Raw genomic sequence first — 144,179 nt, 5'->3', positions numbered from 1 at the left:
ACTAAGTCCCTTAGGGTGGGGAAAGACCCTTGGGCCTATTTTTACATCAGAATTGTGTTTATCCCTTAATGTCCAGCGATGTTATGCATAGTTATGGGATGGAGGGTCACAGTAACCATTTATGCAAAATCTGTTCCCATTTCACCAAGGATGTTTCTGACCAAATTCGGTTCAAATCCATTTAAAACTTTATGACTAGGAGCGATATAAAGACAGATCTCTATTTCCCCTATTTGGCCCCACCCTTCAGGCCCCTTGGGGGTCAGAGTCAATATTTACATAAACTTTCTTTCCCCTCTTCTCCCCAAGGATATTCCAGACCAAATTTGGTTCAAATCCATACATAACTTTATGATAAATAGCGATTCATAGGATAAACCCCTATTTTCCCTATTGGGCCCCGCCCCTAATGCCCCTGGGGGTTCAGAGTAAAAATTTATACAAACACGGTTCCCCTTCTCCCAAGGATGTTCCTGACCAAATTTGGTTCAAATTCATTCATAACTTTACAACTAGTAGCAATTTAAAGGATTAACCCCTATTTCCCCTCTTAGACTCCGCCCCACAGGCCCCTGGGGGTTCAGAGTAAAATTTATACAAACTCTGTCCCCCCCCCCCCCCCCCCCCCCCCCCCCCCCAAGAATGTTCCTGGCCAAATTCCGTTCTAATTCATTCATAACTTTATGACTTGTAGCGATTTAAAGACTAATCTCTATTTCCCCTATTTGGCTCCGATCCTCAGGCCCCTGAGGGTTCAGAGTAAAACTGTATACACACTCTGTTCCCCTTCTCACAACGATGTTCCTGACCAAATTTGGTTCGAATTCATTAATAACTTTATGACTAGTAGTGATTTAAAAGATTAACCCTATTTCCCCTATTTGGCCCGGCCCCTCAGGCACCTGGGGGTTCAGAGTAAAAATGTATACAAACTCTGTTCCCCTTCTCCCAGGAATGTTCCTGACCAAATGTAGTTCAAATTCATTCATAACTTTATGACTAGTAGCGATTTAAAGGATTAACCCTATTTCCCCTATTGGGCCCCGCCTCTCAGGCCCCTGGGGGCCAGACCAACCGTTTATACAAAATTGGTTCCCCTTCACCCAAGGATGTTTCAGACCAAATATGGATCAAATCCCTTTATTCCTACGGAAGAAGAAGGATTTCAAAATTTTGCTTTATTTCCCCTATTGGGCCCCGCCCTTCAGGCCCCTGGGAGACCAGACCCATCATTTATACAAAATTGGTTCCCCTTCATCCAAGGATGCTTCAGACCAAACATGGATCAAATCCCTTAATTTCTGCAGAAGAAGAAGGATTTTAAAGAAAATGCTATATTCCCCTATTGGGCCCCACCCCCCAGGCCCCTGGGAGAGCCAGACCCATCGTTTATACAAAATTGGTTCCCCTTCACCCAAGGATGCTTCAGACCAAATATGAATCAAATCCCTTCATTTCTACAGAAGAAGGCTTTTAAAGAATTTGCTGTATTTCCCCTATTGGGCCCCACCCCTAAGGCCACGGGGGGAGGGGGGCCAGACCAACAGTTTATACAAAATTGGTTCCCCTTCACCAACAGGTAGGGCGCAAGAATTGTACCTGCTGCCCCCATTGCATGATCGTTAGAGGCGACTAAACTTGGGATATTATCTTTTCTCTTCTTTCTTAACAACTTTCTTCTTCCTAATGTCTCCCTTGACAATGCCTCACTTTTGGCCTTTGGTTGAGCGTTCGCCGCTGTGAGGAAGGTTTTGGGTTCTGTCCCCTAGCCGAGACATACCAGAGTCTTTAAAAATGGTAGTTGCTACTCCTGCTTAGCACTCAGAATATTTGGAGTGGGACGACTGGTTCGCCCGTTGTCAGTATAATGTGACCGGGTGGGGTATGCTGCTGGGTGTCTTCGGCAGTATGCTTCAGTGAGATAGCACTTTAAATCGGCAAAAGTTCCGGCCTATCACAAGGAGACATAACACCAATATACCGCAGTCTCCCAAAACACACATACCCACTCACCACACGCATACATGTCGCACGCACGGGAGGCCGTCCTTAAATGACCTTAGCTGTTAATAGGACGTTAAACAAAATAAACCAAACCAAACCAAACTTTTATTCCTACAGAAGAAGGATTTCAAAGAATTTGCTATATCTCCCCTATTGGGCCCCGCCCCTCAGGCCCCTGAGAGGCCAGACCCACCGTTTATACAAAATTGGTTTTCCTTCACCTAAGGATGCTCCAGACCAAATATGAATCAAATCCCTTCATTTCTACAGAAGAAGGATTTTAAAGAATTTGCTATATTTCCCCTATAGGGCCCCGCCCCTAAGGTCCCTGGGAGGGCAGACCGACGGTTTATACAAAATTGGTTCCCCTTCACCCCAGGATGCTTCAGACCAACTATGAATCAAATCCATTCATTTCTACAGTAGAAGAAGGATTTTAAAGGATTTGCTATATTTCTCCTATTGGGCCCCGCCCCTAAGGTCCCTGGGAGGGCAGACCGACGGTTTATACAAAATTGGTTCCCCTTCACCCAAGGATGCTGCAGACAAAATTTGATCAAAATCCACTGAGTAGTTTAGGACTAGTAGCGATTTAAAGGAAAAGTTGACGGACGGACGACGGATGCTGCGCCATGCCATAAGCTCACCGGCCCTTCGGGCCAGGTGAGCTAATGATGATTTGCATTGCAAAGTGACTTCAAGCTTGTCACATGTCAAGATAACGACAATTCGACGTTGCTCAGTGGGTTGCATGCTTTGCTTGATGATTATGGAAAATCGCTACCAGATCTCCATCAACAAACTGAAATTAGTTCAAGTTTGAAAGATACACCGACTTCAATGACTGCTTTCGCCCTGTGCCATGTGCTTCAATTACTACCACTAAGTACGTCCTTATAAAAAAAATATTACGCATTTCATTTTCTGCTTTATATGAGCATTCTCCCCTTTGAGTGTTCAGGAACAATAAAAGTACTATATTCTAATGGACGATATTCGTAATAGAAATGTACATTGACATGTTCTCATCTTTGAACATATTAGTCCTAGGTCTGCAAATAGATTAGTTGTCAAGCCGCTGCTAATAGTCCAGTCATTTTATAGTAAAAATATGGCTAACCTCAAACTAATTGCAAAAGAATTTATTTTTGAGTTTCTATTATCTGTAACATGTCTTGCTTAATATTTAAAAAGTCTAAAGCCATCACCGAAAGGGAAAAGTTATTTTTCACCTTTTTTTATACCTTACTTGAATACAAATCATTTAAAGAAAATATGGGGGGTAGGTGTATAATTTTCGAAATAAAAAATAAAGTCTTTCAGATAGAACAACTATATATACATTAGAATAAGCACAGATAGTGCACCTTTCAGGACATATCACACTATATTGATTTAGATAAATCATGACGTCATAAAGACCCAATAATTACCTCCCCTTATAAAAAAAAATCAAAAATTCAAAGTGGAAATGATTTCATTGATTTTTTTCTGTCTCTTTCAAATTTGTATTGCTTTAAAATTAAAAATTAAGCAACGGACGAGAAATGTAACAACTCTTTGTTAAATCTTTCAAGCAAATTTCGGAAATTTATACCATATTTTTTGATAATCGTGATTTAGGTTAAGTAAAGATAATAGAGTATAGAGGTAAACTTTTGGTTATCAAAAGAAAATCCCTTATGGTAGAACAACTGATTGTATATTAAAGTTAGAAGTGATAATGCTGATCAAATTGAGTGTCATTGCATATTATTTTGCATGTCTATTGACGTCACAGCCTTAGAATTATCTCCACTTGTAAATAATCTCATCATTTCAAGAAATGTCAGTATAAAAATGATTTCCCTGTGTTTTGCATGTTGTTTTTATCATATATAATCTCAAACCTACTACATATATATAAAGAAACCAATTCAGGGCAGTTATTAAGCATGCTTTTGTCATTTAAGCATAATGATTGACCTTTGGGGGCTCACATGTAGCAAGGAAATGGGGGCTAAACGTATTTTTATACAAGTCTATTGCAGGTTAACCATATATTTGTATTTGCATATACAGTTATATTTAGTGTCATTTAAAAGCATGGTAATGTTCATTTATAAGTTTTTGGGATATTACAGTAATGAAGTACAAACCAGTCATTTACAAGTCCTCGTTCAAATCTGCATGCGTCACTGGTAATGAATTCGAACAGCTTGTACCCCTCCACTCGCCGCAACCCACAGAACACGACAAACCGTTTTTACGGCACGTGCATCTTTTCGTGTCGCAATTCAATTTGCATCCACATTTAACCACTTTAAGCAGCTGTTCTGGAGCTGGAGGCATTGTACATTTCACGGGTAATAGGTAGTTCTCTTTGACAAACCACCCCCAGTTTTGTGGAACAAAGTTACACCCATTACCAATCCAACACTGACACTGAAGAAACGACCGCATACAGTGGAACCTGGCCGCATTTGAAGTTGGAGGCAAGGTGTGTACTTTTACAGATGTGACGCCTGTGTGCGTTTTAGCTGCAAATCTTCTGAAACGCAGGAGATATAAGGTCTCAAATGGTTGTCCGCCATACCAGGCCGTGAGAATCTCTTCTCCTGCCGATGCAACTGCATCTACATCAGATGTACTATCCAGGAAGACACGAGCATGGACTTGGAGGACGTCAGATGATTGTAGCTTCTTGAACGCTGGCCCTTTGCCGATACCAAAGAGTCGAGATGTTGTATCACATCCGCTCAAAGCATGTAACACGGGTAACAGGCTGCATTGATTTCCAAGAACCTCTTTTGTCTTACCGATGTCCCATATCTTAATTTCTTTCCCAAGAGATCTTTTACAATCGGATTTGAAGTAAATTGCATGATTCTGACGACCGGCGTGATAGCAGAGCAGAACAAGAAGATCTGTGTCCTCTCCAACTACAACAACATCTTTAATTGCGGCACAATTGACAGCAGTCTGTGTGATAAGAAGATCTGCATCTTCATCTGAGTGCACAGTCGTACAACCACTTTGCTGCAGTTTAGAACCTAACAGGTCTATGAAGTGCTGCTTTTTTTCTATGTTGGACAGGAATCGTTCTTTCTTCATTCGACAGGGCATTTCCTCGGTGAAGTCTACTTTCTGTGCTGTTGCACCATTTGAGCGCCTGATATGGGTAACATCCTTCGTTGACAATTTACTGGTATAACCATCGAAGACAACAACAGAATCTGCGTACTTCATTGTAATGTGTTGTACGTACGTTTGACAAATGTTCGCAAATGAATCACCAACATTCCATGGGATTCTTTGCAACAGGGAACCACCGTCTAGTACAGTTAGTAAGTCGTCTGGAAGTTTTGCAATTCCACAATCCCCCATACTCCAAATGCAATCTGCTAGAGATACTTTCTGTGCTGCCCTAGGGAGACCTGATGCCTCAAACAATGATAAAGGGTAGCTACACAGCTCATACTTAAACACCGTAGGAAGGTCTTCTAAGAGTCCCGTAGCGGCAATCGTGAGGCGCTGGAAAAGGAGTTGAGGGTCAATTAGCACACTCTCCCCATCTACCTTGACACAGGATTTATCTCCTTGGGTTTGGACTTGATTGGATCGTTTGAATGAGAATTCAAGAACCCCTTTCCCTTCCATGGATGCTATAATACGTTCACCCACCTCCTTTGCGTGGTCTTGGTTTACGCTATCATCCGCTACCTCGCCTGTTTCAATGTTCCGTAAAGACACAGAACCTGAAAAGGGATTTCGGTCGCACAAGAAACCCAGGACTTTTGTTATATCCTTATGGTATCGTTCCTTCCTTGCAGCAGTGGCCTCCTTATGTTGGTCGCTAGTTTGAAATCCCACGCCTGTCAAAACTTGCAGAGCGTTATTCATGTCTGCACATGCAGGCATTGACAATAGCCACTGACTCCTCTGGACATCACCCATTCCACGACCTCTGGTTAGTCCTCCTGATGTCTTTACACTTCTCATAAGTTCTTGCTCTATAACAAGGTCGCATGATAGACCAGCCCAGAAACGATCACTCCTTCGAAAGACATGATATCCAGACAGAAACTGTTGGTAAACATCTGGATGTTCAGTTTCCAGGTTCTGCATCTGTGTGAGGTAAGTATATCCAGACTTCGTGTAAAGATTGTGCCCTGCAGCGGCGAAGTATGGTAGCATATCCCGTATACATTTCAAATGCATTTCCCAATCACCTGTTCTCTCGGCCTTTATGAATGATCTGAGAATTTGTATCATTTCAGAATACTGAATCCAAAGTCTTGCTGTGCGCATTTGTTCATATCTCTTTGAGTTCTCAGCAAGCAAGTCAAATGCTTCAGTTAAAACCGAGTTGTTACACAGTGTTTCAATAGAAATGTCTCCAGCTACGAGCTGATCATACAAGTTTGCTGCTTGAGATAACATGTGAGATCCTTGATTCGAAAACGCTGGCGCATCTTCATCTTGAAGATTCTCTTCTGTCTCCATGTTCTCCGCTACGTCGACTGGAAGCTTTACTCCAAACACTTCAGACACAAGAAGAGCATGAAGAGCAACGTCAACTAGCATGTGACCTCGAAGTGCTCTTGCAACGGCTTTCCCTGTGATCATATGAGAAACTGCATTGGGGGAATACAATGTCTCTAAAAGCTGATGTAGACCCAATCCACACATAAGATGGCCAACAGCTCCAAGAAAGCTCATTTCTAAGTGAAATCCTCCTAAGCGTAGGACGATTGATTTGAGGTTGCTCCCTGGCTCATCATTGGATATGATGGTAAATGCTTTCCAGTAGAGTGGTTGGTCAAATGTGATGATCGGGGTTTTGTTGTAGAGTCTGGCCTGCTCACTTATAAATCTCAGTGTTGAAAAAACGCATGATAGATCACTTGGGTTTAGATCAATCATTGGTAGAAATGTAAATGATGATTTACCTGGATGTGACCCTGATGCAATCATTTGCATAAGACCTGACCATCCTGGCGTAGGCGATCTTAAAGGCCATACAATCTGAGTCAATGCATCCAGTTTCCAGGTGGAATCCATCTTCTGCATCTGTTTGAGCGACGCGAATGTCATGCTTCCAATCTTATTGGTAGGTTGCCTGTAGTTATGGATCTCTATCTTTCGAAGTTCAATCAGGTCATTGGTTGTCACGAGAGTTCTGGAAACAGGTCTAGCAGTGAACATGCCAGGAGTTACCCCGGCGATGATTCCCATACCATGAAATGTATTGTAGCCATCCAAAGTTCGGATGTTGTGGTCGACGTTGTCGGCAACAAACTGGATACAGCTATGGGGAGAAATACCATAGACAGACGTACCTTGTGACGCAGCAGCACAGGACGCATACCTCTGTACTTCTGCATAGGACGAACAAAATCCAAAGCTATGGCATGTATCTATTAGAAATTTGGAACCAAAATGATGGTGGAGCTGCACACCTAGGCCAATCTGAAGAGGTGGAAGCAGAGATCGAGGTCTACTGGCCTGCATGATGGCTTGTCCAATTGATACCGTTTTCAAAGCACTATCCTTTTCACTGAAGACAGAAGTCAGCAACGTTAAAAGACTGCCAGGAACATATCTCTTGTTGGATTCAATATCAGATATATCCGACGATGACGGGTAGAACTCCCTACTGAAATAAGGACTTTATGTCAGCTCTTATGAGTTTCGCTGCCGTGTCAAGTATAGCTGTTTTTTGTTCCTCTGAGTTTTTTTTAGGTGTACAGTAAAATTCCTGAAGGATGGATTCGGCTGTTCGACGCAGAGTCACGACATTTGATCTCCCGTTAATTTCAGTAATCAAAACACTACCCCCAAAATGTTCCAGCAGTCTCTTTTTCATATACACGGTACTATATGCTAATTCGCCACATGCTTCGGTCATCTTTCTCACAAGGTCAGAAACTGTTAATTGTTCATCCTCATTGCTGATTAAATAGTTAATAACCTCCTGGAAGTAATCTGTGGTAATACTCGGCCTGCCTTTTTTCTTTTGTTTTGTGCCGCTCTGTGGTTCAAATGAAAAAGCATGTGGAATGTATTTCCTAGTCCTGAAATTGACATTACAGGACTGGTGATAAACCGCATCTGCTGCATGCAAATCGTTCACCGATTCTATACGACCACGGACGTCAGCTGCCCAATTATCATCCCTTTCAGCACAAATCTGAATCACCCTCGTCTGGAAATCGTCCGTCCGCACTGGGAATACATCGTTTCCACGTTTTTTACTTTGTGATTTTGCAGTTTGTCCGCAAAAGAGGCAATGACATGAAAAGTTGAAGACATGATGTGATCGTAATACAGGTATTTGGTCTGTGGTTTTTACGGTTTCAGCTTCATTTTCCTTTTTCACTTTGTTTATGACATTTGGATTGGTATATACTTTCCGGCAATGGATGTGGACGAAGTCACCCGATTTGGATCGCAGGGTATCACCCCTTTCAATACTAGCTTCGTTAATACGTTGGCTTCCTTTGTCTTGTATTTGTACCCCTTTCTCATTAATTTCGCCTTGACACAGCAGACAGTTCCGTACTTGATTATTCATTATTTCTGAAAAAAGAATTGTGCCCCTGTTTCAGACGCGTTATAGGCAAATACCGTAGAAATCATAGTAAAAAAAAAAAACAAAAAAAAACCAAAAAAAAAAAAACCCCAAAAAACCAAAGAAAAACAAATATAAGGCACTAGAAGTTAAATTTATTAACTTATAGGAAAACAAATTACAATTTCCCAAACATAAAAAAAACAAATAAGTGAAACACAAATAAAAGGTAACTATTCACCAAACTTAACTAGTAGAATATTTGATCTGCTATTCTTTTCAACTGAAATTAAGAAAAATACATGTATAATAAAGTAAAATAATAAAAGAAATAAATAAAACCTAAAAATCAACGCAATATTAAAAAAAGATAGCAGTATTTTATTAAATAAGCACAAACAAACAAATATTCAATTCATGTATTAATGCATTTAAAAACTGAGGAGTAGAAGAATGAGAAGAATCCATCAATGATTAAAAAATACGTCCACACTAGGAAATACTCGTGTGTGAAATTGGTTTACGATGTATTATAATCTCCGTTTTTGTAGCACTACACGGCTTCCATACTTTGAATTTTTTTATCGAGGCCGTCTTCCGTTATTTTAGCATAAAAAATTAAAAAGGGTAGCCTTAGCACATCTATATTCAAGACATTATACACATTATGGAAAAATCAATGTAATTTGTAAGACGTTAGTCTGAAATACAAGAAATATGCGCCCGGTGAAAGCAGACGTCGTCGTACGTAGAATGTAAACAAACCCAAACTCACTTCACTTTACGCTGTCCGACATTCAGAAATGGCATAACATTATCATTCTTGTATGAAAAGACCACAATTTTACATACAACATTTCATTTTCAAACTGGAATTATAACTTACTTGCGAATATATTTGTATATAATGATGTATTCTGCTTCGTAACATCGCGGTACCGGTGGGGCGAATCGTCTCAAATCTCACTACGGCGGCCCATACTCGCAAAACACCGTATTGACAATATTTGACTATTTCAATGCCATTATTTTTCATTTTCCCCAACTTAGATTTTTCTAGACTTTTGGTATGATTTAAAGGGTGTCGTATTCTATTTAAAACCAATAAAGTTAATTCTTTTGCAATTAGTTTGAGGTCAAATCTTTAAATGACTGGACTATAATGGGGGGTTAGGTTGCAGTTGATTTGTTATAATTAATTTTCCCGACATTGTTGACAAGAGTTTATTCCAAAATCTTCCTCTAGAAAAATTACTCGTGTCTGAAACATATCTTCCCAATCATTTTTCATTCCTGTGGCTGTTGATGAGAATTGAACTCCGACCAATTCAATAATTGTAACAGTTGTTAGGGTATGCAGTGATTTGTGCAGTCTCTAGTCAGACATAACTCATTGGTCAGTTTAACAAATTATCCAATCACATTTGTGATTTGTTTTCGTACCATACTTCGTCTTCATCCTAAAAATGGGGTTTTCGTATGCTGCAGCAAACATTATTTTCAAAGCACTACACTGATCATCTGCCCTGCAGGTAGGCCGTAAGCATTGTACCTGCTGTCCCCATTGCATGATCGTAAGAGGCGACTAAATTTGGGATCCTATCTTTTCTCTTCTTTCTTAACAACGTTCTTCTTCCTAATTGTTTCATGTCTGTACTCCATTATTCTAAGATGGGGTTCTGTACAGGCAGTATAGAGGCACTCGACATCAGACAGCCAACAACGTGTGTATAACAATGGCGATTTATTGACTGACTTGGAGCATGCGTATTACATAACATACAATGTGGGTATGCCTAAATTACGGATTGAGATCCTGTCACGTTATCCGGAATAAACATAGACATGTTACATCATTTCTCCTTTAAAGAATGAAATTTAAGACTTTCAAATCTGATGTAATTATACTGAAATCTGAACTTCATATCAAGAATTAGCATTACTGCACTCGGATAAAATGAAATGCAGCAGATTATCAAATAAATGAATATTACTGATAAATTGACACACTTTGTATTCATCTCGCACAGTCTCTGAATAAAATGTCACTTCACTTAATTTGAATGGAATTTCACTGTGGGATAATTACAGTTTGTTCGTTCAATGTCTCCATATCGAATACTTATGTCGAAACTAATCCAACGAAATATCAAACTTAATGAACACTTAAAAGTTCTAAGAAATTTGAAAATTAATAAATGTCACCGATTAACAAAATAATTTCAACTGAACGCATTAACTACTTGTTATGCGCCTTTTCACGAATGTTAGCCACTCTGTATTTACAACGTAGTCCTGGAACCTCACTGGTGGGTTGACATGCCTTCCTGAGCGCGACACATTTCCAGTACTACTTGGCGAGCTGAGTGGTGCAGGAGGTGGTTCGCCATGTGGTTCCTCTGATGGTACCACAAGTGGTAACACAGGTACTTCCTTTTTGGAATTTCCATCCGGTACACAATTTCGCTCGAAAAAGTCTCTGCCCTGGGGAACAGGGTTAACATTTGACAACCTCAAATGACGCCGGTTGCGACGATATTTCCTTCCATCGCTGGTGATGACATCATATGACCTTGTGTTGACCTCTTTCTGAACAACACCTTTTCTCCATTCTTATTGTTTCTCATTGGGAGCCATTCGAACAGTTTGACCCATTTTCAATGGTTGTAAGTCTTTAGCTCCCTGATTATAATAGAACGCTTGGCGTTCCTTCACACCTTTAAGTTGTTTCGACACATTTTCTGGGACTTCCGGTCTCAGTAAAGAACCCTTTGTTGGAAGAAGTGTCTTCGTCCGCCTACTCGTCAAATGCTGAGCAGGACTACTTCCCATAGACTGGGATGGCGTGTTTCTGAAGTCTAGCAGTGCTAGGTACGGATCAGTCTTGGACGATAGTGCGCGTTGCATGAGTCGCTTTGCAGTTTTGACTGCTTGTTCGGATTTTCCGTTGCTCTGGGGATATCCGGGCGACGAAGTAGCATGTTCAAAACACCATTCTTTTGAGAACTGGCGGAACTCATCGGAGCTAAACTGCGGTCCGTTGTCCGACACAAGAGTGTCGGGTATGCCATATCGCGCAAACTGCTTCCTCAATGCATGTACCACTAGATGTTTTGGTATCTTCAAGATAGTCTATCTCCCAGTAGTTAGAGTAGTAGTCTACCGTTACCAAGTACTCCTTGTTGTTGAATGTGAACAAGTCTGATCCAAGTTTGGCCTACGGCCTGAAAAGTATTTCATGCGAGACTAGTGTCTCCTTTGACTGTTTGGCATCGAATGAACGACAAACATCACATTGTTCAATGTAGTCTCTAATTTCAGAGTTCATTCCTAGCCAGTACACCGTTTCACGTACTCGACTATCCTTCTATTCCAATGTGTGACGAGTGTATTTTGGCTCTGATATCCGATCGTAGCGAAATAGGAATCACGGCACGTTCTCCTCTGAAGATGATACCATTTTGTAACGAAAGTTCATCTCGTACATTGAAGTATGGTTGTGCTTGTAAAGGCACAAGCGAGCGTTTCTCTGGCCAACCTTGTAAGATCACCCCGCGCAGGATTTGGAGATTATCATCTTTTCCCCGTTTCCTGTTGGATCTCACGTAATTTAGATTCTGCAATAGGCAGGAATTGAGCCATGCTTATTGACTCTACATTTTGTAGAAACGCAGACGCATCCTTGTCGTTTACAGGTAGGTATCACTTAATGGGTGTGCTGTGAATCGACTTTTTGATGATGGTTTCCAGGGGTTTATGATCACTCTAGACTTTGACGAATCGTCCATACTCATAGTGGTGAAATTTCTCTAGCCCGAATACGACAGCGAGTAGTTCCTTCTCGATCTGCGCGTAACGCGTCTCGGCATCTGTCAATGCGCGGCTAGCATAAGCGATAGGTTGTCCACCTTGCATTATCGCTGCTCCTAGACCTTTTTCTGATGCGTCACACTGAAGGGTCAGATCCTCCTTCGGGTCGAAGTATTTCAGAACTGGTTTGGAGTTTACAAGATCTTTGATCTCTTGCATAGATTTCTTGTGAATGTCCAACCAACACCATTCAGCGTCCTGAACAGTTAGTTTCCTCAGTGGTTCACACTTGTCACTCAAGCCTGGCATAAACTTGCTAAGATAGTTCACGAATCCAATGAATCGTCTGACTCCGGCGGCATTCGTCGGATCAGGCATCTCCGATACAGCCTCGACCTTGTCAGGGTCTGGTTTCAACCAATCAAAGCACAACAAAATCAGATTTGTAGTTTGAGCCGTTCTTAGGGTTTACAACCTCAAGTTCACACTTTCCCAGTGGGGTCACCATAGTTTTATTGAACATTTTGAGAATGCTCGAAGTCTGTTTCAGCTCGACAGATTCCGGAAGTAGTTCCTTCGGAATAATATTACATGTTGCTCCACTGTCAAGTTGGAATACTGTTTGTTTCCCTCCTATGTCAAGTGTAGCGAGAAGTTCACGAGACGACTTAACTGTGTGTACATTTTCCTCTGTAAGTGTATGTAATTCGAAGTAGTCTTCCTCATTCCTACAATCGTCAGACTGAGACACATAATGTACCTTCGGTTTAGACCTAGCCGCATGGTTTGTAGATTTACTATAACTACTGTGTCTCTGTTTTGAGTTCGACACATTTTATTTTGAAATGATTAGGGTTATTGCATTTTCGACAAGTCTGTCCATAGGCTGGACACTTCTCCTTTTTTATGTTCGTGCAGTCTTCCGCAAAACTTGCATGTTTGTGGTCGTGGTTTCCCTGGTGTAGGAGTTTGAATTTTCTTATGTTGTATGACTTTATTTACATGTACAGGTACAGCTGTAGCACTGTCTAGTGTGTTGACACTTTGTTTTGTTATTTCACTTGTTCTACAGAAAGCCGCTGCCTTATCTAGAGTTAGATCGTCAGTTCTCAGTAAGCTTTCCCTTAAATGAGTGTCTCTGATTCCACACACGATTTTGTCACGGATGAGCGAATCTGTAAGTTCACCGAAATTACACGTTTTAGACAGCGTTTTGATGTCGGTAATAAACTTGTCAATCGATTCCTCTCCCTGCTTTCTCACATTAAATTTGAAACGTTCCACTGTTTCGTTCTTTTTCGGTTTACAGTACTTTTTAAACTTATCTAGTGCCATTTGGACCGTAATGTCCTTTTCATCTACGTCCCATTTCAACGTTTTGTATATTTCCCACCCTTCCGCGCCAACGAGGTATTTAAACATGTTGAGCTTTTCCAACTTTCCCGCATCTTTTAAAGCGAGTTCTGAGAATAAGAGAAACTCCTCTTTCCATTTTGTCCAGTCATCTGCCACAGTTTTTGTATTAAAGTCTAATTTACTAGGCGGGGGAATTCGTTCGAATGCCACAGTGCGTGGTTTAGGCTCTGGGGTGCAATATTGTGTAACAGCATGGTTGGTTATTCTAGGACCGACCCACGTGATTGTAAGTAAAAACACAATTTCACGCTAATTCAGTTCAATGACAAACCTGTCAGTGCGTTCGTTCCTCGATCTGACACCATGTTTCATGTCTGTACCCCATTATTTTAAGATGGGGTTCTGTACAGGCAGTATAGAGGCACTCGACATCAGAGACAGCCACCAACGTGTGTATACCAACAATGGCGATTTATTGACTGACTTGGAGCATGCGTATTACAAAACATACAATGTGGGTATGCCTAAATTACGAAGTGAGATCCGGTCAAGTTATCCGGAATAAACATAGACATGTTACACTAATGTCTCCCTTGACAATGCCTCACTTTTGGCCTTAAGTTGAGCGTTCGCCCCTGTGAGGAAGGCTTTGGTATAGTCTTTAAAATGGTAGTTTCTACTCCTTCTTAGCGCTCAGCATATTTGGAGTGAGACTGGTTCGCCCGTTGTCAGTATAATGTGACCAGGTAGGGTGTGCTGCTGGGTGTCTTCGGCAGTATGCTTCAGTGAGGTAGCATTATATATCGGCAAAAGTTCCGGCCTATCACAAGGAGACTTAACACGAACATACCACAGCCTCCCAAAACACACATATGCACTCACCACACGCATGCATGTCGCATGCACGGGAGGCAAAATAAACCAAACCAAACCAAACACCGATCATCTGGCAATTGTTTCATACATTCGTGCTGCCTTGCCCTCAAACTCATAAGCTACACCTGTGGTTGCTCTAGAAACACTGTTGCGGCCTGGGTTTAATGGGCTGATGGGTCAAAATCACATCGACTCAATAATGTCATTTGAGGACAGTTCTTACTTGAATATAGTTCAGGTAATGATTCCTTTTTGTATTGTTTACGTCCTATCAAAATCTATAATCTATGGTTGGTTAACGACGGTGTGGTGAGTGCATGTACGTTTTGGGAAGCTGCGGTATGTTCATATTTGTCTCATGTGGTAGTGCGGAACTGGTGTCAACTTTAAAGTACTATATGCTCCTCATTGAAGCCTACTGCCGAGGTTTGGTTTGATTTTATTTGTTTAACGTCCTTTCAACAGCTAAGGTCATTTAAGGACGGCCTCCCGTGCGTGCGAAATCCATGAGTGTGTATGTGTTTTGGGCGGTTGCGGTATGTTCGTGTTAAGTTTTCTTGTGATAGGCTGGAATTTTTGCCGCTTTATAGTGCTACCTCACTGAAGCATACTGTCGAAGACACCAAGCAGGACACCCCACCCAGTCACATTATACTGGCAACTGACTCGGGGCTAAGCAGGAGTAGAAACCATCATTTGTAATGACTATGGTATGTCTCAGACCAGCAGGACATCACAGCCGATTAGTTTCAGAGTTTGCAATTAACTCTAACCTTTGTCACATATACGCAATTACTGCAGGCGCTTTTTTTGTTACTAGATATGGTACTAAGTGACAAAATATAGCTATACAATACATGAAAATGCCATTTGGTGACACTGATGAAAGATTTTGTTTCGTTTGTTTTCATATGACAGTATTAATATATATAATTGACAATAACATGTGATTTTCTTATAGAAAAAGATAGACTGCAATGGTCTAGTAGCCATAACCATCACAGCGTTTGGTATTCCTGTATATCTACTGTGCTTGCCTATTGCCCAGCAATACCCCCAGTCATACTGACCGTGAGTATTGGTGTGGTATACTCTTATGACGTTTTTATGGAGAGTCGTTACAGTTTGCATATTTGAGCACATAGTTGTTGTTAGAATACTACACAATGTGTTATGAATCAAGAATTTTACAGGTAAACACGGCGGTCATGTAAACATATATAGTTGCTATGGTAACTCCAATCTTGTGATACAGACCAACAGCTCACAGACGGTTCAAAAGTTTGAAAATGCTTATGGTTTTGAAAAGTTCAGACCTGCTATGCTGATATAAAATGATGCTCCGAGGCTTGTCCTCATGCTTCAGAAAGTAGGAATGCGTTATAGATGCATGGTATATCCTAAGATTGGAAAGGAGAACCACGTCTCTGTAGCAAGGAGACCATTCACCCATGGCTGCTTGAATCGAATTCAATGTATTGTCTACATATTGACAGGGAGGAAAATCCCCGAATCCTCTGAATGCCACTTTTAGATAACCTGCATTGAGATACCATGGGATGTTTGCACAGCGATTTATAATCGGTATTATGGATCTAGCTATGGTTATATTATAGAGAGTAAACGCGAGAATGTATATCTTAATAATTGCATAACCATATTATTGCAATACTCAATATAAATCTTGCTTTGCTTTGCATATGAGATGAAACAAAATAGTATACGCTCATAAAATTAGACGGGAGTATTATGGTTTTTTTTTGTACAGAGGTCTGCATTCTACGACCAATTTCTTTACAACTTAGTAGGCTTTAAAATGATGCTAAGGCCATGGAGTTGTGTTTAATAAACCTAGATATTTTTGATACTGTTAATAGCATGCTAGCTAGCCACTTTTGATGTCATCCAAACCTTCTTTTCGTGATAGTATAGAACACTATTTGTCTTTCGACGGGCGTGTATTGTTCCGCTCCGCGATACTCTTTTTAAACGAATAAATGTTAACATTCATATCTAAAATTTTATCATTTAGCCCTGTCACCGTTATGTTTCAGCATGATATATAAGTCCGGTAACATATCTAGTCTCTAAAAATAATTCAGTGAGCACCGAAACCAGGCAAAGAGGGCATGTACCGCTCACCTGGATATTCAAGTAACCATGGCAAAATATATTGGATTGAATATTTCTGAGTTATTACTGGCGCGTATAACATTTATTTGAGCACTGATCTGTTACCAAATGGTAGTATACGGTCGACATGAATACAATTTGGGTGACATAAATATTTCATGTACAGGGCGACATTCTATTTAACTGTCACCCAAATTGTATGCATGTCGACTGTATAGTACAATTTGGTAACAGTTCAATGCTTATATTTGCCGCTTACCATAATAGCCGGCATTTCCAGAACGAATATTATAGTCCGTCACGTCGTTATCAAAAGCAATCACATAAAATGTTTTTTTTGCACAAAGACTTGATCATATATGTTATATACCAGTTGGGGAAACACGTGACTGTAACAGATATGGGAACATTGAAATTCCGATAGCGGCGGACGAAGGTACCAGCTCGCGGTAAGTTTGATGCTTTTAAATTGATTTACTGTATCGATATAAGCAATTTAATAAGTAGTTATTGCAAAAACTTCTAAACCATTCCTCAAGAAATGGTCTCATAACTACAATTTTGTGAACGAAATATGAGCAAATGCAACAACATTGTAAATATACGATATTTCAGTTTTGCAATAAAAAAAAATGTAAGTATATAGCGGTATCTAATATATATGTATGCGACACTCCGGCTCATCAAGATATATATTTGTGTCAAGTATGGAGAGCCTGGGTCGAGTAGTATTGGAGTTATGGTCCGGACAAGTAAAATAATCAAAGGGAAATAACTCAGCAAATACAAGGGGTAAGAGGCATGATTTTGGTATGCGACACTCCGGCTCATCAAGATGTATATTTGTCTAGTATCGAGAGCCGGGGTTGAGTAGTATTGGACTTATGGTCCGGACAAGTAAAATCATCAAAGGGTAATAACTCCACAAATACGGGGGTAAGGGGCATGATTTTGGTATGCGACACTTCGGCTCATCAAGATGTATATTTGTGTCAAGTAAGGGGAGCCTGGGTCGAGTAGTATTGGAGTTAAGGTCCGGACACCATATGTGCCCGCCCGCCAGCCAACATGATAACATATGGAACTCCTGTATTATGATATGCATAAAAATGACAAAACAAACGTACACTATAATTGGTATATTCAGTATGAAGTAGTACAAACAGGCTTCACATTTGTTAAAACAAAAATTAATAAATTGGTTCCGGATTTTAATTTTCCGGAAGTGTCTTTACACAGGAAATTTAGTTTTGCCTACAGCGAAAAATGGAAGCCCACGGAAAAGGTAATATAGCAGAAAAACTTAATTTACAACATATGTCAAAACAAGATTAATTCCGTCTTTGTGATAGAGATATTTAATTTCAAATAGGTTTCAGAAAAAAAAAATTGTGTAGAGAATCGAGTCATTTTGGGTCAAATATTCATAATATTTTGCAGTTTTTGAGCATTTTTTCAGCTGTTGCCATGGTATTCACAGCTCTAAAAATCACAGAAAATATAAGTTTACTTATCGTTCAGAGCTGTATTAAAATTGCAAATGTTGTACAAATTACAAATATATATACTTTATTAGAGGTAATATGTAGGGTTAAAAGGAAATGTTTACATATCTAAAACATGTGCAATATTTTTTCTGAATTGGGCATTTTTTTACTGTACTCTGCTACCTTATAGGGGTTGAAAAATGTCATATTTTGAAAATGTGCTTAGTCATGCTTGATTAAGCTTCATTTTCATTCATTTTTGCTCAAAAATACACAAAAAACAATTTAAAACTTTTTAAACATCTAGTTTGTCATATAAGTTGAATCAAGGGAGGTAACGCGCTAATCTGCCCATTTCAAGGATGGGTTGATTAAGCATAATGTTAATGAATCAGTGTTAATTGAAAAAAATATTTTATGTTTTATAACAAACCCAAAATAACTTATTGGGTATCTCACAATCCATATAGACTGAATTTTGGTTTATTTTAACTGATTTATTACCCCGTATCCATGGAACCTATTACAGTAAGTGTTATTTTTTGAAAATTTTGGTGAAACCATTATTTTCAGTTTATTTATACAATGATAAACATGTAATTTCAATGGATTGAGTGTACGGTTGATAAAATATTGTCAATTGTCATTTCCTTAGGTAAAGCAGAAAAAATAGCATTTTCCGCATAAAATGGGATCAGAGGACAGTTTCATATGATCATTGGTACATATCTGAATTACCAGGGTGAAAACAGATGACTGTGATGTCATAGGCATGACATTTTGAAATCTTGGATGTCATGCCATTATTTATCAGTTAGAATAGTGCATGTGTTGCTAAGCTGAGGTTTGGATAGGATTTTGGTTATTTATTATGACACCATTGAGTATTTATGACGTCATAGATACCATCTGATGACGCCATGGTAACTGACGTCATATAACAAGGCTAAATTTGATATTTGTATAGTATTTTTGCTTGATTACATACACAGAGACTCAAAGTACCACATTCAACTCAAAACACAAGTTTATTCAAGAGATATACAGAATTGTGGGAGTTTTCATTTTCAAAATTACCTCCCCTCATTACTGGATTGGAAGAAAAAGTTGCCAAAATACACCTCTCAGGGAAATCAGCAGTACTCTGTGACTATTAAAGATACACTGTAACCCGATATGTCATTTTGTTCGTCGGAACATATTCTAGACATTCATGTGGGTTTTAGTTAAATTAGAATTTAAAAAAGTGATGTATAAGGTAGCAAACTACAGTAGGACAGGCTGACCATGGGCGATTTTGTTGTTAAACAAATAACTCCTGTATTATGATATGCATAAAAATGACAAAATAAATGCACACTATAATTGGTATATTCAGTATGAAGTAGTACAAACAGGCTTCACATTTGTTCAAACAAAAAATAATAAATTGGTTCCGGATTTTAAATTTCCGGATTTTCCGGAAGTGTGTTTACACAGGAAATTTAGTTTTGCCTACAGCGAAAAATGGAAGCCCACGGAAAAGGTAAGATAGCAGAAAAACTTAATTTACAACATATGTCAAAACAAGATTAATATATCATAATATTTTGCAATTTTTGAGCATTTTTTCAGCTGTTACCATGGTATTAACAGCTCTAAAAATCACAGAAAATATAAATTTACTTATCGTTCAGAGCTATAGTAAAATTGCAAATGTTGTACAGATTACAAATATATATACTTTATTAGAGGTAATAGGTAGGGTTAACTGGCAATGTTTACATATCTAAAACATGTGCAATATTTTTCAGAATTGGGCATTTTTACTGTACTCTGCTACCTAATACGTCCCGTCTTTCGTCGGGCGTATAAAAATCAATGATAATTAAATATTCATGACTATGGTAAATTGTGCACAGAACATGTTTGACATACTAAAAAGTAATTTACCAGAATTTTAATTTCCCCAAATTGATTATGTAGAAAGAATATATAAATGGAAAGTTTTTCAAAGTAAAACATATAGACTGTGATTACAATTATACTTATTTAAGTCGAAAATGGTGGATACCTTTTATTTTTTTTGAAAATCAAGAGTGTTTTTTACTAAATAAATGTATCACTAGCTTATCACATCCATGGCCATATGATATATTTGGTATAAAAATAACAGTTAATTTATCCATTGTAAAGTGTTATCATTGATTTTCAAATCTAAATTAGCCTGTGAAAATTATTAACAAATTTGTCAGGCTACCTCCTTCACTCAACTTGGTGTTATGCAAGGAGATCCGCTACGACTATCGGTTGATATAATGATTGATCATTTATGCGATTATGGTTTATTTTCATGGATCTACATATCGTGAAAAACTAAAAGAAGAGTGCCGGCGCTAATGTTTAAATCTCCAAAGGCATTTACCATCCCCCCTTTGCTTAGCCACTTGGGGATGCTAACACTGAAATATGATCTAATATCCAATCAATATGACAGTAACGTATGCTCTTTGGCTGAAGACGGCTGCTTCTGTCATGTCGGTATCATGTGAAATTTTGCTCAATATCCTGGATATGCGAAAAATAACTACTTTTCCATTCTAACAAGACATTTCTTTTTTTTAAATCAATCAATATTTTTAATTTATTATAAATGAACACATATAATGAAATTATCGTTTTTTTTAGTAATTGTCAAAACTGTGATTTCACTATATAAACTATAGTAAAGTTTACCCCCTCCCACAGGGGCAAACGTGAGACCCCAGGGTCATGCAATTCACAATTTTGGTAAAGCACCACAAGACGCTTCCATCTATGAAGAGTGTTTCACTCCACCATATCTGTGAGTAAAGAAGAAGATTTTTGAAGGTTTAGTAAATTTGACCCTTTTTGGCCACACCCCTCAGGCCCTACCCCCCACCCCCACCCGGTGGGGCCTAAATTTTGGTTGTCTGCAGTCATTTAATTTAGTTAAGCAGTCTTGGAGGAGAAGTCGAAAATGTAACTTGTTTACGGAAGGACCACGTACGACGGACAAAAGACGATTAGAATAGGTCACTTGAAACTTTGTCTCAGGTGACCTAATAATGCCATTCAGTGAGAGTATGTAGATTTCTTCCTGTTTTGAAATGCTAATTTTATTGTAATTCTTGAATTTAAACTTGACATAAAAACATTTGTTTAATCAATGAAAAATAAAATCGTATTAACATGTGCATCGCTTTGGTTGCCTAGCATTAGCTAAACAGCAGCATTGTTCGCCTTCGTGTGAATGTCTAGCTGTATTCACAGATGCAGAACGATCTAAATCTCGCCGTAGCGGAAGTAATAATGATAATAAACATGAATGTGATCATATGTAGTACAATAATTAATAGAACGTATCTGTAATGAAAAGGATAACTTATATGCTGATCTGGCAAGACAGTAATGACAGAATATGATATAAATTGATCAGTCAAATATTAAGCATAAGGTGTTTGCTGTGATTCAAATATATAAATTATCAATCTAGATATTTTGTATTTTCTTGATTATTCGTATATACAAGGCGATATAACTTTGACGTACATGGAGAGTGTACTTTTACTTGTATTTATGTACGGTACATGTTTAGTTATTGTTCACTAAACATATCGTGTTTCTATATTTTAAAAATATTGAATTAAAAAGAACACAAAACAAGAATTCCACTTAAGTGGAAGTGAATGTATCCGTGATTAAGAAAAGATTTTCTTTTAGACTTTCAACCTTAATACTAAAAAGCAATCCAAAGCAAGTACTTTCGACAAAGAATATATGCATGAAGTTTGAGTTTGATCGGCCAAGGGAAACATAAGTTATCGCACGACAACCTCTGTGAGGCCGCCGCCGACACAGTGATTACTATATGTCGTCTGCTTTTTGAAGAAAAACAAATAAATAAAAGAACCCCCCATAAAACTCTACAAGGCGTATTGTTTAGTCCCATGTTATCCGCACGTAATGTAATTATAATTACAAATTGAATGAAGTGTCTCGTGTATATAATTACTCTATTTGAGGCCGGAGCGTTTAAAAGCGGCTTTAATAGTTTAACGCATTGAAGGTAAAACATAATCGTAAAAGACGTTTAAAAGATCATGAACATATTACAGCCTCCCAGAACACACTAATAATCACACACGTCTGCAGCTGCCACTCAACGGAGGGTAGACCGTTCTACTTTAATGACTATAGCCGTTCAAAGTACGTTAAACAATATGAAATAAAACAAACAAAACATGACGTACTTTTATTGGATCTACGTATTGCATACCAATTCCAAGATGTTTTACGGAAATGGAGATTACAAAATCGGAGCGAGTGAGCGAAATTTTATTACAAAAACTAATATTGGAGCTAGCGAGTAATTTTGATGGACGGAATATCAGGACACACAGAAGGTTTGAACGAGAAATCCGAGAATCTAGCGTATACAGTGCCAATATTTGTTTATGATAAAGCAGAAGTGAAGCTGACGTTACAGTGCTAACTTACTTAAGCATACTGCCAAAGTCGCCCAATTACGCTTTAAGAAGCGAAACATAATAATCTTCATCCATCCATCTCGAATTCTGTACAGAAATTAAAATACCTGTATCAAACACTTTTGTAAGATTCGACTTGTTTCATTACAATCCTAAATACCTCTTGACCTTTACCTGTTCAACCAAATGGTTTAGTTTTGGTTTATTTTGTTTAACGTCCTATTAACAGCTAAGGTCATTTAAGGACGGCCTCCCGTGCGTGCGACATGCATGACTGTGGCGAGTGCGTATGTATGTTTTGGGAGGCCGCGGTATGTTCGTGTTCAGTCTCCTTGTGATAGGCCGGACCTTTTGCCGATTTATAGTGCTACCTCACTGAAGCATACTGCCGAAGACACCCAGCAGCACAACCCATCCGGTCACATTATACAAACAACAGGCGAACCAGTCGTGCCACTCCAAATATGCTGAGCGCTAAGCAGGAGTAGAAACTATCATTTTTAAAGACGGATATATCTCGGCTAGGGAACAGAACCAAAGCTTTCCTCACAGCGGCGAACGCTCAACTAAAGGCCAAACGAGAGGCATTGTCAAGGGAGACAGGAAGAAGAAAGTTGTATAGAAAGAAGAATGACCTTTACTTTTGACCAAGTAACCTTCATCTTTGAACAATTGATTACTTGCTTAATTACAACCAGGTTTGCTTTATAAGTCAACAAAATGTTCACAAACTGGAACTTGACCTTTTGACCCGGTGACATGGACCTTTTTGCATGAGGATTCTTTATTTGAATTCCAACCCGATTTCAATCATTATCACATAATAAAATGAAAATGATACATTTTTATCAGTGATGATATTACAAGAGACCCATGGGGCCTGTATCGCTCACCTGATTGGATTTGACCAAACGTCAAAATAATGTTCATGTTCTTTTCGTTAATAGCTTTATTTTTCAATCTTGAACAAATCTATATAATATATGGTTATAGTGTGGAGATCTCAACTGCTTTAACGAAATAAAGTCCAGCCTATGTAAGTGTATGAAATGACCCAAGGGATTATTTTACAACATGATTGTGTTTAAAGAAACTAAGTCTCTCGGGGTGGGGAAAGACACTTGGGCCTATATCTACAACATGACTACGTTTGTTTGTTTGTTTGTTTGTTTGTTTTTGTTTAACGTCCTATTAACAGCTAAGGTCATTTAAGGACGGCCTCCCGTGCGTGCGACATGAATGTGTGTGGTGAGTGCGTATGCGTGTTTTGGGAGGCTGCGGTATGTTCGTGTTAAGTCTCCTTGTGATAGGCCGGAACTTTTGCCGATTTATAGTGCTACCCCACTGGAGCACACCGCCGAAGACACCCAGCAGCACACCCCACCCGGTCACATTATACTGACAATGGGTGAACCAGTCGTCCCACTCCTTATATGCTGAGCGCTAAGCAGGAGTAGCAACTACCATTTTAAAGACTCTGGTATGTCTCGGCCAGGGGACAGAACCCAAAGCCTTCCTCACAGCGGCGAACGCTCAACTAAAGGTCAAAAGTGAGGCATTGTCAAGGGAGACATTAGGAAGAAGACAGTTTGTAAGAAAGAAAAGAAAAGATAAGATCCCAAATTCAGTCGCCTCCTACGATCATGCAATGGGGGCAGCAGGTACAATTCTTACGCCCTACCTGCAGGGCATGACTATGTTGCTCTCTTAATGCCGAACAATGCTATATATGTTGATGGGGTGGGGATCTAAATGGTATTTAAGATATATCAAAGAAATCAAGTACGTTGGGGTGGGGAAGACCCCAGGACATATCTTTTGGTTGATATAAAAATCCGTTTCCCTACCCAAAGGAGGTTTCTTACCATTTGGTTAAAATCTATTCAGTACTGATACAAGTGACAATTTAAAGGGATTGAATTACCTCTATTTCCCCTATTGGGTCCGCACCTTTGCCCCAAGGGGGTCATAGTCACCATTTATGCAAAATCGGTTAAACCAAGATGTTTCTGACGAAATTGGGTTCAAATTAGGGGGAATTTCAAATCCTGTTTTGAATAGCCTATCTTATAACGCATGCAGCACAGACACCGTTGAGGCCATTCTTCAGTGATATACCTGTTGAAACAAAACAATAATGTAGTGTTTACTGATGATACGCATATTAACCAGATTAATTCTAGTACTTGAAACACGTCCCTTTGTTGAAAAGTGAGCATTATCCACTGCTAAAAAAAACTGAGATTTTCATCAACAGACTGACATGAGCTTTTAGTTTGAAAGATAAAGTGTCCTTTCAAAGGAAATTGTCTAGCTTGACTGGTTTAAAATGTTTGCGCGAGTTTTATTGCTTTTGAATATGCATCTCTGTAACATACATCAATGCATCCTTGTTTTACATCATTGCATCCTAGTATGACATGATGTTACTGTCACTAGGTAGACAAGAGAATAAAAATAATCATCACCGATTCTTATGCACACTCCTTAGCTAAGGCGTTCAGGAGCAAGTTAATATGTGATGTGTATATATAAGTTGTGCAGTATCGAGCGCTGTCATTTTACTCTGTCGATAAATGCACCGTCTTTTTTGCAGTGTCCACATCTATAACCATCATAATGCATCGTAGCCGTTGACAGAGAATACCAATAACGTAAGTAGTAATTTGTTAATATTGACGACATTAATTACTGTCGTGTCGTTTAGGCTCGTTCGTGACAATAATTTTACTTGAAGTGATATTTCTTGCATTGCCTTTAATTATAGAGAATTTTGCAAAAGCCACATAAGCAAACAGCCTCTTTAAGATTAACAAACGTTACGCCGTGCATGCTTAAATAGTGTATGACATACAAATTCATGTTGTAAAAGGAGGCTTGATTTGTGCTGTTTAACATGCTATCAATAGCTACAAAAGAGTGATATTTATCTAACATGAATCGGACACAACCAATCATTGCAAATTATAAAGTTACCTTTTCCTGACGTGAAACAAATTTGGATTGTATCAAAGAAAAAGTTTCCAAATAGCCATTTCCTAACAATCGCGTTTCCCCCCATTTCTTTTAGTATACAAATCACAATCTAGAAGCAAGCAGGGACGGAATGAAACCTCACGAATGCAAGTATCTTCAATTTATTACTGCATCATTTATTTTGTATATTAAGCCGTAAAAGTCTTAAAATGATATATACAAGCTTATATAAGAACTCCATGATTTGTGCGTCAGTGTGCAGAGCTAGAACGAAAAGGTTTATACCGATTTCTGCAAATATTTCTAAATATATTAAGCTAGAGCCAAGTTGTGCATTTTGATAATGGTGATATAGAAGTTATTCGGCTCGCGACCTACATGGCATAATAAAATAAAATTTAAGTCTGGAAACTTTTATCAGCACAAACTATCCGCGAAGACAACAAGTCTTCCAAACTGCATCTGCTACAATTTTGCTACAAAGTAACAAGAGTATGTAGCAAAACTCCTGCAATTAAAGTTGTATATCAAATAGCATGGCTCTGGTTGGTTTGTTTAACGTCCAATTACATGGTCCCACAGTTTATAACATATAAGCATTTGAGATTTGGAAGTCTGTGGTATATTCGCATTGTTTTCCTTGTGGTAGCGCGGAACGAGTGAGCTGAAACTTGCCTGAAATGATCCTGAGATGGTCCTGACCAAGTGTTGTTATTTTTCGGGTCGGTTCGAAATCCAAGATGGCCGCCATAGCCGCCATTTTGAAAACACATTTTAAACTTCTTCTCATGTTCCACCAGTGCTATTGAGCTGAATCTTGCCTGAAATGATCCTGATATGATCCTGACCAAATGTTGTTATTTTTCGGGTCGGTCCGAAATCCAAGATGGCCGCCATATTGAAAAACACATTTTAAACTTCTTCTCAAGTTCCACCAGTGCTATTAAGCTGAAACTTGCCTGAAATGATCCTGATATGATCCCGACCAAGTGTTGTTATTTTTTGGGTTGGTCTGAAATCAAAGATGGGCGCCATAGCCGACATCTTGAAAAACACATTTTTATACTTCTCAATTTCCACCAGTGCTATTGAGCTGAAACTTGCCTGAAATGATCCTGATATGATCCAGACCAAGTTTTTTTTTTTTTTCGGGTTGGTCTGAAATCCAAGATGGCTGCCATTGCAGCCATCTTGATAAACACATTTTAAACTTCTCCAGTTCCATTGGTGCCATTGAGCTGGAAATGGGTGAGGATGTCAAGGAAGGCGAGCCAACACATTGTTGTTATTTTTTCTGCCTCGTAAAATCTTTGAAAGGGCGGCAATGGTGGCCATTTTGTAACATGATTGCGCAATCATGGTTTTCCTGAACAACACCTATTTCAAACTTCTTCTCAATTTCCATCAGTGGGATTCAGCCCTAACTTACCAGAAATGATCCTGAGATGGTCCTTACCAAGTGTTGTTATTTATCGGGTCGGCCAGAAATCCATGATGGCCACCATGGCAACCATTCTGAAAAAACATTTTAAACTTCTTCTCCAGTTCCACTGGTGCCATTGAGTTGGAAATTGGTGAGGATTTTAAGGAAGGAGGGCTTACAAAGTGTTCATATTTTTTCGCCTCGTAAAATCATTGACTTGGCAGCCATGGCGGCCATTTTGTAACATGATTGTGCAATCATGGTTTTCCTGAACAATGCCTATTTTAAACTTCTGAAATTCCCCAAGTGGGATTCAGCTGTAACTTACCAGAAATGATCCTGAGATGGTCCTTACCAAGTGTTGTTATTTATTAGGTCGGTCAGAAATCCAAGATGGCCACCATGGCAAACGGTGCCACTATATACTGTACTTGCTACAGAGAATACATACTACAATTATATAAGTTTTTTAATTTAGAGTCAGATGACCGTTAAGGCCCTTGGGCCTCTTGTTTACCTTATTCATTTATTCTAAACGACGAGTAAAAACAGGTAATAATAATTATCATATCGACGGGCTATCAGCACTAAAAATGTCAGAAGGGCCCAATAAATGATGCGCGAAAATTGGAAATACGAAACACATGTAAAAATATTTGAAAATGATGAATTAAAATGATAAATATGGCTATGGTTCGTCATATCTAGTATTACAGAACTACATCTGTCAGATAATTAAACATTTCTATATGTAACACACAACATCCAACAAACGAAAAATATTGGTATATTTGAATAAAATGATCAGTGAAGCAATGATGAATCACATCTTGTAGTAGGGCGACAGCTGTCATGTCAGACAGTTGTCCTATTTTTAATTTTAATAGTTTCGAATTTAAATACGAGTACAAGATATGCTACCATAGAAATACCAGTAAATTCAAGATAAATGTAGTTAAACAAGAGGCTCATGATCGTAAACGTTTATCTGACAAACATTTACAGTAGGAACACACCCCTCAATACATAGCATCTTAAAGCAAAATTTGTCCCCATGGGTCGTTTTTGCCTCATTTATATAAATCAGGATTGCCCTTCCCAAATCACACTAAATATGGTTGTAATCAATTAAGGCATTAAGTAGGAGTAGCATTTTAATGCAAAATTTCAGCTAAGTTCACCTTTTGGGGCCTCACTCCTCTGTCCCCAACAGCCTCATTTATTTCAATTATGATTGCCACCCCCTTATGTTTAACAAACAAATAGTTGTAATATATACTGAACAGTTTAAGAGGAGTAGGGATTTAAAGCAAAATCACAGCAAAGTTCACCTAAAGGGCTCGCCCTTCGGGCCCCAGGGGTCACACTAGCCTCATTTATATAAAATTTGACCGCCCTCCCTAATGACCGTTCACACCAAATTTGGTTGTAATTCACTCACAGGTTTACATGGAATAGGGTTTTAAAGCAAAAATTCACCAAAGTTCCCCTTTTGAGGCCCCGCCCATCTGGCCCTAGGGGTCGGATCAGCTTCGGTTATACACAAACTTTAAAGCCGTCCCTAATGATGTTTCATATTAAATTTGATTGTAATACACCCAAAGGTTATGATGGGGCATGGTTTTAAAGCAAAAATTAACAAAACTTTCTTCCCTTCCCTAGTGATGTTTTGCACAAAATGTATATGTCATCCAACCGAGGGTTAAAGAGGAGTAGAATTTTATAGCAAAATTTCAAAAAAGTTCACATTTTTGGGCCCGCCCTTCTGTTCCTAGGGGTCGGGCCAGCCTTATTTATATAAAATATCATCGCCCTTCCTAAATGATGCTTCAAACCAAATTTGGATGTTTTCCAACCAAGGATTGATTGAGGTCTAAGCAAAATTCCCCTTTTTTGGCCCCTGTCCTTAGGGGTCGGACCAGCCACCTTTATGTAAAATATTATCGCCCTCCCTCAATGACGCCTCAAACCAAATTTGGTAGTAATCAAGGGTAAAGGAGGAGTATAGTTTTGAAACAAAACGTCTTACGCACGGCGCACCACGACGGACTGACATGAGGGGAAACATCAACGCATGTTCAGTACAATTAATGTAAACATATTTCGTTTCTTTTGATAGAGCATATGATAACATTTTTGTATTCACAACAGAAACAGGTAATCGAAACACTCTTAAAAGCTTGTACTTCTCCGCTTCCTTCACTTGTCTAGTGCACTTCATTACCTCTAAGTTATATAATTTCCTAAAGCATGTGTATTGTGTAGAATGCACAAGTGTGATCTGAAGTATTATGTGTAACTTGCCGTTTATTGTGTATTGTATAATTCAAAATGTACCCGGAACGATTTGCTATATTTAACTTTTTAAATGTAATTTAGGACGAAAGAAGAATGCGACATTCATAGCGACTTTAGTTTTAGCGTAGTTGCATTTTTCTCGAAAACACAACCAAACCCTAAAGCCGCTGACCTCGCATCGGTGGCATCGCAGATTTTACGGGATCAGAGACGCCATATAGGAAATATATACAAACAAACGTGAACACGTCCCTGCAATTAATGTGAATTAGGCAACAACAATGTAAGTGCTGAATAAACTTTTAAAGTTATCTTTCTGAATAAGTTAATAACAAGCGCTACCGAAACAAGGGACATATAATTTTCTATTATAACATGCAACATCTTACTAATTTTGGATTATAACGGGCCGTATATAAGATGTAACATGTGAATACTGTTCTATTTTAACAGGCCGTTTATAATATGCAACGACGTAATGATATCCTTTATAATGAGGACATGGTTTGTTGCATACTAATATTGATTTCATTTATAACGAGTCTAGTAATAGACGTTTAAAATTCATTTCATACATGATGTGGAATAAGTGCTTAATAATGTGGATTCTTATTAGCCAAAACAGCAAAGTTGAGTATATGTAATTCTCCGAATTTGTTTGAATATTATTTAAAGTTTTGTTGAAGAGAAGACATGACTTGCGACACACGAATGGAAAGCAAAATCACAAGGATCGCAATCACTTCAAGATTATTACATAGTTACAAAAAGTTTTTATTAGTAAATATGATAAGTACCTCTTTGTAAACTATCAATGAAATTATAATTTTTGCGAAGCACCTTTACATGAATTCACTGACAATGATCGTATATACATGTATATCTTTTAATCCATATCTCCCTATACTGCCATGTTAAAATAAAAAAAAATGCGTTCCAACACTGGTTTTCATACGGGAAACATTTAGTCTTGTGTAGATCATGATGAATCTAAATAATATATTATTTTTTGAATTAAGTGTTCTTCATGACTAAAAGCGGGTTTTGTATAGCATATACTGCATACGTTTACTGTACGTGTGTATTGGCTTGTCTTACAAACCAGAGTATCCAGAACTGTTGTATTGTTGGTATGTTTATTTGAATATTAATTTGCAAATAAAATAGCAAATTACTTAATAAAAAAAAAATGTTGATGCCGTTTTCCTTTTTATAGTAATGAGCAAGAAATAGTAAACGCATAACTAATATACATTTCTTGGTGATTGACTGATTATTTGATCGTGTATAATATATGTATGTCCCTTGTACAATACACCAGTCATTTTCAGATTCCATTTCACTTAAGTTTAATTTTCTGAAAAGCTCACAGGGATATTGTTGGATTCAGATTTTTTTGTCGGCAATATTCGCCAAAGCCATCAACCTCAAATCTCGTGTCCAGATCGTATATATTCAGACATGTCTGTGTTGCTACTGTTCAAACTGTCGTCTATACTACTGGCCACCACTTCAGGTACTCCGTTTAACCTCTGACTGACAGACACGCAGATTAACAGTCGACCGACAGGTGCAAATCGCGTTCTTCGATATGCGATATCTCGGCACTCGGGCAACCGATTTTGATGCGGTTTGCGACATTTTTCTTTGGTGGTTACACAGAATAATATTAGAATAGCATTTTTCGTTCCGGGTACACTATAACATTAATTCAAACATTTCGCTGGGTTTGGTTTTATTTAACGTCCTATTAACAACTAAGGTCATTTAAAGACGGCCCCCGGCGCGTGGGATATACATGCGTGTTGTGAGTGCGTATGCCTGTTTTTGGAAGGCTGCAGCGGATGCCGATCTAAAATGGCCATTAGCTGTTGATAGGATTTTAAACAGTATTAAACCAAACTCAGACAGCGAGTCCGAGTAGATGTAAGCTCTCGGTACTTTGCTAATCGTAATGTTTTCAATGTTGCGATAAATATCATGTTCATGTTGATCTGCAGAAATGAGTATTTTTGGAAGCTGACACCTTCAAATTAAGGAACTGTTATTTTCTGAAGATCTTATATTCCTTTATAGCTGTTTAACCTTCTTTCACAGGGAAATGGCGTTACGCCATTTTGTTTTTTGACTGCATATTTGTTGTTGGGGCGTACTTCTCTATAGACCTACCGAGTTCCTTACAAGTAGAGTTTGTGTTGGATGAGGTAAGTGAAAGACACCTTATAAGTTTCTCTTCTTCAAAAGTTTTTCGGAAAATGATATTAAAATTCAATTCAGTTAAGGAAAAGATACATATAGTATAATTTAGGAGCCTTAAAGCTGTTGGGGTCATACCGGTCGTATCGGAAAAAACTCAAGATCTTTTCTCCAAAACAGTTCGAAAAAATATTTGTTTCCCTTTGAAGGATATAATTATAATGCAGTTTAAAAAAATAGTCATAATTTAAATTAAAACAGAACATGCAGTTTCCATTCCTCTAAAACGACGAAATCATAAAAATGAAACAATTTAAACAGTTAAAACGTAAATTACAATAGCACCATACTATAATTTACAGTATTAGACTTTTAATGTAATGTACTGGCACATGCATTTTATTTTCAAACGCAGTATGCCGCTAAAAATATGATTTAATCAATTTCACTCTTTCATTTTCAGCAAATGCGTTGCCATGCAAATGAAAGCATGATAACCAGTTCGTGCTGCAATATATGCCTTGGCTTGGGCTCGAGACGTTACAACTTATTCCACGCTTTGCTCTATTGGACGTATGTATAACGAACCTCATGTACGTTTATTTTGCTTTTGAATGCCCTGCAGGTAGGGCGTAAGAATTGTACCTGCTGCCCCCATTGCATGATCGTAAGAGGCGACTAAATTTGGGATCTTATCTTTTCTCTTCTTTCTTAACAACTTTCTTCTTCCTAATGTCTCCCTTGACAATGCCTCACTTTTGGCTTTTAGTTGAGCGTTCGCCCCTGTGAGGAAGGCTTTGGGTTCTGTCCCCTAGCCGAGACATACCAGAGTCTTTAAAAATGGTAGTTGCTACTCCTGCTTAGCGCTCAGCATATTTGAAGTGGGACGACTGGTTCGCCCGTTGTCAGTATAATGTGACCGGGTGTGGTGTGCTGCTGGGTGTCTTCGGCAGTATGCTTCAGTGAGGTAGCACTATAAATCGGCAAAAGTTCCGGCCTATCACAAGGAGACTTAACACGAACATACCGCAGCCTCCCAAAACACACATACGCACTCACCACACGCATGCATGTCGCACGCACGGGAGGCCGTCCTTAAATGACCTTAGCTGTTAATAGGACGTTAATCAAAATAAACCTAAACCTAAACCTAAGTATACTTGAAACATAAGCGCCTGCGTCTGGTAAGTATTTCTAAAAATAAAAATTAGCCCCTTCTCTTACTATGTCTACACGGTGTAACACTAGAAAAGTTAACGTTTTTGACGGTCAATCAACACTATTAAGGTCATTAAGGTCAAAAAAAGTTATTAAAAATACAAGCAAAATTGGCAAGAGACGAAACCACATAAAAAGAACAAAACATGTAAAAATGTAGATATATATTGGTACAATCACGATCAATTTAAAATAAAAAAGTGGCAATGGTAACTAAAATTTTGTGATAAAGCCCAATACTTTTCAGATAGTTCAACATTATGTATATGCTAATCAGCCCTCCCTTGCATTTTGCAATTTGTAGACTAATCTTGAAATATCAAATGCAAACAAACTTAGTTCAGTAACTGCTCTGCTTAAGAATCCTTTAATACAATGTATTTTTTTCTTTCCTTTTGTGACAATGATTTAAACACCAGAAAACGGACCAAAAGCGGTCTCGATAGCCTACGATGCATGAACTGTGAAACGGAAATGCGGGTATCACTCTGGACCAAAAGATAATGGGCCATTTTGACAGATTTCAGAAATGTGATGGGCCAAAACATTGAAAATTCAAAGAATTTGAAAATTTTTGACAAGCCATTCTGGAAAATATGGGCCAATGGCCCCCTTCAGAGTTATACTGGAAATAGGCCATATACTAAACAATGAGTTTGAAGGGGTCCCTGTGGGTTGGTTTTGTTTATTTAATTTACTGTCCTTTTAAAAGCTACGGCCCCTGAGGGGCAATATGATTTATCGACAGCCTCTGTAAACATTACTGTTGACCAATCAGACTACATGGCAGACTGGCAGTCCAGAATGACCTAAGCTGTTAATAGGACGTTAAACAAAATAAACCAAACCAAGTTTACCTTGATAATGGTTTTTATCTTAACAATTAATGAAACACATGATTCGCATCGGTATTAAAGACGGTAATTTTGGAATTCCAAACTTAAATTGCAGATCCTCCGTCTTATCCCTGTTTTCTGGATGGGCCATCGACAGAATAGGCAATAGAGGTATGTCAATATTATTTCAATATATTGTCGACTGGAAACACAGCATATCACTTAAATCTGACGAGTTCAAAGCATCAAGGTTACACAGTTTCAGCATTTACAGTTCGTTTCGGAGATATCACCGTAAGATAACAGTATGTCCCAGTCATTGTATCTTAGTAAGTGCTGACTGTTTCGTGTGTGCCCTGCTTGGAAACTCTTACACGGATCCGATCCATATGTAAAGGCCCAAGATTCGTCAAATTCAGATTCTATCCTTCTACTACCCGTACTTATGTTCTTTTTTTTTAAAACCAATAATACATATTTCTATTTTCTGTCTCATATGAGAGTAAGGTATGAATGTGTATTAAGAGGTCGTCTCAAAATCGTCCTTTTGCACTGAAACGACAATTGTTTGTGTGTGATAAGCCAACATGCTCGCAATTGTCAAAAGTAAACATCGCGACCAGGACACATTCTTTTTTCCCCATCGCCATATATTCCTTGCACGGAAAAGCATCTTGGAAATAAGCCGTTAAGTTATAACTACATGTCAGTGATGTAAATTGTGTATTGTAACGTCTGCTACGAGATTTTATTTATCCCGGGATAAGTCTATATTCAAGAAATTTGAAATTAAAAAATAATGTCGGAATGTCAACAGAAATGTAATCCCCTTGAATATCAGCCAGTCTTTAACAATGTATTCTTTTCTCGTCGGGAAATCACGATGGCATTTCACATCTACAGTATATGTAGTATATACAGCTTATTATAATTTAAATACTGCAAAAGTGTCACAACAGAGGTTTGTTAGGTTACCAATGCATTTCGTCTTTAGTTTATATAAAATAACATACAGAATATACGTTGATACGTATGGTGTAATCCACATACAAAATTATGTAACACATGTTTATCATATTCATTCGAAAACGACGCAATAGATAATATTGTAGATTTTTCCAAAGTTTTTATGTTTATCATATATGTGCATTATTTCAATAACCGGTCTTCCTTGCCAGATTAAACAAATTTTTTTTCGGCTGTGCCACTTGCCGTGTTGCACGAGTTATTTCATATTAGCTTTTCAAGATAAAGCTTGATATTACAGCATAACACTTTATTTCTAGCAATTAAAACGTCTGAAATGCAAATCCCCATTATATATCCACGTTGCATTACAGGCGCATCTTCAACTTGAAAAGTCAAATTCTGCAGACAGGAACCTCCTTGAAGATAATCCCTTGATTTGGCGTTATCTTTTAATAGTTCATTCTCTCTCCCGAAAGTGAAAGGAAATATCTAATAGATACAAGTGGAGAATGTCTTTGACAAGAATAATTATTACTCACATGTAACCGTACTCATACGATACGCTTGGATGATTTCCATCGCCTGCTATACAGCCCCATTAAAAACAAATCTGAAAGTTAATGTGTTTCAGTATCATGTCCTCATAACACTTAAAATCAGAATTGTGAAAACAAAAATATTTCCAGTTCAGAAATAGAATGCTTGTCAAAAACAAGATTGCCGACAAGTAGCCTGGTGATTACTTTACAAGTATTTTGAAAAGAAAGAAGTGCGTAACAGCACATAACATAACACCATATATTATGTGCTCATATATTTTTGTAGTTGTATTCGGTATATATCTTAAGAATACAGGCAACTCAAACTAAGGCAAAGTCATATGAAAATGACACGGCCCTGCAACGATAAGCAAGTATGTAGAAAATGGATAAAGCATTTTTGATCTAAACATTATTTTCCACTAATCACATGCATTCAGATTCAAATAAAGTCAAAGTCAAATAAGATGACCGCAGGGTCCCCATAGGGTATTTCTCGGGAACCGATTTCGAAATATTGAAACCTCTTTTTTAATTTTAAGCTTTTAAGCTTCCACTGTCAGCTTTAAGATATACGTTCGCGATGTGTATTTTACTAATGAAGAGATACTTAAATGTAAAAAGAAGTAAGAACCACTTGGAATTAAAAAAAAAGTTTTATATTTAAAGATCTCTATTCAATTTCAGTGTCCGCAGTGTTGTTCATCATTTTGACCTCTCTTGGATGTAATCTGTTTGCTATTGCTGGAAGTCCACTCCTTCGAAACACTTCGATAATGTTCCCCTTAATGCTATTTGGGCGGATGCTGCTTGGATTTGGAAATGGACCATTGCGAAGTAAGCAATATCATTCAATTGAATTTCTCATGAAATTAAATCAACTCTAATATATTTCATTCTCCTAAAAACGGCGATTTTTTTCTTTTAGATAGTAGTCTAATAGGTTAAGCATAGAGCAATACACAACCAGGGGGAAATAACAAATAATTTAAAAGAAAGATCCCTGAAAAGATAGGGAAATGTTTGGTGTTGTATTATTTAACGTCCTATCAAGGGAAAGATTTTACAGAACAGAAATATGAAATAAAAAAAATTCTGTTCTAAAGCCGAATCGATTGCTTAGGAGCGGGAGACATATTCTTGCAGAATCTACCGTATTGTAAAATTAGTGTTTTATATGTGTTGACAAAACACTTGATTTTTTATGTTAAGGAGTCTTCTATGATGGTATAATTAAATAAGATATTACGCCTAATAATATATACACAGCTGTTTTTCCACTTATAACCGTTTTCATGAATACTGCCGCCATTGTAATATTCAAATCGCACTGCGGCCATTTTTCGTTCACTATCCTTGTTATTGCTATTTCTTGGGAGGGATGTGTCTCAAACCTCACATGTAGATTCCACTTATTTATGTTATCATATTATTTTTTTAAACCTAGTGGTGCTATTCCCGACTTTTGACGTTCCACTGGCCGACTGCTAAACCCGTGTTCAGGGAAGAATGGAAATCCCAATTTCTGAATTATATTTATTGTATTAAATACCAAAGATTGGTTTGGTTTGGTTTATTTTGTTTAACGTCCTATTAACAGCTAAGGTCATTTAAGGACGGCCTCCCGTGCGTGCGACATGCATGCGTGTGGTCAGTGCGTGTGTTTTTTGGGAGGCTGCGGTATGTTCGTGTTAAGTCTCCTTGTGATAGGCCGGAACTTTTGCCGATTTAGAGTGCTACCTCACTGAAGCATACTGCCGAAGACACCCAGCAGCACACCCCACCCGGTCACATTATACTGACAACGGGCGAACCAGTCGTCCCACTCATAATATGCTGAGCGCTAAGCAAGGAGCAGCAACTACCATTATTAAATGTCTCGGCTAGGGGGCAGGGCCCAAAGCCTTCCTCACAGGGGCGAACGCTCAACTAAAGGCCAAAAGTGAGGCATTGTCAAGGGAGACATTAGGAAGAAGAAAGTTGTTCAGAAAGAAGAGAAAAGATAAGATTCCAAATTTAGTCGCCTCTTACGATCATGCAATGGGGGCAGCAGGTACAATTCTTACGCCCTACCTGCAGGGCAGTACAGATATCCATATACAATTGGTATCATGTCTTTTGGGAATAACGAGTCGCAATTTCCCGGAAAACACAGATTTGGCAGTATATCAGATATTTAAGTGTTGTATTACGTACCCGGAAATGCCACATTTGTTTCGTACGGTAAAAATGCTCCAAGCCACATGTTTATCTGACAGGTGCTCTGACTAAGATTATAAGACTCTTTCATATGTGTCCTACATACACACATAATGGAAGAGTCTTTTCTCTCATATCACCACCAAATTTCTGGCGAAAGAGTCCCTCAGCCATCCAATTTGTTCAATTTTTTAAGTTCTTTATTTGACATTTTTACTAAAAATACTTATGATATTCTGAAAGATCATACCCGATTTTGGCAAACTAAGTTTGCACCCAAATTCCATTCCTTTTGTGGTTAAGTGATGAACGAATGAAAAATTCGCCGATAAAAATTGCTTTAACTTGACCGACTTTTGACGTGGCCGTGATCAAATTGTCAACATCCGAGAAAAAGTAGTTCTAACAACAATAACTTGAAAAATCCAACTCTGAAATGAGTTTTCCAATTTTACATATAATTTGATTTGCACCTCGACATATTTGATCATTTCACGGAACACAATGTACTTTTTATTGCCAAGTCACATTCTTTTATAAAATACCTCGTCACTACATGACGTCACGACTGTCATTGGAATTCCATTCATAGTTCAAGGCTATTGAGAGTGATGTCGATCTCGATCGCCATGTTTCGTGGGTGGTAGTTTTAAATTCACAGTGATTTTGGCAACTTAATGTGTGAACCAGCGAACAGTGACTCGATACGAGTATTCGATCTTTTCTGTGACATAGGATTATATGTGTTTAACCGGTTTTCTTAATGGAATGATGAAGGTAGGTCCGTCGATAACGATGGAAGGCTAAGATGACAGTTAGTTATCCCGGTTACTCTACACAAATAAAGACTATGTGTTACAATTAGAATAAGTATTTATTTTGATATGAACATCGAGGGGTGTCATTTTTACCGAATGTTGTTCTTTTAAGAGACAATTCCCAATTTCCAATTACAAAGGTTAATGAGTAGCCCTACTGTACTGTAGAGTAAACAAATTCCAGGCCCCTGTGTCGTATTTAAGCAGTATCAATGAATTTCTGAAATTCAAATTTCCATCCTTAAGAGTTATCTTCCTACTTGCCGATAACTCATCAAACAAAGCTTATAAAAATGGTCTAATATACAATGTATGCTTTTATTTATAAAATATACTCTCTTTTCCAGTGCATATTAATTATCATCTCCATGTATTATTTCTGAAGTTATTGTGGAAACAGATAAAAGTGTTACAGCATTTTGAAATGATAATAATTCATAAGAGTAAGTAAATAGCCTAAATTCGTAAGTTTTAGGCAAATATTTGTCATGAAATAATTTATACTAATAACTTTAAGATGAAAAATGATTTTTTAGCAATCTAATTGAAATCTAGATGGTCATTCTCACTACGTTACATGAACATCAAACAACATTCCATAGTGGTCACGTTCTGGTGACCTTTGAGATGTGTGTATTTCACATACATTTGTACATTGCGAATTGTCAATTTGACGATGGCATAGAGGCAAGTTCTGAAAGTAGTCATTTGATTGGCTAATGCAAAAGGTCACCCTGACGTGACCCCTTCTGGGATTATGTTAGATGTTCATGTAACGTAGTGAGAATGACCATCTATATTTTAATGGGATTTTTTAGGAAAAAAATCAAAACAATTCAGCACTGTGTGCATCTCTATATGAAACAACTCATCACCGCTAGGGTTAAGAGGATATCATAAAGAAGGGAAAAGTAGAGAGAGTATCAAGCAGTCTAACATAAACCAATACAGATTTTTCAATAGTTGGGTCTCATGATCCCTCTGGGATATTTTGTTTGGAACAATATAAGGATGCTAAAAAATTGGATTTGTATGTACATCAATGGCGTACCAAAACATGTTGTTCGTCATTCGTTTACTGGTAATTCGACGTAATCGACCAATGAATGAGTATCTAACCGCAAGGAAGTCAATCTAATTAAAATCTAGATGGTCATTCTCAATACGTGTTCATGTAACGTAGTGAGAATGGCCATCTAGATTTTAATTAGATTGCAAGGAAGTATCCTTTCAGTCACTGTTTCGTTCAAAAGAATAACCTACCGTATACATCTGCTTAAGGTCTTAATAAGTTGTAATCAAACGAATTACAGCGTATTACACTTTAAACCCATTGAAGACGGCTATCTATGCTAATATTAGTTAAAATTCAATAAAAGTTTACTTTCTGTACATCAGCCATAACTCTTTGTAGTTGTCCAGGACCGAGTGGTATCTCATTGGTTCGCCGGTGATTCCTTCGTACCTCTTAGTTTTATCACATTAACACGACGGGGTGGAGCACTGCTGAATTTCCTAACGACGGCCAACATATCCGTTCATTTCAGCTTCACTTGGTCGCTTTGGGTCGGTGAGTATAGGAGGAAGAAATTGTATATTTTAGGTTTATATTTCCAGATATTCCCGATATCAGGTTAATATCGTTCATGATTCCATCAACAGATGGAATAATTTCTTTCCATGTATTTGAGGTGTAATATTTTGGTGAGTACTTGGGGTGAAACTGATGCTTACGTCATGGTTGGTTCGACTTTTATTTGCCCTGCAGGTAATGCTCTATAACTGTACCTGCTCCCCCATTGCATGATCGTAAGAGGCGACTCTTCACAACTTTCTTCTTCCTAATGTCTCCCTTGACAATGGCTCACTTTTGGCCTTTAGTTGAGCGTTCACCCCTATGAGGGAGGCTTTGGGTTCTTTCCCCTGACCGAGACATATCAGTCTCTTTAAAATTGGTAGTTGCTACTCCTGTTTACCGCTCAGCATACGACTGGTTCGCCCGTTGTCAGTATAATGTGAGCGGATGGGGTGTCCTGCTGGGTGTCTTCGGCCGTATGCCTCAGTGAGGTAGCACTATAAATCGGCAGAAGTTTCGGCCTATAACAAGGAGACGTCACACAAACATACCGCAGCCTCTACTGCCCTGCAGGTAGGTCGTACAATTGTACCCGCTGCCCCTTTGCATGATCGTAAGAGGCGACTAAATTTGGGATATTCTCTTCTCTTTCTTAGCAACTTTCTTCTTCCTTATGTCTCCCTTGACAATGCCTCACTTTTGGCGTTTAGGTAAGCGTTCGCTCCTGTGAGGAAGGCTTTGGGTTCTGTCCTCTAGCCGAGACATAACTGAGTCTTTAAAAATGGTAGTTGCTACTACTGCTTAGTGCTCAGCAAATTTGGAGTGGGACGACTGGTTCGCCCGTTGTCAGTATAATGTAACCGGTTGGGGTGTCCTGCTGGGTGTATTTGGCTGTATGCTTCAGTGAGGTAGCACTATAAATCGGCAAAAGTTCCGGCCTATCACAAGGAGATTTAACATAAACATGCCGCAGCCTCCCAAAACACACATATGCACTCACCACACGCATGCATGTTGTACGCACGGGAAGCCGTCCTTAAATGACCTTAGCTGATGATAGGACGTTAAACAAATCAAACCAAACCAATTGACTTGTATTGTTGAACGTTGAATTACATTGTTTAAAAGTCCTATCAACAGCTGTGGTAGTGTAAGGACGCTTTCCCTTGCGAGATCCATGTGTTTTTGAGGCTGCAGTATGTTCGTGTTTTCCCAGTGATCGCCCGAAACTGGTGTCAGCTTTATAGTTCTACATCACATACTCTGCAGGAGACATCAAGCAGCACGTCTCTCCGAGCCTGAATATGCAACAGGCGAACAAGATGAACGTTAAGAATGAACAGCAAATACCTTTATCTCTGGACAGGGGACAACGCAAAGCTTCCCCACAGCGGCGAACGCTCTAGTAAAGGCCAACATTGAGACAATGTCAAGAAAGAAGTTGTTAGGAAGAAAATATTCTATCCTGCAGGACAGGGATAGCGAAGAACTGATTCTAACTTTTATAGTGCCCCTTTCTCGCGAAGCAGTCTTTATTCCAAAAATGCTGAATGCTAAGCAGGAACATAAACAACTACTTCTTTGATAAATTCTGCCTCTGCCTTGGCTAATGAACTGGACCAAAGGATTTCCTCTCTGGGGCGAAAGCTTAATTAAAGATGCAAAATTAAAACTAAATTCCGTCAAAACGTTGGTGAAAGGGAATTTTGTGATTGCAGGCACTAGTAACAAGGACAAAACATTATAGATAGAACCGTTGTGACAGAAAATATATGTTAAACTAAAATATACCATCAAGTTTCTTAACGTATATGTTACAGGGGCAATTATTTGTTCATCCGGTATCGTCGCTGCATTAGTGATGGGCTTCTTGGACTTTCATGGTACAAAACAACTCGACGCCGAGTCTAAAATCCGCCTGGCGAGTCGTGCTATTGTAAGTAAAACAAGGCAGTGGAGATTCTAGACAAACAACGGTTTGGTTGATAGTTGGTTTGAAGCAGTTATCAATTGTGCAAATGACATAATCCCTTTCAATTAAGACGGAGATCTGGATACAATAGAGCCAAATTGAATTGTTCATGTTGATTGACCTTACTAATATGATATTTTGTATTGTCTAGTATAACTGTACGCCTATGTATTTTGTTACAGAAAATATCTGACATTACCAACATCCCAAAGACATTCTGGATTCACGTGGCGATGATTACATTTCATAGCGGGACATTCGTCGTTTTCGTTGCTAATGGATCGTAAGTATATACAACTTGAGTTGTAAGCCGATGGTTAATTGATACTTTGGTATGTCATTGTGTTTTTTAATCACATTTTTTGTCCCTTATGACCGTTATAGTGTTGATAGGCCATTAAACACTTCAACTAACTTTGGTTTTGTTTTGTTTAACGTGCTATCAACAACTTAGGTCATTTAAGGACGGTCTCCCGTTCGTGCGATACGCATGCGAGTGGTTAGTGCGTGTGTTTTGGGAGGCTGCAGTATGTTCGCGTTGAGTTTCCTGGTGATAATCCGGAACTTTTGACGATTTATAGTGCTACCTCACTGAAGCATACTACCGAATACTAGGTGACTATTGCAACTAAAATTACATTAAAAAAAATTGCATTTGCCACCCTTCCGAACCCCTTTTTTTAAAATTATGATTACTCTGTCAATCTGACCCTGTGAAGAAGGCTTTGTGTTCTGTCCCTACCGAGACACACCAGTCTTAAAAAACGGTAGTTGCTACTACCGCTTAGCTCTCAGTATATTAGGAGTGGGACAACTGGTTCGCCTGTTGTCAGTATAATGTGACTGGGTGGGATGTCTTCGGCAGCATGGCTTCAGTGAGGTAGCACTGTGAATCAGAAACAAAATTCCGGATTATCACACGAAGACTTAACACGAACATACCGCAGCCTCGAAAACACATACGCACTAGCCACACGCATGCATATCGTACGCACAGCAGGCCGTCCTTAAATGACCTGAGCTATTGATAGGGCGTTAAACAAAAACAAAAACAAGAATGTTCACGCAGTCAATCTCATTTCATTGGGTGAGTGTTTGCATTTTCACAACTTAATCTTTACGCTATAATTGTTTTATAGAGAGTACATCCAGTTAAGGTATGGGTATAGTAAAGTGTTTGCATCCTATGTGACCGGCGCAACATACATAGGACCCGTGTTTCTTGGACCCTTCGTAGCATTATTACTGGTGAGTCAATCTTCAAACTGATCTTTGTCGCTTGTTTAAAAAGAAAAACCTTTGGTCACTTCCGTTTCACCAAGGAGATGACATGTAAAGCAAATCGCGTCGTTTGCAAGGAGTCCCGATGTTTGGCGATAACAATGTGATTGCTAAAAACCTACACTTTTTTCAAATTTCCAACTTCATTTTGACAATAAAGGACACTGGGAAACAAAATATATCAGCATAAAAACATAGAAATGTCATGTATTGCCATTGGGGGTGCATCTCCTGGAAAACGCGTTTGTGGGGCTATTCATTTGGGCCAAGTTTCTAAACGGGTTGCTCTAGTGGTGTCTTGTATAATGTGATTTGCATTTCTCCTAGAACCAGGAATAGAAATGGTTAAAAACCTCAATATCGTACTTCATGGAAACAACCAAATTCATATTTATATAGGTTGTTTCAATATTACTTCAGCGGGGCGAGGGAAATATTTGCAACTACGTCTTCTTATTGGTAATGTCATTAAAATATACTTTACCGAGACATATAATTGAAAATATCATGTGGTTTTCTTGTAGAAAAAGATAGATTGCAATGGTCTAGTAGCCATGACCATCACAACGTTTTGTATTCCTGTATATCTACTGCTTGCCTATTGCCCAGCAATACCCCCAGTCATACTGACCGTGATCATTGGTGTGGTATACTCTTTTGATGTTGTAAGTATGAAAAAGTCAGCAGCATTTGTATAATTGATTGTTGCTACATTTATGATAACTTTTAAACATATACTATAAATCCAGATCCATACAAGGTTCACGTAGACATGCACTGCACGCTCATACTATATTGGCAGTCAACTTCTGTCATATATCAACGCAGCACTGTTAATGTTGTCCTCAATAAGCATTTAAAGTGAAAGTATGCATTGTCCTCTGTATAACGACGTCCCTTTCAGTTCACTCGCAAATTTTGTGAGGTCACGTGACTAGTAAATGTAACAACATTAACACCCTTATAGATTTTTGCAATGTACAACCTCTAAATCACTAAATGGAAAGGGTATATCTATGATCATCTGAAAAGTCCTATGCATCCGATTGATTTTAACGATTCCCTTCAAAAACGTTGATTTGTTGTCTGTGAAAGGTCATAGTACGGTGTTTTTGACTTTATAATCGAAATTATAATCCCAATAGCCACACTTCATATTTTTTAAAGTTTGATAGAAGGTCACTTTTGGAAAAAAAAATACGATCGATATTAATTTAATTTCATGTCCCGCTTTTGGAACTCTTCAATGTTTTTAGTACTAAAGGCAGCATAGAAACGTACAAACATCACTACACGAATGCAACCTATTCGTAATTAATCTATTATTCGCATTATTAAAGGAAGTTATTTCATTGTCCTTGTTGATTGATTAAAACTAGCATATGTTTTAATTACCAACAACTTCATCATGCTACTTCATCAGCCATGTTGACTCTGAATGTCGGCGTCCCAATCTCTTATTTGATGATGTCATAAAGCTAAGTCGTTAACCATAGTGATAATGATATTCTGTTTTTCTCTCAATGTATCCGACGGATTATAAAACAAATGACTAAAATGATGAAATTTAATAAATGCTACCGTTTGTATATGGTAATAGGTTGAAAAGACCATAATTTCCTGTAGCCCAATAGAAAGGCAATTCCTTAGTAAAGATACATGGTTCAGAACACATACATGTACTTAACGTGCTTTGAAAATAATCACTTCCAATCAGATCTTTTAATCAATTTCGAGTGTTTTTGTCGCCTTCTCAAGTTAGGATCACGGATTAGTCTTGAAGGACGAAACAGCTGTGTGATGCAGTTTTCTTTGTTTGGCTTAACTTGCTTGAAGTCGCACTTCCTTTTGAAAGATATTACAATCATCTGTTTTTATACAATACTGCCAGATAATACAATATTGTGAGAACATAATTTAACATGCTTCTTTTTTTCTGACTGGCAGATCATTATGTGGAAGGTAACTATCGACATGCTACCCCAAGCTGTTTTTGGGACTGCAGCGGGTATAGCCATGTTTGCAATGCGACTCATTATTGGTCTTATGAACTTAGCTGTGGGTTCTATCATAGAGAGTACGCGTGAGTAAGTATACCCCGATTACTATTACCTTCATAACAGTCTGATAAAAATCAATTTGTTTTGTTTTGTTTAACGTCCTATTAACAACTGAGGTTAGTTAAAGGCGGCCTCCCGCGCATGCGTGTGGTGTGAACTTAGGTGTGTTTTTGGAAGCTGCGGTATGTTCGTGTTAAGTCTCCTTGTGATAGTCCAGAACTTTTGCCGATTTATAAAGTGCTATCTCTCTGAAACATATTGCCGAAGACACACAGCAGGACACACCATTCTTAAGCATCAAGAATATATTGGTATACTGATACAGTATATATTGAAACTGACTTGTTTCTTTACACCTTTTGGGATGGCATTCGGTTTTATCACCTGAGCGAGACATAGGAGAATTTCTTAACAAAAGGATTTTGAGGGTGGGTCGACCAGTTTGGGCTTAAGTACCTCTGTGCTGCTATCGGATATTAAGCTTTCAAATGAGTAATGTTAGAAATGCTTTTCTGAGTACACAAATGTAAATTAGTCAAATTTTACTGATAACAGGCGAACCAGTCGTCCCACTCTCAACATGCTAAGCGCCAGGCAAGAGTAGCAACCGTCATTTTTAAAGACTGGTATATCTGCCTATCACAAAGAGACTTCACACGTACATACCGCAGCCTCCCAAAACACACATACGCACTCACCATACTCATGCATATTTCAAACACGCGATGTTATCCTTAAATGACCTTAGCAGTTAATAGGACGTTAAACAAATAAAACCAAAACCAAACCAAGTCTCGGCAAGGGGACAGAATCCAAGGCCTTCCTCACAGGGGCGAACGCTCAACTGAAGGCCAAAAGTAAGGCATTGTCAAGGGAGACATTAGGAAGAAGAAAGTTGTTCGAGTTTCCCTCCAAATGTTGCATTGCATGCCACAGATCATAATCTAATGTCATATCCCTTCATAAGATGTTCTCACCGAAAAGTAGTTAGAAACAACGAGTAATGTATGTATATATTAACGATTTTTATGCAATGCAATGTATATCAGTATGTCGCTTGCATGTGATGCTGTTATGAATATTGTTTCAATTTCTTTTACATTAGACACTATCGACAAGAAGATATCTACGCCTACCAGAATGCTCTTTTGCTTATGACGGCTACATCCATAATGTCGGTATTATGTGGGATATTGCTCAATATACTGGATATACGAAATGTAAGTGACAACATATTCCACATAGATATGGTCTATTTTAACCGGCATCTTATTTTAAACAATAATATAATAAAATTATCTCTTTTTAGGGTGATGGTGTCAACAAACGTTTTGTCAAGATTAAGCCTGTGGAAATATCTGATACAACAGAGCTCGTTGGCAATGACAACCTAAACAAGCAATACAGTCGTAACATTGAAAACTAATATTGTAAAAATGTGTATTTGTATTATACATTCCATACAACATTTGTTATAAAACGTCAAAAACTAAGTATTAAGTGTTCATAAGAATAACATATTCAAGTGATATTATCGTTTATCAATATGTTAAAGATAAAATCTGAGTATGTATGCTGGAAACAATGTAATACGATATGTAATTTCCGTTATTCAAGTGGTTTTTTAAAAAATATATTCTGTTAACATTGCTTGACTAGCAGTTAATCCAATGTAAGAATCGTCTGAAGTAAGCGAGAAAGGTTTTGCAGAGTGTGCACGTTGCGATGACGGCGCCACTTTGTGAATGTTTTGACGATTGTGACCTCTTTAACTGAACGGGGCGGGGCTACTTTATTGTGCATTCCGTTGTGTATTTAAAGTGTATTTGTAATATTCGATCGTTGAAAGTATTGGATTTTGGATCATTACGAAAGAGTTGTAGATGCAAATAATATGAAATATAAGCATTTAAATGTGAACTTAATACGTATTTCTCATTCGAGAGTCAATGAAGGTCGGAGTACGCCGGGAACGTATGTTGCGTATGTTGATGTTAGCGTTATTAGATAGCCGTAGGGATTCAGTTGGAAGATGGGAATAGGTTGCAATCTATAGGATATTGTTGGGTTTTGTTACGCTGCTGTCATCTACTACACCTTTGGATCGTTTAATAACCGTTATAGCTGTCAGTATGCCGATAGGTTAAAGGGAAACAACTGGTAGGTTAGGATGGGAATGAGCAGGTTGTTTAATTAATGTTTTATAGGGTATTAAATAGCGTTTGGTGATTTTTCAATAATTATAATATTATAGGGATTAGTGATGACAATACTTTTTTTCGCTCCGTCTATACGGCATAGAGTTGGTATTTTATATAGGTCATAATTGCAATAGTATTACTATTCGATCAATACTTCAGTAAGGTCAAGTGGTCTAGTGGTCAAGTGAAAGTCTACTTTATTGTTAATTTATTTATGAGAGCTTTTGGTCCGGGTCTGGATAAGTGTTGAATTATGAATTTGTCATTTTATTATATCTACTTGCTGAGTTTAATAAATAAAGTGTAACCGTAAAGGTGTGCGCAACTTAATTCCTGCTTCCTAGTTCTCCTTTAGTCACTAATATGAAGTTTGTCCGTAGTAAGGTACTATATATTGTTTGGAAACACCATACAATTTCCAGGGGGCTTGTTACAAGCGATGTTCGTTATATGGTATAAAATGGTACCATATCAAGAAAAAGGGGTGTTACCTTCCTGGACAATAGCAGGTCCAGTCAGTAATTAGCCTTGGTTATTCTAAACTGTTGCTTTAAATTATGTTTGTTTGGTTTTGGTTGGTTCCACGTCCTTCTGGGTCTGTGACCGTTTCAAGAGGTCACTCCTTCACCCAGATCAGCTGGGTTACCAGACGCTTGACATGCTAGGCCGCTTATGTCTCACTCCTTCACCCGGATCAGCTGGGTCACCCAGACGCTTGGCATGCTAGGCCGCTTATGTCTGTGTGCCCAAAGGTAATTATACTACAGTTATTTAGGAAAGTATGCCCTATATGTAAAGGGTTGAGCAAGGGAAGACGACCGTTGCAGTTGCAGATTTTTGGGCTTGTCCAGAATTCGATACTATACCGTCCAATGATGCCAGGAAGATATTACACAGAGACAGGTAGTGACATTGATGAACAACATCTATATCTCCACACAGGGGAAAATGTACATCTCCATGAAATGAATGCATACTAAAAGTGGACTGGAACACCATCATCGGGCAGTAAATTCCATTTTGATCAAGGGGAAACCGTTTCAGGACACCTCGTCCCACAAGATGGTAATCATACTTATCAAAATACTGCACATTGTAAGCAGGCGGCCATGCCTTCAACCTTTATCAGCATGGCCAAAAGGGGACATGACGTCAGCTCTAATAACTCGTTAAAGATGCCATTAATAGAAATAGACCAGAAAAAACCAGTTTGACAATCTGGAGCAACTGATAAACATACAAAACAGAACTGTTCGGTATGTCGTTACCAAGACAACTCGGACCCCTCTACTGTATAATCGCAATATTGTACCATTCCGCAGAGGACGACAACGACAACGAAAACAGACACCGGCATATCATCAAGTAGCAGTAGCAAAGTCCCGTGTTGAACAGAAAATCTTGTGCGAAGACGTAACGTTTCCCTAACCAAGTTTGGTTATATTGCCCTGCAATAGGGCGGAAGAATTTTACCTGCTGCCCCAATTGTATGATCACTTTTGGCCTTTAGTTGAGCGTTCGCCCCTGTGAGGAAGGCTTTGGGTTCTGTCCCCAAGCCGATTCATACCAGAGTCTTAAAAATGGGAAATGCTACTCCTGCTTAGCGCTCAGCTTATTAGGAGTGGGACGACAGGTTCGCACGTTGTCATTATATGACCGGGTGGGGTGTTCTGTTGGGTGTCTTCGGAAGAATGCTTCAGTGAGGCGTCTATAAATCGGAAAAAGTTCCGGACTATCAAAAGGAGACTAAACGCGAACACACAGCAGCCTCCCAAAACACGCATACGCACTAACCACACCCACTGAAGACTTAAGCTGTTGATAGGACGTTAAAAAAGTAAAACTAACCAAACAAACCATCAGCACACTGGAACTTTTATATTGGATAGTTATTTATGTTGATACCATTTATGTCTTGGTTAGATCTCAATTTCATTTCCAAAATCTCTACACGTTACGGGGCAACTAGATCGCCTTGGCGGAGGCAGCGTCTTATTAATTGAAGAAAATATATAAGAAAATATATTTTGTGTAAAGTTTTAACCTACTGCAAAATACTCTCCCTAAAACCAAAAAACATTTTCTTCTATGTACATTTTTTGTATTGCATAACATTATATAATAGCCCTGCGTTGTCTCAAATGTATCTTCCCTCAAGAAACCCTGTTTGATCATGACTAATAAGCTTATCTTACACAGTTCGAATTCGATTTTGATTTTGATTTATATGTTATGTTTAAAAGGGAAATGCGTCTCTAATTTTTAATGAAATATCTTGGTTTAAATCCCTTTGGATTCATGGAACACAAGTTAAAATTCCCTGTCGTTGTGTACATGACAACTGAACATTTTAAAACAAGAAAGTTTATTGACCTAGCTATTAAACTTACCAATTTTCTTCCAAAAACATTTAAAGCATTCAGCTGAAAAAAAGCATCTGACCTTGGACTACACCTTCTTCACCAAGAATAAATAAGTCCTTCGAATATTTCACCTTCATTAAATGTTAAACGTTTCATACTAACATCCAGTACTGAGTTTTACTAAGCATCTTAAGTTACGATTTGTATCATAACCTTAAGTTACACTAAACTTCGTATCTTAAGTTACGAATAAAATAACTTCGTAACTTACGACAGCTTAGGGCCACCCTTAAGTTACGAATTTTCTTAATTTATGCATCTTAACTTACGCAAAAAAATGGCTGCATTCATTATTTTCAACACGGTAAGAGAGAGAGAAAAAACATAAGACGCGAGCGAGTTTTTAGAGACAGAACCCACGTTCTCGACACAATGACGAACCCTGAACTGATACAGTGGTATATATTTCCAAGACGGGTCATTTCACAGCTGGTGGATTGCATCAAGGATAGTATACAAACACAGACGCTGAGATCTCATTCCATTCCAGCCCCTTGTTACTAAACCGTTTTTTATCAATAAATGATTGTTAGGTATGAAAAAAAAAATTCATGTTCACAGATAATAAAACGGTGTCTTATATGCGACCGAAGGGTAAATATACACCTGTGTCTTCAATGATTTTACATGTCAACCTATCAGCTTTATAAACAAGACTTATCAACAGACTTTCAATACGTTGAATAAAATGAAATTATTGACAGGTGGATGATAACTAAGCATTACAATTGTCACTGGCACTGCACATGTACTGTTTACGTTTATATTAAAAACATACATAAAAAGAGTATCAAAAGAAGTCAAGGTTTAGTGCAACTTTATATATAGTTAAATACTTAGCGATGAACATGATTATATATCTGATGGAAAGTACACTTACTGATTGGTGATGTCGGCCCAAAGTAATTGCTTTCTTTCCGACGTAAGTCGGAGAAAATTTCGCCCTCAACACGGCGTTTACAGGAACTACGGCCTCTGCATGAGCGAGGAGCTCTCGCTTGGACCAGTAGGGTTTCCGCCGCTTCAAGTCCATGGCTCGACTCTCAGTAGCAGACGTCAATGACGTAGCCTACATCACGTTGCCAAAATATCGACGTTTGCCACGTCACGTAGCCTAAAGTGAAACTAGCGAATGCGCTTGCGTGGCGTTGTTACTAGGAAGAATCCTATCTCCAGCAGGAGATTTCCGAAATCGTAACTTACGAACGCTTTAGTAAAACAGACGAATCGTACTTAAGAAAATCGTAAGTTATAATGTTTGCGTAACTTAAGATGTTAAGTAAAACTCAGCCCAGATTAATAGTTTACAACATCAGTGTAATCGTCTTTGGCAATATCTGTGTTATTCAAATCAAAGCGTTTCAATGATTGAGCTTACCTTTTTAAAAAATTTATCTTGTTCAGTAATTAATTTTGGTATAATTTAAGATACTAATTCCTACTTTCAAGATTTAAAAATAATTCGTGAGATTTTTTCTTCTTCAATCATGCTGTTGACCTAACAAGATTCCCTTTAAGTGTTTGTAAGCTCATTTGCTTCATTTTTTTTTTTTTTTTTGAATAATTCACTCATCGTTTCCTTTCGTTGATCTTCTCTAAAATTTAGTTTTTTTTTCTGATAAGATGAGTAAGAAATGGTATTTCCCTAACTTCAAGCAATAGTTTTTTTTTTCAGAAAGAGCTGGTCATTTATTGTAAATTGAATATCACAGTCTTGATTTTTTTTTTTTTTTAGGTCTGGATGATATATAGGCAGGCATTACGGTTATTTAACATCCTTAATACATTGATTTATAATTTTGATATATCCATTATCACAAAGAAGTAAATTATTTATTTGATGAAGACCTTTACCTCTTGTTTTGAAATTATTTAGTTTTAAAATAAGTTTTTTTATTAGAATGGTCTGTTCTGTACCCAGGTTCAATGCTTGATGAAATTACAATGGACAAGAAATTTTCAGAAATTAAAAAGAAATCTGGATTACGTTTTTGCCAAGTGTATCGTCTCATATTTTCACGATTCTCTTGATTTACAAGCATCCGTCACGAATTTTATAAGTTTTTGATTTGGTGAAATAATTTAAATTTTATCATACATTCTGAATACATTGTCTATTTTACCAGATATATACAACACTTTGTTACATCAGATATTTGCAACATATATATACATATACTCTTGATTTTACACAACACCATTTTAGATCAGTGGGGTCATTTATCTGCCCTAGGTAAAACAGTCCCCAAGTTCTCCTTAACAATCTTTAGTATACCTCAAGTTCATGTAGAGTCTCTGCCAAGAATTCCGCTAATTCTCTGTTCCCGTTTCGTAACATGCGATGTGCAGATGCCACTTTCATATTCCTTAAATAATTAAAAATAATCCTAAAATGCTTTCCATCCCTGTCAATGGTGTAACTATATTTGTTTGTGAGATTTGATGGGAAGAGGTATTCCGTTCCGATTCCGTTCAGTCATACGGGTGGCAGCACTGGTAGTACAAGGAGACTTCAACGCAAACATATCGCAGTCTCCCAAAACACACATACACACTTACCACACGCATGCATATCACACGCACGGGAGGCCGTCCTTAAATGATCTTAGCTGTTGATAGGACTTTTAACAATTAAAACCAAACCAAACCAATTCAATTTTAACAAACCATTTATTTCTGTAATACTTGTATGCCACTGATCCTATATCATGAATCCCTGTCTCCTGAAAGTATGTTGATACAATTGACGCTTGCGACCTTGGACGTAGGAAAAGATCGTGCATTTAAACAAACTTCCATGACAAATGATACATGTAATCAGAATACAAAGATGTCTCTTTCATTCTCTGAAATTCTCTGAGCTCTCCTCCCGAGCCAGGTCCTGGTCGGGTATTTGGGCAGCAATGGTTCCCTCTGCTTCAGGTTCCTCGTAAAAAGTATGACATGACACATCCGAGAGAAGCATATCTGCGTTTGTGTCCAGCTCCTCTGCTTCTGACTCTTCAGAAGATGAGGATGATAACGGCCTTGGTGTCTTAAACCATTCCTGGACTTCCACTTCCGAGGCTGATGAGGAACAGTTGGGGCTGTCCTCTTCCTTACATGGGCCTCTGTCAAGCTGGTGGTAATGAAACTGGTCTTTGGCTTTTACTTTGTTGTAACTTTATGAACAACAGAAGCCATTTTCGGCGGAATAGACCTCTTTTGATGCCCTTGCCTGTTTTGCATACCGCCGAAGTACGATATCTGCCTTCAGCATAGTCTCCTATCTTTCCTGTGATGTTCTTGGCTCTCTAACCACTTTCTTGATGTGATCTCTTCTCCTTCTATGAAACATGGTTAATTCGTCTTGTTCCTTTTCAGTAAATGTCAAAGTATTTTTCTTTTCGGTTTCCATGGTAACCACTCTACACTTGTTGTGTCTGGCGTCCGCCCTGTTTGCGAGACATTTGAAAACACTACAACGGAAGATGAAACCGGAATGGGAAGCTGTCATGTGTCGCTTGACAAAGTAAAGTTTAGCATATTTCGAATTGCCATTGCATATCTTGCACACGTATCTGGTAACAGTCTAAAAAGGGACAAAAATCGCTTTGAATACCATTTAAAATCACTTATCACAAATTACAGCATGGATAAGTAGAGTTACCTCCTACGTAGTTATCCAAGGTAAATGTGCCTTTGAAAGCCTTCATATGATTTCGGTGAACCATTTTTATTTACTCCTACGGGTTTTCCGTGCCCGATAAACAACATCACTGATCTTTTGTTCCGTACAGAAACTCTCCTATTTATAAAAAGGGTTATATAACCAGACAAGATCTCCCTCCTAAAATTGGTTTGATTGTATATTTCTGTCGTGGTCTTTCCTCATTCTGCCAGTAGTCAGTTGAAGTCGTCCACTACAATACTCTGGTGTATTTTGTCTAATGTACAACTTAAAACCATAGAATATCCCGTCTAAATTTTGTCATTGTCAGATCTCATCCGTCCCAGAATTAGGTCAATGGAAAGATTTATACCTCTCCCAAATGTCATCTCGCAGCAGGAAATTGAGTGAATTTCTGTAAAGAAGACCGATAAGCCATCCTGAGTAGGTATATGTATTCGTCCCAATCCTTCTTGTTGTCCGACATGAAAGCATTTGTCATAATGGTTCATTCAACCATACCATCAGACCTTGTCTTTTCTATCCCCAGTATTCTACACATTTCCTGAAACACATGCGACTAAAAATTAGTCCCTTTATCCGAATGTATTTGCATAGGAATTCAAAATATGGTAACAACTCTTTCCACAAATTTCTGAGCAACTGTTGTAGCTTTTTGTCTCTCATGGGTATAGCGCTTTGTAAAATAATCTGCACTTACATGTAGGTACATCATTCCCTTGTTGGTAAAGGCAGATGGCCTAATACATCTCGTGCCAATATTTGCATGTGTCCCCTAACTTGGTAAGTCTGCATCGATGCTTTAGCATGTTTGTTAGATCTCCTTGCTCCATATTGGTCAAAGTAGCACAACGGTGTTTTACATCCTGGACATATTCCAAAAATATCGCTCCTTTATCTGAGAAATCGACTATCACAAGGAGACTTAACACGAACATACCGCAGCCTCCCAAAACACACATACGCACTCACCACACGCATGCATGTCGCACGCACGGGAGGCCGTCATTAAATGACCTGAGCTGTTAATAGGACGTTGAACAAAACAAGCATTCTGTGAGTATTGCTAAACCAATACATGTCCCCTACCGGTGGGTAGCCCCAAGTTAAACCTTTAGCCAAATTTGAGTAAAAAAGTTTAGGCAAAACTGAAACATGATCATTTTATGAAAATAAGTTCACTCCAAACAATGTAAATTCAACTTTATTGGGTTGAATAAACAATGTTTCCTGCCCCTAAAAGATATTCAGGTATTAAGTCTACTGTATACAGAGTAAAAGAATCTAAAGTGAATTATTTTAATATTAATTGAAATGTGTAATAACAGCCTTAGATTGAAATATAAACATGATTCTGCATAGCACAGCATAGTAGTACACTGATTTTATTCCAAAAGAATCTCATATCAGTGAAGCATTCAATACGGAGAAAAAAGTTAAGTTCATAATATGCCAAAATTTTCAAAAAATGAAAATAATGTTTTCAGTTTTAACTGTACAAAAGTTATGACACACACCCAACAAACCTCTATGCAAAGAATCAGCATCCTAATACCATAATTAAGTGAATGGTGTGCCACTATAAAACTTTAACCAAATCTTTAACCTGAAGAATACAGAGAAAAAAAAGTTAAGTTCAGAATATGCCAAAAATTTCAAAAAAAGAATTTTTTTTTTTTCAATTTTAACCATACAAATGTAATGCCACACACCCGAAGAACCTCTATGCAAAGAATCAGCATCCTTATACCATTATTAAGTGAATGGTGTGCCATTATAAAACTTTAACCAAAACTTTAACCTCAAGAATACAGCAATAACAGTTAAGTCCATAATATGGCAAAATTAAAAAATAAAATTAACTGTACAAAAGTATTGCCACACACACCAGAAGAACCTCTATGCAAAGAATCAGCATCCTTATATCATTATTAAGTGAATGGTGTGCCATTATAAAACTTTAATCAAAACTTTAACCTGAAGAATACAGAGAAAAAAAGTTAAGTTCATAATATGCCAAAAATTTCAAAAAATGAAAATATCTTTTTCAGTTTTTACCATACAAAAGTAATGCCACACCCCAAAGAACCTTTATGCAAAGAATCAGCATCCTAATACCATTATTAAGCGAATAGTGTGCCATTATAAAACTTTAACCAAAACTTTAACCGGACGGACGGACAGACGGACGCAGACAAAACCTATAGTCCCCCCGGTTTCACCGGTAGGTGACTAATAAACCAAACCAAACCAAACCAAAATTCTGCATATTTTGCCATAACATCACTCATATACCTCTAATGAATGTATTAACCAATTTAGCCGGGTATGGGGTCTATAATTTTGGACTTAGAAGCTTTCCAAAAACTGATCCCAGGTAGGACGCCGATGCGGACGCCGGGGTACAGCATTAGCCCACGGTTACTCGTAACCGGTGAGCTAAAAAGGCCTCCTAGAGGATGAAGGGAAGCGGGTGGAGATAGGCGTCTCCTATTTTGGGAAAATGTCGCCGCAGTCAGGCTGATGGGTTCGAGCCAGTCTCAGTAAGTACTGCTGGACACTGCCAATTTCTTGATACTGCCGTGCAGTGAGAGGAGCTTGGTCAACCTAGGAAGGGATAGTATTTTCGAGATGTGGTGTTGTCTGGTAAAGATGAAGATGGACTTCTATAAACACTAAAAACTGCTTGACGAAAAGAAAACCTGAATAAAGTTATACAGAAACGCATATCAGTTCTATTACTTTAATTTCAACAGTTCTGGCCCGTTGGCACCGGATGTACTTATACTCGTATCAAAATCTCTAGCTGTTAGTATAAATAGGGGCGATAACTCGTGCGTACTTATCACATAGCGGAATAGTCAAATATATATACATGAACATTGCAGTAGTATGCAAGCCAATAAAGAGTATGTATACTCTATGTAATGAAACTAGAATATTCATTGAATACTCTGTAGATGTTTATACATGTACACAACCCTAGAAGTTTGTTGCCTACAAACACGACATTTTCAGGACTTCTATTCATATTTCATAGTCGTAGTTCTTATACAGCCGAACACAATGTTAGGACTGCGGGGGCGCTTGGGGGACCTCTGTAATTATATTCAATTACAATTAGTACTCGTAAATTATTCAAAACCAGATTTTGTTTGCAATTAATATTAAGATTGAAGATTAAAGAGATCGCGTTTTGCACCTCAGACTTAATTGTCGTATTTGATCGATTAAAATCAAGTCAAATGCTCAGTGATATTACTTTAGATTTCGACTCTTGTCTGTAGCTTTGCATGTACACCTAAAATATCGCTAAAGACACTATATCTACGTAACTAACTATCGGTTTGAATCAAATATTAAAGTTCAGATACTGGGATGATATGAACACATACGGGAGAAAATAGGGACAGAAAATAAGGTACAATAACTGATGACAGGCAGGGCAGGAAAAAGATAGGAATCTTCTAGTCGATTTATTGGCCTTCGCGGTTCTTTGAAAAAAGCAACAACTATACAATCACCACTTACACCCTTGCCTACTAAGTAAAGGAATATGCACCTTGGCATGGTTGATAAAACTCTATATAAACGAATATCATCCCACGTGTCAGCTCTAGATTAAATCCTCGATTCTCCTCGTGGTCCGTCTTTAGCGATCAACATGCAGGTGAATACAGCTGGTCCCCTGAACAAAATACGAAGGAGAAATAAACACTGGTTCTGGAGGAGGAAATAATAAATATGTGTTAGTGTACAATTATTCAAGTATAATTGAACTTACTGTCCTAACAATCATAAACAATCAAAGTACCATGAAAAGGCCCTTAATGTATGTACACTCCGATATATCCAAATATATATATGTTCAGTTCTATATCTCCACATTGTTCTCTATACAAGGACGCTTTCAATATTCATCGTCTTTCATATCACACTACGTGTTGATAATACTCAGCAACAGCACTACGGAATTCTTCAAAATATGCTGGTGACCTTTAAATGGGATGTACTTATATATAAATATGTTTGCCTTTGCTGTATTCTTCACATATCTCTTGTCAACGCGGATGTTTAAAGTCGCACATAAATCCGTAATGCGTTTCATCAAAGGTCGTCCTGCCATTAATTCAAGCTCACATAGCCAGTTTCATCTGTCACCGGCATTGGCTGTTTGACGGACAGAGCAAAACTATGTAGATGGAATTATCAATATCGGTAAGTATGGAAATATATTGGAAATACACGACAAACAGTGGTGTAAATATATACAATAGTTAACAACAACATTTATCGCATCTTTGCTAGTGAAATATAGAAATTTACCAAACTAATCTTTGTATTCACCTCATTGATACTTGCCGATTTCTCCAATCAAAGCAAGGATAGATAAATTGATTATTTTGCTGTATTTCTGTAATATTCAGACTAGTTTTTAACAAAATACTCACTTGACGTTAGCTATTCATATACAGAATCTCCGATAACAGCAGAAACGATTAAATTGCGTTGATCAGTCCTTTCAAAATGACGTGAAGTAACGTCACAAAGCGATGATTTATGTAAATGATTTCCGCACTTTTTGACGCTTTTAAATTTTGTTTTTAAGATTATAAAATGCAATAAAAAGAAAATTGAATGGTTTCCCGTTTAATAAAACATATTTCACATGTATGACAGAATATAACGATATTATTGATATTCTGTCACACTCGTGTAATATAACAAAAACATTCAACATCCTCTGTATACTGACACAATATTATCAAAAGATACTGAATAATCATCAACACAATGAAAATTGGTAACAAACGGCTCTGCGGCGTTGAATTCTAATACATACATGGATTTCAATGAGGCGGTACCACAGGGCCCAACTCTCGCTCAAAAACAACTATTAGGCAAAATTAAGTTTAAGTTCTGTATGTCAATGCCAAATACAAAGTATTCTTATTCAGCAAAGTCTAGTTCAAGGAATAGGTAAACACATATCCTGTCCGTGTTTGTAGTTCAATCTAGCAACGTCTTGTTCTCTAAAACTGATATTCTTTTACAAGACTAAAGGGGAAATCCCACAAGATATGTACTACAGGTAGTGAGGTTGTCATATATCGGGGTCTGGTATATCCGTCAAAATAAGGTGATGTTGTATTTTAAAACACGAGAAACACTTATATGTTCATGAGTTAAGTGTACACAAATATATATATATATATATGTATAATAAAAAGCCAAACACAGATCTGCTGTCTCCCTAGTACTTTCGCGGCTACATTCTGCCGCTCTTCAGGGGATTATCAGAGCGGCAGAATGTAGCCGCGAAAGTACTAGGGAGACAGCAGATCTGTGTTTGGCTTTTTATTGTATTATTATTTACCGTCACATGGACATTTCAACTTTATTCTATATATATATAGTAAATAAGAAGTATAACCACAATTGTGTTTCTGTTATATATCAAATAATTAACACAATGCATCATATGAACTATGCGTTGGTGATCCGAAGATAAAGATTTGCATTTCCTGTCGTAGTTGTACTGTGATGAATATTCAGGATATAGTAAGTAAGAAGTATATCATTCTTCACTGTTGTACAATCATAGTTAAAATAAGCTTCTATCTTCTGCTTATTTGTTAACGATAATTTGCATAATTTGATATAAATTATATAACCACTATAATATTAAAAGATTTTACGGTTTGGAATGTTAAGTGGTGTAACAACAGTTTTATCAAGCATTTTTAAGGTAGTGTTTATATTTACTTCACTTATTATTTTATCCATTTGGTAGTAGCCCTTACACCCAGTGACACCAGAATCAAATGACCTAAGGTAATGTTATTTTGAACAGTGTTACAAGAATACGATACTCATTTCGTATTGCTTAACGTCCTATCAACAGCTGAGGTCATTAAAGGACAGCCTCCCATGTGTATCAGAAGGAAGTGTAAAGCGTGGCACAAAATATGATATAAAAATAGATAGCCACTATCTGTGAACATTAAGTGCAAAAGGTCAAACGACAGGAAAGACGACGTCGGATTTAATATTTCATTCCGGAAGTAAATAGATGGTTAGCATGAAAACAATGCGTTAGGCTATATGGCTAATATGATGTATATATGTCATTCATTATACCAGCTGGGTATTCGCTTGTTAACACCATCCGAACGTGTTTATAAACGTTTCCTTCGCATCGGCACAAGGTATGTTTCGGTTTTTTTTTATATATATTTTCTTGTAATTACTGCATTTTTTTTTTATTCCATGGAAGCATTGAGTTTTTCATACAATACTTACAAAAACATATGTATATATCATTAAATTGACTTCATAAAATGTGTTATATGTTAAACACTATGCAACAACATACTGAAAGATAGTATACTATTGTCGACATTTCTAGATATCTGTAACATGAACTAATAATATAAGGTTTTTAACGTCCCGGCGTCAGCTGTGATTTGTTAGCCGAGGTCATTCCATTTAAGGACTACCTCCCCAGTGTGCGAGATGTATGCGTTTAGTGAATGTATGTTTTGGGAAGCTGCGGTATGTTCGTCTTTTATAGCGCTACCCCAATAATCCATTACTGTGATCTATCTCAAAAGAATTACTACTACTACTATGTTTTTTTTTATCTACTTAACCAAACCACGTTTGTAACAAGTAATAAGAGTCTATGTAGTGAAACTTCAACATTTGTAGGATGTGGGTATGTTCTCCGATTTTTTCCAGTATGGGGACTGGACAACTCATGAATCGGGTGTACACTACTGCATGTTGTTCGCAAAAATGTGGAGGTGATTGCCTTTAAAACAATGACCTGTTACCTCTTTAATATGTTACCTGTTGTTATGACGCCCCTCCCCCCCTCCCCCATCTTTTAGGGAACATCAAAGAAAATAGAATAGAAAGATCTCTACCCATTGCGAAACTCGTGATGCTTGGAATGTTTGTTATATCCCTTTTTCTGCCCGGTCTTTAATTCTGCCTCTCCTTTTTATATACTTTAGTTTGGTATTGATTAAATGTCCCATTGAAACAGTAAGCTATAGACGGTTTGCTTTTGTTTTAATATTTAATCAAGAGCTATATGACCATTTAAGAACGGTCTGCCCTGTGTGTGAGATACATGCGTGTGGTTAGTGTTTTTGAAAGTTTATTATGCTACTTCATTGACGCAACTTGCAAAAGCAAGCCCACAGGTCAACCATCCCTTACTTTAGGTATGACGTAGGAATAAATGTACTTGCTGCCCTCACTAGCGAACTGTTTGTAGTGTCAAATGAGACCTTTGGAAGTAAGAAATTCAAGACATCAAATGCAAAATTCATTCTCCTCTTACGAATCTTGTTATAGTGACAGTAGATAATATAATTAAGCCTGATGATAAGGGCACCATTTTTATTCGGCCGTTCTTATATATAGTGCCAAATCTACACACATTGTACTGATCAGGAGAGAACCAGTCAAGATTATTCGCTTCTTTCAAGTGATGGCAGCAAAAACAATTATTACCCCTTTCTTCAAGATAGGTCCTCCTCTGATCTGTCTAGTATGAGAACCTGTAAAACATAAGTGACCGACCAAAACTGCAATTTTGTTTCAAATGTTACCAGCATTGAAATTCAAAAAGTTGAGTGGTATTATTCCAATCTGTATTATGTTCTTCACAGGAACCCCAAGAGTACGTACTCCACGGCAATCGGCAAAGTTGAGATGAAAAATCGTCGGAATGACCTTTACCAACTCGTCTGTTTAAAGAAGATCAATCTATTATCAAATTAAATTTATAGTAGTACCAACGTAAGCTCACAATGTTTTCACTCAATATCAATACAACCACGTACAATCTGACAACTGAGTCGCCTTTAAGCTTAAATACAACTGATGAAACACCTTTTGTTCAACCACGCCCATTGTACGGTTTCATCATTTGGTTTACGTTCGGTATTATTGGAAATTGTACAGCTATAGCTATTCTTATACGGAACAAGAAAAAGCACCAATGGAAGATATTTTACAAACTCGTTCTAATGCTAACGTTGTCGGATTTTACAGCACAGATGGTCACTCTTCCAATCACTTTCATTGCGTATTCAGACAGAAATATTCTAGTGACTGAAAGAGCACTTTGTGTCTTGATGTCCACAGTGACGATCGTTACGTCACTAATGTCAGTTTCTTTCGTCTGTCTTATGTCAATAGATCGAGCCGTTGCAAGTCAGTGCCCCCTTTTCTACAGAAACAAAGTCTCCTCCTGCCATTTGGTGTTTGCAGTTACTTTAGTGATTGTTATGTCCGTGATTGTAGGAATTCTACCGCTACTTGGAGTGAACATGCACAAGGTACAGAGAGAAAGGACTTGGTGTTTCGTTGACATAGAACCAAAAGAACAAAAGGACAGGGCTTTCCTTTACTTGTCTGCGTCCATAGGCATTTCAGCAGTGTTGTTGATGCTGATAATGAATGCAATGGTTTTACATCGATTGTGTGTAAGGTACAAAAAAACCCAACAAACTAACCATCGGATCTCAAGACAAATTACAGTTAGTTCGGGAGTTAAAAAAGTACAGAACATCTTTTTCCTTTTAGCGGTTATGGCGGTATTTATTGCATCGTGGATTCCAGCGATCGTGAGTATAATTTGGTTACGTTTAGATATGTTTAACGCCCTATCTTAAGCTAAGGTCACTTAAGGTCGGCTTCCCGTGCTGGCGACATGTGTGGTTAGTGCATGTTTTTTGGGAGGCATCGGTATGTTGATGTTTCCGTTCGATAGTAGCATTTGCATTGAAATAAATAGAGGATACCTAACAGTGTCTTCAGTAATACCAAATATATTTCACGAGTGGGGCTAATATTTTGATATTTTTCACGAGTGCGCAGCACGAGTGAAAAATATCAAACTATTAGCCCCACGAGTGAAATATATTTGGTTTTACTGAAGACACTGTTAGATATTGTTTATTACATTTTTTATCAACGAAAACCCTACCCCGTATACTTACTAGGACTACAGCGATAATTTGTAAACAAAAAAGTAGTTTCCCCTGTCTAGTTGCTGACATATATGTCGGGCTTTCTGATTGGTCAATTATTTTGGTATTTTCTAATCATTAATTTGATTGGTCAAATCAGCAAAAGTGATATTTTTCACTAGTGACAAATATGATATTCTTCACTAGTGATTATAGAATGAATAATTTTTGATATTTCACTGGTAAAAATGTAATAAAAACAGATATTTAAATTATTTCCTATTGATTATTAGACTGACAAGAAAAACAAATATGGCCGATAGGCGGCTATTCTGGATTTTTTGAGAATTTCATAATTAATATTTCTGACAATAGATCCCCCCTCCAATCTCTAGTTGAGAGGTACAAGCAGGATGTTTTTGTGGCTTAATGTAAATTTTTAGCTTGAAGAGTAGTCGTGCCCATTCAATTGTGGTTATGATCATGATAGAAAGGCCAACAGACAGATATCTTTGAATTTGACAATTTAAGTTTATTATTTCTGTTTATTGAGAAATACCGCATGGCTATTTCTCAAACCTGATGAGTAGTTACTTCTTGTGTTCGATTTATGACATTTTGAAGTTTTGTTTAGACTGTCAGGAAAACGAAATGGCCGACAGACGTCCAAATTAGATTTTAACATTTGAAGGTAGTTATCGCTTTTTCGCCAGAAGTCCAGTGGATGGATATTTCTCGAACTTTAATCTAGTTTGGTTTCTTGCTGGGTCCAAATAGTTTAGAATCAGATCAAGAAAATAAAATGGCTGATATTTGCCAGCTTTGATTTTGACACTGCATTTTTTTAACGGTATATCTTAGAATTTCTTTTTTATGTAGGCGATGCGTGTTATAAAAAGATAATTAGTTTTGAGAGGGAAAGCAGAGAATAAAAAGTCAATAGTGGACGCCGAGTTGCCTCAATGATCTATTGCTATGTATAATAATAATTTCAGAACCATCTACTTTTTCATTATACACTAAACAGTAAAGTGGAAATCCCGTAATTATAGTTATATTAGTTGATAATTCGCAGTAAAAATAGAAATAATATCTGATGATATATATTATCAAAAGTTATGTTTTACAAAACCATGTCGACCACTATACTGTTAAATTGTTTTCCCTTATACCAACGTTGTTGTGTTTTAATGTTTGATTTTATAATAAAACAAACTGTCATATTATTAAATTGTTTCAAATTAAAGAAATTTTGAAATATTACTCTGCTAAATTGTTTTGCATTGAACATACTTTGATGTGTCACACTGTTAAATTGTTTACCATTAAACATTTTTTGATATGTATTTATAATTTTAGAGTTGAAAAGTTATTATCACCGGCCTATCACAAGGAGACTTAACACGAAAATACCGCAGCCTCCCAAAACACACATACGCACTCACCACACGCATGCATGTCGCACGCACGGGAGGCCGTCCTTAAATGACCCTAGCTGTTAATAGGACGTTAAATAAAATAAACCAAACCAAACCATCACCAACAAAAATAAACCAGTATATTTAAAGTAACTATGGATGCTATCAGAAAGCAATAATACTGGAGATATAAGGAGCGGATTAATTTTATAATTAATTTATTTTTAAAAGGCAGAGACAAAAGAAAAATAATATAATCAGCTACCTATGTCATTAAATACAGCGCAGTAGTACACCAGTAGTTACATGTACATGTGGTTTCAACTTCGGTTTGCGATCAATTTATGCCGGTGTGATTTTCCAAATTGTGTTAATGTGCGACTCCTTGCAATAGCACAACTTAAAACAGCCAGCGTGGAATCACATCTGGTCACAGTATATTGAAAAGGGGCGTTCCCGACTATGGAAAGACAATTTTGATGTTTTATTTGTAATTTTGAAAAAAAGGGATATGCCCGATTCATCAGATGAACAAAACGATTCTGATAATTAAAATTCTAAAATGTCATCATATGTTTTATAACTATTTCACGATTTTCCCATAACAGATACGATTTCTAAACAACGCAATTGAAGGGAACGAAGTTGATCATGAGAAGGACACAGACGCCGTAGCACTAACCATCATGCATCAAGTGCTGAATCCATGGATATATATCATTATGCAGGATTGTCTTTTTTCCCGCTGCTTGACGTATGCGAAAAGGCACAGCAAACGAGGAAGTATTTTTCATAGGATATTGGAGGACTTCGAAACAAAGCGAGTGGATGTTTCCGACTCATAAACTAAACAAATGGAATATTTTTCTCGGTAATGACTTTTGCTGTGACGTCAATATACATATATATATATACAATGATAGTAGACTAATGTGCCGGCGATATATATAACGTATTCATTTTCAGGTGATTCATAACGTATTGCCATATTTCCGTACACAGTTACGTTTAGTTTCATAACTGATTAAGCTAGCAGGACTGGGCACATTGAATCATTTACTCGGAATTTCTCTGTATACAGGACGAATACATTGATGACCCGAAAAGAATCAGATTGTAGTTATTTCATTTTTATTTAAGCAGTTCTTTTCTGTGATATAAAGTTTTGCATACATTTTATGCACTGTACAGTTGACGTCAGGATTGTCTGGATTAAATTAACCAGTGATAACTATTAGTACAACAAATTGAAATATGTATTGTAATTCCAATCCCACTATATTTCACATAAGTGGATAAAGCTCTGATGTTGAATTAAATATACAAACGTACTAATATATGCATTGTAATTTCATCCCCACTATATATGCCGTATAAGTGGATACAGTTTTAGTGTTAAACTAAAGCTAGAAGCTCAAGTATGTTTACACATATGACGAGTTGTATGACAGGATGTTTGAATTCGGAATGAGAGATGGATACTTACTATACATATTTGTTTTATCTTGAAGTGAATCAATGCTAGAAAACTCTTCAGAAGCACGCAACGTTTCTGTTTTTAACTTTAAAAACAATAAAAGGTATCCCCATGGCAAAGTATACGCATACTTGACAAATATGGAAAGGTTTGACCAAGTTTATACTTAAAATGAAGTCTCTAGAACGATGACTGATATTTTTTTTAATTCTAAATAGTAACTATGGTGTTGACATTTGCAGTCTGAAACACCAAGTCTTTCTTAACGAAAGCGAAAGTTAATTAAAATTACTATACGAATAATTCGCTTTACTGATTTTCTTTGGATAACAACTGTTATCTTGACCTATGCATCCCGATATACCTTACCGTTACAAAGATACCATATATGTGATCTGATTAAAATACGTTGAAGTTTGATATGTATTGACCCATCACTACCGAATATGTGTCGGCATAAGTGATTATTGTTTTGTTGCATGTTTCATAAATGTTGCATGAAAGCGTCATTATCACTTACATGCAAAAGGTCGATATATACAGAAGTTCAATATTAAATAATTTTCAACTGTAATGTCTAAGTGTAATAAAACATTTGATAGTTCACCTCTCTACTGTTTGTTGTCTTCTTATTCAAACGTACACACGTGTGATTGCATTTAACGTAGTGTGGAATTAAAAAAATGCTATTCGAACCTGAAGATATGTCATCTCCTCATAGAAATGAATGGGGTGTCAAGTTAAAACTTAATTCATTATTATAAATAATGACGTAAATATGATACTTTTTCGCAGTTTTTGCTTAACACTTTCAGGTTGGTAAAATTCAGTAGAAAAAAATAAATCACAGACCGAAGTAGATCACAGTGAATACCTAGACCCAAACAGTGGTTACATAGTAAATACATGCTATTAGTTAGTAATACCCATCCCCAAAGGGCGTGAAAAGTATAGTCTTTTCAGCATCATATCACTAACAAGGATGGATAGTACTGCAACAGTAATACAAAGTCCCCTGCCTGACCTAGGAGTGCACCTATTTATTTCCCATTTTTTTAAACTACATGTTATACTGATCATGTATACCAAGTTGCGTTAAAAACGGAGTAGTACTTTAGGAGGAGTTGTCCGGACAAGCCTCAACCAATGAGAAGCCGGCGGCCATTTTGAAAAATGGATTTTCGAAAAAAAAATGTGGGATGCACAACTACATGATATAGTGATCATGTATACCAAGTTCATTTAAAATCGGAGTAGTACTTTAGAAGAAGTTGCCCGGACAACTGTTGCGTGACAGACAGACAGACAGACAAATAGACGGCCGGACGGACAGACAGACGGACGGAGGGTAAACCTAAAGTCCCCCCGTTTTTCAAACGGCTGAGCATTATGGTGGACAAAGTAGACAGGAACATATTTGTTCAGTTCGAGATGTCTTTTTTAAAGGAATAAGTGATGCAATTTATTTATGCATGGTGACGGTGTTCAGGACGAACACACCCATAGAACTACAACAATACCCGTTTAAATGACAAGATAAACATACACCTTAAATAGGCATTTAGGATAAGTATTGATACACAAATTTATATGTAACGGAAGGGAACTCTTGTGACGTCAATAATAACACTCAGTGTGGAGATCAATGAAGTGTTTCGTTCCGAGAATGTAATATTTCCTGTACGAACAGCAGACAGAAAACTTAGAAAGCATCCATAACAATTAAAAAGTACGGGAGTGAAATAATGAAACTACAGGAACAATGAAACAATAACGGGAAACGTCAAGTAAATATTACAAATACTGTTTAAACAGGAGGGAGAGAGGCATCCACAATAGGAAGAGCGATGTTCAAACTGAAATAGCATAACGATAGAGTTCCAGCTAATGTAAACGAGAGGCCCCCGGTCCTTAACGTTTTGACTTTCATCGAGGTTTGCAACTTTGTTTCAAATGTAAAATACGATAGATAATTACACATGATTGATAAAAAAACACCTAAAGGCATAAAGGGATATCTTCTTACAGCAATTTTAGGTCACCTGAACGAAACTCGGTGACCTTTTCTGATCCGTCGTAGTCCGACGTCATTCGTCGTTACCATTTCATATATTCGACATCTTCTAAAAAAAACTCCTGAACTATTTTTGATGAAATTTTGCAGAAATTTTCCTTGGCTAAAGGTCTACCAAAATTGTAAGTTAAATGGTCCCTACCCCCCAGGGGCCTGAGGGTCGGGGCCAAAAGTGGTCAAATTGACTGATATTTTAAAAATCGTCTTCTCAAGACCCACATATGGCAGAATGGTATACTCTTTATGGATGAAAGGTTCCAAATGTGCTTTATCAAATATGTGGATTTCATGCTTTCTAGATGTCACATTCACCGTGGGGAGGGGGTAAATTTTATTATAGTTTATACAGGAAACTCACATATTTTAGCATAATTTGTTTCATTTTCATTTGAAACTGGTTAGCATTTGGTCAGGACTAACTTTTCTCAATGCATATTATCAGAAAATGTCAATGTCAAGGCTTGTTATGGGGGTTAGAAGTAGGTCAAAAACAAAATCTCAAATTATATAGTTTTTTCATCTAATATACTATATGATCCACTGAAACAGAATGTGAAAATAAAATGACAGAGATATGGCACTTTGAAAAAATAAAGCAATTTTCCCCGCCAAAATAAGAAAAATCATTCAAAATTGCAGATACAATGTTTCTGCTCTTTTCACATGAAGGTTTGATGTTCGTGTTCCTCAGTGAAACAATAAAAAAATTAGACCATGAACTCTGAGCCAGTGATCTTGTTTAAATTGCTACTCTCTTTGATTTCTAATCTCAAAACAAAATGTTAATCGTTAAAAAATGTGACTCTGACCTCAACACCATGACTTTGACATATGGTACAGTAGGTCGACCCCTTGTTTCTATACAATTTTGATTCCTAATATCATGACAAAATTATCGTTCGCATAAAGATACGGATGTGAGCTTGACGTGTGACCTTAAACTTTATCCAGTCAACTGTTTATTTCTGAACAATTTCGCTTCATAATGTTCATTAGTAGAAAAAACAAAATTTGACCTTTGCCCCTAACGAGCTTGACCTTATGACCCTTATTTTTTTTTTAATATCGGTGCGTTCAGTCTCAAAATTATATGGGCACATCAAGGGACCAAGGGAAAGCTATATGTGAAGTCTGAGAAATATCCCCCAGTACTTTTCAAGAAAAAATAGTATTAAAACACAGTTGTTGAAACTCAAATTGAGCATCCGACGGCCATTTTCTGTCTCTGATCAGTCTCAATATTGACACTCCGATGGACAATAGAACCACGAATGTGAGGTTTGAGAAAAATCCTTTCGGCACTTTTCATGTATTCTTTCAAACTTCCTCCAGTCACATGGTCGGTTGGTGCAACTGTAAATGTAAACATGCGGCAGTCACTATTTAACAAACATTGATTCATAAACGAAATGATGACAGTGATAAGAATCTCTACACATATGTACAATAGGCATTGAAACTTTATCCTAGTCACGCTTACTTGCGTTGACCTGTGTCTTTCTTCGTATATATAACCTTGGTCCAAATGAAGCTCACTTATTCTGAATGATCCCAGTCTACACACTAGCAATCTAAAATTGAATCAAAATACCATTGGAGGAATTTGACAGTTACAGTTTGTTTACCCTTAGAGGCTGATATGGATGTCAAAGCAATTAAAACAGACAGGATGAGGTTGAAGACATACATATCATCTATATATTTTTTATGTGATACGGACATACGTACCAGCACAAATGACTGTGATGAGCAATAATATGCTGAAACATGTACTCTAAATATATCATACGCGGAAATCGTACTTATCTCTGACCAAATGCGACAATTCACTGTCGCGGTGACAGACTGGTTCTAAAATGATTTGTAGCGAAGTTATTATTTCCTCGATTTAGTCAAGCTCTTACTCAGATAGTTATGACAATTAATAAAAACGTTTTTAATGAAATAGATCGGAAATATTAACAATTCTTATGGCTTTAAAACCAGGTAAACTATACAAAAACAAAATTCATTCTTTATATTAACCTGTTTTATTTTGACAATTTATACGCCATTTTCGATATGGAGACAACTTCATATCCGACACGGATAAACATTAATATCCGACGCCAGTGTGTTAGTAAAGTAAGTATTCACATTTTTACATTTACACACTTAGACATAATGTATTGTATTTCCCCCATAAAGCACCAGTATTCCTTATTTTAGTTCGCCATTTTTTTAATGATTGCGTTCAGCTGACTGGACGAGATATCGGGTGACACAGGGTAATTTCGTATGTTGAAAATGGTTTCCTGTGAGGCTAAACTAATTGTTGGATTTACCTGTTTATGTACGTTCACATGTATGCCTGTGCGGTTAGGAAACTATAAATGCTTTGAATATGTGCTTTCTATTCATAAGGCGGTATTGAATAGTTTAAAACGTACAATGAAGTGCCGACCGGAGGGTAGGTAACGTTTGCCTCCTTTTCACTTTGGCAGGAGTTTTTGTAGGACGTTTTCTCCGGGTACTCCGGCTTTACCCACCTTCAAAACCTGGCACATCCTTAAATGACCCTGGCTGTTGATGGGACATTAAGCACAAACAAACCAAATCTTGTAGGACGTTCAACAAAATAAACCAAACAAAACAAAATCGGCACAAATCAGATTTCTAAAAGGCCAATAAAACAACAGAAGTATTCGGATTAGACTCTGGCGATTTTGGACGTAGGCTTTGTGTAGGGGCATACGTGTGAGGTAGGTAGAATTATGTAAATTGTGTACGAATCTGAACGCTCAAATTGCAACCAAATCACCATGCATCATCGAAGCGGACAGTGTGTAGCAGACGGCAAAAAGTGGAGCAGGAAAGCGTGAGTTTCGTATCTAAATTACATGAGGCTCCGAACGGTTTTTTGGGTATTTGTTATCAGGCTTTAAAATGCAATATCGATATCCTGTGTAATGTTAACTAGTTAAAGTGCTTAACGCCCCAACAACACTCAAAGGTCAGTAAGGCCAAAACAGTGATTAAAAAAAAAGACGAAACGCAACGAAAAAAAGAACAGGTAAAAATGTAAATATGTATTGGTTAACTCAAGATCAGTTTGAAATAAAAAAGTGACTATTGTTATTCAAATCTTGTGATACAAACAAAGTAACTTACAAATGGTTCAACATTTTGAATATACTAACAGACTCGAAAATAATCTTCAGATTTCCCGTGTAAGGTATATGTTTTTTGTTTTTGTATAACCATTTTAGTTTGCAGTAAAATAAATAGCCTCATTGTGCCCCATAAATACACAGTTTTGGCGACAAGCCGGATACAGATCAGTGCGTAATGTAAAATGGTAAGTAAAATGACAGAAAATATAGTTCACGTTGCAATCAGTATTCAGTATTATAAATTATTTGATCAGTTAATATTTTTTTATGAATTATGCCATTATATATATTCATAAACCTCCTAAATATTAACACTGCTTTAAAGATACCAAACGTGATCCGATCAAATCTATCTCCGGATCTTGACCGGTCAAAACGGATCACGTCTACAATCCGAACCGTCTTTAAACCGTGCATGATCTGTTTAGAAACGTTTTCACTGTACTTCCTCACAGCGGAGAACGCCAAATGTGAGGCTTTGTCAAGTTTAACAAGTGCAATCAATGATTGCTAAGATCACCTGAAGCAGCAATCACACTATGTATTCTTTTTTATGTATGTACAAGTATGTAATTCTGAAAGTATGCGTCACACAAAATAACTCCTAAACATGTTATGGATGTATAAACCAAATAAGAAGGGTGTGGTGTGTACACTTTTGGACTTACAAGCTTTCCAAAAGCTTCCCTCAACAACTGTATATTGGATTTTGGTGCCAAAAAATAAAGTCCACAAACGGTAAAATGTGAAAAATCACAAAGGAGGTGGTGCATAGGAGGGCTAAATCGGCCCACAGCGATTTTTTTCCCGGAAACATATTTTTGTCATAAGCATAATATCCCCGATTATGTGAGAGGAATTAATTTCCAATCCTCAACGTATATATTCTTTTTTTGGTGATTTCATTATTTCCCCATCATACTGTATAAGAAGCTAATGTTTTGACCACAAATTATTATAGAACACATTTTTATTTCCTATTTGTTAAACCAATTCACCCCATTTGTTTAAGGTTTAATTTTGTATATGAATCATCACGCTCCGTGACACTAAAATTAAATTTCAGCCTAATTTGATGTCTTCTTTGTGAAAATCATTGTTTTTAACTTTTCAATTAAAGTCTAATACCACAAAGTTATTGATTGAGTACTATCAACATTTCCGGTTAGAAATAATCTATGGATATTCATAAACATTTAATGAAACAAATTTATTTGGTGAATTACTGGATATGCCAAGATTTTATTATGTTAAATGCATACACCCTCAATTTTGGATAACATATCAAAGTACCGAAAGTACTGAAAAATAGAGGCAAATGCTAAAAATCCAACAAAAATAACAATGCAATCAGACTTTACTGCTTGTGTCAGACAGGGTGCTCCTTTTTAACCCTTTGTTTTTTAATACAATTTACTTCATGACCTTTCTTTGTATGCAAAAATCTTTTGTTATCCAGTAATTTTTGATGATTTTTTTTGGTTGTGTATTAAGATTGATATGCAAACATGTTTTTTAAAAACAAAATTTGATAGTACTCCCAACGATTATTACATTTTATCTACTTTACAAATAAAAAAAAATTTCAAGAAGGTAAATTTTTAACTGATAATATTGTTAAAAAAACTGTAATTACACTTTCTATTATACAAATTCATACTAAACACACATGTTTTTATAAAATATAACATCACATGAGACTATCAATGCAATATGAAATTTATCAAGTACTTTTGTACGAGAAATATATTGAATTTAAAAGGGAGGGTACACATTTTTTACAGAAATCATGTTAGGTGGTGCTGCGTATACAGCATTTGCCAATTTTCGTTTTAGTGTCTAAAATGACATGTATTTGGTAAAAGTCTATCATAATATCATACATAAAATAAGATTCGGCCGTGGGCCGCCATGCACCACCTCCTTTGTTCGCATGATTTTGCCAGGGTTGGACGCCAACGCCAGGGGTACATCATTGGCTCACCGTTACCGACAACCGATGAGATAATAAAATCAGGCGTATGGGAATATCAAAAAAACAATCTGAATCTGAATCAGAAATGGTTTTATTTGGATGAACGCAACTATTAAGGCCAATATATGCATTATTGTATCAAGTGATAAGATATTTCGATTAAACTAATCTTAAAGTCACTTTGTAATTACAACGTCATAATGAATAGTGTCTATCAACTCGAAAACAAATTGGTTGAAAACAGGGTGATGGTCTACATGAAAGGGAAATACATTTTGTAAATGTTGTCGAATCAACATGTCTCTCGCGGTAGCATCACAACATGTCATCATAATAAATCAAGTTTCAGTTAGATCTGTTGAAAGATGCAGGTTTGTTTTGGTTTATTTTGCTTAACGTCCTATTAACAGCTAAGGTCAGTTAAAGACGGCCTCCCGTGCGTGCGACATGCATGCGTGTGTTTTTGTTTTGGGATGCTGCGATATGTTCGTGTTAAGTCTCCTTGTGATAGGCCGGAACTTTTGCCGATTTATGCTACATGTACCTCACTGAAGCATACTGCCGAAGACACCAGCAGCACACCCCCACCCGGTCACATTATACTGACAAGGGGCGAACCAGTCGTCCCACTCCGTGTATGCTGAGCGCTAAGCAGGAGCAGCAACTACCATTTTTTAAAAAGACTGGTATGTCTCGGCTAGGGGACAGAACCCAAAGCCTTCTTCACAGGGGCGAACGCTCAACCAAAGGCCAAAAGTGAGGCAGTGTCAAAGGAGACGTTAGGAAGAAGAAAGTTGTTTAGAAAGAAGAGAAAAGACAAGATCCCAAATTTAGTCGCCTCTTACGATCATGCAATGGGGGCAGCAGGTACAATTCTTACGCCCTACCTGCAGGGCAGGAAAGATGCAGCAGATCTGAGGACATCTCTGGACAAATCAAGTGGTTCAGAGGGGCATTGTGTTATTCATCTGGGGAAACAACTACTGTTAAATAACAAAATAGACAACATATACTGATACACCAAGCTAACTTTTCTCTCTCGTGAGTAGGAAATCATTGAAACCCTATAAAAACAACGTGTTCAAAGGTAAATGGTCATTGCATTCGATGAATTGAGGCTGGTACTCACGCTTCAGTAGGTAGGAAAGCGTTGTAAAGGTATGGCCTATCCGAAAACGGGCAAGGACTACCTCTTCAAATGGCTCTAGCAAGGAGACCATTCAGAGAGATTAGGCGATAATATGAATGCGAGGTGACAGTAATTTAAAAAGTTTGTGTTAAAATGTGTACGCCGGTCCCGAACATGACTCATTTTTTTTTATTGAGAAGCAAAATTCGAGTGACTCATTTGGTTTTCCGTAGAAAGTTTAATTTTCATTCTTTTAAGTGGTTTTTGAGATTTTAAAAAACCTATTGGATTTTTATAGTTGCTCTATCAGCAAGGTCAAAGCGTACAGAAATATGCTTTCACCAGACTGTAACAAGGACTTGTGCTTCCGGCATAAAGTGGAAGGGAGACTTCTCCGTTTCATGTTTGATGACATTCCCACAATAAATTTTGCATCCCTAAATATTTAGGTATACTGACAATTTTTCACATTCGTTTTCACTTTTAGTCGGTGGCGGACTGTGTTCAGAATTTCCTTCAAACACCATATATCTATGCCAAATCACAGGAAAGAAGATTTTGAATTATATTTCAGCCAGCAAGTAAACTAATCTATATTAATTAATTTTCGTGTATGTGGCCACCAGGTATGTTATGATTCATTTTTTATTACTTATTTATCCGTATCATTATTTAATGCATATACTATATATATTATTTTTAATCATACTAATACTGTTCTTATACAATGATTACTTCATTCCTGGATAAACTGTCTAAATGATACATCTATGTCCTTAAATTGTATTTTGCGATATGGTTTGAACTATGTCATATTAATGAACAAACACAAGGAAACGAAAAAGGATTTTGTAACCAATTCATCTACTAGGCCGAAAGAGAGCGTGGTTCCCTGAAAAGGGTCCTGTTATACTCATCAGCAATACACGTTTATCTTAATGAAATCGTGAAACTTTGCTGTCCACAATCAGGCAGAAAGTTAGGAAGCCATGCGTATGGCTGTACATCGTATTTCTTCCAGTGTACGCTGGGCGGCCTGGAGAATTGTTCTTTGTTTTCTTTATACTGACAGCAAAAATAGATGTTATGGTTTCTGCATTACCATGTCAAGGATAGTCTGTTGAACGTATATACGTTATGCTGCGCTCCATGATTTTATAACCATTTGTATAAAGTATACGAAAGCGGAAATCGGTAATAAATTAGCTTATGTCTATTGTAACTAAGTAGTATATATGTTGATAAATGAAAATTAGAAAACGCTATATGTTATCGTAATAATCTTGGAAGACGGCATAACAGCCAGTTCATAAAGGGGAAGGAATATGCCTGCTGTATGTCGCTGAGCGGAAATGGCGAGTAGTGATAATATCCCCTTATATTTTGTTATTAGTTGATATTGTGTCTTCTGTGTAGGGGGGATAGGAGAGCCCGAGAAAGAGGAACGATTATCTCGCCGATTGGTGATTATAGAAAATAAGTGAAAGTGGCGGCAAAAAATTGAAAGATTGCCCCTGTAAAAATTCTTAACATTTCCATGCTTTCGTTTTTGAACGTTCTATCAGTGTCTTATTTTTTTCATTCAAGATTGTCATAGAAACTGATTTTGTTTGATATCCAGACTTAAACTGTCGTGAAATTCATAATTTCTCTTGTTCTCTTCACAGGAACCTTAAACACTAATTCCCCTGAATCTTCGAAACAAAGAAAATACAACTACACCATTTAACCAAAATACGAAGGCACACATAGACATAGAAAAAAAAACATCAGTCGAACAAATTGCTTCAGTGATGGGATTTTATTGCAATATTAATTAAATCACTAGATACGAAACTTGGAATCGACTTTAATACGCTAAACATGAATTCACCTAACAGTAATGTAACACCATACAACGTCGATACAACTGTCGATACACCTTTTCCTAGTCATCGCGTACTCATCATTTTTATCACATGGTTTGTAGTTGGTATCAGTGGAAATTCTTTAGCCATATTCATGCTCATCCTAAACAGTAAGAGTCACCAATGGAAAATATTCTACAAACTCGTTCTCCTGCTAGCTTTGTCAGACTTGATTGCACAGACTGTTACGATTCCAATCATGATCGTTCAGTTTGTGAACAGAAATCTTCTAGTTACTGGAGGACTATGGTGTAACTTAATGTCAACTGTAGTTATCATGACGTCACTCATGTCAGTGTTATACGTCTGTCTTATGTCAGTAGATCGTTTCATTGGAACATGGTTCCCTATTTTCTACAGACGCAACGCGACCTCCTGTCACGTTTATTTCGCAGCTGTATCTGTCACTGTAGTATCAGTATTTGTTGGTCTACTGCCGTTACTAGGAGTGAACACACACAAGTTACAGAAAGAGAGGACTTGGTGTTTTGTTGATATGCAACCAAAAGAAGAAGAGGATCGAGTGTTCTTTTACTTGTGCGCAACGATTGGCATCTCTGCAGTGTTTTTAATGATGACCATGAATGGAATGGTTGTAATAAAATCAATTGAAATGCATAGAAAACCTAGTAAGTTCCCAAGATCTCACGTCGGATCGGAAGTTAGACATTTACAAAACATTGCTTTTCTGTTAATGGCTATGGTGTTCTTTATGGTGGCATGGATTCCAGTCATCGTGAGTATAATACTATTAATATTGTTAGATGTTATTTATTTGTAGGGATTGTTTACCTTTATTTATTTAGTTATTAATTTATTTTGAGTCTTATTTTAAAGGCACACAATATAATAAAAAATGTCTTTAATACGAAATTGAAATTTTATACATAACAATTTGATATTTCGGTAATAAATGTTTAAGAGTAGATAAGTGAATGTTAATTAAGCAAACCAGAAAAAGAGTTCCATACTATGCCGAAATAACTATTTGTTATTTCATTTTGCGAGTGAGATATTTAAATAGGATTGAGTTATCCTTTCTTTTGAACGTTATTTTATGAGAAGTACCTCAAGAATCCACTCTTCCCTAGTTATGCATGATTTATTTTGGGACTGTTCAGATAGCAAAATGACCGATATGCATCCATATTGCATTTTGATAGTTGAAGATTGTTGTTATTGCTATTTCTTAAGATGCACTCAAGGACTATTTCTTAAACTTTACATGTAGATATCTTTGATCAGTAGTTGTGTATATCAAAGGTAATCACATAGTAGTCTAAACCATAAGTAAAGTGGCCGATAGGCAGTTATCCTGCAATTTGAAAGTTGAGGATTGCTATTACAGTTTCTCAAACATGAAACGGAGAAGTTTTCCTTCCACTTTATGCCGGAAGCACAAGTACTTGGTACAATCTGGTAAAATAATTTTTCTGTACGCTTTGACCTTGCTCATACTGGATGGATATGTCTTAAACCTAGTACAGTACCCTTGTCCATTACTGTGCCAAATCAATGCTTAGTACGATCAAAATAACGATTGCGGCCATCAAAATAAACTTTGTGCAGAAATATTTAATGTCAAAATGGTAAAATAAGAGACATGTATTTGATAACAAAAACAAATCTTAAGTCGTTGCGTAAAATTATGAAATTTTTATGAATTATTTAAAGAATTTATTGAAGTAACCGTTACGATAAAACAGTATATATGAGCTTAAGAGAAAAAAGATTATTTACATGTGGTAAAACTGAAAAAAAAAATATGATCGCATGCTGTGAACAAGGTACATTGACACATTTTAATGGAGTATATTAACAACCTGTACAACGTAGCCTCGATCAAATCATAACTTGTCGTCTTAAACTTCTATTTGTAAGTTTAAAACAAAGGAAGTTGATCTGTACAATAAGATAGGATTAACCATAGCTACATTTGTAATTTTAAACTTTATACGTATATGCTATGTTAAAAGAAATGCAATCAAATAAAGAGTTTTGATTGTAAATGGTACATCGCATGGAATCGAATTTTACCAATAACCACTATTTTACCTACTGATTTACAACTCACAAGAGATAATTTTATATCAGAATAGAATGTTTTCCATTCGAGATCAATTACATTGATAAAGAGATGAACTGTCAAAAGCTACCAGTCTACCACAACACCTACCAAAGCCATGTTTTCAACCATTTAAATAATTGCACCGTTTTTTATACAAATATATAATTTGCTTTGATGCATCTTCGTTACCTTGCCCAAATAACATTGTCTACGTAAACTTTTTCTGTTACAGATACGATTCATGAACAGTGCTTTAGGATGGAATGATAATAATCACCAAGAAGATAAAATAGCCGTGTCACTTACTGCTATACATCAAGTCTCAAATCCGTGGATATATATCCTCATGCGGGACTGCCTGTTTTCCAGGGTATTGAAATTTGGGAGAAAGCACAGCAAATCAGGACGCATATTTGATAGGATATCGATGAACACACAAACAATATAAACGGACGATGTTACTTGTTGACGGTGTAATCGAAATAGGTTATCGGTATCAACAATACAGTAAACACGAGGACATGAACCGAAATCTGACTACTAACGTAACGTAATACTTAATGACAGGAGCATAATTTTAACTTAACCTCTTTCATTAAAATCCACGTTATCCATTACGGTCGCAAAAATTAAGCACGTGGACATATGATTTTGATAACTATTTTCCCCGGTCTTTATGCCAAACACTCTCCTTTCAAAAAGATATATTAGAAAAAAAAGATGAATACAGCATATTTTTGACTTGCTTTAGTTACCCTTAAGGAGGTGCGCCTTCCGGTTGTTGTTTCAGGCCAAATTTGGTTAGTTGACCACTTCGGCATTAGGAAGGAGTCCTGTTTTAAAGCAAACTTTCAGCGAAAGCCCCTCTGACCACAGGGATGGAACCAGCATCATGGATATAAATCACGATGGTCCTCCCATATGGTATTTCAGGTCAAATTTGGAAATAAACCAGATTTTGCTTTAAGGCGAAGTAGCGTTTTGAAAGTAATTATTTACGACGGCGGATGACAAAGATGTCTTAAGGTCATCCTGGCCCTTCGGGTCATACGACGAAAATGTAATAATTTTGTGCTGGCGATGAATTTATAATAATAACTCATAAGATCGGAGCACACATAACTCATATCTCATCTCCTGACATCGGTAGCTCGTTAATTATGGATTCTAAACGGCCTATCAACACTATATATATGTGAGTAGGGCCAAACTCTAGTACCAATGCTGACATCATTAAGTTTACAGGATATGAGAATATTGTATATATATACATATGCAATGTATCATATTCTTAGATGAAAGTTCCTGGTATACTTAAACACTTTAATGTGTAATGATAAAATTACAGTTTGTAGATTTAATTATTTCCTGATATGTCATATAATATTTATAAATAGCCTCCAATTTATTTCATACACACTAGGAGCTAGTACATTTAACTGCAGGGGTCGTTATATATGAGCACACTGTTTTATGTGATATTTTGTAAGTCTAAATATGTATCCGTCAAATCTACAACAGAATTTCATATCAACCATATATGATCAGCAATAATCAAGAACTTGGAATAAATGTAATTTTATTCACACACTATTCGACATCAGTGGTAAAAGGTGTGATATTCAACTTATAGTTCAAAAGAAACGTATGCTAGAAAGTGTCTTATCAGAGTAAAGGGAGGAGGTAATATGAAGCTCGTGTGGTCAAAACTTTAGATAATATCTGCTTCAAATCATTCTATTAATAAACATTTGACGCCTTTCCTCCATCTACATGTATGATTATGATGTTAGGAAATATATATATATACACGTTTTAGTCTATAAACCAATAGGCCTATGTGTTATGTTTATTGGTTTGATACACATGGCCGCCGGAAAAAAAATAAGGAAAAAGTAAACGATAAATTACATATGTTCCATCGAAACATGCACAGAAAAAATACTTGTCTGTCATTTATTTATTGATATATGTCTAAATTCTGAATACGACGATGCAATAGTAACAATGATATGCGGGATGTTTTTACTCTGTTCAGAAGATCGTGGCAATATGCATGATCATGCAGCCGATAAACACTGACCGCGGCCTTCACCTTTGATACAAAATCAGCACGCGTACGGTCGATCAAATTTTTCAAAATTTCTTATAATGTATGTATCGTTTTTGTAGAATATTATGCTGTCATTGTACGACTCCCGTGTGTAAATCGCGTATTTATGTCAAAGATGATTTAACGCTAGAACTTTGTTTTGATCTGTAACTGTGCATAATATTGTTTAGTGGGTAAAGGAATAATTGTTATCATGTACAATTAATTAATTTCTTTGTTATTATTTATTGCTTATTTGCGACTATGTTATCAAGCACTTAAATTGTTCTGCATATAACCGATGATAGTCGGGTGTTTTGTCTCCGTATACAAACGGACACGGATAATTCGAACCATCGGAAAAGTCGAATATTTTGCTTGGTCCCGTCGACTTCGACTTATTCGAGTTTTACTGTATATATACAAAGTCTTAAATGTCTATATTTGATGTATTCAATAATTGATGGTATATACTTCATCTTATTTTTATATAATATACACGTGTGAGAAATGGTGATATTTGAACAAGATTTACAGCAAGGGATATGGTACAGCGTGCTCTTTATATTGTTTAACTAGTCAGTATGGATAAGCCGGTTATCAATTAATATTACATCGGGAAATGGTTAGCTAACAAGAGGCCCAACGGGCCTTAACGGTCACATGAGATTTGAAATATTTCAGTTAATTTAATTGACCCTTTTTGGCCCCACCCATCAGTCCTTGGGGTCAGTCAGGGCCAACATGTGCGTATCATTAAGTTGTCATCCCATGCTGATAATTTTGAGAAAGTTAGAATGAATTCCAATAGAAATAAAACAAATGATTGTCAAAAATATGAATTCCCTATATAAAGTATAGCCAAGTTTACTCACTCCCCAGGGGCAAACATGAGACCCAAGGGTCATTAAATTCACAGTTTTGGTAAAGCACCATAAGACCCTTCCGTCTATGGAGAGTTTTTGATTCTACCAAATATGAGAGTTAAGAAGATTTTTGAAATTTCAGTCAATTTGACCCTTTTTAGCCTCGCCCATCAGCCCCTGGGGGTCAGTCAGGGCCACCATATGCATACCATCAAACTGTTATCCCATGCTGATAATGTAGACCAGGTTAGAATGAGTTCAAATACAAATCCAACAAATAATAGTCAAAAATGTGATTTCCCTATATAAACTAATAGTAAAGTTAACCCCCTCCCCAGGGGCAAACGTGAGACCTCAAGGGTCATGAAATTCACAATTTAAGTAAAACACCATGAAACCCTTCCTTCTATGAAAAGTATTTGATTCTATCTTATATAGGTATTGAGAAGAAGATTTTTGAAATTTCAGTCAATTTGACCCTTTTTAGCCCCGCCCCTCAGCCCCTGGGGGTCAATCAGGGCCAGCATGTGCATTTCATCAAACTGTTATCCTATGCTGATAATGGTGACCAGGTTAGAATGAGTTTCAATACAAATCCAACAAATAATGGTCAAAAATGTGATTTCCCTATATAAACTATACTAAAGTTTACCCCCTCCCCAGGGGCAAACGTGAGACCCCAGGATCATGCAATTCACAATTTTGGTAAAGCACCACAAGACCCTTCCATCTATGAAGAGTGTTTGACTCCACCATATATGAGAGTAGGGAAGAAGATTTTTGAAGTTTTAGTCAATTTGACCCATTTTGGCCCCACCCCTCAGGCCCCGGCGGGGGGGGGGGGGGGGGGGGGGGGGGGGGGGGGGGGGGGACCATATAATTCACAATTTTGGTTGACCTTTAGCCATAGAAACTTTCTGCCAAATTTCATTGCATTTGGTTGAGTGGTTTTGGAGAAGTCGAAAATGCACGACGGACGACGGACAAAAGGCGATTAGAATAGGTCACTTGAGATTTCGTCTCAGGTGACCTAATACGTTATGATTTCGTCAAAGCTAACGAACGCTGCAAGGCCATAAGGGCCGAAAAATGATGAGTTAAACTTATGAATAAAAACAAATACCACACATTAAATGTCTGCTTCAAAGAAAATGTTGTTACAAACGAATATGTAGCAAGACAAAATAAAATGATACTGCTTTTATTACAAAATGAATCTAATAAATGAATAAAACAATGCTGTTGGTACACACTCGTAAATACTATGAAAAAGACAAATGTGGCTATTGTAAGTCACATCTTAAAATTGAGAGTTATACATGTATCAGGTAGAACCAATATAACTGCATAATAAAACTGTTCGTCCTTCTAAGACTCGTCGGTGATGCTGAAACAAAGGCCAAAATCTGAATGAAAAGATCTAAAAGATCAATAATTTCATTTCGGTTCACGTACATTTGTATATATGCTAGCGGAAAAAGAAACTCCGGAAAGTTTATTTTCGATAGTTTTGATGATGTACCCTACGCCGTTTCCTGATCCAAATAAGTAGCGTGTGTGCCCACCCCTGGCATCAGTCGCTGCTCTTACTCTCATCAAGGTGTTTATTGACCTTTCAGAGATATTATTCCACTCCTGAATAAGGGCCTGTGTGTGTGTAGGAACGTTATGTGGGATGATGACACACTTCCTAACCCTCCACTTTAGCTTTTCCAACAAATGTTCGTTAAAGTGCCGGCCCATCACAAGGAGATTCCACTTAAACATATCGCAGCCTCCCAATACAAACCTACGCAAACACTACACGCATGTATATTGCACGCACGGGATGACGTCTTTAAGTGACCTGTTGATACGACGTTAAACAAATCAAACCAAACCAAACGATTTAGGACATATCTGGCTGTATGGTAGCCAATAAAGAATTTGCGGGTTGTTTTGAATCAAGAAGTCGCGTCAAACTCTAGCAACATGGGGCGGCTTCGCGTTGTGCTGCTGCAATATAAGGTTACGTTGATGGATAAGAGGAAGAACATTTTGTCTCACGATCTTATCCCGGTATATTACTGCTGTTAGGTTAGCATTGATAACCATGGCAGGTGCGTCACGCCTTGATATAAAAACGTATTCCTGTCTTTACTATAACAGACCCTTCCCCGAATATACTATCGCTCACCACGACGTCGATAGACACATTGTCGTCCCTCTGACATGTAAAGCGAGACTCAGCAGTGAACAACACGCACCTCTAATGGGCCAAACGGAACCGATTGGGTGCTTGTGAAAGCAGCCACAGCATTCGACGTTGGAGTCGTCTCTGCGTAATTGGTGGACTAACATTGGGGCGTCGTGGCATTCAACGAAACTCCCGCAACCGAATCTTAACCGTTCTTGGTTGGTTTGGTTTATTTTGTTTAACGTCCTATTAACAGCTAAGGTCATTTAAGGAAGGCATCCCGTGCGTGCGACACGCATGCGTAACCGTTCAAACTGGCCAAACACGAGTGCCGACAATTTGACGTAATGTCTCCGTCTGAAATTGGTTACTGATGTGTGAGAGACGTGTGCCTCTCCTGGGACGGTCACTCAATCGCCCTATAGCTCTGAGACGCCCAGCTAAACAGGACATTGCTATCACATGCACACCATATTGCTGGGCTACATGACGTTGCGAATGTACCTGCAATATCAGAGTTATGGCCCCTTCCCTTATCGATTTCACTCCATCGCCGCATTTCGCTGTGCAATCGTTTCGAAAAGAAATGTTGTGTTTCTACACTATTTCAATGTTCGATTTGTAATGATTTACCAGCACATACAGTGTATATTGCAAGACTACTCTGGATGCATGTTTCTCTTGATAAATCTACTGAAAGCATGCAACATCGAGCGGGTCACGGTAGACTGAATTTTAACCGAAGATCATGTTCACACTGCACGGAGGTAGTTCAGTGTGAATTTAATTGAATTTAGACCAAGTGGCTAAAAGTTAAACTAGAAAAACTGAATTTGCGTTCCTTTTTTCCGTTAGCAACACTCAAATTAAGTTCATACCTTGTCATCATAAAGGACATTGTAACGACGGCCTCCCTGTGTGCGAGTCTCCTAAATATATGTGTTTAGAGATCTAGAGGCTCTGGGTTTTATTACATTGATGTACTCAAGCTTTCACACGAGTAAACACTTATACTATATTAGTTAGGTGTAGAGTTGCCTGTTTAAAGTCTACATATTTGTGGTTGTTTTCGCCATGCAAAAGCTTTTCAAATTAGATATACACATGTTATATCAACAACTGAATAAAACTTCAAACAAAACAAGCTAAATTCGTTGCCTTTCTTTCAGTATTTTAGTATGAGCAAATTCATTTTGGCATTTCCGTCATTATAGTACATCTTGACAAACCATCGCCGCCATTTGATATGAATGAGTACCATTGTTTGCTATTCAATGTTATCAAATGAAAATATAACATAAAGTGCATTGTTTCAGTTTAGAAGTTTATAATCCACAGCACCAAATGAAACTTATAAACTACTATTATGATTAGAAGCGTCAATCCTTTTTTAATGTTATTGCATCAATACTTGTCAAGTCAATTCGACTGCGATGGTTTCATGGTATATAAGTAATACTAATATATAAAAGCTGAGACAGATCACATTCGACCTAACATTTGTGAAATAATTAAATGTGATGTACTGCTATTAGGGAGGGAAACAATCAAATCAATTAAGGTTTGTATGGTAATAAAGAGCAATACATTACACATTGTACGTCCTGCTCTATTAGATATTTCATGATATAAAAGCTGGTACACACTTTCTTTTGTGTTTCCTTTTCAAATAAAAATAATCTGTAAAAATATTAGAAAAAACCGGGAATGCAAAATGCATGTTTATAAAGGTATGAATTACACATTTGTATACATGCAGCAAGCATTGTTATCACCATTTAGATAATTCAGAATTATTTTTCTTTTTTGACCCCGTTCTGTCGTCTGTATTCATGAACGGTTTTAACTCTAACTCTTGTTCTTTGGTTAACGACAATGTTCTAGATTTAGATATATGGTCCGTTGAATTAGTTTCATTTCGGATTTCTTCTAATCTTTTCTTTTCCAGTTTTTCTAAATACTTTCTCATTTTTTCTTTCGTATCTCTCCAAAGATATTTCTTGTCCTCAAGTATTGTAACCAATTCCTTATTGAACGGCTGAAAGAAATTGTCTAGTCGCACTCTAGTGCTATTTAGCATTGGTCCGATTTTCTTCTTTTTCCCAGTTTCGTATGCCCGTGCACGTTTAGAAATAATCGTTATGTCCCTCTCCGATAGTTCAACTGCAAGGAAAAATAGCAAGAAACTGTCAAAAACATGGCATACAATATTCTTAAATTGATTTAAAAAATCGCATATAACGATATGCCTGCATATGTTCCATTCTGGTGGAATTATGAGAAATGATGGAACAAAAAGAGTTGAAATCCTTGGGTTGGTGGTAAGTTAGTAAATGAAAAACGTTAAATGAGGTTTGCAAAATTTTCGAATGTGCTATTTAATCAGTTAGTTATAACTTCTTAATGGTCCATCAACATTATAAGGCATATGGGGCAAAACAAAAAGAATAAAAAAAAAGAGAGTAGCTATACGAAATCGGTGAAACAGGGAGCAACCTTACCGACGCCAAGAAAATGAAATATTCTTTTGAGATATGATGATATATTGTAGGAATAATCCTCAGATCGAATAATTAGGATTTGCTTCCGAGGGAAAACCTTGAGCCACTCCTTTAAAAACACACTGTAAATGCTGACATGGATCCGTGTCTGAAATAAAACATCAAACTATTAAGTGTATTTGTATCTCATGTAGGTTATATGAAGATGGCATAAATGCATGATAGGAGTTCTTAGTGTTGATTTATAACATGATCGCACCTGAACATGACGTATCATAAGAAACGACTAACTTACACTTCTCTTGCTTACACAGCAGCGACCGAAATAGGGCATCTGAGATTTTCTTTAATGAAATTTTAAATAAATTGACATTCCGATTGTTGATTGTAAGTGAAGTAAGTCAAATCATTCACTCGTGGTACATTCATATATGATAATAAATCTGACCATTAATCTGCGGAACAAGTTACTTCAAAAATAAGAAACATTGCAAACAAGTTATAACACATACCATTCATTACCGCGTACGTGTTTACTTACGGATTACAGAAGGCATACATATATATTTAACAGTTTTTTTGTTGTTTTTTTTTTCGTTTAGTTTAACGTCCTATAAACAGCTAGGGTCATTTAAGGACGTGCCAGGTTTTGAAGGTGGAGGAAGGCCGAAGTACCCGGAGAAAAACCACCGGCCTACGGTCAGTACCTGGCAACTGCCCCACGTAGGTTTCGAACTCGCAACCCAGTGGTGGAGGGCTAGTGTTAAAGCGGGAATGCAGACCGTCCTCTGTAGACAGTCCTGTTAAACTGACCTACGTGGTGAAAATACTTAGTTCTCCATTACAAGTAGAAAAAATATGAGGGTAAAGAGCTCAATTAAATTATTGTTTTTTGAACTAACCCGAACACTGGTGTGAAGCTCTCTGTCAAACAAACACTTGCGGACGTTGTGACGCCTCGTGCAATTCCTGAAATATATCAGTGACTGCAATACAGCTTTGTCAAAAGCTTCTGGGGTCTGTACTCCGCTCTTCAAGAACAGGTAATCGGAGTACAATCTGTAAAAACGAAATGTCATTGTCGTATCTTGATTTAAAGACGGACTAAGGGAGATAATCAAAACTAACGATAAGAAATATATATTGGTAACATTTATTTGCAAAACGACCAAGACGTCATAAATGTAACATATAACGTTACAAAGCAACTCGTTTACAAGGGATCCGTTCCGTGTTCTTTAAAAAATCTCTAGTTTGAAATTCAAGAAAGCGTCTTGTTATCATCAGTTGATTTGTCCTAAACGCCATTTTCCCATAAATACATTTCCAAATTAATATCCGATTAAAAGAACCTCTAAAACATTATGAGGACTAATGTTCTACATTTAGGGAGTTTCGATAAACACATGACTGAACTTTGAGTTACCTAACAAATAGTTTATTTATAAGTTAGATACACTGCCTTCTATCAGTTATGGATATGCAGTCTTCGGTTTGGTTTGGTTTTATTTGCTTAACGTCCTATCAACAGCTAAGGTCGTTTAAGAAAGGCCTTCCGTGCGTACGAAATGCATGCGTGTGGTGAGTGCGTATGCTTGTGTTTATGGATTGTGGACAGTTAAGAATATCAGATCCATGCATTGTTTCAAGCCGTCAGTTACTGTCATCTTTGCCAACCACTTCACATTGATATCTTTGCCAACCACTTCACATTGATCAAGACAATTCACGAGGCTGTGAAAAAGACAGTCCTCGATGGTTATCAACTATTGATATCGCGAAACATCATCAACTTCCCGTTAATTAATACCAAGTGGAATTTAAACTCATTAAACAAGGACTACTTTATCAACTAATGTCAATAATGCATTTTGTATGAAACTGCATAAACAAGGCATTATGTGCATATTTACAAATATTGATGGACAACAACGAATCCGAAAAAAGACAGCAGTATACAAATATTGTATCGGGCAGACAAAATCTTTACTCCGCATTTGTAAAGGGTCCTTTATACATACAGTAATGCAACACGACAGCTATTAGTTCCTCAATTGAAAATATGTTCCGTTATTTTTAATTTCAGAAATGTACTTCAAAGACTTAGTTATTCCTATCGCGATAACTTATATCAATATACTTAGTAGCAAAGGACTTCGTGTAACATTTAAAAAAAATGCTTCTTTGTGAACATAAAGGGCAATACTGCAATGGGGCCCCGCCCACCAGCCCCTGGGGATCAACTAGGGCCAACATGTACATACCATCAAAGTGTCATCCCATGCTGATAATTTGATACAAGTTAGAATGAATTCCAATACAAATCCAACAAATAATAGTCAAAAATGTGATTTCCCTATATAAACTATAGTAAAGTTTACCCCCTCCCCAGGGGCAAACACGAGACCCCAGGGTCATGAAATGCACAATTTTGGTAAAACACCTTAAGACCCTTCCATCTATGAAGAGTATTTGATTTTACCATATCTGAGAGTAGAGAAGAAGATTTTTGAAGTTTTAGTCAATTTGACCCTTTTTGGCCCCGCCCCGCAGGCCCCTGGGGGTGGGGACCATATAATTCACAATTTTGGTTCACCCTCAGCCATGGAAGCTTCCTGTTAAATTTCATTGAATTTGGTTCAGCGGTTTTTGAGAAGAAGTTGAAAATGTAAATTGTTTACGACGCACGACGGACGACGCACACCGCACACCGCACGACGCCGGACAAAAGGCGATTGCAATAGGTCAACTGAGACTTCGTCTCAGGTGACCTAAAAATAAGAAACATTGCAAACAAGTTATAACACATACCATTCATTACCGCGTACTTGTTTACTTACGGATTACAGAAGGCATACGTATATATTTAACTGTTTTCTTTTGGTTTTGTTTTCGTTTAGTTTAACGTCCTATAAACAGCTAGGGTCATTTAAGGACGTGACAGGTTTTGAATGTGGAGGAAAGCCGAAGTACCCGGAGAAAAACCACCGGCCTACGGTCAGTACCTGGCAACTGCCCCACGTAGGTTTCGAACTCGCAATCCAGTGGTGGAGGGCTAGTGTTAAAGTGGGACATTTAACTGGACAGTGACACTGGTACAGATGAAATGCAGACCGTCCTCTGTAGACAGTCGTGTTAAACTGACCTACGTGGTGAAAATACTTAGTTCTCCATTACAAGTAGAAAAAATATGATGGTAAAGAGCTCAATTAAATTAATGTTTTTTGAACTAACCCGAACACTGGTGTGAAGCTCTCTGTCAAACAAACACTTGCGGACGTTGTGACGCCTCGTGCAATTCCTGAAATATATCAGTGACTGCAATACAGCTTTGTCAAAAGCTTCTGGGGTCTGTACTCCGCTCTTCAAGAACAGGTAATCGGAGTACAATCTGTAAAAACGAAATGTCATTGTCGTATCTTGATTTAAAGACAGACTAAGGGAGATAATCAAAACTAACGATAAGAAATATATATTGGTAACATTTATTTGCAAAACGACCAAGACGTCATAAATGTAACATATAACGTTACAAAGCAACTCGTTTACAAGAGATCCGTTCCGTGTTCTTTAAAAAATCTCTAGCCTTCCGTGCGTGCGAAATGCATGCGTGTGGTGAGTGCGTATGTTTGTGTTTATGGATTGTGGACAGTTAAGAGTATCAGATCCATGCATTGTTTCAAGCTGTTAGTTACTGTCATCTTTGTCAACAACTTCACATTGATCAAGACAATTCACGAGGCTGTGAAAAAGACAGTCCTCGATGGTTATCAACTATTGATATCGCGAAACATCATTAACTTCCCGTTAATTAATACCAAGTGGAATTTAAACTCATTAAACAAGGACTACTTTATCAACTAATGTCAATAATGCATTTGGTATGAGACTGCATAAACAAGGCATTTTGTGCATATTTACAAATATTGATGGACAACAACGAATCCGAAAAAAGACAGCAGTATACAGAAATTGTATCGGGCAGACAAAATCTTTACTCCGCATTTGTAAAGGGTCCTTTATACATACAGTAATGCAACACGACAGATATTAGTTCCTCAATTGAAAATATGTTCCATTATTTTTAATTTCAGAAATTTACTTCAAAGACTTATTTATTCCTATCGCGATAACTTTAACTTTGATCAATATACTTAGTAGCAAAGGACTTCGTGTAACATTTTTTTTAAATGCTTCCCTGTGAACATAAAGAGCAATACTGCAATGATTAGTTTGGAACATGGCTTTACCTCTCCGTTGGATCCCTTAGAACAAGGATCAGCTTGACATTGGGGTTCACATGTTTGATCAGATGGGGAGTGAGTATTTTCGGAATGGTTTGATTTCTATTTTGAGGGATCTGTGGCCAACCAGAAAAGTCCCAAAAGTCCATTGGCGTTCCATCTCCTGTAACGATATTCGAACGTATTCAGTATAATTTGGTTTTATACTGTTTAACGTCTAACCAATAGCAATTTTATGACGCCCTGCCCTGTGTGAAAACTGCATGCTTGTTTGTTTTTGGAGGCTGTGGTGTATTTGTTTGTCTGCTACCGAACAGAAGCATACTGCCGAGGGTACCTCGCAGGTCCCCCCCCCCCCCCCCCCCCCCCCCCCCCCCCCCCCGGAGTAGAAGAAAACCCTCTGGTATGTCTTAACTAGGGGTCAGAACCTAAACCTTCCTCACATTGCCGAACGCTCAACTAAAGACAGAATGCGAGGCAGTGTCAAGGGAGACGTTAGGAAAAACGTACAAGTCTGACGGCCTTAAAAAACAAAACAAAAAGTACGATCTAAATAAACTGTGAACACATTTAAAATCAAACCGGTTTAATACGAGAGTACGCCGGTGTATTTTCTGTTATGGCTCCATAACATACATGTATAGAACGGTATAATCCCTATAATCAAATAAACTGTACATTATCCACGTGGAAATTCGCTGTTACGGATGGATTCTTTCAGAAAATCAAAAGCAACGTTACAAATGGAGACTTCATTTTTATGCAATGTACTGATAGCAAATCTTACAAGCCAATGCTTTCCACAACTTATATCGAATCATAAAGGAATAGTAAAAATAGTATATTATCTTTTATATTAGTTCAGTAATGTAAAGAGTAACATAGAAAACATTTGCTGATTACTTTAGAATACCGAAACCATAAATATTATTTTAGCTAGATGGAAAGTAACAGGAAGCGATACGGCTGCATCTCCATGTACGTTCTCTATGTATATTACGATAAAACGTATACGATTTCATTCATTTTAGTTGTAAGTACTTAGAAAATCATGACTAAAGCAAAATGTACCTGTAATGAGTAGATGCAAATCACCTGTATCCAGATTTGACCGATTTTTGTTCACTTGAATCGTTCGTTGAATGTGTCCTGCTGCAGAGTCGAAGTAGCCCAGGTACTTATCAAACGGCTCTTTTCTCACCAGTCTTTTCAGTCCGTGTCCTACACAGAATATAGAAGAGATGACAATTATTTTCTTTGGAAAAGATATTTGTAACGAAAGATATCAAAGCTTCAAATCATGGACATTATGGAACATTTTCTTCAGATAAGTCAGTATATTCTGTAACAAATCATCGAACGCGCTTGAATCAAATACATGTTAGAAATTTAAACGTGGATGTTTCTTAAACTGTTGAATTGAAAAATGCAGTTGTTTCTGATACAATTTGTGGACCGTCTGTTCTTTTAAGGTTATGTCCAGCTGTGAATCTGATGAAGTTCTCAGTGAATTGATATGGAAAAGCAATATGTGCCTTTTTTAACCTTCAAATTGACCCATTTTCGAACATTTCGTCAGCTGTCGATAATGTACTGGTATTCGCATGAATATTTATTAGCCCCCTACCGGTGAAAGCGAGGGAACTAGGTTTCCTTCACGTCTGTCAGTCCGTCAACTCATGTATCCCGCACCTTTTCTCGGCCATGCTTCAAGGTATCTTGGTGAAAATGTGTATGAACCTTTTAGCCGGGGCCGGTAGGGGAATGTATTGCTTTAGCAATGCTCTCATAATGCTTGTTAATAATTAGGGTATCGAGAACAGTGATAGATTCCCCGTCACCCCTTAATGAAAAAGACTTGAAACCATTCCTGAATGAAGGGAAAGATAAACAAACTAAAAAAAAAAAAAAATCTAGATCCTCATTCTCACTCCGTTACATAACATGTAACAGAGAGAGAATAAGGATCATGATTTTAATTAGATTTTTCATGTAACGGAGTGAGAATTAGGATCTCAATTTTAATTAGATTAAAACAAACTCAAAATAAAGCTAAAAATCGTCTGTAAACTTACTTAACAAGTGACAAAAATAAGAGTTAGAAAACTGTGATGGAACCTTTTGCATCCCATTACTAAGACTGGAACCTAAAAAATTTGTCTGAAGCCCTATGTGTCTTTATCACGGAATTTGAAAATGAATCCGGAAAAGAATAAATACAGATCAAATTGAAATTGTTGTGTCTATTCAGCATAACTTTCGTTTAAGTGGTAAATACGCTTTTTTTGCATGATATAATGTTTTCCATAATCAAGCCCATTACAAATGCAAAGGTGAAGAAATAAGGAATGGCACTTGACAGAACACAGGATATTTTATGGTATTTTGATATATCACGGTTAGACACTCCTCGTTAAAACTTTTGAGTATCATGATATACATGTATCCCATTGGACTTCATTTCGCTTTAACGACAGAAAATGAATACAGAAATTTATTGTATGGGCTAATGTCTTAGATAAAGCTATTACAGGACTCGGGTGGCCGCCAGTATCTCTAATGCACAGAAGCTATATATCTAAAACTAACACCGGTGGTTTGTCTCATCGGACATAGTAACAAGGATAGATGGGTTGTACAACTATATATCAAATACGTACAGGCAAGCAAGATGGATGGATTTAATATCAATAAATAGCAATAACAATATTCAGCTGTCCAAGTTCCGATAACAGGGTTGGTCTGTTTTTTTTATTGTTTAACGTCCTATCAACAGAAAGTGCCATTTAAGGACGGCATAGTGACCGAGCTGAATCTACATATTATACAATTTGAGAAAAGATCCATGACGAACTTTCTGATAAATAGCAATAAAAATTTTTAATTGTCAAACCTGGGCTAAAATCAGTTGTAGTAATCAAATAATCCTGCGGAAAAGACAGGATTGATTTGCCTTATCTGTATGCGAGATGAAAAAAACTAGCATAGTATGTACATATATCTTTTTGTTACTATTTCATACCAGTAACCGATAAGAATGTTGTTTTTTTCATCTGCGCCTAAAATCTACTTTAACTGGACCATACTAGTACCTAGATACTCCAATTGGCGTTCATACTCTGCAAGAATTAATCAAAAACTATGTCAAGAAGCTCGGTTTTAGGGCCACTTAAATAACCACTCATTGCGGGCAAAGACAGTGACATGTGTATTTCCTGCTGTAGACGGCAACTCATAGCAAGAAAACAGGACATAGGTCAAGTATCATGGGTCTATACAAAGGAACAAGTGACGAACCACAGAAGAAAATGAGTGAATTATTCGTAGTGAATTGGAATGAAAATTGAAGATGTTGTGCATAAAGCACAAGATTCATGAAAATACTATATTTGCTATAGAAACAAAACACAAATAGATATATGTAACATCAAGAATAGGGCAGAGAATACAAGTGTAATAATTTGAATGGGGTTACTGACTGGAAGTAGATGAAATTAGAGGATAGGTATAGTGAACTATGAAACTGGAAACAATGGCATTTACAAAGAGTGATGGATTATTTACATTCTTTCGTGTTGAAATATTTACTATAATGAGGCAGGTTTGGTATAATATTGAAATGTTTGTATACTTATACGCAGACTGTCCATTATTGGAAAATAATGAACCATCGCATTAAATAATTGACTCCCTGTCGTCCATTTTCCAACACAATGTACTATTACAACAATACATTTTTAGACAACTGGGCTTTAACAATGGTTGGCTACCTTTCCATGCTAACACAATACAATTATTTATCGTCAATGTTCGTTTTGATAATGTAAACACATACAAAACCTTGAACAGTGTATACACTGTCCGTATGTATCACAGAATATAAGTACCTATAGCTAGATTTATCAGTTGCAACCATAAACGTATGTTTACCAGTACGTCCTTCACATATTTCGTTTGATAAATGTTGTTTCATTTCATACCCAATATTACTCGTAATTGTTTGGCCCTTATGACCTTTTCATTGTCGATGGGCCGTTAAGAATGTAATAATTAGCATCTTAATGTTAGATAATTAATAAATAATTGTAGGGTCAATATATAATTCAAACTGTTTACATATTCTTAATCATACAAACATTAATGTTTTTATTCCTAGAAGATGTAAATAGATTTTTCAATTTCATAATTGGAAGCAAAATCATTATTAATATCAGTGTTTAAATTAGCAATATCAAACTAACAAAGCACGGATGTGCTCGCACCGCTTAACAGAATTTATTTGTTGAGTTGCAAATAAAACATTCATAGAATTCTGACAATATATGTACGTCTCGGGAAAAGTTTATTTTCACATTTTGTTAATATCTTATTTATTCTAAAAAAAATAATTTAATGATATTTTCGTTTTCATTTTAATGTGTTCGTTCATATCTGTTTATTTTTTCGGTCGTTACCTGCCGGTTGTGTATTCCCGACTTGTTAGAACTCTGGTGAGATAAACATACACTGTTGCCAATTGATTTATTCATGCAAATCAGGTTGACGTATGATGGCTACCTTCAACTGCATGTCAGCAATGTTTTATGTTATCGCAAACGAGCAAGAATGTACATAATTTGCTACATATTTGCGTAATATGGTTTGGGAGTCAATTCTACATTATACTTTCTCGTCTCCAAGACACAATTGACCAGTGAAACATATTTACAATGAAGTGGTAAACTTACAATACTATTTCCAAATTGACTAATCTTGGTTATGTTTAACTTATATAATAATAATAATGTAAGTTAAAAGTACCATAGCGTGTCCACGGCCACCATGATGTTTCCTTGTTGAGTACTCCGAGGTTTGGTAAGATCTGTGGATGTTGTGTGATCCTAGCGAATAGGTCAGTTGATCCACTCTTGTCAACCCCTATTAGGTGAAAATAAGGCAGGCAACGCAGGGAACGTACTGATACAGGTCCCACCGTCTTACACACGTCATAGAAACAGGGATTTTTATAACCTTTTGGAATGAAGGAGATATTCTGTAACCGATAAAAAAGTTTCGATATAATATATGTTACATGCACAATTTTGTGCAATATGACATTGGACATATTATTGAATTGTCAAATTTGAAGCACAGAAAAATAATTCTAAGATTAAGACCACGATGGAAAGCAATAAACATACAAATGATATATGCGTAGTTGCCTTGATGGATAATGTATTAAATAAAGAGGCCAAACACTGTAGCTCCTTCCACCTGCTGCCCCGATCGCACGATCGTATGAAGTTACTTAAAATTAGGATAATATTTTTATTCCTCTTCCTAAACGATTTCTATCCAATACCTCCCTTTATAGTGCCTCATCTTTGGCCTTTAGTTGAGCGTTTGCCCATTGTAGAAAGGCTTTGGGTTCTGTTCATAGTCGAGACATGCTAGAGTCTAAAAATACCAATGGCTACTTCTGCTGAACGCTAAGCATTTTAAGGAGTAGAACGACTGGTTTGCCAGTATAATATGATCTGGCGATGTATCCTTAGCTGTATGCTTTAGTAAGTAAGCAATATTAAATCGACATCAGTCTCGCGTTATCACAAGGCGACAAACACGAACATATCGCAGCCTCCTAAAAACACAAACTCCACATACATACATCTTGCACACAGGGGAAGCCATCTTAAATGACCATAGCCATTGATGGGACGTTTAACAATACTAAAGCAAACCAAACTAAACGGACAGACGACCCACATGGGATTGGCTATAATAAAATTGTATTGAATAAAATTGATGACTATTTATATTATGATGATAACAAGTTACCTGTTTTGTGAACATAAGAACATCCCGATAAAGGCAATAAAAATAATTTTTTGATTAAAAAGCAAACAGGTTTTGCTCAATCTTGAGTTAGATATTTAGATTTGAATGGGAACACATTTCAACATGATTTAACTAATGAAAGTATATTTCAGACATGTGCATGGATTTTAACTCAGCCGTAGCCAATATGTAGTGTAAAACCATGTGGTATTGTATTATAATCATGCCTTCGGAGACAATGATGTATATGTGTTTTATGACACTTAAGTTAACAACTCTGTCGTATATTTGATATTGAGTCACAATTACATTAGATTACTCAAATAGCATGGCAACAAAAACCCTGAACTTTGTCAAATATAAAAAAAAATCAAAGAGGAATATTTCTTGATGATACTAGTTTATCTTTATGGAAACCTTTGTTCGAATATGTTTCTTTTTCAGAACGTACTTCTAGTTTTGTCTTGTTTTGTCCGCAATGCAATGCAAACCACACATTTATAAAATAATTATGTTTTGCATTTAAGGCCGGGTACACGAGGATTTAAGGAATAACTTCAGTTCAATGTGCGATTCGATATTTCATCAAAGCTGGTAGTAAGTACAGAAACATTTAAAAGATATTGAAATCCGGGTATGAGCAGTGCATTACAGGTATGCACTGCTCATACCCGGATTTCAATATCTTTTATGTCGAGTGATGTATTCATGTTACCCCCTGTAGCTTCGACGATATTATATTGTTTTACAGCCCATCGACAATCTAAGTCATTGAGAGCCACTCAACGCTACGCTAAAAGGACATCGATATAAAGGAAACACAACGAGCCCCGACTAAAATGTCCATAGGTAAACTATCTAAAAATCACGATCCAATCGGTTACAAAGAACATTATATTATATAGCACATAAATAATTAAATATATCGAAAAAGCATTTCATAGATGAAATGGTAAATAAGGTCTCACAAGACTTTTGAAATCGGAGCATTCGATCATTAAATGCTCGGCAATAAATTTGACAGCCGGCATGACAAAAAAAGGGATCTTCCTGTCGTAAAATATTTATATGGGTGATATATGTATGGATTTTGCGCCAACGCGAGAAGATAACTTCCTCTCGACAGTGTGGTCTACTTTGAACAACGTGCCTACTTAAAGTTGAATACAGCGCAATTTTTAATCAGGTTTGTTGTCAGTGGTTGGCAAGAGGCCCAAGGGCAGTGACGGTCACCCGAGTGTCCACATTTTTCAGTTAATTCAATTAACCTTTTTTGGCCCCACCCATCAGTCAAAGGGTCAGTCTGAGCCACCATGTGCTTGCCATCAAAGTTAGAATGAATTCCAACAGAAATCAAACTGATAGTCAAAAATGTGATTTCCCTATATAAACTATAGTTAAGTTTACCCCCTCCACAGGGACAAACGTGAGACCCCAGGGTCATGAAATTCTCAATTTAGGTAAAGCACCTTAAGACCCTTCTATCAATGAAGAGTGTTTGATTCCACCATAACTGAGAGTAAAGAAGATTTTTAGTTTTTGTCAATATGACCCTTTTTTGCCCCGCCCCTCATGCCCTTGATTGGTGGGGACGATATAATTCACAATTTTGGTTGCCATTACCCATAGAAGCTTCCTTCCAAATTCATTGAACTTGTTTCATCAGTTTTGGAGAAGAAGTCGAACATGTAAACTGTTTACGGACGGACGACGACAGACAAAAGGAGATTAAAACAAGTCACTTGAGACTTCTCAGGTAGCAGTGTACAGTAAAAATGCCCAATTGTGATTTGGTTTGGTTTTATTTATCTACTTTCCTATCAACAGTTAGGTCATTTTAGGGCGGCCTCCCGTGCGTGCGATATGCATGGGTGTGGTGAGTGCATGTGTATTTTGGGAGGCACATGTTTTATATATGTAAACATAACAGTTAACCATACATATTACCCATAATAAAGTATACATATTTGCAATCTAAACAACATTGACAATTTCAATAAAGCTCTGAAGGATAATTAAATTTGTTTTTGCTATGTTTTTCAGACCTGTGATTACCACGCTAACGACTTCTAAAACAATGCAAAATATAATGATATTTGACAAGAAATGACACAATAATGCTCTACACATTTTTTTCTGAAACCGTTTTGAAATTAAATAAATCTGTCCCTAAGACACAATTAATTATGTTTTGAAATATGTTGTACATTAATTTCTCCTGCAATCTTTACTATGATGCACCATTTTTCGCTGTAGGTAAAATAAATTTCCGGTGTAACCACACTGTCGGAAAATCCGGAAATTTTAATTTTAACAAATGTGAAACCTGTATGTACTACTTCCTTATGAAAATGCTAAATTAGTGTACATTTATTTATTTTCATTTTTTATGCATATAATATCGGAGTTATTAAAATGGTAGTTTCAACTCCTGCTTAGCGCTCAGCATATTGGAAGTTGGACGATCGGTTCGCCCGTTGTCAGTATAATGTGACCGGGTGGGGTGTCCTGCAGGATGTCTTCGGCAGTGTGCTTCATGATCAATGAGGTAGCACAATAAATCGGCAAAAGTGCCGGCCAATCACAAGGAGACTTAACACGAACATACCGCAGCCTCCCAAAACACACATACGCACTTGCCACACGCATGCATGTCGCACGCACGAGAGGCCGTCCATAAATGACATAAGCTGTCAATAGGATGTTAAACAAAATAAACAAAACCAAACCAAACCAAACCGGAGTTTTTTGCTTAACAAAACAAATCATCCATGGCCAGCCAGTCTTTCTGTGGTCTACTACATCAGGCAACTTCAAAATCGGAGTATGGCAGTTTTATGTCGTTTCATTGTAGGTTAAGTGCTACCTCGTAGATATATCTCTACTCCATGAGTTGTGAAAAGACCAACATTTGTATGGCATGGCAACACTTAATATCTTGATAGCGTATTCCATATCCAGCTTTTTTTCTCTTTTTTTTCCAGGCCTTGATTTTCTTATTTTTAAATATTACTAACACATGTCCTCACAAGTTACTCTAGTTTTAGTTCATTAAGACACAAGTATAAGGAATATGTCTAAAACCCTCTCATTAATGGTGTGTTGACGTTATTTTCTTGCAACAAAGATCCTTTTCTCATTTTGCTGTTGAGGTGGACAAGTTTTGAGTAGACCTGCAACTGATATATATCACTGAATTGCATTACATTTTACCATGGTTTAAACTAATGCAAACATGGATTCAAACTTAGCCAGAGCCAGTGTGTTATGTAACAAGGGGACCCATAAGACCCGTATCGCACCCCTAGATATTTCAGTAATGGTGACAAAATACTCTTTAAGTTAAATTAGAAATACTTTCTTTTTCGTTTTTAGGATCTGCCTCTCGGTACAATGTATTTCCCCCATAGTTATCAAGAAGCCACCTGCACGTATCGATGAGGTTCAGGTTGACATTTGGACTTCAAAAGCAATTGCAAGTAGGGAACGATATTATATATATGGCAGTGTTATATATCACAACATATGTGATACACATTAGCTAGTATGCTTCGAAACATATTTTTTTAGATTAGATGTTTTGTCGATATTTGCAAATAGTTTAAGAAATAGATAAATAAAAAACGCTCAAGTATTGATGTAAAGGGTTGTAAAGTACCGCTGCATTTGCTATTTTACTATTTAATTGGCCCTTAAATATATGGTCCGTTTGACATCTCGAGTCATATAAAAAGAAGAGAAACAATTAGGTGTCTCAACAGGCTTAAAGCACATACGCTGGCAGGACATGTTTTCAAGTTATATGGTGTCTGCAGGGTATAAGATACTGCAACGGGTATAAACAAACACACGTGGAGGTTGTAGATGTAGCTAGATCAAAACCAACTATATCACTATGTAGCGAATTATTTTGTGTATCTGGTGTAAATAAAAGAAAAAGTTTTGAATACATACTTTGCTACGATTCTAAACGTCCGTGTTTTGATGCTGATGAAGCAGATATATTTTACCTGCCGATAGCAAAGGGCTTGCCTTTCAATCACAAATATTTAATTATGCAATGTTTTTTTAACGTCTGATCGGTCGTAATAATGAAGGTATCCGCCATATAAACTCGCCGATTATTATGTTATTAAAAGTGTTTAATATCTTAATTAGATTTTTTTGTGGAATTTTATCACAATAACTCTCGGTTATAAAAAGTACTTACATAAGGTAATTTGTCAAGGTACACAATGTAGTCGCCGACAACACTACAAGTCAACAACTCACCTACCCGCTGACTTAAGCGGAACTCGCCTCTGACACACTACATAGATATGTGTAGAAATTAAACGGTCACCGCTGCATATTAAATTGTTGAATGACAGAAATAATAACGTTTCTACTGCCGAAGTGTTCGGAATACCTATAAACTGTCACCGTTGCCTATTAAATCGGAAAACACGCCAACTCGGTGACAATAACGTTTTATACGCACATTCACAGCTCAACCTCCTGTGTTCATAAATTTTGAAATCGGTAAAACGTTTCGTCAAGCTATTCAGTTATTAAGAAGCAATTGTTTAGCAGAATATAGCTTCGATATAATTACGTTGACTAAAATATGAACAAACATCTGAACAAGATCCATATGTATTTATACATTCCATATAGCAATCATTCCACTTGAAATGTCTGGACAATTTTTGAAAATAACTTGTATATCAAATGTAATATATATTACAATTTGTGTTTGCTCAAAATGAATATGAGAAGTTGTTGATTTAATTTTATTCTCAATTCGTCATGTAGCCCTATTGGTCTACACTCTTGTATCGTGTATACAAAATCTATAAAAAAAAGGATCATTATGCATGTATACAAGTTAATGAAACTTTTAATTATAAACAAATATAAAGACAAGTCCTCAAGTGTATAATATCCTTGCAAGTTTATAGTAAATGTATCTTATTTCTTTTACAACTCACCATAATATTAAAAAATGTAAATAGTAGTTTTTATATTTAAATATTTACTGAATAAAGAACCCTCGAACTCCCTTGAAAGTTTTAATGTAGAATACATGCTTCTGAGGGATCTTACATTAAGATTAGATATTCTAATACTGCAGTGATTCTGGATTTAGTCCTATAAATAATGATTAAATATATGCAACAGCTGTGGCAATAATTATGTAGTAAAGTGATAAGCAGATATGAATTATAAACTAGCTGGTGTGTGATTTGGTAATAGTCCTCACAATGTAAGAATACATATTTGCAAAGATCTTATAATTATCCATTGTTAAAAACACTACTTTGGAGAATGTGGACACATCAATAATTTCATAATATAACATCATGATGATGTACAAAGGAATAAAAGCCGTGAACTGGATAGACATTAGCTATAATTAAACATCAGGTAATATGGTCAATACCTCAGAAATACAACTAAACATACCCATAGCCGGTTCATCGTAAAAGATGTTAAAAGATAGAGTCGGAGGCAGCATGGTTTCAACACGAGTTGGGACTATTGATAGATTTACAAGCATGATAACACATAAGATTCGGTTTACCTTCAATTATCAAGTTAGCATACAAATCAGATACTGTACAGCTAACCTTTGATGAACTAATTGTTTCAACTAGCACTTCATATTATCAGCAAAAGATGGCATTAAATAATATGAATGTATCGGAGTAGATTTTTGATAATAATAGCAATTCTAATATTTGTCAATAAGATGAAAGATAAGAGATCCAAGAGGGATCTTGGCGCCCACCATTGAATGATCTTTATAGGTTCCATGTCAGATTGATCTTCTCTATATTTTCCCCTTTCTCTTACTAATTTGTGTCAATTGAGAAACATCCCTCCAGTATTTTTTCAAACAAGGGGAACCTATATATGAAATCTGAGATTTAGCGATAATGACTGTCCGTTGGCCATGTTGTTTCAAAATAATCCAAGATTGATGCGTGTCGGCCATGTTGTTTTCAGAATGGTTCCAAAATGCAATATGCATAACCAGGCACCAAGGCGAACCTACATATGGAATTTGGGAAAGATCCCTTCAGTACTGTCTGAGAAATAGCGATAACAAACTTTAACTGTCAAAATCCAAGATGGCTGCCTGTCGGCCATGTTGTTATCCGACTAGTCCCAAAATGCAATATGCATAATTAGGCACCAAGGGGAACCTACATATGAAATTTGAGAAAGATCCCTTCAGGACTTTCCTGGAAATAGCGATAACATACTTCAGTTGTCAAACTCCAAGATGGCTGGCTCTCGGCTATGTTGTTTTCAGAATGGTTCCAAAATGCAATATGCATATGAAATTTGAGAAAGATCCCTTCAGTACTTTCTGTAAAATAGTGATAACATACTTCAATTGTCAAAATCCAAGATTGCTGCCTGTCGGCCATGTTGTTTTCAGAATGGTCCCAAAATGCAATATGCATAACTAGTGAAGAAGAAAGGGAACCTACATGTGAAATTTGAGAAAGATCCCTTCTGTACTTTATGAAAAATAGCGATGACAAGAGTTGTTTACGGACGGAGGGACGGAGGGACGGACCACTGACGCAGGGCGATTTGAAAAGCCCACCATATGTTGATAAACAGAGATGGCCATGAAAATGAAAGCGTGTTCAAAACATGCCCTTGGCATCGTCAACATTAGATTGTGAATAAATGGTAGAAAGTTTATTTTTTAAAGTATATGTTGTCATAGCATGAGATTGTTTGAAATTGGCTAAATGAGCAAAAGGAACTACTAGAGAGAACTGCTAGGATGTACCTAAAGGCCAGAATTTAATGTTGAATATTGGGATAAAGTAGACTGTTTTTGTAAATGCTAGTAACACTGTTATTATAAAATTTGGTGATATAAAAACCACCACTAAAATATACTGTTGTCAAAATATAATCTTTAAGTTTAGTTGATGAACCAGCAAGGGTAACAGAGACTACTGTCACTGCTATCAATGTACTTTTCACAAATAATATAAATCAAATGCAAAAAAAAAACACAAACGTTTTATATGCAAATATGCAGTGACTCTTTTATTAATTTCACTTGTTCAACTGTATTCAAACAGAATACTGATGTATGCATTGGTTGGGAAGCTGCAGCTTTTGACTCTAATGAACTTAATAATTCCTAACTGTTACTATAACATATTGAAAACTGTATTCCACTTACAAATACGTCCAAAAATTAAATTAGACTACAATAGATATAGACTTGATATAAAAGCTAAAACCAGTAGCTCTAATAGATTGGACAAGCTTTAGGCATATTAGCAACGATATAGTTGATCTAGTCAGAAAAGCAAAAATAAGATATGATAAAATGCAAAAGTCACTCCATGATCAGCCTTTTTCTTCTAATAAATGGTGCAAAATAAACTAAAAATCAGTGATAAACTCTACCAAAGTATCTAACTATCAACCTCCACTACCTGGAAATAGTTATACACCATCCGTTGATCAGGCGGAGTGTCTTAATAACTATTTTAGCTCAATTTCAACTCGTCCTGAAAACTTAGAACCTCTTACTCCACTTGAAAACAACTTCCCATTTAAACTAGAAAATATAATCAGATCTGAGCAAGACATTTAAGATAAACTATTAATATTTAATGATACAAAATTCAACTGGTCCAGATAACATAATACCCAAGATTATAAAGAAATCATCCCTTCACTATTACGACCTCTCACACTCTTATGTAACAATACTTTAGAAACAGGTATTATACCATCTGCTTGGATATCGGTATACCTTCATGCTATACCTGTATATAATGGCAAAGGATAGGAAAATGATGTCCAATATCCATCAGTAAACTTATTGAAATAGTCATTTTCAAATATTTGTTTAATCATTTGAAAAATTGTGATATGATAACAAAGCACCAGGCTGGCTTCTGACTAAAATATTCCACAGTTATCAGCCACTCAGGATCAGTCTATTCCTTCCAATAAATGTTGAATACACTATACGTATGTATCTAACTCTCTACCTCCACTAAGTGAAAATAATTATACATCATCCATTTGATAAGGCGGAGTGTCTAAACAACTATTTCAAATGTTTACTTTTATCAGTTATTAGAAATATTTAAAACCATTGTAAATAATTTGGACCAAAATAATGAAACTAGATTTTTATTAGTGACGTTAGTAGGGCGTTTGATAGAAGATTGACATGGGGGTTTATTTTATAAATTAAAATCCTATGGAATAAAGTGAAAATTTTGCAATCTTTCTGACAGGAAACAACGAGTATCAACATATTGTTTTTTATCAATCTAATTAAAATCGATATCCTCATTCTCACTCCGTACTCCGTTGCACGAACCGAGTGAGAATGAGGATCTCAATTTTAATTAGATTAGGTTAAATTAAAGATTAAAAGACGTACAAGCAGGAGTCCCACAAGGCTCGGTCGTGGGTCTATAATTGTTTTTATTATATGTAAATAATATTACTGACTAAGTAACAAGTAAAATAACTCTTTGTTCATGATACTTCTCTCTATGATATAATTGATAATAATCGAAATGAAATTTCATTGAAACTTACAAATGAGTTTAGTAATAAAGGTACATTTGCAGAAATTGAGATATCCATCTCAATCGATGTATGACCTGTTTCCCCCTGAATTGGTGCATGGCAGTTCATCAGTAAATCAGTTGTATTATTATAATTAATATAATGAATAATTGATTTTATGTACTTCTTTAATACATGGAGTTATCCTCATTTACTTGTGGTAGCGGATACCACTGCGGAATAATGCATGTAAATGTTATTGCAATACAACGTAATATGGAATGGACTTACATAGGCTAAGTCTGATGCCCGATCCCTCTGATTCATTGAAAGTCAATAAAATTTTGTTGAAATTGAGAAATGTATGTATGCCTACAAAACAGTTTTATCTATAATGTATTATGTATAGGTAATGGTTCTGTTACGTTTTATTTATAGTGTTTCTTAAATTTAAACGGTTACGTGATGCGACGTTAATAAAGTATTACAAGGGTTTTGTTCCGTTTTATAGTTATTCCTTTTGCAAACATGACATGTACGTAATATCATTATTGAAGTGACTACGTGAAAGAAACTTCATCGTGCCTTTAAATTGGCAAAACTACACCAAACTACGAGTGACAAAACAAAATATTGCATATACAAGTACATGTATTAAGCAGTCTTTACACAAAACTTATACTAGTGACAGAGCTATGATGATAATATATTATTGACAAATATTGACCAAATTGTGCACTAAAAATGACAACTTGATTAACTCGAGCATTCGGATAAACTAAATTCCGCCATTTGTACTACTCAAGTATTCAAGAACAATCAGGCTGTGTCGTTGGTAACAAGAAAGTATTAACAAAACAAAAAAAACAAAAAACAAGAAAAAAAAACAACCTAGATATGATAAGATCCCAAATCAATCGCCTCTTAAGGTTATGCAATCCTACCTGCAGGGATTACACGAGGAATGATCAATCACTTTCGCTCAGTTGGTGATTCGAATTTTGATCAAAGCTGGTAGTTTTTAATAATGTTTGTCAAAGCCCACGTCAACGTCCGGGAGATCAATTCGAGCTGCCTCACGTAACTAGGAAATAATGAAGAGACCCGGGCCTGTTGTGGTATTTGCAGACTTAAAATGCAAACTTCAAATCTGCTGCGAAACACCATTGAGGAAGGACAAACAAATCTTATATAAATGAGACTGGTGTAATCCATGTAACTCGGATCGCAGGGCCCGAAAGTGGACCTATTTTTTATTTGCTTTGAAGCACTACTCCTTCTTAAACTATGGATAAATTGCATTGGAGGGGGGTCATATCCATATATTAATGTGGCTGGTTTGACCCCTTGGGCGGGGGGCGGGCGATCAAAAGGGAGAACTTTGCTGAAAATTTGCTTTAAAACCCTACTCCGTCTCAGCCCTTCCAAAAATGGTGTGAAACATCCTTGAGGTTAGGGAGAAGAATAATATGTTATTTAGATGAGGCTGGTGTGACTCACATCATAGGGCCATTTGCGGGACATTATAAGGGAAGCTTTGCTGAAATCTTGTTTTTAAACCCCACTTTTTCTTACACCACGAGTGAATTACAACGCAATTTGGTGTGAAACATAATTTGGAAGGGAAATCATGTTTTATATAGATCAGGTTGGTACCTTGAGGCAATAGTGGACGAACCTTAAAAGGGGAATTTCGCTGAAATAATGTTTTCTATATAAAATGGTTCAATTGTCAGATGACTGTTAAGGGCAATAGCTCTCTGTTCGTTTCTTCTTTTATTTACTCCTTAATACTAACCGTGTTCTCGCAAGTAACCCTGACTGTTTTCAGTACATTAAATCCCTCTCAAGCAAACAGTGTCAAAAACACCAACATAGGTCCGATATATTGCTTGCTTATTTATTTTGATTTATTTGACATTTTGATATCAATGAACCAGGTCCTATGGCTTTGAATACAGAAGTTCTTTTTGGCAACAAATGTTCGTCTCTGATATTGATGTTTCGTTAACCATTTGTAAGAAATTAAGAAATATGTGTTATACTTACGTATTTCAATATGTCTTCCACGTATGTACTATTGTATGGAAACTGAGAAGACTCATTCGAACACCACTCATAAGGCTTCACTTCCGGAAAAGATTTAATCTTTTGTTCATACACCGTAGTAACGTTGGTGAAGAAATGTTTTTCAGAGTCACTTTCTTTTTTTGAGAAATATTTCTGCAGTTCCTTTTTATCTGCTTTGAAAGAATGCAGCAGTTTCTCTATCATGGAGTCATTGGTGCGTATGTGGAAATATCCAATAGCTGCACCCAATAATATAAATCCTAAAAGTGTAGATGCAATGTGGCTTCTTCGGCAGCATGCTAATTGCCGCATGCGTATTTTTGTTCGCATTGTTTTTGTCAGAAGTTCATCAAGATCCAATATCGTACTGAACAGGCGTAGGCATATGGTAGAATCTAAAGGGAATGATAAAACATATTGAATTAACCATTTGTGTTATTTCAGACTGCTCATCATTCAGGTTAACCACTTGATGAATAAAATATATGTCTTCATAATAAGCACTGTAAGTGCTTAACAAATGCATTAACCCAACCCGGTCCTTTTTTTTGTTCAAATCAGTCCACTTCTTTCTCTTAGGAAATAAGCGTTCCGTGCGAACGAAAATGACATATTAACTCAAGAGCATTCAAACCAATGTCGAACATACGTTAAATTCAGGTTATGAATTTACTTACATAAACAATATGCACAAAGCTTTAAAGATAAAGTCTACTTATTCCTGAGTTCTGAATGGTGTAATTTAATTCTTCTTAAAATTGCACATTAGTTGAAACAACTAGCTTTTACTCAGCATGACAATACATTCCGAGATACGGATCAGCTCATTTTAAATCATGCTTCGGGAGTAGAAGATGATGCTTACCAGGAGAATAATGAACTAACAAATCAACGATATAAAAATGCTTCATTACGTAGGACGAATACCATATCGACCCTTTATTAGATGCATTTCGTGTAAGGCGAGCATTGGTTTCATATCGACATTAATTCAATAAAATTAATTATACAACCGTTATTCAAGCATATCTTTATTCATTAACATACAGTACATGTATACCAAAGTATGAAAATATATCAAACTCTCGAAATAAAATAAGGTATATGTATTGTGTGAAATAGGCGTTTAACAGTAAACAGTGTTTGTGTTGATATCATATACGATAACGTTATGTAAATAATCAAAACGTCTGTTTTAAAGAGGTTTTTAAGGACGTCTAGATGCAATGCCCTGTTCAATTTGATGTGCTTATATAGATAAATAGTCATAGCTTTCACCGTTCTGCAGTTTACTAGAGTCTTGAGAAAATTGCAAATGTTATATTCATATAAAAATAGATAGCGGCGTTACGTATACGTATAAAAAGATTACCTGCTCAAGGTGGATTATCCAAGGCGAATATTCTTTTTATAAAATGACAAACCAAACCATCTTTGTTCGTCCTAATGAGTAGTCTTCTGATTAAAAGATATTACATGTGTCCGCCTTGAGTAGTTACTATATTGTCCACTTGTGATTGTGTCCCTTTCTTATCGCCGTGAGAATCGACCTTAAGGCAACTCTCGTTCAATTGCAGCGATATCTTAAGTCACAGCGACATATACGATATAATACGACCACTTAGTCTCCTAACATGATCTCACTGATAAGGATTAAACGAATTAAAAGTCTTGACGTAAACGCCCCATAAAGTTACCGTGCCGCTAACTACCGCTCGTTTCTCTGATCAGTAGAATAAATATATTTTGTGCTTAGTTTGCTTATGTACTGTAGCAAAGGTGACGTTTCCAGCAATGTTAATTTCCCCTGGGGGTCGGCCTTCAGAATTTTTACCATTTAAGACCACTCACCGATACATTGATGTGTGTCTTCAGAGTTTTGATTTTGACTCAAATTAAATTAAATTAATCGATGATGTACTTGCCTGGTTAACTATTTACGTACTATTTACACAATAAATAAAAAAATGAATATTAATTTTTACAAAATAGTAATTCCTGAACCGTAAAATAAATGCTGAAATACTAAAAAAAATAGTATACCGCCGATATTTGAGTGATTTCAATAAAAAAATCATTGATTTTTTTTAAAGATCTTTTTTTTGTGTGTGTGAACAAAATGACATTTTGAATGTCTTCCATATTCAATTCATTAAAAAAAGGTGTATTTAGCGTATACTTAAGCATTGAACAACACTCCGTTCCGTGTTATGGTCCTATTATTCAGTTTAATGCAATCCTGTTCCGAACTTATGCTGTTGAACGATTATACATGTGTTAACATTTTTCATATTTTTTTTTTATAAATTGAATTTTCATTTGCAAGTAACGTTTAATTCATTGTTTTATTGTTCACTCAGCAGAACATCCTCCGGGAATTCCAATAGAACTTTGTCTTGTGACTTTCCCTGCAATAACATTAAGTGCATGACAAAAATCACAAAGACAGTGATATCATTTCTTGAATTTAATCATTCATAGTATTAATGGTATAACCTATATATTCTTTTCTAGATTAAGGTTCGAGACTAGAAAATTAGCATCCAGACCTACAAATGTAGTCTCCTTAACAGAGATTATACAAAATCACTCAACACCCAAATGTCATTGCTACATGTATTTGCTGATAATGAAAAATCATTAACATATACAGTAATACAAACGTCTACACTTCGAAGGTAAGAAATTATAGTCCGAACTGTCTCGTAGAAAAAAATATGGTGATACATTGAGATCAAATGGTAATCTTGTCTATTTATAAATATTGTCATGAAATGAGACCCCAAGATAAATTCTAGAATCCAAACTTACAGGAATATGATGAAAACCATCTTTGTTATCTAAAGTAACATGCCATTAGGCTTTACAATATCCTGTATGATCTTAATATCATCGTAATGGAATGATGTTTGAGATACAAATTCATTCAAAACTCTTAGATGAACAATCAGACGAATTTTTCCATTTTTCTTCGGCACTCAAGAAATTGGTGAAATACATACTGGTATATCATCGAAACATTCTACCAATAGCCCCTCACCAAGTCTTTCAATCTCGCCAGATATGAACTGTAATTCTTCACTACTTGCCTTATATAAGTACATACCATAAAATTAATAATTCACAATAGCTACTTTCATTAGCCTTTTTATATTATATGCAGATCAAGATCTAGCTTTTAATCAAAGGGAGACAAGTCTCAAAATGATACTCAAGTAGCTTGCATTTCTGCTGTTTCTTAAAACCATTATATATTTCCTATAAATTATCATGCAACACCTCCAGTTTATGCAAGTGATAGTCAACTTACTATACATATATATGTCATAACTCTTCAATACTATATATGTACACCTATCAACCTCTCAATACTGTAAGCTATATATAATGCAACAATGGTACATCTTTATCTTAATTGTTCAATACATACTTAATTTCTATTTGCCATTAAACATTGTTTCAATATATATATATATATATGTAAGCATTTTCTAAAATGTTACTATTATGTATACCAAACTCATTAATGTCACCCTTGATGCTCTTCTCAAAAAATGATATTGTGCTGCTGTAAAATTGTATCTATAATTGATGTTTTTTTCTATGTATTTCATGTACTTATAATATGCAAAAGGATGAATAAAAAGATTTTAAAACTGAAAAAAAAAAAAAAAAAACCCATATCAAATGGAATTTTACTACCATGCGAAATCCGATCCTTCACAGTTTGAGGAGAATTAATATCTCGCCAGTGTTCCAGGGAACTGTTTAGTTTTTAGACACACATGAGCACGAATTTGTAAATGTAATACTGCTATGACCTCGAAAGTCGTTGCGGGGACTAACATCATCTGCAGGACGATCCTACGGAATGGGAGATTGGAATCTTTTGTAATCCCGCCAATCCATCATAGCTCCATATGGTCGTTGGGGATATCTTCTGCAAAATCGTGACCTTCCATAAGAGTAAGAGTTGTCGCGCCTGCTGTACTGACCTCGGAAAGGTAACGCATACCGCTGGAATGCATTACCATTGCCAGTTTTCTGTTTAATGACCGATATCTCAGTTGCTGTTTTCAAATTGTTCAGATTTATTACAATGAATGTGAAATGATTGCGTTCCAAGTTCTTATATATTGAGACGTTTCTTTGTCAAATGTAGTCTCCACCAACAGACCAGAGTAATTTGAATGCAAAAAAAATGATTTGCGCTGACAGGATCGTAAACAAATGTCCCAAATAAACAACAGACACTAGTTTTTTCTTCAATACTGATGGTCTGTAGCCATTACAGGGCAGTCTCTGTGTAACGCGCCGATTTACTGACCGAAGTCAAATGCGCCTGATCAACTTCTATAATTCCTGTTTTATTATCAAATACTTTCAAATCATTCGGGAGTTTAAGCTTGGACAAAGAATCTCGAATACTTTTATTCCATATTTGAATTTCGGATTTGTCGGCCGCACCATAGGACCTAGGAGTGGGACGGTCTAGACGTATGTGAGCATCTTCACTGTGATGAGCACGTGACTGAAATATATAAACGTCTTTTCGTCGACAATACATAAAGGAGAACGTTGACGAATTATTGCTTTAAAACCCTACTCCTCCTTAACCCTTTGGTGGAATTTCATCCAAATTTGGTCTGAAACATCGTTGGGGGTGGGCGATCATATTTTATATAAATGAGGCTAGTGTGACCCGTTGAGACAGAGGGGCCGGGCCCAAAAAGGGGAACTTTGCTGAAATTGTGCTTTAACATCCTACTCCTCCTTAACCCTTTGGTGGATTTCATAAAAAACTGTTGTGAAAAATGATTTTGGGAATGCAATCAAATTTTATATTAATGAGGCTGGTTTGACCCCTGGGGCCCAAGTGGCGGGGCCCAAAAAGGGGAACTTTGGTGAATTATTGCTTTAAGTTCCTACTCCTCCTTAACTCTTAGGTGGATTACATCCAAGTTTTGTGTGAAACATCAATGGGGGAGAGCAATCAAATGTTATACAAATGAGGCTTGTGTAACCCAAGGGGCCCGAGGGGCGAGCTCACAAAGGGGCAATTTGGTGAATTATTGCTTTAAGTTCCTACTCCTCCTTAACTCTTAGGTGAATTACATCTTGGTGTGAAACATTGGGGGAGGCAATCACAATTTATATAAATTAAGCTGATGTGACCCCTTGGGGCAGAGGGACGAGGTCCCCATTAAAATGCTACTCCTCGTTAATGCTTTAATGGATTACAACCAAATTTGGTTTGAAACATCATAAGGGGACGGCAATAATAATCTATATCAATTAGGCTTGTGTGACCCCTGGTGACAGAGGTCTGGGGCCCCAAAAGGGGAACTTAGCCAAAATTGTGCTTTAAAATGCTACTCCTCCTTAATGCTTTCATGGATTACAACCAAATTTGGTTTGAAACATTATATGTGGACGGCAATCATAACCGATAAAAATGAGACATGTCCGACCACTTAGGAAAGAATGACGGGGCCCTAAAAAGGATCACTTGGGTCAAATATTGCTTTAAAACGGTATTCATCCTTAATGTGTTAATTAATTACAACCATATTTAGTATGAAACATCATTTGGGAAGAGCAATTCTAATTGATATCAATGGGGCTGGTCAGACCCATAGAGATAGAGAGGCATGGTCAAAAATGAGAACTTGTTGGCTTAATTTTTTCTATAAGATGTTGCTCCTCCTTTGAGCCTAAATGAATAAAAACCAAATTTGATCTGAAATATAACTGGCTTCGAATAGACAATTTATGATAATGATGCTGGATTGAGGGGTGTGTCCCTGCTGTAAGTGTTTGTCAGATGACCGTTAAGGCCCATGGCCTCTTTTTTCTTCGAAAGACATGGTCGTCCATCCGTTCAATGGCACTTTGGCAAAGACACTATATATATCTGGTTTACGGCAGGTAATGTAGATTATATGTCAAGAAACACACAGCCCTGTATCATTATATAGTAGGCATCGCTATTTTTTTTAATGACGTTTTTGTGACATCGTTTTAGATGTGGTTACGCGGAGAGATAAACGACGTCAGAAGGCTAGGCTAATTACCATCACTGTATTTGCATGGTACTACGCATCTAAATTGGTCTCATAACGTGGATTTGGTTTGGTTTGGTTTATTTTGTTTTACGTCCTATTAACAGCTTAGGTCATTTAAGGACGGCCTCCCGTGCGTGCGACATGCATGCGTGTAGTGAGTGCGTATGTGTGTTTTGGGAGGCTGCGGTATGTTCGTGTTAAGTATCCTTGTAATAGGCCGGAACTTTTGCCTATTTATAGTGCTACCTCACTGGAGCATACTGCCGAAGACACCCAGCCGCACATCCCACCCGGTCACATTATACTGACAACGGGCGAACCAGTCGTCCCACTCCCAATATGCTAAGCGCTATGCAGGAGTAGCAACTACCATTTATTAAAGACTCTGGTATGTCTCGGCTAGGGGACAGAACCGAAAGCATTCCGCACAGCGGCGAACGCTCAACTAAAGGCCAAAGGTGAGGCATTGTCAAGGGAGACATTAGGAAGAAGAAAGTTGTTCAGAAAGAAAGGAAAAGATAAGATCCCAAGTTTAGTCGCCTCTTACGATCATGCAATGGGGGCAGCAGGTACAATTCTTACGCCCTACCTGCAGGGCAGTCATAACGTGGAACATGCCTTGATAGTGTTATATAGTTAAACTGCAGAGCAAATGTAAATATAGAGTTTTCCCACATATTTTAACCTTACTAACATTCGTGCAAAGTGTTGATTTTGGCCTTGCATTTGTCACCCATGTGACTCGTTGAACTAGTGGATATAACAGACTACCGTGTTATACTCCAAACCTTAATGTATACAAGTAATGTCGACATGTGTAGGCCACGTTCTGAAGTGACCGTCACTGTTGATTATATTTTGAACATTATATACGTTTGGTTTGGTTTATTTTGTTTAATGTCCTATTAACAGCTAGGGTCATTTAAGGACGGCCTCCCGTGCGTGCGACTTGCATGGTGAGTGCGTAGTATATGTATACGACTCATTACATGGTCGATAGTAAATAAACAAATCTTGCAACAATACACCCTTAATATCCCAATTTCATTGTTCTTTTGGCATTTCTTTTTACATTTTCATTAAGTAAATGACTTCTATCATATCTATAAAAATCACGTCTGACAGAGACCTTAAACAACTAATACAGTACCATTCTCACACTGACAGATGGTGTCTAGGTTGTAAAAATTGCCTTTATGAGATTTATTAAAACAAAGAAAACAGCTAGAAACACAGGACTCTGCTAGCACAGTTGGTCGGTTGATGGTTTAAAAGCAGATGGCAATAATTTCACACATGTCAGTGAAGTGTTTCAAGAATTATCAGAAACAAAATGCGTAACCTAAAGATCATAACGTTGGTGTTAAAGATCATACAATTATTATCGATAGAGTCTTCCAACGCCAAATGCACACCATGCAGGAAGAGTTACAACCAAATTAATCCCTCGTCGATTACTTTTTCCCTTTCAATGTTTTAAGGGTTTTCATCTAAATAGAAGATAATAGTTTGTGTTTTGTTTGCTCGCAATTTTGTTCTAAGCCAGATAAAATTACTTGATAATATCAACCAAATTGATAAGAAAAAGAAAATCATCAATTAAAAGAAATGAATATAATTATGGCTTCGGCATTGCTAAATTTGAACTACATTTTGTATCACTTATTTCGTACGTCACCTGTATGTCATTAGTTGACATCGAATAGCCTATACTCATCCATAGTCGTCTCCTTTCTCGGCAACTCACCCAAGCGTGACGAGGTTGTTGTCTAGCATTATGCTAGACTGGCTTGTTTTTCAACCAAGCATTCCAGTGGAGAACTTAGGCTTAGCCACATCAATGTTCCACAGAGCCATTTACTTAGATACCAAGCTTAACATAAATTCAAAGGGATAGAACAATTGACATGATAATGCACGGTCATAGCCAAGCTGCTGTCACAAGCTAGTTTGGTGTTGCCAAGAGAACCTTTAATCGCCTAAACACGTTTTTTCGTATTACTGGTTCAACTTCTGATTGTACCATGGGCGGTCGTCCGAAGGAAAATGCAAGGTAATTCGATTGTTGCACATGCGCGACAGATTAAATATTGGTATCCCAATAGACCAATCAGTGTTCAAACTGCCAGTAATTGCGTGCTGAGAGAACTAGAAATGAAGTCTGGGCACCAACTCATACTAGCATCCGCCATCCCACCCCCTGCACACCGCAGTGAGGTTATTTGCAGAATAATGAAATTAATCGTAGTCTAGTCTTATAGCATAGGGTCGGGGTCATTTATCTTTCCAAAACGGGGAGGTAATTTCTACCTCTTATAGAATAAGCAAATGTATAATGTACAATGATTATTCCTAGTAAGTTTAGTTGAAATCCCATTGCATTGATATGACAAGCAGTAATTGTAGTGGGACACTGTAGCAGAAATTCCCCAAATGCCTCCTATAATCCCGAAGAAACAAATGTCGTGGTTATGGCAACAAAACCCTTGTGGTTGAATATGTAGTCCCCTACAAAATGTGAAACAGAGATTACGAAAGTGGCCAGTGTCCCATGGTATGCCTACATACAGAATGCCATGAAAATCGCAAATTTAAATTTCAACCAATCAGGGGCCAGGAAATGGGGGCCATATTTTATTATTATTACAAAAATTAATGCTGCCATTGTTACTACAATGCCTTACTACATCTGCATACTACATTCTATCGAAATTTGGCAATATCTAAATTAGAACCAATACGAAGTCATCTCTACGGTGGCCATTATGTTTTTAATTTCAACTTTTTATACAAAATTAAAGTACATCATGTAGCCATCCCTCCGACAATATTGTTTTACCAAACATCTACTATGTAAAAGGATTATTGCAAGCAAGTTTCGTTGAAATTCCGTGAGTAGTTTAAGAGGGGTAGCCTGTGCATAGTTGTGTCTACAGACGGACGGACAAACGGACGGATGGACGAACGGACAACCTGATTCCAGGAAACCCCCAACTTATAATAATCGTATTATCATCATGGCATAATGGGATGCGTTGGCGAAGGTATAAAAAGGGAGGGGGGTATCCAACCTTTTGAATGACAACATAATTGACGTCCTTAGCTGTTAATAGGACGTTAAACAAAATAAACCAAACCAACCCATTGACAGAATTAATACAGTAAACTTGTCCTTTTTTTATATCAAATTTTCACATAAATTCAAAACGAGGGATAGCTCGTATTACATTTTTAAAAGCCAAGCATCACTGAAAACGTCATTGGAGCACATAACTGGTAAGTACAAACGCAACCTGTAAAAATGTACTATTATACTCAAGTTTATCATCAAAAAGATCAACGTGGCTATGATTTGCATGTATTGTGATATAGGCTGACAGCCTTTACATAGCTCAAGCATTTATCAATAGTTTGAAAAAAATAATATTCTCTCCAGGTTAAATACAAAAGCTCCTTCTTTTCTGAATTGATATCACACTTATCCTCCTATACACCCTCATATGTGCCGATGTATCTAATGTAGAGGAGAGAGCAGCCGCAACAAATTGTCTAGATGAAGTTATCCTCTGATGTTTGTGCATTGGCAATACGCGTAACAACGAGTTATATTTTATGAAAGGAAGATCCTCCATTTTGTTATGCCTGTGGTAAAAGCTTTACTGTCAGGCATTTTATGATTGAATGCTCCGATTTTAAACAGACGCGTTTCACCTCTTTCGGTATGTCCAATTTACGTCCAATAGAACTACATATATATATATCATTGTATATAATGCGTTTTTATACAAATTTGTTTGATAAACATGTTGATTTTTTTTACCTTCCTACATTTCGATTTCAAATTGACTTTATCTTTAATTAACTTTATCCTTCTGTTTCCGGATAGATAGAGGCACTGTTACTTAAACCTTTGGTTCCGTTGGATGGTAGATTGAGTTGTCAATATAATGTAAACGAGTTATAGATTTCTCGCTTGATGACAATATGTTTCAGTGAGGTAGCACTATAAAGTCGGTATCAGTTTCGCGTTATCACCCAATGCATTTCCTGTTTTCCTCTCGATTTTGTTTCGGTATTATGTCGGTGATCTCTTGTTTCGTCACAATGTATGCATGGAGTGTTTGGGCCGTTGTACGATCCATCAACTATATTCTAATGTGGTAATTAACGGCTGATTCGATATGGTCTGGAACAGAATCTACAGTATAATTGCCATCATTGCTTCTGTGTCAAGGGAGACATTAGAAAGAAAAAAAGTTCTTTAAAAAATGAAGAGAGAGATATAGACACAAATAGCATTACAATGTTAGGTACTACATTCAAAGATCAACCTTTTTTAAAATCAACCGCGTTTTGTGACATACTTCACATAAATATGCCCAATTTTGTGTTATGAGTATATAAGTTTTTTGTATTACATGCAGAAAGCGGTTTAATCGTGTACTCTGTAAAGCAAAAACTGTCGTTACAACTATACCTGATAGCATGCAAACCTTCGATGTGCAGGAGATGTGGATGTTAAAAACAAAGACTGTCTCTAATCCTATCGGATAAAGTCGAGTGGTGGCAAATCTCGGGGGAAACAATTAAAAAAGATACTATCAGTTTAAAAGGGTTTCTGTAATTGCATTCAAAGTAGAAAATAGCAACCGATATTAAAAATGCAGATACCCGTCCTCATACACATTAACACATTAGCGTCCCGTCTATCGATCTTTCGTCGTAGCCAGTCTTTCTATATATATATAGCTTGTATCAGTTTGTTCCATGCTTATGGTGTTGACAACTGCGGAAGAAGCACTTACGATCTTTATTTGAAAGGTAAGATATTTGATTGATAGCTTTTAGATATACTGAAATATATTTATTTCATTTATTGATATTATATCATTGAATTTTGGCCTCTTAGCATCTCTTATGAGAATTAGAAAAACATGTAAGGTGAATAGATAGCTTTTAAGTATACTTGAATATTTTTTTTTAATTTATCACCATATTTGGTCCTGCTGATTAATTTAGTATAGTATACACACCTGTATAGTGCATTGCCGAATCAGTAGTGCAATAGGTTGTTCACTTGAGTGTTATGTTTAATCCATAAAGCTAATCATATTTCCAACCAGATGATGGTTTTCTTTAATTATAAATATCCATTGGTGCATTATCTTTGCTTCGACTTTAGTCAATAAAAATGGTAGTATTTACTCTTGCTTAGCGCTCAGCGATTTAGGGAGTAGAACCAAAGTTATGCTCATGTGACCGGTTCAGGTGTCCCAATTGCTGTCTTCTAAATGAGACAAACAGAAACATATCGCTGCCTCCCAAAACACATAAAACACAAACAAATTCGTCACCAACATGCATCTCGCACCCTTATGAGTCTGTCCTTGAGTGACCTTAGCTCTGGATAAGACGTTAAACAATGAAAAACCAAACCAAACTTCGACTTCAGCTGATGACGTGTAGAAAGACATTTATTTCGATAGATTAATTGCCTGAACACACGTATAAGCGTGTATTTGGCACCATTGTACAGTACCATAGAAAGTTTTGTCCATCAATCACATTCAGGACAATGGACGTTTTTGTTCGAAAAATTGTGTAGCCCTAAAAATGTTACATAATTTATATATATTGATAAATGTTCTGTTTAAACACAATGTGTGGAAATTAATGATTTTTTTTTCTTGTAACAAATTAGGTTGGAGTCGAGTGACAATTAAAGAATAGGAAATGACATTGTATACTGTATACTTGTATAAGAAGGAATTCATATTGTCGAGCTTCAGAAACGTATATGCCTCCTACAACCTTACCAATCTGTGCCCTGTGAAATGTTCAACATTCCGTTAGGTTGCTCCTATCATTCAAGAAACATTTTCGGACAGGAATGGAGAAATAAGGCGCAAAATACACGTCTTTAAGATGCATGTGCATTTTTGAAATGAACAAGACAGTTCAGCGAATAACATTCCTCCATCGATTACATGTTTACTGATAAGTGATGCCTTTTTACCAAGAAATTGGATCTGGTAACACCTATTTATTATTTGATTGCATTTAGTGGTATGAGTACTAAATGTCGGGTATTTTATATTGGGATTAAGATGTGAAACATGAAATATGCATTATGACTAATTTGATTAATGATATCACCTATTCGTTGGTGAACAATCAATAATGCTTGTTTTTACTGGTAATATAACTAATCTAAATTTGGTGTTTTGCCAATTTAAACGTATTATAGTTGATACTGCATCCAGAATTAGAAACAGCTCATACCCGCATCCGGTAAATTGTATTTTAAAGACAATGCTACACCTTAGATGTGCATACAAATGTATCAGGGTCATACTTTAGGGAAACAGAATATCTTAAGTACATGTATTACCAACATACATGGAAAAAGGTGGGTTTTTTTCAATTTTTATTTTGTTTGTTTTGTTTTTGTATACATTGGCTCCATTACAGTAGTGTTGAAATCTGCCAGTATAACCAATGGCCTAAGTATTAAGTACCTGTGTCAGGAAGTGTAGGAGCTAGGACCAACTTTTGCCCTTGATGTAGGTCAAAAGTGACCTACTCAAGGTGTGCAAAACACTGCCTCACATTGATAAATGTGTCAGTGTTAAGAAGTGACGGAGATAGGCTCCAAACAACCTTTTTCTTTGATATAGGTCAAATGTCACAATGTTGGTTAGAGTGACCGACTTTTGGTACGCGATACACTATCTCATGTTGGTGACCCATGCCTCAAGTATGAAGTGTCCGTGTTAAGAAGTGTAGGGGATACAGCCTGTACAACATTGTCTTTGATGTAGGTCAGAGTGAAACATTATCCCATTTAGGTGAACATGAAGTATTGATGTAGGAAAGTGTACGAGATTGGTTTGGTTTTATTTGTTTAATGTCCTGTCAACGGCTAAGATCATTTAAGGACGGTCTCCCGTGCATGCGATATGCATGCGTGTTGCGAGTGCGTATGTGTTTTGGAAGGCTGCGGTATGTTGGTGTTATGTCTTCTTGTGATAGGCCGGAACTGTTGCCGATTTATAGTGCTATCTCACTGAAGCATACTGCCGAAGACACCCAGCAGGACACCCCACCCGGTCACAACTTTTGCCGATTTATAGTGCTACATACAGCCCGAACAAGATAATGTGCGGAAGGACCGACGAACACAAAGCAAAATTATTGTACCCCGACTGCTGATGTAGGTCTGATTATCTTTACAGACTCTAACATATCAGCCGCTTATGTCGATATTTACCTAAACAATGATAGTATGTTATATCATCATGACTGCCATTGTATACCTGTTGTCGATTTCCGGACATTACCACCTTCATCCACGAAGATCATATTCCTTGTTCTATTCAATAATCAAGAAGTTTATTCAAGATATGACGATTTCTGTGACACAATGCTGACTGGTGATGGCAGGGAAATTAACCACTCTATATTACGAGAGATATTCTTGACATCGCACTGACCTCTCAGAAAACTTAAAATGAATTATGTGGTTATGTATCAATGTTAAAAGGTCCTTCGATTATTTTTATTGTTGTTCAGAATACAAATGATATGTATATATTTCAGTTCAAGTTGTATTTGATGCTGAAACAAAGATATTAGGGATATAATTCTGAGAATGTCGTCAGCAGATTCACACTTCACTGCCGCGATGTAAACATAATGTATCCCCGAACACCTTAACGAGAAAAAGAAAACAGAAATTCATGCGAAAGGAATGAATTAATATTTTATTGAAAACTAGTTTGCATAAATTTGCAACGTTTATATGAATACTTTTCGTTCCCTAAACGGATTTTATATCGACTGATTAACCTAAATTCATACATCTTCTTTATAAAGCATGTAATAAAAATTTCATTTCCCATCGGAAATCCCATGTCCTTCGTTTGCTAGAATGGGAGCACCGATTGATTTTTTTCCTATTAGCATTATTTCCACATCATTTGGAATTGATTTGAAATGCAAGTACTTGATTAATCCTGTTGCGTCGCCGTATATAATCAGCATTGAAAATCAATAAGTAAATTCATTTTTTCCTGTTTTTGCTTCAAGATCGTTCTGATTCAAATGTACGTGGCCACCTTACATCATGCACTCGCCTTTGTCTTTACAATGCAGATTTCTAACTTTGATTTTATACTATTGATGCACATTTCCTGTTGTGTTAGATGGGAGAGTGATCACATATATACTCAGATACATAATGTATGAACTGCGATTGACGTTCCTCCATGTACCTTTTTACACGATTACCTTTCGTGCTTATAAAATGTAATGGTCTCAACCGGGAAAACAAATTGACATCAAAGGAATTTCTAACGTGCGTTATGAATTAACACGCACAATATCAAAACTAGAGAATGAATGGTTCCATTAGTTGTCTTCTATTGCTATTCATCGTCATGGAAACAACCGTATTTAGGTCGATGGAGGGTGCCGTCTTATAGTGCAATTTCACTGAAATATCATGTCGCGAGCTTATTGGCATGCCATCTCTTATAGTCGATAATATTGCTCTAATGTTACTTTTTGAAGCTGTGCACCAAGTCTCATTCTTGATGTATTCGATATATCAAGGATTGAGACAAAACTAATAGGGTTTTTTCCCATTTTACCGAAGTTTAGTGACTGAAAGCAGGATTTTGAACTTTCGAACGAAAATAAACTGATCGTTTAGAATGATGAGAAACAATATGATTCAAAATCGAACGACCACTTAAAAATCTTGGCAAAAAATTTTGGCAAAGCAGCCACAATTCTTGCGTCCTTTATGCAGTAACTCTTCATCCCATTCCCAAATGCAGCCAAAACCAAATATCCACTTATTAATAAGATTCATATCCTTATTTCTGGCATAACTGTCACCTGTATAGGATTTTTGTGGCCTGAGATAAGCAATAACATAGATGATCCATACAAATTAATGGAAACATCAATTGAGATTCAATATCGATCCAGAAAAAATGCTCCAACCTAATACAAAATCTTTAGTAACTTTATATTTTCACATATTAACAGGTGATAGGTGTGACAAAAATGATTTTATCGATCTACCAATACAAATATATAGATTACAGAAGTGTGCCAATGAGGCTATGATATAAACAAGTAGGCATCTATTTTCGCTCTTCTTGCAACACATTTCTTTACTGATATCGAAATTAATATATTAATTATTCAGCAGGAAGTCAAAGCGCAGCGTTAATAAATGAAATGTTTGATTGGGATAGCACTGAAATTTGCATTATTTCTTACACAGGAGACAACGGACATACCATAGCCTCTTAAACACACATATACACTTCTCGCATGCAGCAGGCGCACGAGGACCATCCTGAAATTATCATACCTGTTTATATATAATTACGTATAATTTTTATATCGTAAAGCCCTCAATGAAAACCTACTTAAGGAGATTGAGTTTTATTTTGATTTTCTTTTCAGACACATCTACTCAATGACACACAATGGCAGTTTTCTGCATTCTGTTTCCTTGGCGACATAAAATAAGGATGATCAAACGAGTTGGATTTCTTTTCCTTGGATCCTGTCTGATGTTCCTGATTTCTCGTGAGTACTTGGACGTGTCGTACAACTTACCTGAGACAGAAGAGGAGGAAGATTATCTTTTTACCAAAGACAGGTCTTCTTATATTTCACCTTCACCGAAGGTTCCGAGTGTTAGATATCAATATGCTGGGAAGTTGTTACAGTATAACAACGGAGAATGGACGAAGCAGCCACAGAATTGTTACTTAAAACCAGGGATGTACCCCGAGGGGAAGCTGAAATACTCTTCAAACGCTTCAGTGTATACCTACGATCCAGAAGACGATCAATGGATTTCAAAAAGTATCTTATCTAAACATGAATGGAAAGGGAACTTATCGTTACAGATAAATGAATTACTGCTGCAAGATAAAGAGCGGGTCTTCATCGATATCGGTGCGCATCTGGGGGTGTTTTCAATCCCAGCAGCCTTTCTTGGAAATCATGTGATAGCAATTGACTGTGTCAAAGAAACACTTAAGAGATTGTGTGCATCTGTGCGTAAAAACAGATTGTTAGATAGAGTGACTTTGATACATAATGCCGTTTGGCGAGACAACAGATATGCCGCTTTAAAAGTCAGTCCTAAAAATATAGGTGGAGTCAAAGTCGTATCCGTTCACGAAGTACGGGAGACTGAAAGTAAAAATAGGAGTATGGTACCAACAATTACTCTGAATAATCTTCTGGAAATGTTTAATTTTCCAAAGGCTGTCGTCAAAATGTCCGCTGAAGGTGATGAACTGACTATATTACAAGGGGCCGAACGATTCTTCAAGAAAGTACGTGTTGATTACTTGATAATGGAATTTACGAATCATCGACGGGAATTAAGCGCCCTTCACATGCGAACTCTATTACGCACGTATAACATGGTGCCAGTGGTTTCAGATGCGATGCTCAGAGAAAAAACTTATGTCAGATGGCCTTCTACAGTAATCTGGCGACGGATGTAGCGCATGCGCATGGGACGAATCAGACCCTCTATGATGCCAATAGTTAAAGCTTTAGACCAATCATTTAGGATTAACAAAGGTTGGTGCAAGGATGGGCTAGTGTGTTGACTTCTTATACTGATTTGATTGAAACAATAGCATACGTGCACGTGAGGTGGAATGTTTCGTGATATTATGAAAGCTATGCCCCATATGCACCTACGTTAGCCTTTACTATCTGGTAAATAATGTAACTTTACGTATGTAAACTCTTGCATTCTTGCTACGTTATAGACTATTTTTTTCGGTTAGGACGTGATATGACTTTCATGTGTGGTTTGAATTAATGTGCGCGACTGGTGCATTCCAATATTATCTGAATGAATACTCAGTACTGCAATAAGGGATGAATACTCAGTACTGCAATAAGGGATGAATAGTCAGTACTGCAATAAGGGATGAATACTCAGTACTGCAATAAGGAATGAATACTCAGTACTGCAATAAGGGATGAATACTCAGTACTGCAATAACAGATGCCGTAAAGATGGCAATTGTACGCCTAAGTGTCAGGACTAATATTGGAGGTAGGATGTAAGAATTGTGCTTTCTGTACCGATTTTACTATCGTAAGAAGCGACTTAACTTGGCAGCTGTGTATTATCTTCTTTGTTGATAATCGTAATCCTACAATCATCATATGGCCGTGCTTTAAAATAATATCGTATTCCCTCCGTTTTGTCTGTCCGTCCTGCAATGAACAGCTCCTGTTATTTTTTTCTTAAAGTACATAATATCATGTATGTTTCATTTGATCTCTAACTCATTGTTTTATTTTGTGAGTGATGAGATCATTTTGAATCTCGCTTAACTTCAATGATTTTGTTTCGTTGGTCATAAGTTTGCCCTTGTTGATTTTGGCCTTATTCGGAAAAAACACATACTGGGTTTTGACGCTAATTAGCAATGCATAGTATTATGCAGACTTAAACATGTAAAACGGGGGAGGAATGTAAAACCAATAGGCCTGACATATGTTGTTTGATAGTGAATTCGCTATATAGAGCGGCAATTACAGGCCACTTGGTCCAATCTTATAGCGCAACGTTCTTAAATGCTTTGGGTTCTGTTGTTTGGCCGATACTATTGAAATGGTAGTTGCTACTATACTCTTGCCTAAAGCTCAGTGTTTTCGAAGTTGGACAACTACTTTGCCCTTTGTCAGTATACTAGTATTCATATTGGGCATTTTTGCAAGTATGATTCAGTGAGATAGCACTATATAAAGACGGCACCAGTTCCAAGACAAACATGAACATTCCGAAAAAGGCAAACACACTCGTTACACGCTTGCATCTCGCACATATCTAACGTCAACTTACGATATTCGGTAGGTACACTCCCTGTATGACCTTGGCTGTTCATAGGACGTCGATCTTATTGGAAGTCGGAACGCCGAAAGGTGTAATTGTTTTCTTCAAGAGCCGACAGAAGTGTTGATGGTAATTAGGACCTTTCTCAACAAAAAACAAAATCTAGCACTAGTTGTTATATGATTCATTAAACTGATAATGCAATACCTAATTGCCGTGTCTGGTTTACTTTAATTAAAGAATTTCAGTGGTTAATGTAGTCCCTTTTTACTGTAAACATTGTAATATTTTGCTCAATAAAATAAGTCTATCCAGAAACGTCTTTAAGAACATTGTTTACCATTTTATCTACTTTAATCACGGACTATCTAAAACAGCATTCGGCTGGTAAAGTACACCCAACAATGACGTTTCGAAGAGTTTTTGAAATTGAATGAATTAAATGTTGCACCATTGAATGCTTTCACCGATCTGAACTCGAACTAGGAAACATATTGTCAGTCCAGTTTAACGGATGTCTTTTATACATTTGTATCTCGCAAACACGTGTTGTTTTGATTTAGGAACAATCGCCTACTCAAGGATTAAATATGTAGATCACAATAAGTCTAGATCTTATTGATGTAGTTTTGTTGTTTCCTGTTTATACATATGAAGTTATATTAACCACTCTATGGCATTGTCACTACACGGCCATACGAAATGAAGGTGGACGTTACAAGCTCATAACTGCCAACCGGCTCCTACATGAATATATAACAGTAAATAATAGAGGTTATAAAAGATTGGGGGAAAATAAACCTTCTGCTGTAGAAGACAAAAAATACAAGTGTGATATGTGTTATTCTTATGTTTATATATGAATTAAATATTAGTATTACATTGATTATTCTTGTCATATATTCTATTTTTCCCCGCGCCACTATTGTTTTGAGCGGACGAACACGATTAGGCGGATGACCGAACACGTCGACGATAAAGGCGGAATAATATGAATTCCGTTATTGAATAGAAAACAAGGGCCCAATGGGCCCAAATCGCTCACCTGCAATGCAGTGATCTTTTCATACATGGATCCTGCAGTTATTTGAAAGCATGCTACAGGACCAATATAATGTCTCTCTGCACTTTGGCTTTTCACTAAAAGCCATTTAAAGATTTAAGCATACTTGATCGACGTGACCTTGAATGTGAGTCAAGGTCATTCATTTGAGAAAACTTGGTAGCCCTTCACCCCAGCATGCTGCAGGCCAAATATTAGGTCTCTGGGACTGTTGGTTATTGAGAAGAAGTCGTTTAACGATTTTAGCCTTTTTGACTCCTGTGACCTTGAATGAAGGTCAAGGTCATTCATTTGAACCAATGTGGTAGCCCTTTACCGCAGCATGCAACAGACCCCATATCAACTCCCTGGGACTCTTGGTTATTGAGAAGAAGTCGTTTAAAGATTTTAGCCTTTTTGACTCATGTGACCTTGAATGAAGGTCAAGGTCATTCATTTGAACAAACTTGGGAGCCCTTCACCCCAGCATACTACAGGCCAAATATTAGGTCTCTGCGACTCTTGGTTATTGAGAAGAAGTCGTTTAAAGATTTTAGCCTTTTTGACTCCTGTGACCTTGAATGAAGGTCAAGGTCATTCATTTGAACAAATTTGGTAGCCCTTCACCCCAGCATGCTACAGACCCAATATCAAGTCCCTGGGTCTTCTGGCTATTGAGAAGAAGCCGTTTATTTTATTTTTTTACATATTTGACCCCTGTGACCTTGAATGAAGGTCAAGGTCATTCATTTGAACAAACTTGGTAGCCCTCCACCCCAGCATGCTAAAGACCCAATATCAACTCCCTGGGACTCTTGGTTATTGAGGAGAAGTTGTTTAAAGATTTTAGCCTTTTTGACCCCTGTGACCTTGAATGAAGGTCAACGTTATTCATTTGAACAAACTTGGTAGCCCTTCACCCCAGCATGCTACAGGCCCAATATTAGGTCTCTGGGCCTTTTGGTTATTGAGAAGAAGTTGCTTGAATGGAAAGTTGACGCCGGACGGACGGCCGGACGGACGGACGACGGACGCCGCGCCACGGCATAAGCTCACTTGCCCTTCGGGCAGGTGAGCTAAAAATGGGTTTAAAATCAAAAGTGATGAATATAAGCATTGAGCTACATTCATGGTCTTATGAAGGCCAGATGAAAGCGATCCAAAGCATAAATGATTTTATAATCCTGAATAGCACCTTTCGATCTATTTTGAGCGTCCAGTCTTCTTCCTAGAAAAAAAACTTTGGAATTTTATCATCGCTGATGATTCCTAGACAGACGACATTACGTAAGATGCATATGTTTAATATTTTCACACTATCAATTTGTTTTGAGATGATTTGATGCCTCGGGCATCCTGTGTACTATCCAATCTGAGAGAACATGTTCTTACTATTCATTTTATTTTTAGGTCTATATGTATATTTATAATGTATTTGTTTACTTTGTTGTTTCGATTACTTGTCGATGTTGTCTTTTATATTTGTATAGGTAATGATGTAAGCTATTGATTATATCTGTGTATTAATGTTGTTTGTTTATTATATTTGTGTATAGATACTTTGTATTGCTTTATTTGTGTACCAATACTGTTTGTTGTCTATATTTATATTAATATATCACTTTTTATTCATAGTTGTATATAGATACTTGCTATTGTTTGTATTTGTGTATTTCTGATGCTTGTTGTTTATATTTATGTGTTTAATGTTGTTTGTTATTTAGTATATTAATGCTCGTTATCAATATCAGTGTATTGTTTATATTCAAGTATGTACTGATGTTGTTAACATTTGTGCATTGATGTTGTATATTGTTTTACTCTATACTGGCGGATTAAATTTGTTGTGCATATTTAACATTTTCTGTTGTTTAGATATTTGTGCATCTTTGTGGTCTGTTTCTTATGTGTTAAAATATGACTATTTTTATGTACGAGTGTTTATGTTATATTGTCATGACAACGATCCTGACGTTTGTTTCTATCTGTCCATTGATGTGGTCTTTTATAGGGATCTACGTGGCGGAATTAACGTTTTATTGTGGAAATAGCGAACAAGCTAATATCTCGAAAATTTATCAAAGCCAAATTAATAATAGATATGTGTAAAGATATATCAATGCAACAACAACAAAAAACACATTTGCCTTTGCAAATAGAAATTACATAAATAAAATGCACTATCTATACACAAATTCAGTTGTGAAACGTTTCAAATGTCAGCTGTCAAACAGAACTCCATAATCGGACAAAACTATAAGAATGGCTCGTTTACAACAATCCACCTATACATGCATGTCTGCAGGTTCAATGGATTAGTGAATGTGCCGTGTAAATATTGATTAGGGAAACATTAAGGTAAGATAGAAAGAAATTACTTTATAATTGCGGCATTATACACGGCACATTGACGGCTTTTTTGGCGTAGAATTCTACAGGGAACAGAAAGGAATATGGAATCGTGTTAAAAGCAGCCATGTATTGATTTAGATAAACATGATTAATCGTACATGAAATATTGTCATGTTATGATTTCAGAGTATTATCTGAATATTACAGTTCCGGAAAACATTCGATTAATTCTATGTTAAGAGAATTCTATAAAAAAAATACATAATTTTCTAACTATGGTTTTAACAGATTTTATTGTTATATTTGGTTTTTCTTAATCGAGGAAAACAGAAATCTATCTTTGATAAAAAACAATTTAGGAACAAAAATGAAAATAAATCAATATGAATAAAAAAACAATTAATGTATCTATTAATTTTCCATAATTAATGAAACTTTAACGGCGCGGTTACTTTATTACAATGACTTTTGTATATTTTACAATTCCAAAACAAGTGATATCAGCCTATATTTAGTTATCCTGTTGGCTTCGGTGGAAGAGAACAAAAGGAAGTTACTCTGTAAAGAAACCTGGAAAATTATACCCTATGTGTTCCGACAGGTGACCCATCGAATCCGAAGGGCGGCGTCACCAATGCGCCAACCGATCGCAAAAACTAAAGATGCCAAATGCCCAATGCATGTATATGTTTGTTTGTTTGTTTGTTTTTGTTTAACGTCCTATTAACAGCCAGGGTCATTTAAGGACGTGCCAGGTTTTGGAGGTGGAGGAAAGCCGGAGTACCCATGTATATGTAGGCAACATAAAAATATAAATATTGCGATGGCAAACCAAGCAATCCATGGAATATGCAATGACAATATATCAGTAAATATGGAGATAACGGAAAAAGATTTAAGTCGCGAGATACACTGGTATGTCAGAAACTAAATGTCACTAATACATATATTATACATGCGATTACGATCCAGCATAAAAGGAATCACCCGTCGAATAAAATATATACATGTACCATTTTCGAGTGAAAAAAATTACTGTCTGTTCTGACCATGCTTGTGTAGAAGTGAGTCTCCTCTCTACTTAATGCAACAACAAACACGCAAATACCATTTGCCGACTAGCCCGTCGTGTATAGGATCCGTTCGTCATCGGAATCGGATGCAATTGGATTGGCTACATACTCCTCCACGGCCTTCCAACCACACTCTGAGGTATCGGCTAACTTAACAAGTTTTTGCCTATAGTCTATCAAGCCTATACCTTCCAATATTTTGGCCTTGGACGCGTGTGGCTCTGTGGTGGACAAATGTTCCGCTTCCAAAAGTGTGCCCTTCACTTTCATGTTAAATTTGTACTTGTCTTTGCAACTCTTTCTAGAGAACTTGTGAGATTCTGTAATGTTTAGCTGAATCCTCGACAGTTGCGCCTCTGAAATTATCGCTTATTCTACTTTCAAAACTGTCTAGTTTACTCGAAATTAAAGCGCTCATCTTAGAAACTATCTCGTCGAGATTCTTCAACGGCCGCTTTGACGTGGGCCGTGATAAAATCTTCCGTGGACATGTTGAGAAAACTAGTTATGTAGACTAAGTAATAAAATAGCATGACCGTATAGAACGGCACGGCGGCTAGGAATGACACACACACCTGTGTACCCGATACACGTAGGCCACTGTGACGTCACCGCACGTGCAACATCTGCATATCCGTGCCGACAGAGACAAATTATTCCCGCTATACTTATCGAACCGCGGGAATATTTGATTCAGGCAAATTGCATTTGTGATGTGTACGAGTGTAGCTACATGTAAATAAACAAGACATGCATTGCATCTTATATCTATTATACACAATGGATATTTGATGGGACACGTGTACAATTTATACGCGTAAGCTTCCTATAATTCGCCTACCGTTTAATACGTAAGAACTAAAAATCACCAATACACGATGTACCTATAATGCTTGATAATTGAAAGACACGACTTATTCCAGTATCGTTAATTAGTACCGAGAGGTGATTTCAGCTTAAATGGAAAACCAAGACTTTTTCCTTGGGAAAGTGTTACGAAAATCATTTATTGCTTGTCACAAAACTACTTTGCATATAAATACAGTATAAGTATCCACCCGATGAGGAATTGTTGCTATAGGTTAGATTTATCTTAATTCATCTTTTTCATAACGATCAGTTGAATGCTTTCTAAGGGGCCGGTTAAGGTGTCCGGACACTTTATCACTAGCCCTCCACCTCTGGGTTACGAGTTCGAAACCTACGTGGGGCAGTTGCCGGGTACTGACCGTAGGCCGGTGGTTGTTCTCCTGGTACTCCGATTTTGCTCCAACTCCAAAACCTGGCACGTCCTTGAATGACCCTGGCTGTTAATAGGACGTTGAAAAAAAAAATGCTTCGTCGTAACATTCTTGAAACTAATTGCATTAGGTCGTTTTCAGAAAATAAAAAATACAAAAAAAAAAAATATATATATATACTATATTAGACTGTCTCATATTTAAATTAATATACGGTTCGTCATTTTGTAAATAATTCACTGATAAATGCATGCAACACAGATATTATTGGTGAAAAAAAGTTATGGTTCAGGCATAAGTTTCTATATAAGGCTTCTGTATAAGCATTGCTCTGACATTTTTATTGTCACGGTAAACAATTCGGTCACTCGCACGGAACAAAAGCTCGCGACCCACGACGTTACAGTGAAGTGAATGCATGATATATGCGTATGCTCATTATGTTCATCGAAGCGAGCGGAAACGCAAAATGTACATATATCTCCATATGTCAGGGGTGAAATCACACCAAGCACGCCTTACAGTACGCGTTCATAAGATGACATTCCGTTTGGTCAATTAAGTACATGGAGATGCTAATCCAGAAATTCATCAGATAATGTATATCCCTTACATGTTTGGTTGATTGGAAATATCAGATGTATATCAACTGAAAAGCTTAGCCGTAGAAATCGATTTAACGAGCTTTTCTACTGGAGTTATATACACGTAGCTCCGGTATACCCGATTGACAACTTATCGATTAGTTCAGCCTGTTACAATGTACAAGGCTGCTTCTAGATTTATCGCGTTTACTTTGTGGAATAAATACTTTGTTCGTTTAGCTTTGTAAGCGCGCCCAGAGCTTTATTATAAACAGACATGCACTGACGAATCATGGTCATTATCTTTGAAACAGTAAATTCCAAAGGTGCATCAGAAAAGGGTCGCTTAGGCCTAAAGGGTTTGTTGAGAGCAGATTCTCTGACTGTAAATGTATGACACGTCATCGTGTTATGCGTGGGTATATAGACCATTCAAGTAAATTCACGGAAACGAGAGGGGGAGCCAGACGGTTTGACGGACATTTCCAAATTAGTTCTCCGCTGAAAGACAGATCGACATAAGAATACCGGCTGACCTCTTTAACTTGAAATTCACAGCTGTGTCTGTTTTGCAGTGAAACGCGGCTCGTTAAAGAAATCAATTAACGATCAATACTATACCTAGCAATACTAATAACAGCTTTGTAAGTATTCATATGAAGAAATTGCATTTATGATAATTGTAATCCTTCGGTACATCACCAGGGAACATGTATACCACTTTGATAGCAACCTACACCCGACAGACTTTGTAGGGATGTTTTAAAAGTTATCATATGTATAAATGAAGCGGCAATGCTTCAAGTTTTTTTTTATATTAAGTAATAGAAATACGTCTTTAACATTTTTGAAAAAAAAAAAAAGTTGTCATTGTGTCAATGTCGGGTGGCACAGAGGTAACACACTTTCGATTCCTCAATCGGACGTTAAAAGGTATGGGGGTCTCGTAACCTGCCCGTGGGTTTATCCGGGTACTCTGGTTTCCTCCCATAAGTAAAACCTCTCGCGCGCTTTCATCCGGACCAACAAGAGTGATTAATATATACTATTATAAAATAAACTTTACATTACGTTACTAAGCAATGTTGGTCTCCTGTTGGGTGTCTTCGGCAGTACTCTCCAGTGAGGTAACCCTTACATCCGTATCAGTTCCGCGCTAGTACAAGGAGACAAAACACAACCGCAGTCTCGCAAAACTCACACATTGCAAAGAGGGAGGGGGGGTTATGACAAGCCAAATCTACGACAAGAACCCAAAATATATATATTTAACCATTTTATATATAAATGGTCCGTTTGTACCCCTCTACTCCTCCAAATCGCCCCTCCCCCCTTAACTTCAATCCCCCTCCTTACCCCTAACCCCAAACAACACACCCTATTCCTTGTCAAGGTTTACGACTGTTCGAAAATGTACCCTTTAAAAATATTCTAAATCGCGTACAACAAATTCCAACAATGTCCTTATAATGATCGCCTATAAGACCGAAAGTCACACTCAAAGTATAAAAGGCAGTACAAAATAATTTCTTCAGTGTGGAGTTATTTTCCTATTTAAATCTAAAGGATAAAAAAATAAGTTCAAGCAGCTTAACGGTAGTACATTTTAATAACGTTTATATAACGACCCATACAAGTTTTCAATCGATCATAATTACGTTTTTTCGGATATATAGCATATTTTAGTAACCCTGTTGTAAACTCTCTCCAACAGGACTCAACCCGTTTCCACCCAAAAAGGAAATGAAGCTTTGAAAAATGAAGAAAAACAATCAATTATAGCTAAATAATTGATGTGAAGTTATTTTGCTCCTATATTATAATTGTAAATGGTACGTCATGAATATCAATACCATCATTATAGATTTTGAACCTAGGGTATTTATAGTATATAAGCTTAAATATTGAATGTAATGAAAGTGGAACAAATATTTACTTCAAGTGAATAGTGAATTGAATAAGAAAAGTCTTCTTTTTGTGGCATCACCTAAAGCAATGTTTCTAGTATAGACAAAGGAGCATGACATTGCCATTATAGTCGCCTCATTCGGCGCACCTCGGCAGATTAACAATCGGAACACCTCGCCTCCGTCTGCGAACGTAGGCTCGTAGGGTCGGTTGCAGATAAAATAAGTTTGCATCATGACCGAATACTGTAAAAAAACCCTCGTCATATTCTTCGAAACTAGACCTACGTTCGCAGACGGAGGCGAGGTGTTCCGATTGCTAACAACATTAAATGTAGGTTAGGTTAGAGGAATCTGCCGAGGTGTGCCGAATGATAGTCGCCTTCTACGATCAACATGCGATTGGATGATAATTTCGGTATAAAACTGTAACAAGTATGGCTACATGTCAGGTACTATGTCCAGCTGTAGGTGTGTGTTGATAAACTTATGGCGATACCCGTTTCACGCGACCCTTTGTTTTGTACCCGACCTTAGTGGGCGAATCATATAAAGAAATAAGAAATATGATAAAAGGGTCTGTTGCAGATAAAATCAGTTTGCATCAAGACCGAATACTGTAAATATTTCGTTTGTAGAAAAAGTGAACTTAGATAAAGTGAAAACACAGACCTAGAGTTAGATAAAAATAGATAAATAACTTTTGTAGCTTATTACTTGATTTAAACTAAAAAATTATATTTGTAGCTTTAATATACAAAGGGAGCGGGCACAAGTTATACAAGTTATATATAAAATAAACATTGAAAATGATAATTTGTGCTATTTTTGTAGTAGAGAAGAAGAATCACTGGAACACATCCTATATAGCTGTTACTTCTCAAATGAATTATTGCAAGAATTTATTGTATGGTATTGTGAGAATGATGATGTTGAAAATAACTTAACCTTAAGTATAACTGATGTTATATTTGGAAATATAAGATTTAAGCAAAGGTTGAATCACTTTTTGTTATTACTAAGATACCATATTTATGCAAGTAAGTGGAAAAACACCCATCCATCATTTCAGATATGCAAATTTTATTTTATTCAAGTCATCAAATTAGAGAAATATATTGCAGCAAAACAAAACAGAAATCAGGCATTTCAGGAAAAGTGGGGATCATTTGCTGAAATATTAAATAATTAAATTGTAAATCATGTAAGAGTACTCTCCCTTTACGATTTTAAACACTTTGTACCTGTTTATTCTCAAATAAAAAAACAAATCATATTTGCCATTAGTTTAGTGGCATTAATACTTCTGTGTGGGCATACTTTCAAGTAAATCATATTTTATACATATCCAATTAATGAATATACTAACAGGTTACAAAAGAGACTTTTAAGTTTTAGCCTCATACTCAAGCGACTGAGGGCCAATGCCAGGGGGGAACCAATCCGAACCAGTTGTACTTTGCCACAGATTTTCATTTATTTATATTATATTTTTAATATGAAATTTGTTTATGTAATAGATATAACTGAGTGGATAAATGAAGGAGGTATAGAATGAATGAGTGATGAATGCAGTATAGGATGAGTATGATATATATAATGAATGAATGACTGAATGAATTACGTGAATTACAGAATGAATAAATAATTTCAAAATAAATGAATGAATGGATGAAAAATGAATGGATGAATAATGAATGAATGGATGAATGAATGATTGGTACATTGTACTATATTGTATGTTGAATGAGAGCCCTCTTACATGAGGACCTATTTGTTCGGACACTGATCCCAGGGTCCCAACCTTGGCAGTGGTCTTCATGCATAAATGTCTGGGAAATAAAAGTATTTTGTACCCTAAAAAAAAAAAAAAAAAAAAAAAAAGTTATACATAAAGCCCTTTCTCGATACATTCTACATAATCATTATAACAATATGGCATATTTGCATATTTATTTACATATGTACAAACTGATTTGAGAGAGAGAGAGTTTTGTAGCTTAACGCACGTTTCAGCCGAACAAAGGTGTCAAAATGTAAACAAAAATAATCTTTTTTTTTCCCAGTAACAAATCAAAATCCTTATACATGATAATGAATAAATGATCAACCGTAGAAACCCGTATGTTCCCTAGGAAATGACGGACGGGCGCAACGCAACAGCACAATGTCTCCCTTGACAATGCCTCACTTTTGGCCTTTAGTTGAGCGTTCGCCCCTGTGAGGAAGGCTTTGTATTCTGTCTCCTGGCCGAGACATACCAGAGTCTTTAAAAATGGTAGTTGCTACTTCTGCTAACCGCTCAGCATATTAGGAGTGGGACGACTGGTTCACCCGTTGTCAGTATAATGTGACCGGGTGGGGTGTGCTGCTGGGTGTCTTTGGCAGTATGCTTCAGCGAGGTAGCACTATAAATCGGCAAAAGTTCCGGCCTATCACAAGGAGACTTAACACGAACATACCGCAGCCTCCCAAAGCACACATATGCACTCACCACACGCATGCATGTCGCACGCACGGGAGGCCGTGCTTAAATGACCTTAGCTGTTAATAGGACGTTAAACAAAATAAACAAAACCAAACAAAACCAAACAAAACCAATCGTTTCTACAATATGATACGCAATAAGCAATAACACTACATGTATAATTCTAAGTACATGTGTACTTAATCTCGAATTGTATAGAACGTGTGTGTTGTTTGTACTCTTCTTTGAGATTGCATGTATACCTGTTAACGATGTAGACACTGCTGGTGGACTTTTTTCATTGATGTTGGCAGGAACATTTACGTCACGTTTGATTAATATTTTACGGTTAGGAATTTTGAAATCCAATGTTTAAATGTATGAATTTTATTGAATTGCGTGTCTGTATATTCTCTCTCAAGTTTGACATTTCTGTACACGTCCTATGTATAATGTATCGTTGAGATTCCTCCACCGCCTCCCGCATGATCGTAGGAGGCAAGTGAATTTTTTATCTTAACTTGTCTCATCTTCTTCCTAATGTATCCGTTGGCACTGCCTCACTTTGGCCTTCAGTTGAGCGTTTCCGCCTTCGGTGAGGGCTTTGGGTTATCTACCCTGATCACGACATCTTTCCTTAAATGACCTTAGGGTTGACATCTTCTCTAGCCAAGGCTTCTGATTACATTACACTCCACGAACCCTTGGCGGATATAGTCGTGTTTGAACCATCGCGTTTTACATTCAGGCTTGGTTTCGCAGTAAACGGAAATAGCGGCGCCCAGTACAGAGCTACCTTGTTGAGTATGTCATGGCATTTTACCTATATACAGAGACGTACAATATCTAGAGAAACATTCGCAGTGTTTAATCGATTGATATAAGTCATTGATCACATATCTCATCGAAATTACCATGTGTGTTTGTAAACATCACCGTTGAAGTAAATCGGTAACGCTCGTTTTAATTGGTCGAAAATTTCATGCGTAAAGGGTGGTAATTTCGAATCTCCGCTAGAGGGCCAGAACTGACGTCTATATCTGCCAAGGGTTCGTGGAGTGTAACGTAATCAGAAGCCTTGGCTAGAGAAGATGTAGGGTTAATGACGTCAAATAAAACCACCCCTTTCAGATCCTGTACACTGACAACGGGAGAGCAAGCTGGTACCTGTAGGCGGTATCATTACAGAAGACAAAGCACTCAGTCGACCCCTCGTGGGATAATACCCAATCATTTATGAATAACCATCAGGACTATTTTCTCCCTTTCTTTGAATAATCAGCAAGCCGAAACGAAGATGTCGTATGAAGGTTGTCCTTAACGACACAATGCGATAATGAAATACTGGTAAAAAAGACATCTAAGATTCGAAAATATTAATTTTCAAAAAAGAAAAAAACATGTTTCATTAAGAGGGTATTAACATCATGTGATAGATAAATAAACAATGGTACAAATGTACAATATAGATTTAATATACAATGTTTATGTGTAGACAAATGCCAAATATGGAAAGGATGTACGTATAAACGGTAGTTATAGACAGATAGTCACTTAAGGCGAGATTAAATTTAGACGGTAGTTATAGACAGGTGGTCACTATAGACGAGATTTACTTTAGGCGGTTATAGACACGTTGCAATAATAGTCGGTTGTAATAGATAGATATCACTATAGAACGGTGGTCACTATTGACAAACTGTAACTATAGATGGTTGTTGAAGACGGAAGGTCAAAATAGACAACCGGTAAATTTTGACAGGTTGTAACGAGAGATGCTTGTTATAGACAGGTGGTCAGTATTGACAGGCTGTAATTATAGACGGTTGTTATAGACAGGTTGTTACTATAGGCATGTTGGTAAATTATTAACAGATTGTAACAGACAGGTATTCAGTATAGAGAGGTTTTAAATATTGACAGACTAGCGATAGTCAGCGGTTATAAAGAAGCTGTCACAATAGATAGGTGGCATATATTGACATATTCTAACTATAGACGGTTGTTTTAGACAGGTGGTCAATATTGCCAGGCTATAGACGGTTGTTATAAAGAGGTTGTCACAATAGACCGTTGTTACATATATATATAGCTATTAACAGGCTGTCAGGGTGGTCATTATAGACAGGTGGTAAAGTTTGACAGGTTGCAACTATAAACAGTTGTTATAGACAGACGGCAGCAATAGACGGTCACTAGACAACGGTCACTATAGACAGACGGTCACTGTAGACAGCGGTCACTATAGACAGCGGTCACTATAGACAGACGGTCACTATAGACAGCGGTCACTATAGACAGGTCACTATAGATAGCGGTCACTATAGACAGACGGTCATTATAGATAGCGGTCACTATAGACAGACGGTCACTATAGATAACGGTCACTGAAGACAGCGGTAACTATAGACAGCGGTCACTATAGACAGCGGTCACTATAGATAGCGGTCACTGTAGACAGCGGTAACAATAAACAGCGGTCACTATAGATATCGGTCATTATAAACAGCGGTCACTATAGACAGCGGTCACTATAGATAGCGGTTACTATAGACATCGTCACTTTAGATAACAGTCACTATAGACAACAGTCACTATAGACAACGGTCACTATAGACAATGGTCATTATAGACAACGGTCACTATAGACATCGTCACTTTAGATAGCAGTCACTATAGACAGACGGTCACTATATATAGCGGTCACTATAGACAGACGGTCACTATAGATAACGGTCACTATAGACAGCGGTCATTGAAGACAGCGGTAGCTATAGACAGCGGTCACTATATACAGCGGTCACTATATATATCGGTCATTATAGACAGCGGTCACTAAAGATAGCGGTTACTATAGACATCGTCACTTTAGATAACAGTCACTATAGACAACAGTCATTATAGACAACGGTCACTATAGACAGCTGTCACAATAGACAGGCGATTCCTTTAGATAGAATAGACAAGAGGTACACAACTTCCTCGATAAAACTAGTTGTTGATTGCTACTTGTAATAAAGGTTGAAAATATTGCAATATGTCATTTCTTTACATGTAAAGTATACTCCATGGAGTTTTTAAAACGATATCAGGATAAGAATCCCGCTATAAACTACTGACCCGAGCCAAACGGCTTCTCTAAACTTAATGTTGGGGTTATCTCCCTTTGAATATGTTGTACCGTCATTATCACTGAAAAGAATTTCATATCTACAAACGTAACAAACTGAAATACCACATCATACCAGCTTTTAGGTTTGTCTATATTCATTTTTAAGATTCATCACGATCAGGTTAACAAAGATATATATTTCATTTAAATAGCATTTGTAAGAACATGTATATTCAAATTATATCCGAATTTTTTATTTATCTTTTTTTTGTTTAAATCGTATAAAAAAAGAAATTGTAACGCTATGATATGGCATAAAAATAATCGATAACAAGTACATTAGGCAATACTTGATAAATAAGGCGCAGGGCAATTCGATAAGAAAATAATCATATAGGCCGCTTCCGTGATCATTCTATAAGGCCTAACACATCCTTGATTTTAATAACGCGAAGGCTGTATGCTACGATATCAAAAGAATTTTTTTATGATATTATGAAGATGTTTGACGTCATCGAGGACATGGGACACGTGTCGTGTACCCTAAGGTAAACTTTAATAGCATACCGACAAGTTACGGGAGTAGTACAATAATTTATTCTAATTTATTCTAAATTATTTATAAGTAAAAACAATAGTTATGGCGCATATTCTTTGAATAATAAACTAACCGTAGGGAAAAACCGATTAAAAATTGTGTCTTATACGACATAATATGATAATTTTGACTCCAAGGATACTATTTTTCTCTCATAAAAGATCAGTTTCATCCCAAGATATCGATCGATATCTTTTATAGAACTAAGAATGAATTTGGATCAATATTTGCTTGATATGAGATATCGCACACTGTACATGTACCTGTAAAACGGCTTCCTGAAAATCACCATAGCCAGGTGGTAGTCGCTGAAAGATAGTCAGCATATCATTTCAACGACAAATTGACCATGTCACGTCCATAAATGACCCTGGCTGTTAATAGGACGTTAAACAAAAACAAAACAAACCATGTTCACGCCCCCATCGGGACCCTCAGTGAAGTTATTAAAGATGGTATGGCTGTAAAGATGATATAAGCTAGTGTCATTCGATTAATGACGTCACAAATCGTCTTGAAATATGTCTTAAATGTCAAATTTTCACCTCGTTTAACCTGCTTCTGGTATGTGTTTGGGGAATTGTTATTAATATGGTCATTTCAGGGTGCAGACACCCGGATGGTATCAAATGCTAGAGAGACAGAAGAAGAGGTAAAGAGAGAGAAAGGGAAATGTCCCATGCACAGCTATTTTCGTGACGTAAACCCTGCGCGGTGACCTTCAGGCAACGTCCGGTAAACAAAAATTGGTATCACTGAGTAACATGTTTGTTTGTTTTATTAAGAAAACAATAAAAATAACACAATACAGCTGGATGGACAGTTATAGAACGTGTAGTGATGAATATGTTGTAGTTAAAAGCAGGTGGTAGTTATAGACAGGTGGTAGGTATAGACAGGTTGTATTTATAGACAGGTGATAGTTATAGACAGGTGGTAGATATAGATACATGTAGGTGGAAGTTATAAACAGGTGGTAGATATAGACAGGTGGTAGATATACACAGGTGATAGTTATAGACAGGTGATAGTTATAGACATGTGACAGTTATAGACAGGTGATAGTTATAGACAGGTGATAGTTTTAGACAGGTGATGGTTATAGACAGGTGGTAGATATAGACAGGTGGAAGTTATAAACAGGTGGTAGATATAGACAGGTGGTAGTTATACACAGGTGATAATTATAGACAGGTGGTAGATATACACAGGTGATAGTTATAGACAGGTGATAGTTATAGACATGTGACAGTTATAGACAGGTGATAGTTATAGACAGGTGATAGTTTTAGACAGGTCATGGTTATAGACAGGTGGTAGATATAGACAGGTGGAAGTTATAAACAGGTGGTAGATATAGACAGTTGGTAGTTATATACAGGTGATAGTTATAGACAGGTGATAGTTTTAGACAGGTGATGGTTATAGACAGGTGATAGTTATAGACAGTAAGACAAAAGGGGAAAAAAAGGGAGGAAAAGGTTGGCCGGGGTTTTAACGTGGTTTTGCCCCCTTGGAGTTTAACGATATTTAGCATTTAAGAATGTAAAAAAATTTAAAAAAATTTTTTAATTTCCCCCACCCTGGTAAAACTGAAGGCCCAAAAACTGGTACGCCAAATTTTTACCTATTTTTTGGGAAAAAAGTTCTTTTTTTTCCTGTTTTAAAACTTTGCATTTTTAATTAAATTTACTTTTTTGCAAATAAATATACCCCTCCAAAAATTTATTTCCCTTTTTAACCGTAGGTTTAAGTAATATTAAGGGTTTCCACCCAAAAATAAAATTTTGCAGGAATTTTAAAACAGGGGGAATTTAAAAGGGGGAACAAGGTATTTTTTTTTAAAATTTCCCTGTTTTTAACTTAGGAAAAAAATTAATTAAATTTGAATAAAATATTTATAGACGGTATTTTTTAGGACGGGGGTTTTTTTAAAAGGGATTTAAACAGTTATAGACATGTGACAGTTATAGACAGGTGATAGTTATAGACAGGTGATAGTTTTAGACAGGTGATGGTTATAGACAGGTGGTAGATATTTAAGCAATAAACTGCCTAGATGCGGCAGACCTACTGGTATAACTGCCACATGTGTCACAGACAAACTGAATGGTGCGCGCTAGTGCACCATGATTGTTTGTCTGTGACACATGTGGCAGTTATACCAGTAGGTCTGCCGCATCTAGGCAGTTTATCGCTTATATTTACGTTCTATTAATGAATCGCAAAAATAAAAAAATATGAAAAAAATCTTCCAAAATTCAAATTTCCCGCTTTCTACCGTCAGGTCAGGTGAATATCTAGAACGGCGCACAAGTAACAGCTGACGTCACGCGCAATTTCCTACACTATTTGAAAAGACGAAACAACGCTATCTTTTTATATTCATTTGTTTTAATACTTAGAACATATTTAATTCAATTATACATTTTTTGCAAGTGAGATATTCATACGCCCTCAGGGCAACTTCAGTTATACTCTCATAGATGAAGCTGCTTTTGATAGGGATTTACTAGTAATATATAAGGGCATTGCCACACCAAATGTAAATATAGACAGGTGGAAGTTATAAACAGGTGGTAGATATAGACAGTTGGTAGTTATACACAGGTGATAGTTATAGACAGGTGGTAGATATACACAGGTGATAGTTATAGACAGGTGATAGTTATAGACAGGTGATAGCTATAGACATGTGATAGATATAGACAGGTGATAGTTATAGACAGGTGATAGTTTTAGACAGGTGATGGTTATAGACAGGTGATAGTTATAGACAGGTGGTAGATATAGACAGGTGGAAGTTATAAACAGGTGGTAGATATAGACAGTTGGTAGTTATACACAGGTGATAGTTATAGACAGGTGGTAGATATACACAGGTGATAGTTATAGACAGGTGATAGCTATAGACATGTGATAGCTATAGACAGGTGATAGTTATAGACAGGTGATAGTTTTAGACAGGTGATGGTTATAGACAGGTGATAGTTATAGACATGTGACAGTTATAGACAGGTGATAGTTATAGACAGGTGATAGTTTTAGACAGGTGATGGTTATAGACAGGTGGTAGATATAGACAGGTGGGAGTTATAAACAGGTGGTAGATATAGACAGTTGGTAGTTATACACAGGTGATAGTTATAGACAGGTGGTAGATATACACAGGTGATAGTTATAGACAGGTGATAGCTATAGACATGTGATAGATATAGACAGGTGATAGTTATAGACAGGTGATAGTTTTATACAGGTGATGGTTATAGACAGGTGATAGTTATAGACAGGTGGTAGATATAGACAGGTGGAAGTTATAAACAGGTGGTAGATATAGACAGTTGGTAGTTATAGACAGGAGGTAGTTATAGACAGGTGGTAGATATAGACAGGTGATAGTTACAGACAGACGGTAGGTATAGACAGGTGATAGTTATAGACAGGTGGTAGTTATATATAGATGGTTGTTATAAACAGGTGGTAGTTATAAGCAGGCGATAGTAATAGACATGTGTTAGTTATAGACAGGTGGTAGTTATAGATAGATGGTTGTTATAAACAGGTATTAGGTATAGACAGGTGGTAAATATCGACGGGCTTTAGCTATATGTATCATTTTGCTATAGACAGATGGCCACTATTGATAGGTGATAGACATTACCAGGCTTTCAATATAGAAGGTTGTTATAGACAGGTGGTCACTATAGACTTGCTGTAGGTATAGATGTTTTTTATGAAGAAGTTGTCACTATAGAAGGTGGTAAGTAATGACACGAGTTTCGCTGGTCTTGTCCCGGGGACCTCCTCCCACAGATGCAGGGAAGTATATGAATGACTTCAACAATATTTAACCCATACTCTGATAATTGTACATGAATAAACAGAAAATAGGCCAGTACGCAGTTATTTCGATAGTAATGCTAGAGTTATCTTCCTTCGACCAATCTTTTGGTGTTTTTCTCGCAAACTTTGATATCAAAATATATTTCAATAAGGAATGCGGGAAGCACATCCCATTGTAGTCTCCTTGTCGTAAGTGTACCTTATGCAGGACAAAAGTGATGAATGGATTCGTAGTGGAATAGAGGCAACTATGATATTACAGTCCCCTGTGAAGGCTTATTACCTTTCCTTGGGATGCGGAGATCATGTTACAGTCCCCTGTGGAAGCTAGTTACTTTTCATGGGATACAATTATCTATAATGTTACAGTCCCCTGTGGAAGCTAGTTACTGTAACGGATGATAGGAATGATGGCTTGGGCATTGCGGAGGGGGCTTATTTTTTCAATTCGTAGACGGTAGTGTGGCCGTGTATGGGGAGCAAAATTACGGAGAAGTAATGATGCCCGCTATCAAGTTGCCTTTGGATTTTTTTTATAATAGTGGTCATTTTTAAATTGAGATATTTAATTAAAAAAAAATATAAACGTTAAAAATAGATTAAAATGTTTTCCATAAAAAATGTTAAATGTGAAAGAGTTGTATTGATACATGAATTATGTGAGATCGAGTGTGTGTGAGGAAGAGAAAGGCTGATGGGGGAGTGAGAGACAGTTGGAGAAGGTGAGAGAAAGGATGAGAAGAGAAAAAATGAATGAGAGAGGAGACAGAGAGGGAAATAAGCAAGTGTGTGAGAGCAAAGAAATTGTATGTGAAAGATCATTGAGGAGTGAAGCCGATGAACAGAAGATGCTTACTCTTCCGAAACGCCTGGTCCTATTCTCTCGCATTTCCCCTTGTGGTGTCGATTTACAGGTGGGGTATCGTTTTCGCTTACTGCATGTCGGTGGTCTTTGGTGTTTGTGTTCCTATTGGTCGATACCGTGTGACGTAACACTTGTTGGAAATAGAAATATTTCTCCTAATGCACGACTTCGTTCTCACTTTTCGGGGGTGGGCGTGGGGGTGGGGGTGGGGGGTTCGGCGCTCCCTACCTTTGTCGGTTTGTATTTCTCTGTGTGTTTGCGATTGTGTCCTTGGGCAAGACATTTTACTATGATTGCTTTAGATGGCATTCGACGGGCCTACCGTATGTTGTTCAGTGAGGTTGTCACTAACTACTACATGGGACCCTCGTTTCAAAATGACACTGGCTGTTTACGGGGTGATAAACCAAGAAGAAAATAACCAACAAAGGCACGGACAATTTAAAAAATCAACTAGGATCTGTAATAACGAATTAACTTAGGAACGCAAAACAGATCGATTCAGATAAGTGATCGCGTTTTAGAAATGTGAACCGTCCTCCAGTATCCATCAAAACAGAATACCTTCACCACCCGTTTCAACAATGTAATATCAATGACGGGCTCTGTTTTAATCACAAACCCTGACAAATTATCCTTGTATACGTCCCATATCTTACAATCACATGCTCTTGTTCGGCTCGCAATATCGTCTATTATATTGGACGAATAACTGTAGTAGAAGTCCTTGATACACTACATACACAAATATTTTATAGAACCTATGAAATTTGGTCCTCGGTTGAAGGGAGACAACTCTTATTAACTGCACCATAATCAACTCAATACGTAGTGAGTATGATTTCATCAGTTTCAGTGAATTAAAGATGAAATCATTTCCTCCTTGTTATGATACGTCAATAGGTGGTGCTATGGGCGTATTTGCACGTGCGAGTGTTGTAACCTCGGTTCGTCAATCAGGCGACACAGGTAGCGTGGTACACATATATATGTTTTACCTTCGTTCCGACTTAGCGATTCAATGAAAACTGAGAGCGAAGAAAGTCTTGGTGTTTCGACCGAGAAGTCAAGAAAGACTTCATTAAATGACACTCTAGAGCACTTGAAGGAGCAGAAACGAGAGCTACGGGGTTATTAATTTGGACGCTAGGTCGTCAGTTCTAAAAAAAAATACTCCGGATGTGTCGAAACAAATGCAAAAGTTGAAGGAGGGGAATGGAAACGTGAGGGAAATAAACAGTTTAAGTTCAATTCTGAAGTTTTAGGGGAA

At 36.9% G+C, this 144,179-nt stretch overlaps 3 protein-coding genes across 3 annotated transcripts; 2 read left to right on the top strand and 1 right to left on the bottom strand.

Annotated features, from left to right (window-relative positions):
- The first annotated feature begins 30,867 nt into the window (after window positions 1-30,867).
- LOC117317721 (major facilitator superfamily domain-containing protein 1-like) lies at window positions 30,868-47,601 on the top strand. Its single transcript, XM_033872661.1, has 13 exons — window positions 30,868-30,922; window positions 31,504-31,610; window positions 32,066-32,175; window positions 33,772-33,827; window positions 35,852-36,001; window positions 39,596-39,751; window positions 41,578-41,693; window positions 41,912-42,012; window positions 42,869-42,977; window positions 43,535-43,675; window positions 44,958-45,097; window positions 46,176-46,290; window positions 46,380-47,601. Exons 1-13 carry the CDS (start codon window positions 30,868-30,870, stop codon window positions 46,494-46,496), a joined length of 1,473 nt encoding a protein of 490 aa, XP_033728552.1. The 3' UTR covers window positions 46,497-47,601.
- An 11,815-nt stretch (window positions 47,602-59,416) lies between these two features.
- LOC117337792 (prostaglandin F2-alpha receptor-like) lies at window positions 59,417-64,872 on the top strand. Its single transcript, XM_033898912.1, has 3 exons — window positions 59,417-59,573; window positions 61,047-62,006; window positions 64,378-64,872. Exons 2-3 carry the CDS (start codon window positions 61,188-61,190, stop codon window positions 64,612-64,614), a joined length of 1,056 nt encoding a protein of 351 aa, XP_033754803.1. The 5' UTR covers window positions 59,417-59,573; window positions 61,047-61,187; the 3' UTR covers window positions 64,615-64,872.
- A 16,822-nt stretch (window positions 64,873-81,694) lies between these two features.
- Window positions 81,695-107,390, bottom strand: LOC117337784 (carbohydrate sulfotransferase 15-like). The gene is made up of 8 exons (XM_033898901.1): window positions 107,240-107,390; window positions 105,847-106,262; window positions 94,231-94,462; window positions 90,502-90,651; window positions 89,437-89,593; window positions 88,421-88,577; window positions 85,187-85,334; window positions 81,695-84,848 (listed from the first exon to the last, which is right to left on the bottom strand). Exons 2-8 carry the CDS (start codon window positions 106,195-106,197, stop codon window positions 84,457-84,459), a joined length of 1,587 nt encoding a protein of 528 aa, XP_033754792.1. The 5' UTR covers window positions 106,198-106,262; window positions 107,240-107,390; the 3' UTR covers window positions 81,695-84,456.
- Between the last annotated feature and the right edge of the window lie 36,789 nt (window positions 107,391-144,179).

This window comes from Pecten maximus, chromosome 1, assembly GCF_902652985.1.
Source record: "Pecten maximus chromosome 1, xPecMax1.1, whole genome shotgun sequence".
NCBI lineage: Eukaryota > Metazoa > Mollusca > Bivalvia > Pectinida > Pectinidae > Pecten > Pecten maximus.
Note: the sequence above shows the minus strand (reverse complement) of the source record. Positions and strands in the feature narration are given on the sequence as shown.

Bases quoted from the DNA above. Each gene is read 5' to 3' on its own strand.
- LOC117317721 (XM_033872661.1), top strand. From the start codon at position 30,868: ATGTCTGTGTTGCTACTGTTCAAACTGTCGTCTATACTACTGGCCACC. The intron at 36,002-39,595 runs GTAAGCAATATC...AACTCTTTGTAG, and splicing joins TGGAAATGGACCATTGCGAA to TTGTCCAGGACCGAGTGGTA. The intron at 45,098-46,175 runs GTAAGTATACCC...CTTTTACATTAG, and splicing joins ATCATAGAGAGTACGCGTGA to ACACTATCGACAAGAAGATA.
- LOC117337792 (XM_033898912.1), top strand. From the start codon at position 61,188: ATGTTTTCACTCAATATCAATACAACCACGTACAATCTGACAACTGAG. The intron at 62,007-64,377 runs GTGAGTATAATT...TTCCCATAACAG, and splicing joins CATCGTGGATTCCAGCGATC to ATACGATTTCTAAACAACGC.
- LOC117337784 (XM_033898901.1), bottom strand. From the start codon at position 106,197: ATGCGAACAAAAATACGCATGCGGCAATTAGCATGCTGCCGAAGAAGC. The intron at 94,463-105,846 runs GTAAGTATAACA...TATCGGTTACAG, and splicing joins TGGAAGACATATTGAAATAC to AATATCTCCTTCATTCCAAA. The intron at 84,849-85,186 runs GTAAGGTTGCTC...TTTTCCTTGCAG, and splicing joins ATTTCATTTTCTTGGCGTCG to TTGAACTATCGGAGAGGGAC.